This window comes from Phyllostomus discolor, chromosome 12 (assembly GCF_004126475.2).
Source record: "Phyllostomus discolor isolate MPI-MPIP mPhyDis1 chromosome 12, mPhyDis1.pri.v3, whole genome shotgun sequence".
In the NCBI taxonomy this organism is placed as follows: Eukaryota; Metazoa; Chordata; class Mammalia; order Chiroptera; family Phyllostomidae; genus Phyllostomus; species Phyllostomus discolor.
Genome location: NC_040914.2, coordinates 3043556 through 3166655, shown reverse-complemented (window position 1 = coordinate 3166655; position 123100 = coordinate 3043556). Strand labels below are relative to the sequence as shown.

At 42.2% G+C, this 123100-nt stretch overlaps 3 protein-coding genes and 1 non-coding gene across 6 annotated transcripts; all 4 read left to right on the top strand.

Annotated features, from left to right (window-relative positions):
• Positions 1-4803: 4803 nt before the first annotated feature.
• GPI (glucose-6-phosphate isomerase) lies at positions 4804-29040 on the top strand. Its single transcript, XM_028529347.2, has 18 exons — positions 4804-5045; positions 6062-6152; positions 6493-6561; positions 7949-8068; positions 12874-12957; positions 13089-13235; positions 13995-14066; positions 14550-14594; positions 15902-15955; positions 24789-24849; positions 25279-25322; positions 25471-25623; positions 26592-26721; positions 26853-26929; positions 27946-28074; positions 28279-28354; positions 28443-28509; positions 28607-29040. The coding sequence occupies exons 1-18, from the start codon at positions 4924-4926 to the stop codon at positions 28743-28745; spliced, it is 1680 nt and encodes a 559-aa protein (XP_028385148.1). The 5' UTR covers positions 4804-4923; the 3' UTR covers positions 28746-29040.
• A 4916-nt stretch (positions 29041-33956) lies between these two features.
• PDCD2L (programmed cell death 2 like) lies at positions 33957-66909 on the top strand. Of its 3 annotated transcripts, none has more exons than XM_028529351.2 (7): positions 33970-34129; positions 34240-34406; positions 34524-34584; positions 35748-36103; positions 37709-37819; positions 52126-52274; positions 66736-66909. In XM_028529351.2, exons 1-7 carry the CDS (start codon positions 34022-34024, stop codon positions 66864-66866), a joined length of 1083 nt encoding a protein of 360 aa, XP_028385152.1. In that variant the 5' UTR covers positions 33970-34021; the 3' UTR covers positions 66867-66909. The 3 variants fall into 3 exon arrangements, with proteins under 3 accessions (XP_035868297.1, XP_028385152.1, XP_028385151.1); XM_028529350.2 differs by having other exon boundaries at positions 33975-34129; positions 35742-36103; XM_036012404.1 differs by lacking the exon at positions 37709-37819 and having other exon boundaries at positions 33957-34129; positions 35742-36103.
• Positions 66910-70648: 3739 nt separating this feature from the next.
• Positions 70649-70754, top strand: LOC114511764. The gene has a single exon (XR_003685733.1). It is a non-coding gene; the product is annotated as a U6 spliceosomal RNA (small nuclear RNA).
• Positions 70755-73499: 2745 nt separating this feature from the next.
• Positions 73500-117664, top strand: UBA2 (ubiquitin like modifier activating enzyme 2). The gene is made up of 17 exons (XM_028529411.2): positions 73500-73698; positions 76686-76769; positions 78280-78350; positions 79550-79614; positions 80822-80922; positions 85239-85360; positions 94693-94760; positions 95221-95342; positions 98987-99086; positions 100013-100179; positions 102096-102189; positions 102300-102412; positions 107078-107233; positions 108668-108764; positions 113118-113223; positions 114961-115097; positions 116630-117664. The coding sequence occupies exons 1-17, from the start codon at positions 73561-73563 to the stop codon at positions 116809-116811; spliced, it is 1923 nt and encodes a 640-aa protein (XP_028385212.1). The 5' UTR covers positions 73500-73560; the 3' UTR covers positions 116812-117664.
• The last annotated feature ends 5436 nt before the right edge of the window (positions 117665-123100 follow it).

The window sequence follows — 123100 nt, the reverse complement described above, 5'->3', positions numbered from 1 at the left end:
TGACTCTGTCCAGGTAACCCCAAAAAGGGCTGACTTACCTAAGTGCCGATGCCTCAGTTTCCTCATCTGTATAACGGGGCTCTTGTTTAGAACATTGCCCACCACAGGCTTAGCAAGCTCTAATTTCGCAAATATTCGGTGGAAGCCAATTGGTTTTCCAAGACTGTGCTAGGCCCTGAAATTAATCCTTATCGAGAGTTAAGACTGTCCCCGGATTTCCTAATTTGCCCCTGCTTTCAGGTCCGCCCTCCCATCCACTCCTCTCTCCAGGGCCAGATCTGCTGAAGACACATCAAGGCATCCGGCGCTGAAGCAGGGTCTCTTGAACTTTGTGAGCCAGGTTTTTTGTTTTGTTTTGTTTTGTTTTTTCCCAGATGTGATTAGTCAGCCCCTCGTCGTGGCACATAAGACCCCTCAGAGCTTCACTGCCCTCAGGATTCCTGGGATTCTACACCCCAAACTCTGAGGTTTGCAGACTTGGTTTGCACAACATATGATGTTGATTGTGGTGATGGTGGTAGAAAACAGTAGGTTTCACTTTTGTCAGAATATGATTACCTCACACTCCAGTCAATGACTGATCACTCTCCCACATACTGCACCTTCCTTGGTGGGTTTCTCCTTACTTCCTCGCACAGATGCTGACACCTGTGCCAAGGGGATCAATGTTGATGCAGAGGTGGGATTCTGCTACCTCTCTGCCTTTGCCATGCTGCTGTCCTTTTTGTTTGAGATGCCATTCTTGTCCATTTCCACTTATAAAATTCTACCCTGTCAGTCAGAGTTCAAATTGATGTTAAAACAAAACTGGGATGATGGGGAATGGCACACAGGATGGGGTTTTGCTTTGCTTTCTAAGATTTTTTAAATTTGTTTTTAGAGAGAGGGGAAGGGAGAGAGAAAGAGAGGGAGAGAAACAATGTGCGGTTGTCTCTTGTGCTCCCCCTATCGAGGACCTGGCCTACAACCCAAGCATGTGCCCTGACTGGGGATTGAACCTGTGACCCTTTACTTCATAGTCCGGTATTCAGTCCACTGAGCCACACCAGCTAGGGCAGACAAGACAGGGTTGGATTAAGAACAGAGCTCAGCCCTAGCTGACGTAGCTCAGTGGATTGAGCGCAGGATGCGAACCAAAGTGTCTCAGTTTGATTCCCAGTCAGTGTACATGCCTGGGTTGCAGGCCATGACCCCCAGCAACGGCACATTGATGTCTCTCTCTCTCTTTCTCCCTCCCTTCCCTCTCTAAAAAAAAAAAAAAAAAAAAAAAAAGAACAGAGCTCAGTAATCAGGCAATTGTGGTTTGACTCTCTACTTAGTTGCAGAGTGGCTGTTTTCAGATTTTTTAATGTGTCTGTTAAATGGGGAGGACAACATAGGGCTGCTTTGAAGGTTGCATAGGAGAAAATTTAGCACAGAGCTCTTGCACAGAGTAAACTGGAGGGAATAGTAACCATGTCAGTTGAACGACTAATAGCTTTCAATTAATAACTATCTTCCTTTGTCTGCTCCTTTTTGTGTTTTCTCTAACTACTATGATTTAAGACCCTCCAGGTAGGAACCTAGTGTTTTGCTAATGTAGAAAATCTATGTAGCTTTAGAATGTCAAAATACAATATAAGACCTAAATATTATGGGGAAAATCCAGGATAATTGAAGCTGCTGGGAACCACAGAGACCAAACTTCTGAAGATATATGTAAAGGAATGTCTAAAGATGTAACCTTCAAAAAGGCAATAATCAGAGGCCTCATCTCCTGCTTCTTCTTCAGTACCCAAAGCTGCTTCTATGGGTTTTGGTGGGTGAGAGAGGATATTGGAGAAAATAATGTGGCAGTGGCCAGGTGAACACCCATAAAACCTTTGGAAAGACTTGGAGTTGTAAATGACAGCTCAGCTCAAAACACGGCACCACTGAGAGAAATCACTAGTTCATATACCAGCTGCAGACAGAGGTGGCCCAGCCCAGAAACTATGGCCCTATGAGGTTCACTCTGGCATCTCTTAGGGGGGTCATTCTCTCCATTGTTCTCCTTGACACCAGAGATTGAACCTCAGTTTGTCCTTTCAAAGAGGCAACTTAAACTACACAAATCTGGGAATTATGCCCTGGCTGGGTTGCTCAGTTGGTTGGAGCATCATCTTGCACACCCACAGGTCACAAGTTTGATTCCCAGTCAGAACACATGCCTGAGTGGTGTGTTTGATCCCTGGTCGGATCCCCAATCAGAGCACATACAAAAGGCAACCAACCAATCAATGTTTCTGTCTCAAATCAATGTTTCTCTGTCTCTTTTCATTTCTCTCTAAAGTCAATAAACAGCTTAACTAGTGTGGCTCAGTGGGTTGGGCATTATCCCACAAACCTAAATGTCACTGGTTCAATTCCCAATCAGGGCACATGCCTGGATTTCAAGACAGGTCCTGGCTGGGGGCGTGCAAGAGGGAACCAACCGATTGATGATTCTCTCACACATTGATGTTTCTCTCCTTCTCTTTCTCCCTCACTTCTCTTTCTCTAAAAATAAATAAAATCTTAAAAAATAAAATCAATAAACATGTCCTTGAGTGAGAATTAAAACAAAAGAAAACAAAACAGAGTTTTGCACTGGCCGGTGTGGCTCAGTGGATTGAGCCTAGGGGTTGCCAGTTGGATTCCCAGTCAGAGCACATGCCTGGGTCATGGGCCAGATCCTCAGTAGGGGGCACACAGGAGGCAAGCAATTGATGTATCTCTTGTACATTGCTATTTCCCTCCCTCCCCCTCTCTAAAAAAAAATAAGTCATTAAAAAATAAAAATAAATAAATAAAATATTTTAAAAATACAAGTTAAAAGAAGCTGGGATTTTGTGGGGCTGCCACCAGGGTCTCAGAAAAAGACCCTGTTTGGCTGACTTAGGTCATGTGTTCATCTCTGATGCAATCAAGGAGTCAGAGGAAGAAACACAAGGGTGGAGGTAGTGATTTTGGACAAAGACAAGAGATGTGCATCATAGTCACCAAAAATAGCCTACTAGAAAAAGGAGTCAGTGTGTTGGTCTAGAAGTCATTCAGGGAATCAGAAAGCAAGTGGATGATATGCAGTGGTTGAGACTGGCTGTCTATTAGATGAGGTTCTGTTCTGAAACACAGGGTTTAGGGGTGGGAGTGCTGTTCTGTGCAGACAAGTAAAACTGGCTTGGGTGGGAAACTCTGGGTGGAGTGTTTCTCGTGCACTCTAGCAGAACAGATGCTACTGAGCGCTGTCACAGTTGTGCTGGACATGGGAAGCTCAGTTACATGTGAGTTGATAGTTGATCCGAAACTCCTTTGAGTAAATAAGGGTCATGTGGACAGGGTTGTTCCCTGCAAAGTCCTGTGACCACTCATTTCTTCAGTTTTTAAGCCCTCTCTATTTTTCTTCTTCATCTTTAGGACCCCAGATCATTCTGGGCAAGGTGAGAAAAGCCACTTGCAGAGGCCAGAGGTGGCATCAACTGTAGGGAGCTGGGAGGTGGGTGGGAAGAAGAACTACACTCGGGACTGCAGCAGGACAGGGCACATGCCTGGACCGCGAGCTTCTCCGAGGGAACCAGCACTGAAGAAGCTCCACTTGAGTGCCCAGTTTTGGTGCCCCTTCTCCTCTCTGATTATATTCACTCCCTCTCATTCAAACTCTCACCTAGAGTGTGTAATTCAAATGTTCTCTATTCAGTGATGACTCCCAAGTTCTTCCTCCAACTGGAACTTTTCTCCCCTGCACCCCAGGCATAAATACTCAACTCAACATCTCCACTTAGATGTCAGATAGGTTTTGAAAATTCAACATGTCTGAAACTAAGATTATGATCTTTCCCCCAAAACCTGCATCTCTGCAAGATGTAATGACAATTCCATTTTTCCAGGAATTCAGTTAGAAAACTGGATGTTACTCTTGATCAATCGCTTTCTCTCACCAGGAAATGGTTAGTTCTTCACTCACAATACATCCAGATCACCATGCCCACTCCTACTGCCTTGCCCCAAGCCACCTTTGTTCCTGGCCAGCATTATTGCAGTGGCCTTCTATCTGTTGTCCTTATTTCCTTTCCTGCTGAGTTGTGGGTCTGATCCTTTGTAAAACGTGTGGGATGATGTCCCTTCTCTACTGTGAACCCTTCAGTGCCTTCCCATCTCTCTCAGAATAAAAACTCAAGTTCTCACAATGACTTGCAAGGTGAGTGCAATCATGTTGCCTGCCTTCCCTCTCTGACTCATCTTCTATCACCCTCCCCTTCTTCTCTCCACTCTAGCCAACTTGCCTCCTTCTGCTTCTGAAACATCTAAGCATGCTGCTCGTAGGAATTCTGCGGTTGTTCTTCTCTTTGCCTGAACACTTTCCCCCAGATATCCCATTGGTTCACTTTCTCACCCTCTTCAGGCTTTTGCTTAAACATCATCTCATTAATGATTTTCCCTTGACCATTCCATTAAAACTTTCAACCCCCGATCCCAGCACCCTTTCAAGCTTTCCGTTTCTCCATAACACTTACCAGCATCTGACGTACCACATATTTTACTTATTTAAATGTCACTATGTATCCACAGCACCTGGAGCACCATCTGTAACACGGAAAGTGTTCAGAGTTGTGTTAAATGAATGAACGAATGAAGCAGCCTGGGCACGGAGAGCTCGGCTTCTGTCCCTCAGTCACATCCAGGCAAGGATCACTGGAGGGTACAATAAGTGGCCACCCTGTTGCAGGGAGAGACTAGCGGGAGGCCCCAGAGTCAGGCTGCTGCCAAGGTCGTCCGGAGGGCGCTGAGGGCGTGGCCTGGTGGGCGGGGCGGGCCCGGGCGCCTGCGCCATAAAGACCGCTGCTCCCAAACCCCGCTAGCTGCGCGTCGCCCGCCCTACTTGCGCCTCCGCCCACGTCCCAACCCGTGCTCCCAGTTCCTCTCGCCATGGCCGCGCTCACCAAGGATCCGCAGTTCCAGAAGCTGCAGGACTGGTACCGTGAGCACGGCTCTGACCTGAACTTGCGCCACCTTTTCGAAGGGGACAAGGAACGCTTCAATCGCTTCAGGTGCGCGCGGGCCACAGGCCGGCGGGGCATGCAGGCCGAGATCCGGGCGCGCGGAGCCACAGCACACCCGCTCAAAGTGTGCAGGGTGAGGGCCCGGGGCCGAGGGCCGGGCCGGCGGTCCTTGGGGGCCCCAGGCCACGGATCAGGGCTCAGGCCACACTTCGTCCTTGACGCCTCCTTGAAGCAGGTTCCGGAGACTCGCAGGTGGTCCCGGGGCTGTTTGGTCCTGAGAAGTAGGCCCCTTAGCGCCTTCCCCTCTACGGGAACATCCCCCTCACCCTCCTTCTGTCGCCACCCTGCAGCCCCCTCGAGAAGGGACTCCTTTGGCTGTTGTGCGGAGGGGGCCCTCGCTGACGCGGCTGGCGGTGAAGGGCTGTCCCTCACCGTCGCTCCTGGCTGAGAGCTAGGGACCGTCTGCCGGGTGCAGTCAGGGTGGGGCAGACCCGGGGGATTGCAGGGAGCTTGGTGGAATGGTGGAGGTGTGAGGACGTGATTCTGGCAGAAGAGGCTAGGTCCAGAGACTTGTGAAGGACCAGGAAATGAAAACGAGCCTATTAGAGGACATCTTGGGGGGTGGCGGGAATGGGGCCCAGCGTGCTGTTGTGTAGGGCAGAGGTGGTCTGGGGCTCCAGGTCGGAAGTCCCTGATGGCTAGCCCTGCCATCTGGGCCCTTCTGTAAGCTGAGCCGCACAGTGGAAGCTGCACTGGGGAGGGGGAGTGCACCTAGCTCTCTATCTTCCCATCCCCCAGCTCAGTTTCAGGAGAGGAATGGCTCCTCACCCAGAGAGACAGCATCTTCATTCAAGGGGTGGCCCTTTTCAGTCTGCTGCTGCTGCCGTTCATCCTGGTGGGCAGGAGGGTGACAGACACCACCTCTGTGCTGGGCAGCTGAGGCCTGTTTGGGGTATGGCACAAGAAGGATTTTTTTTTTTCTTGGAAGCAGTTCAGGTCTGAGAGCAAGCTGGGGTGGGGGAAACCTGGGGTGGTGATGAATGGCTTATGCCATCTTTCTGCAGCTTGACACTCAATACCAACCGTGGACGTATTCTGGTGGATTACTCCAAGAACCTTGTGACAGAAGGTGTGATGAAGATGCTGGTGGACCTGGTAATGTTCTGCTGTGGGAGGCTTGGCCTGTGTCCCATGGAGGGGTGGGCAAGCTGGGTTCCTAGGAACCCCACATCCTTGAGCATCTTTACTTCCTTCTGGGTGGACCTCAGAGGCTGCCTGTGTGCCAGTGCAGGGCTCCGAGCTCCTGGTCTGGGCTCAGGTTCTGAACAGACCCTTCCTAGGCAGTGTGGTGGTCAGGGGTGGGGGGGTGGCGGTGGCACCAGGCTGCGACCGTCTGCCAGCCCCACCTGGGGCTGTACCAGGCCTTATGCTTGGGAGCTTGGACTCTTGTTGGCGAACATGGGTAGAACTAGGCCTTAGTGTCTTCTTTTTGCAGGCCAAGTCCAGGGGTGTAGAGGCTGCCCGGGACCACATGTTCTCTGGTGAGAAGATCAACTTCACTGAGGTGAGCAGGCCTGGGTGGCACCAGACTCCTCAGGTCCTCCAGGGCCTCTTCCTTCCCTTTAGAGTTCACTCGACCGTTAGCCTTGCTGACCGTTAGCCTCACTGTGTCTTCACCCCTCCTCTTAGGCAACACTTTTGCTTAACAAGGGGCCTGAAGGCCTGTTTTCTCCAGCAAGTTGGGGTGTGTCTTCCCCAAGACTGATAGTCTGGATCTGGAGAGATGGAATGGGTCCTGGTGTCTGCCTAGGGAGAGCACATCTTAAGCCTGTAGGGAGAGGGCTTTTCAAGGTATACTTGGAGAACTTAGCTTTGAGGCAGCTTTGCCACAAGTTTTATTAGTAAAAAGAAAAATCTTATGGCAAAAGGTCAACCTCCTCAGTGGTAGGAATAATAAGCAGCGGTGAGGCCGGGCTTTGGGGGCCCTGTGCCTGAATGGCTGTGGAAGCCTGGGGGCCTGATAATCACTGAGCACTCAAAGGCTAGACCTCAGAATAGTATCCTCCTTTTACACAGGAGGAACCTGAGGTTCAGAGGTCAAGTTGCTTATCCAAGATGTCATATCTTTAAAGAGGCAGGGCCAGGATTCAAACACAACCTGTCTTGCATTACTGGGCTAGGCTGAGAGAGACTGAAATCCAGGAGGGCTTCCTGGAGGGGTGCATTTGCCTTTTGAATGTGAGACAGGGGTGGGGCTGAGCAGGGTAGTGAGCTTCTCCCTGGGTTGGAGTCCCCAGATCATCTCTTTCCTACCTACCTGGTGTTTTCAGATATGTTTCCCTCAAGGACTCCTCTGTTGGCTTCAGCTTAGTGAGACTGTTGCTCTCACATGAGAAGTCCAGCTGCCTGGTGCCTATCACAGACTAGGGTCCAGTTCATTTCTGGCATTTGGGGAGATGGGGCTGCTTGGTAAGGGAAGCTTAAGTTTCGTGCTTTGCCTTATATTCAGGGGCCTGGGGCCACTTTTTAAAAGACGCCAGCAAATACTGTGTACTCTCATCAGGAAGATGAGCCAGCATTAGGCTTCGTGAGCCCACGTCCTCTGAAGCCATTGCTTATCTCTGCCCTGTGTTGTCACCTCAGTGTTCCTCTTTCCTTGGCTTTTCACGCACTGAATAACTATGGGCCCCAGGGCCTATGGGAGGCGGGTTCCAGTCTCCATTCCCTTGTGATGTCTGCAGCACGTAAGACAGTGGCACACGCCTTCCTTCCCTGGGGCCTAGGGTAACCTCTACTTCCAGAACCACATAGTGGGTTCTCAGTATGAGACCGTGGTACTGACAGAGACCTCGAGGGATCGAGCTGACTCTCGGGGCCACAATGCTCCATGCCCAGCTGGGAGTGTGGCTGCCTTGGGCTGGGGATCTTCTCACTCTGACTCTTGTCCCCAGAATCGGGCAGTGCTGCATGTGGCATTGCGGAACCGGTCAAATACACCCACTCTGGTGGATGGCAAGGATGTGATGCCAGAGGTCAACAGGGTCCTTGAGAAGATGAAGTCTTTCTGTCAGGTAAGCAGCTTTGGGCTGGGCTTGCCCTTAGCTGGATGTATCCATATATTGGGAATTTGGGGGTCCTGGTGGACCACCCCTCCTCCACTCTCCTTATAGAGCACTCCAACCCTCACTGCAGCCTGAGGTGGGAGCAATCTGTGTGATCGCTGGCCCCTGGGGCCTCTGCTAGAGCACGGATTTCCCTGACCCTGTTCTGAGGAAACCCACCACTGGCAGCAGTAGAGCAGCTTCCCTCCTGAGCCATAGACGCCCGTGGGCGCATGGTCAAACTGGCCAGTGGCTAAGATCTGAAAGGAAAAGTGAGGCTCCTGATGGATGGGAGAGTGGGGAACAGACTTGCTGTTTGTAATCTCTGTAGTCATGTGCCTTTATTGCTACTCTAGAACTAGATAAAAATGAATGTTTTAAAATTTCCTTGCCCACACCCCTAGACAACTCTCCAAAGGCTTCCTCTGCACATATGCGTGTATCCGTCGTCTCCTTTTGGAAATATGCACATACCCATGCGGACACACAGTTACAGGTTCATTTTCACCTGCTGTCCTGCAGCTTACTTGTACTTTTAAATATGTAACAGATGTCCCTATGGCAGTGCTAACGCGCATAATGTTTCCTAAGTGGGGGTGCAGAGGTGCAGCCTCAGACCAGCAAGAGGTTTCGCCACACCAACCCTTGCCTCGGTGCCTTTCCCAGGAGTGATTCTGCAGTGGGTGGCAGGTGTCCTCGAGCCTGGAGTACAAGGGTGATGTGTGTGGGCTTGTCGGTCTGTGTGGGCGTATACACCTTCGTTATGTGTGCTCTGGGAGTGATCATCTGGGCTCCAGTCAGCTTGTACCTGAAAGCAGTGACCCCCTGTGGCTGGTCAAAGTCTGGTTGCTTTGGCTAAGCTCCATTTTCAGACCTGAAATGACAGGAGGTCATCTGGGCATGAATCCTAGAGGCCTGGCAGCCGAATAAGCAGTACTTCCCCGGGGTGAAAAAGGCTTGGGATCCTGATGGGAATCTGGTTTCCAGAATGTTCCTTAATAGTGGTTGATATGTGTGATGGCCCTTGAGTGTGAGGAAGGACTGTTCCAGCTATCTGCTTGAGTGGCGGAGCTGATATGCCTGGGAAGCCTGCTGCTCTAGAAGTTCGATCAGTCATTGTATGCTCAGGTCCTGGAGGTGTGGCTCAATTGGTTGGGCACGTGGCCTGAAAAGTGAAAGGTCTCTGGTTCAATTCCCGGTCAGGGCACATGCCTGGGTTGCAGACCCAGTCCCAGGTTGGGGGCGTGCAAGAGGCAACTGATCAGTGTTTCTCTCTCTCTCTTTCTCCTGCCCTTGCCCTCTCTCTAAAAATAAAGAAATAAAGCTCAGGAATGTCCTGTGGAGAGTGTGCCACTGGCTGTCTGGGGAGCTGTTTCCAGGAAAGCCCTTCCTTACAGCTGGCTGCTGGAGTACCTGACTCAGACTAATGGGGTATTTATAGTATAAAAAAGCTGCTGAATGGCAGCGATTCCATGGTGAGAAACACTCCCCATGGCTGTGCTCTTAAAGGTTTGCTGAGATTGGGTGGGGGTGTTTGCCATGACCTTGATTGTAATGGCAAAAACTGGAAACAACCTGAGCTCATTTATCAGAGGGGACTGATCAGTAAAATAGTGTATGTTCGTATACTATAGGACTTAGGAAGCACCATGAGGAATTAGGGAGCTACAGTTGCATTGACCTGCTGTGCTGTTCTGGATATACCCTGAAGCTTAAAAAGGAAGCTACAGAATTGGCACATGTTGTAAAATACCATCGGATCAAATAAAGTGTACATGTGGTTTTATTAAAGATAGACACATTTCCCCCTCTGAGACACTTAAATATAAGAAAACTGTAACAGTGAGATTGAAAGTTGAGAAAATGTGCAACTTACTTCCTTTCTGTATGGATGGAAATTTTTTCATAGGTGGATTACTTTATTATTTAAAGCAAAAATAAAAGTTGCTGGGTCTTCAAATTACTCCAGAATTTAGAAGCTAAAAACAACAATCAATATCTGTGTGAAGCAGGAATTTGCAGTGTCTCTGCTGGCTGGTTCTGCCTCAGGCCTCATAAGGTTGTAGTTGAGATGTTGGCCCAAGGTTACACTGATTGATTGACTGTATTGATTTGAGAGAGAGAGACAGAGAAACCTCATTTTTTTTGTTCTACTTATTTATGCATTCATTGGTTGAATTCTCATATGTGCCCTGACCAGGGATCAAACGCATAACCTTAGCACATCGGGACAATGCTCCAGCCAACTGAGCTATGTTGCCAGGGCAAGGTCACACTCATTTAGAGGCTGGGCCTGCAGAATCGGCTTCCAGGTGGCTCACTAGCACTTAGTGCTGGGTTCTGAGAGCCTTCAGTTCCTTAGCTGGTATACCTCTCCACAGGCCATTTGAGGGTTCTCAGGACAAGGCAGCTGATTTTCCCCAGAGCGAATGTTCTAGAGTGCCTCAAGGTCTTTTATGAGCTGGCATATAAAACTACACTCTTCGATTTCTGTTATGCCCTATTGGTTTTACCGGTCAGCTGCGATCAGAGTGGGCAGGGACCACACAAGGACATGAATGCAGTGCCAGGAGGTGGAGATCGTGGGGAACCATCTTGGAAGCTGGCTACTGTACTCTGCCCTCGGCTCCCAGTGATTCATCATGTTCCTTCCACATGCAGAACATCCCTTCTCACCTTCCGAGGTGATAGTACATTAGAGTTTCAGCTAGAAGTCAAGGCCTCACCCTCTGAATTAGGTACAGGCATCCAATACCCGAATTTCTTTCAATACAGCATAAATACAGTTCCTTTTGATTTGAAGACATGTGATTAAAGAGACAAGTTATTTACCCCCTCACATATCCAAAATACAATGATGAGATAAGCATATGATAACTGTTAGGATAATTCCTTCTCAAAAAGAGGGGGGAATGGGGGGCATATAGGACCCATTGGTCCAAAGCAACTTTGCTTGGTTAGCACTCAAGGCTTGGGAATCATTCCTTAGGGATTTTGGCTTTGCCTTCATTGATCCCTTTTACATGAAAGGTGCTTTCTTTGCAACTGCACAGTTCTCTCAGCCTGCTTATTGCCTGTAGAAATGTGGGTATCCAAAGGCTTCTTTTCCCTTTGTACCATCTCTGTCCCTTGTAGTCCAAGTTGGTGGTGTTTCTGACAATTCAGTTATCTTAAAAACTCTGGGTCTCTTATGAAAACTCCTATGAAACTTATGGGGTGAATTCACTCCACTAGACAAAAGCAATACCCACAAATTTCTTCAAGATAAGTCCTTCTCTTGAGACCACAGTGACAGTATTCTTGAGCTTCTTAGAAGCCTTATCTTTGACCAAAGGGTTCTCCATGTTATAGCCTTAGCTTTTTCTGAGGCCTTAACAAAGGGTTTTACAGCTCCACTCTCAGCTTTGCCTTTACAATGTGCTTTTGTGACAGTGCCCCTCATTTGGTCTTTGCCAAGAAGCTTGCTCTTAACTTTAGTATCACTTGCTTGCTGGAGAGGCTGGGAATTTTCAACCCAGCAATCCCTGGCTCCTTTTTGTTTAAAAGTTTTTCCTTTGGCTTATTTCTCTCCTCTTGTATTTTTACTCTAAGCACCAAAAATCCAGGCAGTTCCTTTAATACAGCGAAAATCTTGGTAGCTAGAGCACCCAGATCATACACAGGTGTGTCTTTTACTTTCCCTGCCTATGCAGGCGGCTCTGCCAGTGTGTAACAAGGATTCTTTTTCCTCTGATTTCCAATGATGTTTTCCTCCCTTTTCTTGAAATCCACGTAAGCAACCTGTTTGAGGACTATCGAACTTCTGCTCACAGTCTCTCCCAGTGATTTTTTTAGGCTTTCTCCAACTCTATCCTCAAGGTTCTTTTAGCTTTTGCCCACAAACTTTTGGTTTTTGTTATGGCAGTATTCTACTTTGGTAGAGATTTTTGGTATCAAAGTCTGCATTGGTTATTTATCATTATATAACAAATTATACCCAGACTTGGTTTAAGATAACATTTATTTCACATAGTTTCTATGGGTCAGCAATTATAAAGTGGCTTAACTGGTTGGTCTTGGTTTGGGGGTCTCTCTTGAGAGTGTGGTCAGGATGTTTGCCAAGGCTGCACTTATCTGAGTGCTTGGTGGGTTCTGGAGGATCTTCTCCCAAGGTGGCTCTCACTCATGGTTGGTGAATTGGCCCCGGCTGTTGGAAGACCACCTCAGTTCCTTGCCACTCGGGCTTCTTCCCGTGATGGCCTGTGTGTCCTTACAACAGAGTAGATGGCTTCACCAAAAGTGAGTGATAGAGAGAGAAAGGCTGAACCTGCAAGGCCTTTTATGCCCCAGCTTCTGAAGTCACGCTCTGTCATGTCTGTGGCACCCTAAGGGGTGCACAGGTCAGCCCTGTTGAGCATTGGGTCTCTGCTGGGGTGTGAATACCAGGAGGCAAGAATCATGGAGGTTGGCTGCCGGTCTGATATTCCTTTTTCCGGTACAGACCAGTCACAGTAGTTGGTGTTTCATGTCTCTTGGCCTCTGATGTATTGGGTTCTGCTGAGAGTTTGTCCTTGTTTTATAAATCCCGACTATGTTTCTGTGAGGTGGGGATGTCATCCCACTTTGCTGCTGATGAAATAGCTGGGGTTGAGTGTGGCAGAGATCTGCCACTCAACAGGCCCCCACAAGGGCCCGGAAGTTAGGACTGAGGTGTACGGGTGCAGAAGTAATGATGTTTCTGAGCAGCAGCTTATCCTCACGGGTGTGGGCTGATCACATCTCTTGTTCTGTACCAGCGCGTCCGCAGCGGTGACTGGAAGGGTTACTCGGGCAAGTCCATCACAGACGTCATCAACATTGGCATTGGTGGCTCTGACCTGGTAAGGAGAGGATGGTCCTGGGATGGGGTGAGGGGTCCCATCTAGAGCCTTGGTTTTTCCAATGAGGGGACCTGGCTGTCCTTACCTCTTGGCCCTGGAATCTTGTTTTCTGATGCTGCATCTCCCCACAGGGACCCCTCATGGTGACTGAAGCTCTTAAGCCGTACTCTTCAGGAGGCCCCCGGGTCTGGTTTGTCTCCAACATTGATGGGACCCACATAGCCAAAACCCTGGCCAACCTGAACCCTGGGTCCTCCCTGTTCATCATTGCTTCCAAGGTACGGGCCTCAAACCCAGCCTGGCTTGCCTGTGTGTATTGGGGTGAGGGCAGGGCATGGGACCCTCCCCAAGACTTCTGAGTGAACTATGCTTTGTGAATTGGGTTGGCACAGCTGCCCTCAGACGGCTCCTTGTCTAGGAGCAAGCACTGTTTACCTCATGGAAGCCTGGACTGATCAGTTTGAATCCGGGTCTTCAGGCCACACTTACTTGCTTTGTGGGATCTTTGCTCAGTCTGGGACTGTTCTCATCCTTAGAGATCTGTCCCCAGTGTCTGCTCCTTTCTGATCCCAGAGCCGTGCTCAGATAATGTGAACGTTTTGTTGTTGTCATTTATGCTGTTCAGTCTTGTTAATGCACACAATATATTAAGGATTCTATCTGGGTTCTGAGATACAGCCTAGCCTGGGCTGAAGGGAGGTCCAGGCGTGGCTGCAGCCCCTCTCCCTGAAGATGCTCCGGCCTTGGAGCTGTGGTGGGGATCGGGGGAAGGAGGGTGGGTTGTGGCTCTTACTAGGGTTGCCCTCCTTCTGGTTGTGGAGTCCTGGAATCACAGGGTGATGCTGCTACTTCCAGGCCCCTTTTAGCCTGACACAGCCAGTCATCATGGCTTTGTGGACATGTGGATAGGTGTTATATGATGTCATGTACTGCTCCTTGTGACAACTGGGCACCCACATAGCCTCTGCTGCTGAGCCCTGGTTCAAGACTGCATAGGCCCTGAGCTTGAGACCAACTGTCGTACTCTCTGGCTGCAGACTTTTACCACCCAGGAGACCATCACGAATGCAGAGACAGCGAAGGATTGGCTTCTCCAGTCGGCCAAGGATGTGAGTGGTGGGTGGGCAGTGGGCAGCGTGTAGGCCAGGAAGGATGGGTGGGAGGGATTGCCCATCCACCTAAGTGGCTGAGCCAAGTCCTATAGCCCCTTTTGTATAACAGGAGGCAGCCTCTCTGGTGCCTGACTTTTCCGGTTAAGATATTTGGCTTTGCCAGCCACAGATAACACCAGACGTGGCAGAACCTGATCTAATTGGCTAGGGGCCCTTCTTTTAAGGCCCCTTGGTCCTGTGGGATCCTCTCTATCCCCAGCCACACCCACTTTGTGGGGAGGGCCATTCCTGGGCCTTGTATGCTAGTGAGGTAAGATGGGCCAGCTGGCCTCCGGCCCCTCTGTCCTCTTGACCTTGAGGTGGGGCTCCTCCAATAGCCTCAGAAATAAGAAGCTTGTTTTTTTTCTGGAGATGGGTGTATTCTGTCCCTTGGGAGGATCCCTGGGATGGGTTCAGTGAACTTGGCTCTGTTTCTTGTAGCCGTCAGCTGTTGCGAAGCACTTTGTTGCCCTGTCTACGAACACGGTAAGTACCCATGTGGGCCCCCAGACTGCCTCTGAGCAAGGGCCCAGCCTGGGCAAGGGCGAGGCCTTTCAGAATACGCATGCCAAGATGTGGCTCACGGGTTCGGGGATCTTGGCTCGGCTAATGGGGTATGAGGGTTAGTCGCCTATGAGGGATGAAAGCTACAGACTCTTTGTCTTTTCTGCATTCTCCCATCCAGTCTCTGCAGCTCCAGTGAGGGTTCTGTAGCCAATGAGATTGTGTCAACCCCATCCATCCCCCAGGCCTAACACTCCAGACACGTGACCTCCCCAGGCCTCTGCTACCCTGCCACCAGCCTCTCCCCAAATGGGAATGCTGGCCAGGGGTGGAGGTTGCATCTCATTTCTCACATAAGGGTGTTGGCCCCAGTGAAGGGATGTAACTTTTTGCCCAGTGATTTCCAGGATTAGAATGTGGGTCACCTGCCCACCAGCTCTCACAGACTGGTTGGCCAAAGGTTATGCAAAGTAGAGTGGGCCAGCTAGGGCCGGTGGGGGGTGGGGGAGCTCCAGGAGTAACAACTATAGCAAGCCTTGTGAGCACTGGCTGTGTGGTGGGCTTGGTAATAGGCTGTGTCCGAGTTGGAACCAAACCCAGGTCTTCCTGACTGCTCCCTCCTACTCCTTCCACCCTTCCTGCCTCCATGGCGGACCTGCCTGTTGTGGGAGAAAGGAAGCCATCTTTATGCTGGCTAACCACAGTATGACTGTCTGGCTCCTGCAGGCAGAGCTCAGAGTGCTTACTAGGGCATTTCTGCCTGGGGGACTGGGGCACCTGAGGAATAGGATTGATTGTCCCCTGGAAGCTTCGTTGGTAGAGTCACCACCCAGATTTTGGAAGGGCTGGGTAAATGTCCTGGCTGTGTGGCCCTGGCCTGGGAGGTAGCCCCTGGCAGGGCTTGGGTTCCAGTCTTAGGCTTTGTTTCCCAGATGTCCTGCGGGGTCAGTCTCTGGTACCCTGACAGGCATGTAGGTAGGTCTTGCCAGAGCAGCGTGTAGGTCCAGTCCTCATACTGGGTGTGCAGCCTCCTCAGCAGGAAGGCCTCCCAGGTGCTGAGCCACTGGTGTGCTGGATTTGAGCTGGCTTCGTGTCCAGCTTTGCAGGATGGCAGCTCTTAGTCCCTGTCCTGGACTCTTGGGCTATTGCAGCCCTGCCCCATCTGGGGTTCTTTGGAAGGTGGGGGTACTCCCGTGTCTTGGAATGCACAACCCCTTTTACCCTGGAGCTCCTGTTCTTGCCCAGCTAATACATGCTTCCTTCTTTCCCTTTCCCTTTGTCCCTTTTAGCCCAAAGTGAAGGAGTTTGGAATTGATCCTCAAAACATGTTCGAGTTCTGGGATGTAAGTAAAGGCACTTATTGCTGGGTTAATTATGTGTCCTTTGCTAAGTCATGACCGGTGAGCACAGATAAGGGGCCCATGGGGTCAGGGCAACGTTTATTGAGCACCTGCTGCATGCTTGGCTTTGAGAAAAGCCAAGAGGCCCTCAGAGAGGCTTGTGGGGCAGGAGCAGCCCAGTCAGGATGAGAGCTCCACTTCCACCAAGGGTGGGCCAAGCTTGTGAGGACATGGTGACAGTCCCCTGGGTGCCTGCCAGCAGCACCCACAGTGGGGTAACTGGAGCTGTCCTTACCCGCTTCAGGAAGCTCAGGTTGTGAGTTATTCTCAGTGATGACCTTTCTCAGGAACTACAGCCACAAGCTGAAAAGGCCAAGGGCCAGGGTAGAGGCAGGGGGCATGGCCAGGCAGACCTGGAAAGATGCTGCACAAACAGCTGGAGGGTGGCAAAGAGGGGAGGCACCAGGCTCTGGGCCTGGGTAGGGCCTGGCCATGCAGCTTGCAGAGCAAACCTAGGCTGAGTGGTAGAGCTGCAGGCCACTCAAGTAACAGGTGGTCCCATAGACTCATCTCTGCTAGAGCCATAGCTGGTGCCAAACAGCGGGCAAGAGCTGTCCTTGCAGTGTGGCTGAGAGCAGCAGGGGTGTGAGAAGGGCTCTGGCTGTGGAAAGCAGGGAAGGTTTGGGGTGCAGCGGTCCAGTGCAGGGTGTGCTGCTGTGATTGCAGTGGGCATGACCCTGGCAGACGTACCAAAGAGGGCTTGACCCACTGGGACTGTTTCCAGGCCTTTAGCCTGGAAGCTCTTTGCATGGTGGCATTATTCACAAATGTAACCTTTGAAAGCTCTAAAAGCTGAGGAGTCTGGGAGAGAATTAAGCCTAAGGCATCTGTTGTGTGTAATGAGTTAACTTCTTTCTATAATGGAACTAGTTATGGACCGTGCTTGGAGGAATTGAGAAGTCACTCAAATCATTTTCTACACCCAGTGGCTCAGATGAGGAAGCCCGGTGGAGAGAGACTGCAGCTTCTAACAAAGGCTGCATGCCTGACAAAGGAGGGGAGGTACCTTTCACCTCCTCCCCGGGACCTGGAGCCTGAGCGAATGGTGGTCAGGGACATGTGGATGCTCCTGCTAGCCAGGGAGCCTCGCAGAGCAGTGTTGTGTCCCAGTCTGGGTTTTCAGTGCCCGTAACTGCTCAGCGGGCAGAGATGAGTTGGGGTGTGGCTTAGGGAGAGGACTGTGTCTCTCAGGTAACGCCTAGGAATGACACTTGGGCATAGAAACATGGGGCTCCAGCTGGCTAGCGGGTAGCCAGGCACAGTGGAGGCCTCCAGGCCAGTCCAGACAGTAGCCTGGTTCACTGAAAGTGTACATTGTTGAATTGAGATGTTGACGCCTGAGGAGCCAAGAACAGGGACGGGTGAAGTTTCTGGAGTTAGAGTGTCTCAGGTGAGGCAGAGGAGTCAGGACAGACATAGGGATATTGCATTGGCTCTGAGGTAAGGTCTGGCAGAGGTATGGAAAGTGAGGCCCCATCTGTTGAGGTAGGTCATGGGGCAGTTTCCTGTGTTGGGATCAGGCAGGGGCATGGCAGTAAATTGTGTCAGGGCTCAGCCAGTCAGCATGCATTGAAGAGCTAATTTTGCCTGGTGAGGTCTGAAGAGGAACCAGTATAGGTACAGGTGAGTTCCAGGAGGTGCCAGGATAGGTAAAAGATACAGGTCTTTGAATTCTGGAGGAGACACAGGTAAGTAGGAATGGTTCTTTCAAGCGAGGTCTGAGCATCTCAAGCTGCATAGAGGTATTTAAATCTGGATCTGTGAGTTGAGGTTTAGATCTGTGGCTTGGTACAGGTACATACACTGTGGTCTCTCTAGTCAGTTCTGAGAAGTCTGCATCAATGATTAGAACTCCAGATAAGAAAAACATGGGGTAAGTACCCCGAGCCGGGTCAGCCAACTGGCTCTCTGACCAGGTGTATAGGGCAGAGCTCAAGGTTCCCTAACCAGGCCAAGGCATGGCCTGTGGCACAGAGTCTGGCTGGGGTGGGGTTTGAGGAGTGGGGTTTGAGGCACATGTGAGAGAGAGAGAGAGAGAGGTGGGAATGCACCTGGTGGTAAAAGGTGAGGAATGGAGAGTTAGGTCTGGGAAACAGGCAGGTGAACCAGCTGAGGAGCTACGCTGGTACCTCATGGTCTGAGAGGCTCATGGTAGATAAAAGTCTAGAGACCCTTGTCTGCAGGATATGTCTGAGGCATGAGTCACTCAGACACTCCGTGGCACAGTGGCTCTCACCAGGTTTCTCTGAGGCTGAGGTGAGCGGCCAGGAATCTGTCAGTTCTGAGGGAATTGTCTGGTCAGGTTAGATTTGCATGGCAATCCTCCCTTATCTAAAGGAATACGCTCCAAGACTCCAGTGGATGCCTGGAACTGAATAGTACTGACCCCTATATATACTGCTTTTTCATATATATATATATACACACCTATGGTACAGTTTAATTTATAAATTAGGGAGAGTAAGAGATTACTAATAACAGTAATTTAAGATTAATAACAATAATAAAATAGAACAGTTATAACAACATGCTATAAAAATGTTATGTAAATGTGGTCTCTCTCCCAAAATACCTTATTGTATGGCACTCACCCTTCACAATTGCTTTCTTCATCATAACTTCATGGATAGAAGATTTGTCTTTACCGTAGCACTTAGTAACTTCAGCATGCAATTTTTTTTCTTATTAAGTGAAGAACTTTCCCCATTTACTTACAAGAAGTACTTTATGGCTTCTTTGGTATACCTGAATTATAGGTAGCACTTGCTCGCTTTGGGGGCCATTGTTAAGTAAAATCAGGGTGACCGGAACATGAGAACCCTGGTGCTGTGACAGTTGATCTGGCAACCTAGTATGGCTACAAGTGCTGAATGGGCGGGGAGAGTCTGCAGTGTGGTCATGCTGGACAAAGGGATGCTTCGCATTCTGGGTAGGACAGAGCATGAGATCTGATCACCCTACTCAGAACAGTGTGCAGTTAAAAACTTGTAAATTGTTTCTTTCTGGAATTTTCTATTTAATATTTTTGCTGTATGGTTGACCGTGGGCAACTGAAATCGCAGGGAGCAAAACTGCGAATAAGGGGTGGCTGTGGAGTCTGCCAGGGGTGGTCTGTAAGAGCCACATCTGTCAGGTCTCAGCAACCGGACTCAGGCGAGGTGTGTGTAACTAGGTGTCTTAAGGAGGCCTGAGAAGCCAAGATTAGGCACATTTAGGTAGAACTGGATCGGTCAGGTAAGGACACTGGAGCCAAAGAGAGGCAGAGGCAGAGGTTAGTCTGACAGGTGGAGACCACGGTGAGGACAGGGGAGGGCTGAGCAGTGCTGGTGTTGCACACCGGAGAGGCCGGCAGTCCCGGGTCCCTTGGGAAAAGGTTGAAAGCTGGAGTCGGGCAAAGGGATGGAGAACTACATCCATGTGGAAGGTTTGTGAATTTTGGGTCTCACTCAGGTATGTGGAGTGGTCTGTCAGGTGAGGTTGGAGGAGTTGAGGTGAGATACATAGATTAGTATTTTTGGGTCTTGAACAGGTAAGGTCAAGACCTGGGTCAAGGCCCTGGTTTGTGTTCTACTTCTGAGTAGCTGGGAATAAGCATGGCTGGGTGGAGCTGAGTCTTTCGAGTAATGTCTGTGAGACCGAGGGTGAGCAGAGGTAGGGTGACCTGAAAAGCTATGGCTAGGTTCATTCAACTCTGTCTCACAAGTACAGAGTAGGTAGGTATAGGTAGGTAGAGTAGATTTGTAGGTAAGGCAGGGAGCCAAGGTTAGACTCATCTACAAAAAACTGCATCTGTTAGATGACCTCTGAGAGTATGAAGTGAAGACAGGTGGATAGAGTGAGGTCTGTTGGGGGAGGTCGCAGGAGCTGGGGTTGGGTACGAGTGAGGAGATCTGGATCTTTCAGGTAAGGTCCAGGTTGGCAGGTAGAACTGCATCTCTGCCTGTCCTGTGAGATTGAGGAGTTGTGGCCAGGTTCAGGTATATAGAATTGAGTTTCTTGGGTGAGATTCTGCATCTGGCACAGGTTTGTATCCTTGGGTGGGTCAGTGTAAGTTAGGCACAGGTGGGTAGACCAGGGTTTTCCAGGTGAGGTCTAGGGAGCCAGGATCAGGGCAAGTTACACTGGGTCCGATGAGTGAAATCCAAAAAGTCAGTCAAACTCAGGTAAGAACTGAATGCCTTTGACGAACTGGAAGCCGATGAGGCACAACTAGGCAAAGCTTGCCCACCTGGTGCAGTCTTTGCAACTAGTAGCAAGCACAAATAGATAGAAGTGGCCCACCGGGTATGTTCTGAGAAGCCAGTATCAAACACAGGTAAGCAGCACTGTCCCACCAGGTGAGGTCTGAGGGATGAGTGTCAAACACAGGTAGGCAGAGCTGGCCAGTCAAGTGAGGGCTAAAGACGCAGGGTCAAGCACAGGTAAGCAAAGCTAGCCTGCCAAGTGTGTTCTGGAACCCAGGGTCAAGCACAGGTAGTTAGAGCTGACCCACAAGCTACAATGTAAGTAGCCATGGTCATCTATAAGTAGAGCTGGCCTGCCAGGTTCAGTCTGAGGACGCAGAGTCAAGCACAGGTAGGTAAAACTGGCTGCCATGTTGTCTGAGGACCTAGGGTCCAGCATGGGTAGGTAGAACTGTCCTACCCAATGTGGCTTGAGGAGCCAAAGTCAAGAAAAGGTAGGCAGAGATGGCCCACTAGGTACAATATGAGGAGCCAGGGTCATTTCCAGGTAGGTAGAGCTGGCTCACAGGTATGGTCTGAGGAGCCAAGGTCAAGTACAGGTAGTAGGTAGAGCTGGCCCACCAGGTGAGGTCTGAGGAGCCGGGGTTAATCATAGGTAGGCAGAAATGACCACCAGGTACAGTATAAGGAGCCAGGGTCACATATAGATAGGTAGAGCTGGACCATCAGTTGTGATTGGAGAAGCCTAGGTCAAGCACAGGTAGGCAGAGTTGGCCTGACAGCTGCTATCTGAAGACCTAGGATCAAGCACAGGTAGGTAGAACTGTCCCGCCAGGTATGGTCTGAGGAGCCAAGCTCAAACACAGGTAGGCAGAGTTTGCGCACTAGGTACAGTATAAGGAGCCAGTGTCATGTACAGGTAGGTAAAACTGGCCCACCAGTTGTGGTTGGAGGAGCCTAAGTCAAACACAGGTAGGCAGAGCTGGCATGCCAGGTGTGATCTGAGGAGCCAAGCTCAAGCACAAGTAGGTAGAACTGGCCCACTAGGTACAATGTAGGGAGCCAGGGTCATATACAGCAAGGTAGAGCTGGGTTATCAGGTGTAGTCTGAGGCCCCAGGATCAATCCATAGGTAGGTGGAGCTGGCCGACCAAGTGCGGTTTGAGGAACCAGAGTCAAAGGTAGGTAGGCAAAGCCCGCCTGCCAAGTGTAATGTCTTAAGAGGCTTATGGAGTTAGGGTTGAATATAGGTAGGTAGAGTTGACTCTTTCAGGTGTTGGATTCAGACGAAGATAGGTACGCCTGGTTCTTAGTGGTGAGGCCTGAAGCATCAGGGTACAGCAGCCTTCTAGATCAGGCAGAGCATTGTGGGGCTTATAAGAGCCTCAGAGGCCAAAGTTAGACACAGGTAGGTAGATATGGTTCTCAAGCAAGAACTTGGGAGCTAGAGGTATGTATACTTGCATCCTGCAGGTGAAGTCCTTGGAGCATGGTTCTGGCTCAGATGTGTTGGCCCAGGTCTGACAGGTTGGGCTTGGGGAGCATGGGTTAGTCACAGCAAGTAAAACTACATCACTTGGGTGGGGTCTCTGGAGCCCAGGTATGCAGAGATGTTCATATCTGATGAGGTCTGTGACGTCTCATTGAGGTATTGGTGCACAAGTTAAGCAAGGGTTGTTAGTGTTGGTAGTATAGGATCTGTCTGGAAGATCATAGTCAAGTATAGGATGCAGACCTGGGTCTCTCAAGATAGTCCTAGGAGCCCATGTGGATAAAGCTAGATCTCTCTGGAAGATGTGAGTTGTCCCAGTTGGGGTCAGAGAAGGTGGACCTGGGTCTATAGGTTGAGATGCAAGGGTCAGGCTCAAACAGCTACGTGACACTTGGTCCATCAGCCGAGCTGTCTAGCTCCTGACTCTGACAGGTGTAGAACCCTGCAGTGTGAGGACTGGAGTAGGACAGACAGAGCTAACCCCCCAGGGGAAGCCATTGCAGCCATGCCCAGTCCTGGCTTTGTCAGTGAGTCCATGGATCCAGGGTCACGTGGGCAGAGGTGGAGAAACGTGATCTTTAGGTGGGTTCTTGCCACCTGGATTCAGGTACAAATTGGCATCCTTGGGCTTGTTAGGTGAAATGAGTGGGCCGGAACCGGCCCAGGAATGCATGATTGGTGTGGCTGATGAGGCCTGAGAAGGTGGGTCAGACACAGGTGGGACCTTCAGTGGTAGGGTTGCACATGGGTAGGTGGGTAGTGTGGGGCTCCCATCAAGGAAAAGACTCTAGGTGTGTGTACCTGGGCCTGCCTGGCAAGATCTTGAGAGCCCTTAGGTAAGAGATAGATCACCCTGAGCCCGGTCAGCATCCTGGTTGGGCAGAGCTCAGGGTGCAGCAGAGGCGTGAGGATCTGTAACAAGTCCAAGGTGTGGTCTGTAGTGTTGGAGGCAAGGGTCTGACTTCCCAGGTGAGGAAAAGACAAGATTATACCTTGTTAGGTAAAGCAAGGTCTGGGGCACAGATGAGGCACAGAATGTTGAACAGACTGAGGAGCTACATCTGTAAGGTGTGGTCTAAGAGGCCCACTGTACAGATAGGTGAGCTCCAGAGACCTGAGTCTGCAGGTTGAGGTTTCAGAGGCTTAAATCAGGCACTGGCATTGCTGGGCTTTCCAAAAAAGTGAGGTCTGATGACCTAGCCTCAGCCAAGGTCAGCAGCCTGGAATCTGAGTGCTGGCTATTTGCTCAGTCTGGTTTCTGGAATGGAGTCTGTTTGGTGATATCTGAGAGCCTGTGTCAGGCATGGCGAGGCCGGTGGAACTGGGACTGTGAGGTAAGGTTCCCCCATACCTGGACCCATTCCCAGTGAAAGCCCTACCATTTACCTTGATTACCTGAGGCAGAGACCTCTGGGCCACGCTTGTTCTCCCATCCTCCAGATTCCTCCTGTTGGGTTGAACCCCCTGAATCTGTACTGCCCAGGGCAGCATCATTCTCTGGGTGACCACTGCGGGTCCTGGGTGGTTTTCTGCTTCCATTCTCACCCCATCGTGACTTCTTTCTTCTCCAGCCTTGCCTTCCAGCTTTTCCCCTCCAGTCCCCATTCCTTCCTTCATCTTCTAGATTGTTCTGTGCTTCCTTCTGGCCAGCCTATCTCAGTGGGCTTCCAGTGGAGAATTAAGCCCTAGTGCTTTAAGGCATCCATCGACTGGAATCAAATTAGCATATGTCCTTTGCATCTAGAAGGGTACTAGCCTTGGGCTGTCCTTGGAAGAGTGAGAAGTTACTCAAAGCATTTTCTGTGGAGATTAATTCTCTCACTATTGAGAAAAGACTGCTCTTGCCACAGGACCTTTGCATCTGCTGTTTTGGCTGCTTGAATGCTTTTCCTCAGTGCTTTCCTGTGTACTGCCTGCTCTTCAAATCTATGCTCAGGCACCCCTCAGATTCCTTTTATAACTGGTATCTGTACTGTATTTCCTTTCTCCCACACACTTGAATCTCTTTATCACATTTATTGGCATGATGGTTTCATTTACCTCTTTCCCGTGAACTGTTTCCATTTCCTGTGCCAGGAATGTGCTGGGGGCTCCATAAATAGTTGTTAGGAAGATGGGAACGGAGTTCTGAGGATTCTGGTGATAGAAAGTGGAGTCCGCAGTGGTACATGAAAAGGTACTCTGTGCATCTTGGGGCTGAGGCTCAGGTGATCAGGGGAGTCCAGGGGCCTGTGAGTGTCTCAAGAGGCAGGTGAGGCACAGGTATGAAGTGCTGGGTCTGTCAGTTGTCAGAAGGGGCGAGGCCGGGCTCAGGTCTAAGGCATCGAGTCTCTCAGTATCTGAGAGGTGGTGCCAAGGCCAGGTAGGTGGTGTGGGCCTGCCATTGTTCAAGGAAGCGTGCTTGGGCCCAGGTGTGAGGAGTTGAACCCGTTGGTGTGAGGATGCAGAGCGTGGCACCGGTATGGGGTTGGGATCTGTCAGTGTCCAAGCAGGTGAGCTAAGTGCAGGGATGAGGTGCTGGCTCTGTCTGTGTGCACAGAGGCTAGACACAGGTGAGAGGGCCCGGGCCTGCCGGTGTCTGAGGAAGTGGGACCTGGCACAGGTATGAGATACGGCCTATCAGTATTTGAAGATGCCTTGCTCAGGTATGCAGCATTGGGTCTGTTGGTGTCTCTGGAGGCACGACCAGGCACAGGGATGAGATTCTGATCTCTCAGTGTCCAAGGCACAGGTACGAGGCGTGGGGTCTGTCTACATCTGAGGAGGTCGGGCCTGGCACAGGTATGAGGTACTAGGTCTGTCGGGGTCTGAGGAAACCAAATGGGGCACAGGTATGAGATTCTGGGTCTGTCAGTGTTTGAAGAGGCTGGACCTGGCACAGGTAAAAGGCACTGACTGGGTCTTTCGGTGTCTGAGAAGACAGTGCCAGTCATGGTAAGGTCTTGTGATTAGTCCCAGCACCTGGCCAGAGGTGGGTTGGGCCCAGGCCCTCTGAGCTGCACCTGAAGAAGAGCATTGCTCTAAGGGGGCATGTTTTGTGGCAGGAAGGAGGGGGTGGGTGTGCCAACCCTTCCTCAGCACCTTTTCCTGTCTTTCTTAGTGGGTAGGAGGACGTTACTCGCTGTGGTCAGCCATTGGACTCTCAATAGCTCTGCACGTGGGTGAGTGTGTTTACAGCTTGGGAGATGATGTTGAAAATCTCAGGTTGGGTGGTCTCATATCCCTGAGCATCTTCCTGCCCCCACAGGCTGCTGGCCTTGCCTCCCTTGGCTGGTACATTTCTTTCAGGTCGAGAGGGATGGACTGAGGTTTCTCTGGGGTTTGTAGGTTGGCCATTCTCTGGGCCCCTCACGACTGCAATCCTGTTTGTTTCCCAGGGGAGGGTTTGGAAGGCCTCGTTCCCACGTGAGGCAGAGTTAGATCCACCTTTGCTCTCAGAGCCGGCTCTGGTTAGAGAGGCCCAGTTCCTTCCAGGTCCTTTTCCTTCTGGCTCCACATCCCGTCTTTCCCTGGTTCCAGGAGAAGCTGTGCCCACTGCCAGGAGGGCTTAGGGCACGGCCATTTCTGTTGACGCTGCTTTTGTGTCACAGGATTTGACAACTTCCAGCAGCTGCTCTCCGGGGCTCACTGGATGGTAAGTGCAGAGGCTTGTGTTCTTTGCCAAGGCTGGCCAGAGACGTACAGTGGGTCTGGCTCCCCCCCGCCCCCCCCCCCCCCGCTCCTTCCTCTCCCTCTCCCTCCCTGGCAGCTGCTCAGCACCCACCCACCTGCTCTTGTTTCAGGACCAGCACTTCCGCACAACACCCCTGGAGAAGAACGCCCCCGTCCTGCTGGCTTTGCTGGGTATCTGGTACATCAACTTCTTTGGGTGTGAGACGCATGCCATGCTGCCCTATGACCAATACCTGCACCGCTTTGCTGCCTACTTCCAGCAGGTACCAGCTGCCAGGCAGGCCTTGGGGTCAGCACAGCCTGCGGGGGGGCCTAAGACGCCCGTGAGCCCAGTCACCCACTTCCTGCACCTCCAGGGGCCTTTTCCCCATTACCCTTGGGCATGACCAAGGCCTGCCTCTGCTCCTCATCTCATAGTGAATATTTGTGTCCAGGATCTGTTTGATCTGAGGGTCAACTGAGTTTGACTTTCATGGAAGGGGCGTGACTGGTTATCACGGTGCTCTGGCTGGTCAGGCTCTGGCTTGGCTCCGGGCATGTTTCTCAGCCAGGTCATTTCTTCCTTGGACATCACTCTGTGTGCCTGTGTCAGGGCGGGGCCACATGTCAGGACACCGATGGCTCGTACTGCCTTTGTCCATCCAGAAAAGCAAGTTCACCCCCAGTTTGTGGTGCCTCTTGCCCCCCTGGAGTCTCCAGAGCCCCCAGAGCCCCTCTCCTAGTTCAGCCTCTGCTCTGGGCAGCAACCCTTCCACATCTGCCCCTGCTTTCATTTAGCACAGTCTTGGCCCCTGCCCCGAAGCCCTTGGGCAGGCACAGCAGACTTGCACCAACACCTGGAGGAGAGTCCTCTGCTTGAGGGCAGGGCAAAGACACTCTGAGGCCCAGACCTTGTTGAGGTGACAGCCCTCAAAGGCTTCATACTCTGAACGCTGGCCTGCTTCTCCCTCAAGAAACCAGTTGAAGATTTTGTGAATAATTTCTGCTCTTAGGGAGGTCTTCTAGAACCTTCATGTCCACCTTGCTCTGGTCGTGGTTCCTCCCTGCAGAGTAATCTAGAAGCTAGAAAGTTTGTGGGCTTGTGTCTTCACGGGTGAGGGAAGATGAAAAGATAATCTCACAGGGCCAGGGCAGGGCAGGTGTGCCTGGTGCGTCCCAGGCAGGAGCTGGGCACAGCACACAAAGAAGTAACACGTGCAGATGGAGGTCTGGGTTTCTCTCCACATTCCAGGGTGACATGGAGTCCAATGGGAAGTACATCACCAAGTCCGGCGCCCGTGTGGACCATCAGACGGGCCCCATTGTGTGGGGGGAGCCAGGGACCAATGGCCAGCATGCCTTCTATCAGCTCATCCACCAAGGTAGGGCCCTCCTGGCCTGGGCGCGGGTGCTCCTGGGAGGGAGAGGGTCTACCACCGCAGACTGCCCATTAGGTCAGTGCTCTCCCCAGTGGGCTGGGTAGACGCCTGGGTGACCACAGTGCCCTTCACAGGCACCAAGATGATACCCTGTGACTTCCTCATCCCGGTCCAAACTCAGCACCCAATAAGGAAGGGTCTGCATCACAAGGTAAGACCCCTCATGCCCCCATCCAGACCTCCCTCACACTGTCCTAGGCTCACATTACACCCAGAGCTCTCAAGACCTGGTGCACTCGTCCTCAGTGAGACTCATTTTCTATTCCTGTCATAACAAGTGACACAAACTTAGTGGTTTAAAACCACACCCGTTTGTTGTCTTGGTTTCTGTGGGTCCAAGTCCACCAGGCTCTTCTGAGTCTCTGCTCAGCTTAGGACCGAGGTCCAGTTTCCTTGCCAGCTGGCGGCTGGGGGTCACTCTCAGCTTCTGGAAGCCACCTTGGCTCGTGGTCCCCTCCGTCTCAGAATCAGTAGTGGTGGGTTGAGTCCCACTCAAGTTTCAATCCTGTCGCCTCTGCTGTAGCACCTCTGTGACTGATTCATTTGCTTTCCTCTTCTGCTTTTAAGAGCCGATGTAATTACATTGGTCCCACCTGCATAATCTCTAGATCTTAAGTTCTGTAATGTTAATTCCATGTGTAAAATCCCTTTGCTGTGTAATGTAACACACCCAGATGTAATAGCAAGGGGCACAAATCACGGAGCCAGGGCCTTCCCTACCACAGCAGCAAATGGGAAAATCATCCAGCTCTTCACCTGCCAAAGTCCTTGGGGAGGACTGGTCACATGTTGCCTCGGGTGTGCAGAGTAGCACAGGTCACTGCTGGTACCAACTTTGGACTCAGGGACCTGGGTTTGAAGTCAGGCTCTTCTGCTCTATACTTCTGCAAGGCAGTGCTGTTTACTTGAGGAAACTGAGGCTCAACTACGTGAGATGATGCCTTTCCTCCTCAAGATCTGAACAGATGTCATTGAAGCTCTTAGCAGGGCCCTTGGCAAGTCGTACACCTTCCTTAAGGGGTAGTTAGCTACTTTCCAGTGTCATCAGATGTGCCTTGCTGCCCCCGCCCTTGATCCAGCAAGCTCCAGAGTGGGGGCCGGCAGTCTGTCCCTCTGCCTAAAGCTCAGGCAGCACTTTTAAACATAACTGGATATCTCTCTCATCAGATCCTCCTGGCCAACTTCTTGGCCCAGACTGAGGCCCTGATGAAGGGGAAGTCTACAGAGGAGGCTCGGAAGGAGCTCCAGGCTGCAGGAAAGAGTCCGGAGGACTTGGAGAAGCTGTTGCCACACAAGGTCAGCACTTTTGAAGTGGGCGTCTGGTGGCATACTGGAGTTGGGCCGAGGCAGGGGCTCATGGCTTGCCTAGATTGTCCTACACAGAAGGAGGGGCTGTCCTCAAAGACCTATGTATCCTAGCTTCTGGGGCAGGATGGGCTTCCCTTCTGAGGATTTAGGGATCACAACTAACCAGGGGACATCCCTGGGTGTTTTCTGAAGGTCTTTCAAGGAAATCGTCCAACCAACTCTATTGTGTTCACCAAGCTCACACCATTCATTCTTGGAGCCTTGATTGGTGAGTGAGTGGGGAAGGTCCTGCCGCCTTGGGGAGAGTTGTGCTGGGCTGGTAGAGCCCTAATGTGCACTGTCTGCCCCCTCTGCAGCCATGTATGAGCACAAGATCTTCGTTCAGGGCATCATCTGGGACATCAACAGCTTCGACCAATGGGGGTGAGTTGTTGACTTAAGGAGAGGGTGGGGAATGCTTGTGGATTTTACTACCAATATTGAACCTTCCTCACACCATTCTTTCTCCTCTTTCTGACAGAGTGGAGCTGGGAAAGCAGCTGGCTAAGAAAATTGAGCCTGAGCTTGATGGCAGCAGCACAGTGACGTCTCATGATTCTTCCACCAATGGGTTGATCAACTTCATCAAGCATGAGCGTGAAGCCATCATAAGCCAATAAACCCATGCTGGGCTGCAGTCCCCATGTGACTGTCCTTCTTGTCCCTCCTCACCAGAGTCTGCACTGCATGGTCCTGCCCAGGGCACCCTCTGGTCACAGGCTTAGACCACAAGCCCTTGGAGGAAGCTGGTCTGGAATTGCCACCCCACCCTCCATGTCCTCGCCCCTCTGTTTTACAATTAGCTGGAGTATTTCAGTGTAGCTGATTTTTCTGACCCACGTTCACATTGTTCATGTGCCAGGTGGAAAAATAAAGATGCCACAAAGGAGGTTATAAGCTCAGCCTCTTGCTTCCTGAGATGGTGCTTTATGCAGGAGTTAGCAGAAGGAGTGATGTGCCTTGACGGAGGCCTGGCTGTAAGTGGTGAGCAGGTCCAGAGTGGAGGGTGGTCCCTTGCTTGAGAAGAGACTGGGGGGGGGGGGGGGGGGCACTGTTAGAGTCACAGGGGCAACCTGGCCTCTGTAATCAAACCTCTTCTCCATCTTCCACTCCTCACCTCTGTGACTTTGGAGGAATTGTATACTTCTGTTCACTGGATGGTTTCAAAAACTGACCTGAGATCCCATCTGTTTGTGGTGAATCCCTGGATCAAGGGTGACTGCCATCACCTGGCCAAAGGCCCAGGTAATTCTTTCCTTTTATAAGGTAGGGGAAAAAAGGATTTTTGAATGAACTACTCTTTTTTTATCTTTTATTCAAGTTATTAAATAATATATCTGGCTAATTAAGGAGAAAAGGGGTTTTAAAGAGCGATGGGTAGAATCGATGAGAAGGCCAGAGGCTGAGCTGTCAGGACTTATCCTTCAGCCCAGGAGACAAAATCCAGACGGGGAACTCGCTGCCCTAGGCCCTGCCAGCAAGGCTGCGTTTAGCCCATTCTCTGCTGGGTTGCCCACTGCTGAGCTGTGCTCTGGTTTGGCCACAGACTTTCCGTAAGACAGAAACCCAGGATTCATGTTTTTTTGCTCCTGTAAGAGGGCAAACTGCACCCCCATAGTCTTGGTGAATATCGTGATTCTCAAAAGTGACCACACCGGTGCGAATGTCCACTTGAAATGATACTTGGAAATGGTCAGCACTCCTCATCTTTCTATTGGTGAAGTAGGTTTTATTAATTGCAGAAATGAAAATGTCCCCTTCTCACCCCACCTTTGCAGCTGCGGTAGATGTTCTTTGACAGGTGAGCTCTGTTTATGCTCCTGCTGACCCACCTTCTTTCTTAATATAACTGATGTAAAGTGAAGGCCTTTCCCATCAGAGCCACTTCCTCCGTTACAAAATAAACACCAAAAAATTCTGCAGACCCTCGGGCTAACTTGGCTTCCCATGAAAGCTCTGTTAGCAATGGGCCTCTGCGCTGGACCAGCTGCCAGTTCTCTCGTCTTATGCAGGAGGAACTGGCACATGACCACTGGCCATGTGTCACTTTGCCCTTTCTTATTCTCCTACCCCTCATCAGTCCCACTGTCATCACTTGTGGCTGCCGCTTTAGTGTCCCAAGGCTGCCTGTTGTTTCAAGTATTGGGTGGGTATGAATTTAAGGTCTTCAGAGAAACAGAACCAACACGATACACATGGTTATCTGAGATATACTGTGGGAATCAGCTCATCTGATTATAGAGGCTGAAAAGTCCCACGATACCCCGTCTGCAAGCAGAAGGACCAGGGAAGCCAGGGTGCACCGCAGTCTGAGTGAAAGCTTAAGAATTCGGGGGAGCCGCTGGTGTAAATCCCAGAGTGAAGGTCTGAGAACCAAGGGCTCAGAGGTCCAAGGGCAACAGAAGATGGATGTCCCAGCTCAAGAAGAGAGAATTCGTCCTTCGTCCTTTTTGTTCTATTCCAGCTGTCTCGATGCCCAGCCATACCAGGGAGGGTGCTCCTCTTTCCTCAGCTTGCTGATTCAAATGCTCTTCTGGAAACACTGCAGACAATCCCAGAAATATTTCACCAGCTACCTGGGAATCCCTTAGTCCAGCTGACACACACGAAAAGTTAACCATCACAAACAGGTAGCTCCTCAGTGTAAGATTAAAGCAGCTTTCGGCATCTTTATTCTGTATTTCCTCAAATAAACTGTATTGTAACTTGTCTATTTGTGTGAGTTTGTCGGGTAATCCAAACCCTAGAAAAATCACAAGTTAAGTTGGATCCCTCAAATCACACGTGTAAGCACTTTTTGTTACATTGTTCCAAGGACTCTGCAATGATGTAATTGTCAACTTTGATGTTAAATTGCCTCTGGGGTTCCAGAATGTGGCAGCAATGAACACCCTGAAAATTCATCTCACGTGGCAGGCCTTCATGTTGCCCTCACACTTCACTGTAACAGGTGATGTTATGATGTAGACACGTGACCGGTGTTGGAGAGTGATCGGTAACGGTTAGAGGCTGTATTACTGTGGTAGCAAGAATAATAAGAATTTTGAAGTTTGATTCTTTTTGCTGTAATTTATGAATATGTTATGGGAGCCCCGGCTGGTGTGGCGCAGTAGACTGAGGGCTGGCCTGCAAGCTGGGGGCTGGCCGGCTTGATTCCATGTTGGGGCATGTGCCTGGGTTGCTGGCCAGTTGATGTTTCTGTCTCTGTCACACATCTCCCTCTTCCCCTCACTGAAATTGAATAAATAATATCTTTAAAATAAAATAAAAATAAACGTATGTCATGGGAAACATGTCAAATCATCCAGCTCTTTGGATAGACCTGAAGTGAACACCAAAGTCAGACTTCACAGCCCTTTAAAATAATTTTTTTTTTGTATCTTCACCTGAGGACATTTTTTCATTGCTTTTGAAGTGACAGGAAGGGAAACAGAGAGAGAGAAACATCAACTGGTCACTTCCTGCACACGCCTACGCCTACACCTGTGAGCAATCCCGCAATCCAGGCATGTACCCTGACCAGAAACAACCTGAACCCTCCAGTTGCAGGACAAAACTCCAAATGAGCCACACCAACAAGGGCTCACAGCCCTTTTTTAAGCTATCAGATTGGCATTAATAAACCAGGATTAAACTGGTTTTGAGGCAGGAGACAGCATAGGAAGAACTCTGAGATTACACTGCTGTTGCTGGCCAGTGTCTAGCATCCTGGTTGCCAGGAAATGCATTTATCGCTTAGGTAGAATGAACAGTAAATGGAGGCAGGGAGGAGGAAGGAGATATTCTCATACACTAACTCAGTAGTCCTGAGCCTGGTCCAATAATATTGCCAGGTGTTCCAACATCACTAGGAACACTATAGTAGCAAGAAAGGTGGGAAGTCCTTGAAATTCTATGTAGCATTCCCACTATCTGGGAAAGAAAGCCTTGAAACTGTACTTTCATCCCAGGGCCTGGAATGTAGGAGAGGGTCCACGGTGCCTAAAGAAGGAGCCCATAAGAAAACTTTGGTTAATTGTCTACCTCTGGTCACTATCTGTTTTACAAGGGAGTCCCTAATGCTTATAGAAAAAGCCCATAAATAACTTGAGGAAAGTGCCCCAATTTTAATTAACTGCCTCCTGTCATGTATATGTTTTATAACAAAATGAACAAATGGAGTCTGGAGCAAGATAAGGATTTGGGTTAAGATATCCCCATACATACCTGTTTAAGTAGTCACCTCCCCCCCTCAAAGCTAGCACCACATTTACCCCTTAATGTAACTTTTACTCAATATGTAACTATTTTCTTCCATCCACCAACTATGTAAGTCCTCAGAACAAAAGACTCGCTCTCTCTAGGGACCTTGGGGCGCTCTTTGGGCTCCTGGCTCTTGGGCCACCCGGGGGCTTGCTACCCTGGTCTTCAGCCACTCTTACTTTTGCTGCCCTTCTTTGCCCTGGAAACTATGCCTTTCATCCTCCACTCTAGCTAAGTCCCATTTTCTTCCATGGAAAAGAATCACTAATAGACTCATTACACGCTAATAGATGTGCTGGTCTATAATTCTTTACATATGCCAGCAAGAAAAACCAGGTCTCTCCCGTCAACAGTTTCATCTCCAAGTCCTTTCTGGGGCTGGAGCCAAACTTTGAGTCACCTGTATTTTTTGAGGTATTAGAATGGACAAGTGTCTCAGTCTTTGCAGTTCTAAATGGTATTCTTGCTAAATGTTAACATGTAGCACAGTATTTTGCAGATTCAGCTGTACACAGGATAAGCTGATGGGAACTCAACCTGATGAAAGTAGCCAGCTGCAAAGAGGATATCAACATGTAATTGACCAAATAGTGTACATTAGTAATGGCTAAGCCTCCCTTCCAGGAGGCAGAGCTTTGGCTCTAAATCTTGTCTCTTTTACTTGCTACAAGTAAACAAGACTGTCTTGTGACAACCATGTCTCATTTTTAAATAGAGCCCTCCAAGTGGTGAACCCCTTGAGTTTGGTAGCAGTGTGAGTCCTCAAAAACACTCTTCTTTTGCTCACTAGGTATGAAGCCTGAAATAATGCTTTTGCAACATGCCTTTTTTAAAAGTCAGGTTTACTGAGACATAATTTACATTCTTTTGGTGTACAGTTCTGAATTTTTGACAAATGTATGCAGTCATGTAACCACAACTGAGATATTCAGCATTTTTATCACCCCAAAAAGTTCCTGGCACCCTTTTGTGGTCAATCCCTACCTCTGAAACCCACTGATCTGATTTCTTCATCTTTTAAAATTCACCGTGTTTCCAGAATGTGGCCTTTTGTGTCTGGCTTCTTGCACTTAGCATGTTTTTTGAAGTTCAGCTATGTTGTGACACAGGCATATGAAAAACTTTATCACGGAAAATTTCAAACATACAACAAACTATAAAAAGCCTCCATGTGTCTGACACCAAATTTCAATAATTATCAACTTGGCCTTATTTTATCTACTCCTCCAACATGTTTTGGCAAGTTCTAGATATTTCACCTATAAGCATTTTGATGTGTAATCTTTTAAAAAATTAAAGACTTCTTTTTTCCTTGTTAACGATAATGCTCTTTTCCCGCTTATTTCAGGTAAAACTGTGGCAATAGCACTTTACAGTAGACTGTGCCACCCTACTGCGGTGCATTACGAGTCACATGAAAGCCTGGGATCCCGGATTTTGAGGCCAGAACAGCGAAAGTCGCCCAGGTGACTTCAGCACGCCACCCTAGGAAAGGTTATTCCCCGCTCCCCGCCCCAGCTTTTCTGAGGTTAGAACCTTTATTTTAATTTTAGGAGTGGTGGGCCCGGCGGGCGGGAGCAGGAGGTGCGCCTGCGCAGAGGGCGTACCAACTCGGCTCCCGTAGTTGTCTTTCCACGCGGGGCTCCCCGTTGTCATGGCGGCCCTGCAGAAACCCGTGCTGCTCGGCCTTCGAGACTTGCCGGTGCACGGCTGCCCTGCGGGGCCGGGCGCCTGGACTGCTAGCAAGCTTGGCGGCCTTCCGGTGAGGTGGGGCCTCGGACTGGGGTCGGCGGGTGCTGGTGAGGCTACGAGGTGAAGGAGTGGGCTCCGTTCCGCGGCACAGTAGGGTCTGAGCGCCGCCTCTGCCCTTAGGACGCCCTGCCCGCGGTAGCAGCGCCGAGGCCAGTGTGTGAACGTTGCAGGCAGCCCCTCGCCTTGGTCGTGCAGGTGTACTGCCCGCTGGAAAGCTCCCCGTTTCATCGGCTCCTGCACGTGTTCGCTTGCCCCAGTCCTCGCTGTGCCAGCGGCGGGGAGCGCAGGTAGGTGGGCGGGCTCCAGAGCTCCCTTCGGCCATTTCTGCTGTGCGGGCGGAAGTTAGGGGCGGTGCCGGTCGCCCCGGGATTGGAGCGCTCACAGCAGTTATCTTTACCCTTCAGCTGGAAGGTGTTCCGTTCCCAGTTCCTGCAGATGCGAAAGAAAGAGGCGCCGGACACTCAGGTAAAGCGGTTGTGTATGTTAGCATTTGCTGTGATTTGAGGGTATTTGCTAGAATATTGTTTAAGACGTAGTTTAAGCTGTGTTCTTTGAAATACTTTGGAGTGATTTTTGCTCTTTTCTGAACCATAAAATGCTGTTTGTTTAAGGTTTTATTAGTTGTTTCTTTTAATATGCACCGACGGTCTTGAGACACATAGCTGATTGATTTTTCTATTTGGGGAAAAGTATGAGTGTATGTACATATACGGTTGTGTGTAATACATACATGTGTTTATAATATTCTTATTGTGGTATGTGTTTATGTATAGTACACATTTAGTAAGATGAAATCTGAATTCAGTAATCCAAAAGTCAGGCAAACTGGTAGCTGCAGAACAAAATTCAGCCTCCTTTTGCCTGTAAATGACGCTTTATGCATGTGCTGAGCTCTTACATGTGCCAGGCATAGTACTAGCAGTACTGTGAATAAAAAGATGAGTGTGGTGTCTGCCTATATTTGTCAGGGTGCAGTTGAAGGTAATAGAAAAACACTTTGACTTATTAAAAGTGAGATAGACTTAAAAGTAGGTTTTTGCTAACTTATTTGGACAGCCTGGAGAAGGCAACTCCAGGAATGACCTCCAGAACCACACCTCAGAACTGGCCTGCCAGGGAGCTGCTGTTCTGCCTCTGCTGCAGTCAGGAAGCAGAGGTGAACTGAAAGCTGCCCTTGTCAGAACTGTTGACCCCAGAGCCTTGCTTTGTCTCTCCATCTACAAACTTTTGCTTCATGGCCTCACAAGTTGGTCTCTCCGGCTAGTGGACCTGATTAGCAGAACCCTCATCATATCTGGACCACTTGCTGCTAAGGAGTCTAGAAAATGTAGCTCTTTCCTGCCAGATTCCGCATTACATGAAGCACAACACAGTTTGGAATGGGTGGGTGAAGACAGTGTCCCACGTCTGCTGTAATGCCCCTAAAAAGGAAAGACACTGTTTGACACCTCCGACATGCTTTTGAGTAAATGGGGCCCAGGAAGTGAATCAGAGTGTGCCAGAGGGGAAATGGCTGGTGTGAAGTCTCCCTCAGGGGGGTGTAGGGACTACCGGATGAAGCCAAAGGAGTAGGTGAGATTACCTAGGTGTGCCTGGACCTCATTCACTGGATATTTTTCCAGAAACAGGAAAATGGCCTTGCAGCTGAGTATTGGTGTGAAGGTGCAGATGACTGGGGAAGTGATAATGAGGAGAGGCCTTCACCACAGCTTACCTTGGATTTTGGAAATGATTCTAACAGTGCCAAAGACATAGACTGGACTTCCCAGCTCCAAGACCTCCGCCTTCAGGATACTGTACCAGGTGCTGCTGTTCCTGTGCTTCCTGGGGTACCTTCTATGGTGCCACAGTTCCTGTCCTACTACATCTGTGTCGTAGATGAGGATGATTACAGCGGTGTTGTCAGTCTAGATCATGCTCATAGTCTTCTCAGGGAGTATCAACAGCGAGAAGGAATTGATATGGAACAGTTGCTTTCCCAAAGGTGAGAATGTGTGCAGCTGAGGTTAAGAAGTGACTTGATCAGAAAGCTGCCACACTAGATAGATACCCTTTGGTTTTACCCTAGAACCTGGGAAAACTTTTTCAGGCAGAACTGTGTGTGTAGGACTTTTGTGTTTTAGTCCTCTTGGGCAAGAAAGGGAGTCAGAGACCGGTGGATCTTAGGCACCTTTGAGTTAGCTTGAAAACACTTTGTTCTATTTATAAGCACCCTCAAGAAAATGAACAAACAAGGTAGGGATGCCAACTACTTACAGAAGAAGATGTGTTCACTCTCTCTCCTAACTTTGTTTTCTGTTTCTAAGTATATAACTGAAGCAGGTAAGTTAGAAAAGTGCCATTTGTTCATTGACTGTTGGCCATGATTCCAAAACTGGCCTAGGACCTGAGAGACCCTTCCAGAGCCTCAGTTTTGACCTGTAAAGTGGGAGTGATATTGATATTTATTGTCTGTCTCATCAGATGGTTTTGGGAATCAAATGAGAGAGTAGGTCCTGAAAGACTATATAAACCAAAGCCCTCTAAGCATAAAAATGATTATTATCATTATTTTTTAAAAGATTTTATTTATTTATTTTTAGAGAGGGAAGGGAGGGAGAAAGAGAGAGAGAGAGAAACATCAATGTGTGGTTGCTGGGGGTCATGGCCTGCAACCCAGGCATGTACCCTGACTGGGAATCAAACCTGCGACACTTTGGTTCGCAGCCCACGCTCAATCCACTGAGCTACGCCAGCCAGGGCAAGAATGATTATTTTTGCTATTATAATAAAATTACAACAGGATGTTTGGAGAGACGACCAGATTCTCTGTCAGAGCTCTTTCATTCACAAGCTTTTTCAGAATAATGTTGGGTTGCATCAAGACATATTGGTGTTTGAAAATAATGCATAAATGGAGAAAGAAATGGAGAATCAATGGATATAATGACTTTTTATTTCTTTTATTTTATTTTGATTTTTAGAGAGAAAGAGGAAGAGAGAAACATTGATTTGTTATTCTATTTACTCCTGAATTGGTTGATTCTGTTTTTTAAATATTTATTTACTTATTTGTTTATTTTTTAGAGAGAGGGAAAGGGAGGCAGAAAGAGAGGGAGAGGGACATCGATGTGAGAGAGAGATATCGGTCAGTTGCCTCTCGTATGCACCCTGACCAGGGATGGAATCCACCACCCAGGCATGCGCCCTGACCAGGAATTGAACCAGCCACCTTTGTGTGATGACCCCCAACGAACTGAGCTACACTGGTCAGGGCCATTGGTTAATTTTTGTGTATGCCCTGACTGGGCATCAAACCCGCAACCTTGGCATGTTGGGACAGTGCTCTAACCAACTGAACTACCTGGCCAGGTCCTATAACAACTTTTTAAATAGTAAATAATTATCCCAGAGTTGAAAATGGCTAGGGAGCAGGACTTGGGAAAGGCTGTGTAGGGGATCACTGTTATACATTAAATTTGTGATATTTTAATTGTGTGCATATGCTAACTTTGGTTTAAAAATTTTTTTAATTATCTTGTCTTTTTTTCTAAGTATTGTAATTCTTTGGATATAGACACTCAAAAGTATTTTCCGCCTCTCTTTTTAGTCTTCCTAGTGATGGTAATGAAAAATATGAGAAGACCACAATTAGAAGTGGAGATAAGATATTTTACAAATTCATGAAGAGAATTGCGGCTTGTCAGGAGCAGATTTTGAGGTAAAGGTGCATTTTCTCCCATTGTTTCTCTTACTTATAAAAGTAATATATGTTAGTTTGGAAAACATAGGAAAGTAAAACAAGAAAACCGAAATCCACCGTTTTCCTCAAACTGAGAGGCTAAGATTTAGTGTATTACGTTCACTTATTTTTTTATGCATTTGGATGCATGCATGTAGGTAGGTATTGTGTATTTTTAAAAAATATAATTGAGACCATAGAATATTTATAATTTTTCCTTTTCAGTAGACACTCATTGATATTGAGGGTTTAGTTATGTATTAACAACTTTTCAAAATGTTTCTTCTTTTTTTTAATCCTCATTTGAAGACATGCTTACTGCTTTTAGAGAGAAGGGGAGGGAGAAGAAAAGGGAGAGAGAAAAACATTGATGTAAGAGAGAAACATCTCTTACGGTTGCCTTTTGTATGTGCCCTGACTGGGGACTGAACTGACCAGGGACAGAACCCACAGCCCAGGCACTGAATCTGCGACCTTTCTGCGTGCAGGACAACACCCAGCCCACTGGACCACATTGGCTAGGGTTCATCTTCTTTCCTTTTTTTTTTTTTAATTTTTTAACTTAAAATTTCTTTTTAATATATTTTATTGATTATGCTATTACAGTAGTCCCATTTCCCCCTTCACTCCCCTCCACCCTGTACCCCTCTCCCACCCACGTTCCCGCCCTTTAGTTCATGTCCATGTGTCATACTTGTGAGTTCTTTAGCTTCTACATTTCTCATACTATTCTTGCCCTCCCCTTATCTATTTTCAACCTACATTCTATGCTATTTATTCTCTATACCTTTTCCCCCTCTCTCCTCCTCCCACTCACCTGCTGCTAGCCTTCCATGTGCCCTCCATTTCTGTGGTTCTGTTCCTGTTCTAGTTGTTTACTTAGTTTCTTTTGGTTTTGCTTTAGGTGTGGTTGTTAATAATTGTGAGTTTGCTGTCCTTTTACTATACATGTCTTTTCTTTATCTTCTTTTCTTAGATAAGTCCCTTTAGCATTTCATAAAATAAGGGCTTGGTGATGATGAACTCCTTTAATTTGACCTTATCTGAAAGCACTTTATCTTCCCTTCCATTCTACATGAGAGCTTTGCTGGATAGAGCAATCTGGGATGTAGGTCCTTGCCTTTCATGACTTGGAATATTTCTTTCCAGCCCCTTCTTGCCTGTAAGGTCTCTTTGGAGAAATCAGCTGACAGTCTGATGGGAACTCCTTTGTAGGTTACTGTCCCCTTATCTCTTGCTGCTTCTAGGGTTCTCTCCTTCGTTTTTACCTTGGGTAATGTAATTATGATATGCCTTGGTGTGTTTCTTCTTGGGTCCAACTTCTTTGGGGCTCTCTGAGCTTCCTGGATTTCTTGGAAGACTGTTCCCTTTGCCAGATTGGGGAAGTTCTCCTTTATTATTTGTTCAAATAACTTCTCCACTTGTTGCTCCTCCCCTTCTGGTACCCCTATAATTTGGATGTTGGAACATTTAAAGGTGTCCTGGATGCTCTTAAGGTTTTCCTCGATTTTTTGAATTCTTATTTCATCATGCTTTCCTGCTTGGTTGATTCTATCTTCCTTCTGGTCCACTGTATTGTTTTGAGACCCAGATTCCTTCCTTTCACTATTGGCTCTCCTCCGTGTATCTTCCTGCATCTCTTTTATGGTAACCTGCTTCCTTTCATCTAAATTGCGCCCAAAGTCAACCAATTCCATGAGCTTTCTGATCACCAGTGCTTTGAACTGTGCATCTGATAGATTGGCTAATTCTTGGTCGCTCAAAAGGATGAGTCCTGGGGGACTGATCTGTTCTGCTGGAAACATGTCATGTCTTTCCCTGTCTCTCCTATTTTTTTTTTTCCTGGTCTGGTCGCTCTTGTTACGGTGCGGGGCGGAGCCTTAGGTGTTCACCGGGGCTGGGCACCCCAGTCGCTAGATTGTGACGTTATATGTGTGGGCGGGGGCTAGAGCGGGGATGGGAGGGAACAATGGCAGCAGTTCCGTTCTCCTGGGCTCAGACACTTCCCTGGGATCCTGGGCTGCAAGCTCTGCCCTGGTCCACAATCGCTGCCCCACTGGTTCCCCCAGCCGCTGCTTGCATACTCAGGGATTACCGCTGCGTTCTTGTGCCCCAGATGGCTGTCGTGCCAATTTTGCGCCAGATTTCCCCCGACCTCTGCACGCTGCCAACCTGCGCCAGCCCCGCGCCCGCCCGGCTCATCATCCCCTACCAGTCTGGATGAACGGGTCTACTTCAACTCCTTGGCTGTCTGTCTTCCATTCAGATAAATCCTCTGACAGCTCTTAGTGATATTATGTCTGTAAATTATTGTTGTTCTATTCTTGGTTGTGCGAGGAGGTACGGTGCGTCCGCCTATTCCTCCATCTTGCCGAAGTTAACTTAAAATTTCAATAGGTGATATATTACTAAATCTCAATATAAAAATGCATACATATTGTATGTGCCCTGGCTGGCGGGTCAGTTGGTTGGAATGTTGTTCCGTACACCAGTAGATTTGATTCCTTCTTTCCACGTCAGGACACAATACCTAGGTTGAAGGTTCGGTCCCTAGTAAGGGCATGTATTGATCATTTCTCTCTCACATTGACGTTTCTCTCTCTCAAAATCAATGAATATATCCTCAGATAAGGATTTTTTAAAAAATATTTTATTTATTTTTTAGAGGGGGGAAGGTAGGGAGAAAGAGAGGGAGAGAAGCATCAATGCGTGGTTGCCACCCTTATGCCCCCCACTGGGGGACCTGGCCTGCAATCTAGGCATGTGCCCTGACTGGGAATCGAACTGGCTATCCTTTGGTTCAGAGGCCCATGCTCAATACACTGAACTACATTAGCCAGGGCTGGATGAGGATTTTTTTTTTTAAGTTTTTATTTATTTATTTTTAGAGAGGGAAGGGAGGGAGAGAGAGAGAGAGAGAGAAACATCAATGTGTGGTTGCTGGGGGTCATTGCCTGCAACCCAGGCATGTACCCTGACTGGGAATTGAACCCGCGACACTTTGATTCATAACCCGAGCTCAATCCACTGAGCTATGCCAGCCAGGGCTTGGATGAGGATTTTTTAAAAAAAAATGTATACGCGCGCGCGTATGTATGTATGTGTGTGTAAATACAATGATTTTGTTCTTACCATCCCTAATCTACTGAGATAACCACTCTTGTTAGTTCCCTGCATGTGCTCATAGTTTTTTTATGCATGTATAAGCGTTTACAATGATTACATTTTACTTTCCTTCTTTTTACACAAAAGGATGCATTCTAGGCACGTTCTTGGTTTTTTAGCTGCACTATATCTAGGAGTACTGTATTTTTTTTTACATTGAGAATTTTATTTAAAAATAATCTTTATAATACTGTAGCCCCTTGTCAATATTTCTGTTTTTTTATTTTATTGTTGTTCAATTACAGTTGTCTGCATTTTCCCCCCACCATTCCCCCCTTCAATACTTCTTTTTGATGAGCATTTAATGTAGTTTCCAAATTTTTGCTATTACAAATTATGTTAACTGACAGTACTGCACCTATGATATCCTGTGTGTGTACAAGTATATTTGTAGGATATGTTCCCTGAAGTGGGATAGTTAAGCAAAAGCCATATGCAGTTGTAATTTTGATTGATACCACCAAAGTGACTCCCATAGGACTTCAATTCCTCCTGGCGATCTATCACACTTTTAATTCCTACTGGCAGTCTAAGTGTCTGCTTTCTCATAACCTTACCCATAGTATGGCTTCATGCCGTCCATTCAGGGGGGGAGAACGTCTTGGTATAATATTACTTTGCTTTTTATCTTCTTATTGTTATCTTTCCCTATGTCTTGAATCATTTCTATTGATAGCCTTTATGCATTTTTCCATAAGTTCTTGGTTCTTTTGATTTTTAGGAATTCATATATTAGGGAGATTAGCCCTTTATTATGATTGATTTTCTTGATTTGTTTGTTTTTTTACTTTGCTTGCATATATATTTATATATATCACTGGGTCTTTAAATGCTCCCATCCAGTTTGTTTCAGTTTCTTGCTATATATTGTTTGGCTGTAGTTTTTACTGCTTAGTACAAAGTCACACTTTTGATTCCTGCATCCTAATTTTATTGATGAAAATAAGTTTATTTTGTTTCTCTTTATTTTAATTAGGTGTGGCAACTAGAGATCTCATAACACATACAACCTCATGGAAACATGCCCAGGTTATGATACCTTCAACAGAGTGTTCATTTTAAACAGTTTTTTAAGCATGTGGTACCTCAGTAGCAGCCATGATTCTCAGCTGGAGATCATCCCGGAGGAGGGGCTACTTCACTCACTGCCCACAGTGAGCCCCTGTTACTAAAGGGATGAGCTACTGTGTGCTGGGGTGGGAGGAGGACCAATAACTACTGTCCTTGGTGTTGATCGCCAAACTACCCAGTCTGGTCAGGGAGGCGGACAACATTGTACACTATGACAAGTGACAGTGGAGCTGTGAACAAGTATGCAGGAAATACAGAGGAGGGCTGAGAGAGGCCTGTGCCATGGTGTCTCAGGGGAGGCATCGTGCAGGAGAGACAGGCTTTGGCCTTCAGCCCTGCTGGATGGACTAAAAGGCAAGAATGCTCCAAGTCAGGGAGGTCACTGACTAGGGAAAAAAGTACCCAAATGCGTGGTGGTGGGGATGGGCCAGTTCAGTGAGCTAGACGTCATGGTGTTTGAAGTGAGAGCAGCTTCATACCTTGACTTCCTTTAGGACACATACCCTAGTTGTCTTTCTTGTCAAACTGGGTGCCCCCTGTACTTGGTACCTAGTACTGACATGGATTGGGTGCTCATCTGGTATGTTTTCAGTCCATTTCTTCCTAAAAAATTTGTTTATTCCATGGCTAGGGGATGCCAGGAAAGTGGTACAATCACTCAGAGAGAAAGGAATCCAGGTGAGAGATGGTAAGAGGGTCTGGAGCACGGCAGAGGTTATGGGAAGGAGGAGATAAATTCAGACATGTGGATAACAGCAGGTCTGGTGACCATTGAATGTGAGAAGAAAAGATGGGAAGACAACAGAAGGGGTTTCGAGGTGCCGGCTTGTGAGGCTGGATGAGTGCTGAGGCTGTCATCTGGAGCACAGGGGTCTTGATTTTTCTTGGACTACAGAGTGTGTTCTTGTCAGTTTGATTTAAATTTTTTTTTTTAGTTGAGAAAGTACCTGCCTTTTTTAAAAAAAAGATTTTATTTATTTTTAGGGAGGGAGAAAGAGAGAGAGAAACATCAATGTGTGGTTGCCTATCATGTGGCCCCCACTGGGGATGTGGCCTGCAACGCAGGCATGTGCCCTGACTGGGAATCGAACCTGCGATGCTTTGGTTCGCAGCCCACACTCAGTCCACTGAGCTATGCCAGCCAGGGCTGATTTAAATCTTTATTAATTAAATCTTTGTTACTACTCTGTATTTTATTTTTCTTACGCATTCTACTATACAAGTTCTGTATATTGAAGACATTACTTTTGTAGTAAGTAACAAGTGCTGTATAGGATCTTGAATCCAAGTCCTTCTTAACCTTATTATCCTCAGTGCCTTATCCCTAAAGTAAGGGTGATGATACAGCTACCTATTTCATAGGATTCCCATGAGAATTAAATGAGGTGATAACCAGAAATACTCTGTAAAATGCATATAAATCCTAACTTCTGTTTGAAATCTATTCTACATTTTGGGGAAACAGATCTATTAGGATCTCTTAGTAGTATTGGCATGTTTATGAATTCTTCATGCTTTTAGGACAAGAGTCTACTGAATTACCTGATATCTATAAATTCTTTGTCGGTGAGAACAGTATATAACTCTTGTGCAAAGTGCAGTGCCCACATATAGTTGATACTTCACTGAGTCTTTGTTGGAACTACACCTTTTCAAACAAGGTGGGGGTGAAAAGAGCCTTGGTTTTGACAGTAGAAGATTTTGCCTTGGGCAGATGACTTGACTTTTATTTTCTGTTCTGTAAAGTAGGTTTAATCCCTAATTTATAAGGAAGATTCCGTGAGGTGTAAACATGTTCATTCATGTAACAAATATTTATTGAGTCTGTTGTTCTAGATGCAAGACACTGTTACACGCCCTGGCTTGTGTAGCTCAGCGGATTGAGCATGGGCCTGTGAACCAAAGCTTTGGTGGTTCAATTCCCAGTCAGGGCACATGCCTGGGTTGCAGGCTGGGTCCCCAGTAAGTGGGCCGTGAGAGGCAACCACCCATTGATGTTTCATTCCCTCCCTTTCTCCCTCCCTTCCCCTCTCTCTAAAAATAAGTAAAATCTTTAAAAAAAAAAAAGACATTGTTACAGGTACTTCAGATACAGCAGGAAATGACACAAAGCTGTTTTTATAGATTTTTTTTTAAAGATTTTGTTTATTTGTGTTTAGACAGAGGGGAAGGGAGAGAGAAAGAGGAGAGAAACATCAGTGTGTGGTTGCCTCTCACGCACCCCCTACTGGGGACCTGGCCAGCAACCTGGACATGTACCCTGACGGGGAATTGAACCGGTGACCCTTTGGTTCATAGGCTGGAGCTCAGTCCGCTGAGCCACACCAGCCAGGACTAAGATTTTTATATTCTAGTATTAAAAACACATGTCTTATGATTTCCAGAAGTGATAAGTGAGGAAAATAAAAGCCTTTTTAAGTAGCATGCCAATGAGGCCTCAGAGGAAATGATGTACTCAGCAGGTGTATATAAAAATAATGACAGTGAAAACTTGTGAAAATGGATCTTGAGAGAGTGGGCATAGTGAAGTCAAATGATCTTTTCCCCCTAATACCTGACACAATAAATATGAAAGGTAAAAGTCAGCCAAAGATAAAATAGAAAAAAAAACAAATGCCATTAACTAGTTGACGCTTGAGCAACATGGATTTGATCTGCAGGGGTTTACTTACATGTTGTTGTTTTTTTAATAAATATATAGCCAGCCCTTAGTATTTGCAATTTCACACCCTCAAATTCAGGCAACCACAGATTGCAGGATAGTATTTATCCAAGGTTGGGAAATTGCAGGTGCAGAGGCCAGTTGTATGCATTATTCTACACCATTTTATATACGGTACTTAAGCATCCCTGGATTTTGGTAACTGGGAGTCCTGGAACCAGTCTGCCATGTATACCAAGGGATGACTGAGTTTTGGGGGGTCAAAAATTATCCTTGGATTTTGGACCAAATGGGTGCCTCTGACCTCTCGGCTCCCTGCCTTATTGTTCAAGGGCCAGCTGTAAATATTAAAAAGAAAATCCCTTCCATCAAAGTTGAAATAAAAAGAGAATACCACAAAACTCAAAGTGGCAGCTCAGGATATAGTATCAAAATGTGTAATGTTATTCTGTGCCTCACATGTATTCGTACAAGTACTTGATTTACTTTTATAGAGAAAGGCATAGACATTTCTGGTACAGTTTAGTGTAGGTTCTAACCATGCAGCCCTCTTTTATCACAAAATTCTGAAAACTAATAATTTCGAATCTGGAAAGAAGGAAGCAGGAAAATCTGTATTTTCTGATGTAGGGGATAGTGGAACTGTCTCTTGGACAAAGAATTGGGTATGATGGGGTGATGGTGTGTGGAATTAGGGATTACCTCTCAGAAATAAAAGTTACTGGGTCCCGTGAGGTGGAGCAATGATAGGGAAGTCAAGGCCAACTTCTCCCCTGTGTAAGTGGGCTCTCTCCCAACATGGGACTTTGCCCTTTCTAAGAAGTAAAAACAAAGCCTAGGTGTAACTAGCAAAGACTGCATCCAGTCTTAGCAGAACTACGTCTTACCCCAATTCCTTGTCTTTTACCACCTACATAAAAGTAGAGGAAATGAAAACTGCACTTGAAGAAGAGAGAAAAAACAGACCGTAGATAGAAGGTTGACAGGAAACCAGTAACAAACCCCACATACCATTTTGGAGCAAGTAGGTGATCTAAACAGAGTTGCCCCCGTGAAGGTATGAGCTTGATGAAAAGTGGCATACCACTCACGTAATTATACTGTGGGCAGTAAAATTAAATGAATGGTACATACAAAAATGAGTCAAGAACCATATCTGGAAGAAAATGATCTAAGGAACACCTAATTCCCAGCAGATTTTTTAAGATACAGAAGAATGAATTCAGTGAAACCAAGAGATCAAAGGTGAGAAAAGAAAGAAACCATGAGATGCCAAGGGAAATTGAATTGTTAAGGAAACCAAGCCACACAATATGATACATTTAATGAATTTAGAATATAACAAAAGACTTGACTAAAAATCAAAGTACGAATGTAGAGAAAGACTTAAGATAATTGAGCGAATGCAGGTGAAAAAGGCAAAGCATTCACAGAGAAGGTATCTATGGAAGACCTGGGTTGTGGGCCAGGTCCCTGGCTGGTGGAATGTGAGAGGCAACCAGTATCTCATACAACCATGTTTCCTGTTCTGTCTCCCTCCCCCCTTCCTCTCTAACTAAAATACGATCTTTAAAGGAAAAAACAATTTAAAAAATAATCATTAAATAAAGCACATTGAGTACAAGACTAGTTGACAGAGACTTAGCCTGGTGGTGGTTTTGAAAATATTGTCAGTCTTTAATTTTAACCATTCTAGTAGGTAGTAGTGGTATTCCATTGTGGTTTTAAATTTCATTTTCCTAGTAACTAATGATACTGAGCATCTTTTCACATGCTTATTTGGCATCTGTATATCTTCTGTAGTGGAATGTGTGTTTATATCCATTTTTAAACACCTTTATTGAGATACTGTTGACAGAACAAATGCCCATATTTAAAATGTATACTTTGCTAAGTTTTTTTTTTTTAAGATTTTATGTATATATTTTTAGACAGGGGAAAGAAGGGAGAAGGATAGGGAGAGAAGCATCAACGCATGGTTGCTTTTCATGTGTCCCCACTGGGGACCTGGCCCGCAAACCAGGCATGCGCCCTGACTGGAAATCAAACCAGCGACCCTTTGGTTCACAGGCCTGTGCTCAATCCACTGAGCCACACAAGCCAGGGCTACTTTGCTAAGTTTCGACGTATGTTCACATTCATGAAACCATTGCCACAATCAAGGTAAGAAAAAAAAATGTCACCCCACACACACACACACCGAAGTTTCTTCATATTCCTTTGTAAATTTTTTCTCTTGTCTGTCCTGTGTCTCTTTTCCCATCCCTAGGTCACCACTGATCTTTTGTTTCTATCCTTAGTACATTTTTTATGAATGAGGTCATACAGGATGTACTTTTTTGGTGGGCTCTGAGTTTTTCAGCATCATTATTTCCCCATCCTTGTTGCACATATCAATAGTTCATTTGTTTTCACTTCTGTGTAATCTGTTGTATGAATATACCATAATTTGTTTATCCAGTCACCTGTTGATGAATTATATCTGGGGTTTTTTGGCTATAATAAATAAAGCTTTTATAAAAATTAGTGTATAAGTCTTTGTATGGGCATTTACGATGTGTATATGTTTAACTTTTTAAGAAGCAACCAGACTGTTTTCCAAAGTGATTATAACCATTTAACATATCTTTCAGTAGTGTTTGAAGAATTCTAGTTCCTCCACATCTTTGCCAGTAGTTCATATGATCAGTGTTTAATATTAGCCACACAAGACGTGTAGTAGTAGTATATCCTTGTGGTTTTAATTTCCCTAACGACTAGGGATCTTGAACATGTTTTCAAGTGCTTGTTTTCCATCTCTCTCTGTCATCATTGGGAAAGTATCAGTTCAGATCTTTTGCCCGTATTTTTATTGGGTCATTTATCTTTTTGTTACTAAACTGTAGGAATTCTTCATATTTTCAAGATATGAGTTCTTTTTGAGATTATATACATTTCTGATGTGTTCACCCTGTCTGTGGCTTGCCTTTCGTTTTATTAATAGGGCCTATTGAGCCCTGGCTGGCATAGCTCAGTGGATTGAGCGTGGGCTGCGAACCAAAGTATCACAGGTTCGATTCCCAGTCAGGGCGCATGCCTGGGTTGCAGGCCATGGCCACAGCAACTGCACATTGATGTCTCTCTCTCTCTCTCTCTCTCTCTCCCCCTTCCCTCTCTAAAAATAAATAAATAAAATCTTAAAAAAAAAAAAAAATAGGGCCTATTGAGAAGTTTTAAATTTTGATCAAGTCCAATGTAAGAGTTTATTTTTTAATCCACTTTTATTTTTTTACTTTTTAATAATTTTACATCCTTGAGGGTTACAGCATTGTACAGATTCTATGTCCAGTGGCCTTAGCAGGAAGGCTGCTTTGGGACTCGGCTGTAGCCATGCCACTGTTTCCATGAGGACGTTATCTTTCCCCAGATGACTCTGGTTTCGTTTGGTTTGCTACCAGGTGCCGCTGTGTTCTTTGCCTTGTACACATAAACACATCTCTTGCCTAGGTAGAATTCAGTTTCACCTCAAGCATAAATACCTTCCATTTAAGAAAAGTTGTGCACTCCCTCTGATTCTGGAGACCCTGTTTATAGGCAGCAGAAATGGCCTTGGACCACAGCCTTATAGACATATTTGTTTTACTGTAAGATTTTTATTTATTTTTAGAGAGAGGGGAAGGGGCAGGGGAAGATAAACACTGATGTGAGGGAGAAACATTGACTGGTTGCCTCTTGCTTGTGTCCCTACTGGAGACTGAACCTGCAGCCCAGGCATGGGCCACTGGGAATTGAACCCGCATCCCCGAGCCTTTCAGGACAACACCCAAGCAACTGAGCCTCACTGGCTGGTCAGGGCTGTGTTTGTGATTTTAGAAGTCCTGTTCTCACAGGCTCCACGATGGCAGAAAGAGAGGCTGGTGGTTGGCTTTGGTTTTGCTCCTAAGATAGCAAAGGACTTTTCTTCTGCTTTCTTGTAGAGTTTCTAGTTTCAGTTCTTACATTTAGGTCTGTGATCTCTTTTCAGTTAATTTTTATATGTGAGGATCAAGGTTCATTTTTTTCCCATATGAATATCCAATTGTAGCACCAGTTTTTATTTTATTACTTTGGTCTTCTTGCTTTATCAATTATGGATAGCTTTTTCCCTATCAGGTTTTTTCTCATGCATTTTGGTGCTGTTTAAAGATGTGTTGCTTGTAACATTATATTTATCTGATGAATTGATGCTGTTATAATTATTTCTGCTCATACTCCTTCATTGGAATGTGTTTTGACTGATATTAATTCATATAGCCAGCCACACCAGCCTTCTTTCGTTGTGTCGTTGTGTGGTTGATCTTTTTTCACCCTTTTACTTTTGACCTCTTTCTTACTTTAAATATAAAGTGTATTTTTTACATAAATTATTCAATTTATTTACACTTAGAAAAAACCAGTTCACCCATTTCACCTACCTCCCAACCCTCACCTCTGGCAACGACCAGTCTGTTCTTTTTATCAATGAGCTTGAATTTGGTTTTCCTTTTTTTTTTTTTTTTTTTTAGATTCCAACAAAGGGGGATCATAGGGTATTTGTCTTTCTCTACCTTATTTCACTTAATGTAGTGCCCTTAAGGTCAGTCCATGTTTACACAAATGGGAAGATTTCGTTCTTTTTTTAATATATATACTCCATTGTATATATACACCACAATTTCTTTATCCATTGATGGATACTTACATTGCTTCCTTATCTTGGCTAGTATAAACAGTGCTGAAATGAGCCCTGGCTGGTGTGGCTCTGTGGATTGAGCACCGACCTGCAAACCAAAGCATCACCGGTTTGGGTTGGGGGCCAGGTCCCTGGTTGGGGGCATGTGAGAGGCAACCAATTTACCTATCTCTCATACGTCAATGTTTTTCTCCCTCTCTTTCTCTGTCCCTTCCCATCTCTCTAAAATAAATAAAATCTTAAAAAACTAATGCTGCAATAAACATGAGATGCATATATCTTTTCAAGGTAGTGTTTTCATTTTCTGTGGATAAATACCCAGAAGTGGAATTGCTGGATCATATGGTAGTTCTGTTTTCAATTTTCAATGAACCGCCAAACTGTTTTGCACTGACTGCACCAATTTACAGTCCCACCAGCAGTGCACAGGGGGTCCCTTTTCTCCACACCCTCACCAATACTTGTTATTTCTGTTATGTCTTTTTGGTAATAGCCATTCTCACAGGAATGAAGAAATACCTAAAATGTTTTTCTTATACAGCTAAACATACAGGTTTTTTAATCTAGGCTGTTTGCCTTTTACATGTTTTTTAGTCTTTTAATGTAATTACTGGTGGTGGCAGGTTAATTTTAATCATTTTGGTATTGAGTTTTCCCTTCTGTTTTTGTACTTTGCCCCTCTTTTCCATTTTGTTTGACCTTCTTTTAAGTGACTTGAGTGTTTTTAGTTTATGATTTTATCTCCTTTTGTGACTTTCTGTAATAGCTTTGTTGCCTTTGTATCATTTACTTTAGTGATTGTAATGTCTGTCTGACTTGTTATAGTCTCTCTTCATGTGGTAGTTTACTACTTTGTGAACTCAGAAACTTCACGGATTCCCATTTTACCTTCCCCCTGCCCTTTGTGATCTTGTTTTCATATATCCGCTTCCATACCTGCTGTATACCCCATAATACATTATTGTTTTTGCTTGAAATAATCTATAGTTTTTAAGGAAAAGAAGTGTGTGTGTGTGTGTGTGTGTGTGTGTCTTGTCGAAAGGTCTTTTATATTTATTCACCTATTGACATTGACCCTTTTGGTGCTCCACATTCCTTCATGCAGATGGACTCTTCCATCTGGTATTTGTTTCCCTGCAGTCTGAAGAACTTATTTTAATTATTTTTTTGAAGTGCGGATGTGTTGGAGACAGTCTCTGTTTATGTCTGTCTAAAAATGTATTTAATTTGAGCATGGGCCTGCAAACCAAAGGGTTGCTGGTTCAATTCCCAGTCAGGGCACGTGCCTGGGTTGCATGCCAGATCCACAGCAGGGGGCGTGCAAGAAGCAACCACATATTGATGTTTCTCTTCCTCTCTTTCTCCCTCCCTTCCCCTTCTCTAAAAATAAGTAAATAAAATCTTTAAAAATGTATTTATTAATATTTCTTTTAATGGACATTTTATTGGATGTTAATTTTTTTCCTTTCAGCACTGTTAAAAGTTCCATTGTCTTACTGTTTTATTGTTCCCATTAGAAATGAGCTATAATTCTTATTATTCTGTTTGAATATATGTGTATTATTTATGTACTTCAGAGTGTATCTGCGTGTTTTAATTTATCTTGCCTGGGATTTGCTCAGCTTTTTGGATTTGTGGGTTGATGTCTTTTCATTAATTTTGGAAAAATTTTGGCCATTATATTCCAATATTTTTCTGTCTTTTAGGACTCCAGTTAATTGTATGCTAGATTATTTGAAATTGTCTCCTGGTTTTTCATGCTTTTTTTTCTTTTGTTTTAAATTTTCACTTTTTGTTTCACTTGGATATTTCTATTTTCCTCAAATACATAGGTTTTTTGTTGTCATTGTTTCCAGTCTATGGTTATCTTTTACAGAATCTCTTGTAGGTTCCATTTCTGTGCTGAATTCCTCATCTGTTTATGCATGTTCACCTTTTCTACTGGATTCTTTTATATGTGTATTATTTGTATTTTAAAGTCTTTGATAATTATATCATCTTGTCTATGGATATCCTTGTACTGACTTACTTTATGAGTTAAGAATTTTCTGCTTTTTTGCATATCTAACAACTTTTTTTAAAAAATTGTTTACCAGAAAATTCTATTTTAAAGAAGGGTAGACAGTGAAGTAAATATTTACTCTTTAGAAGGGTATGCCAATACTAAGGAGGCCTGAGTCCATTTAATTTGCAGTTGAACTGAATCTGGGCTTTGTGACCTTTTTAGTTAGATTCAGTCTCACATTGGCTTTAGTGCCTTCATCCAAGCTTTGAATCAAGCATTGATAAGACTTCAGGTGTCTTACCATGCTTTACAGCAGGGGTGTCAAATTCATTTCCACTGGGGGCCATGTCAGCCTCGAGGTTGCCTTCAAAGGGCCAAATGTAATTTTAGGACTGTATAAATGTAACTGCTCCTTAACAGTTAAGCGAGAGCTCGACACTGCTGCCAAGTAAAAACAAAGTGCAGGGCAGGATCAAACAAGGTAGAGGGCGGATTCGGCCTGCTGGCCTTGTGTTTGCCGCCTGTACTTGACAAGCTTGCTACTAGTGTTGTGGACCTTTGGATTTTCTTTCTCTCTGATTTACTCCTGGTACTCGGCAAGAAGGAAACAAAGTTTACAAAGTGAGCTCTTAGATTTTGGAATATGACTTGTATGTGGTCCTGACTCATTGTTTTTTGTTTTCTTGCCCTAGGTATTCCTGGAGTGGAGAACCACTTTTTTTGACCTGTCCTACATCAGAAGTCACTGAGCTCCCAGCCTGCAGCCACTGTGGAGCCCAGAGGATATTTGAGTTTCAGCTCATGCCAGCGCTGGTCAGCATGCTGAGAAGTGCTGATTCAGGTAATAAGCCCTTCATTAGTTTGGGTTTGTGAGTTTACAGCAGTTATTTGGAATTATTTTAAAGTGAAAGACTATTTCATTTTGTTTACTTATAAAATATAAGCATATTACAGAAAATTTGGGAAATCAAAATTATTTTAAGAAAATTTATAACCCACCAATCTAATGAATGCATTGATAACATTTTTGTTGATTGAAGGCATGCCATTTTCTGTCATTAAAATTATTTTCATCATATTACTACATAATAAATATTACTCTTCTAAAAATAGCTTTTATGTAATTGTAATTATCATTTATAGCCTTTATTTCTAGAAATTAAAAAAATGGAAAGTTTTTATAATAAAAGTAATATATTTTGTGGAGCAAGATTCAGGCAGTGGAGAAGTATAAGCAGTAAGAAGTAGAGCCCTTCCTAATGTCAGTTACTAGAGGGAAACTGTTTTTAATGGTGAGTGTGTTTTCTTCTAGCCACATATGTACACACACAAATAAATATCCATATGAAGCAGATTTTTTGACAAAAATTGGCGTACTATTTTTTAGCCTCTTTTGGTTTCTCATATAATTGTGGAGTTTTTCCCATATTAATTCGAGTTTTTGCAAATACCTTTATTGAAATGTAATTGTCATGTAACAAAACTATATATTGTAAGGGTACAGTCTGCTAAGTATTGGCAAACATGCACATGAGGTCATCACTAGCACAAGCAAAGTAATGAATGTGTTCATCACTCTCAGAAGTTTTCTCAAGCACCTTTGTGTCCTCTTTTACCCCTTCTGCTAAGCCCTGGTCTGCTTTTTTATTACAGATTAGTTTGCATTTTCTAGAAATTTTATACAATCATGTACTTTTTGTCCATTAATTACTTTGAGATATATCTGTGTTTTTGTGTATCAATAAATCACATCTTATTATTGCTGATTACTATTCTGTTTTGTGGGTACGTCACAGTTTTGTTTTGTTTTGTTTTGTTTTCAGTTTGTTTATTGAAGGATTTTTTGTTAGGTGTTACATGTTGTTTCCTTTTGGGGCTGTTACAAATAAAGCTGCTATCAGCATTAGTGTACATGTCTTTATATGGACACAGCTTTTATTAATTGGGTAAATACCTAGGAGTAAAATGGTTGGTTCATATATTAGGTGTGTTTTTGATTTTTTCTTTAATTGGTTTGTTTGTTTGTTTGTTTGTTTGTTTGTTTTTAGAGAGAGGGAAAAGAAGGGAGAAAGAGGAGAGAAACATGTTGCGTGCCCCTTACTGGGGATCTGGCCTGCAACCCAGGCAGGTTCCCTGAGTGGGAATCGAATCAGCACCCTTTGGTTTGCAGGCTGGCACTCAATCCACTGAGCCACACCAGCCACGGCTGTTTGACTTTTTTTAATACACTGCCAAACTGTTCTCCAAAATGATTGTGCCCCTTACGTACCAACCATACATGAGAGTTGCACATTCTTGATACCACTTTATATGGTCTTTTTAATTTTAGCCAGTTTCATAGTTGTGTTGTGATGTTTCATGGTTTTATCTTGTATTTCTCTAACTGCTGATGATTTTGGGCATATTTCTCTAATGGCTGATAATTTTGAGCATCTTTTCATACCATGGTATGTTTTCTTTGATCAAGTGCCTGTTCTAATCATGTGTTTCTTTAAAAATTGGGTTGTTTCTTACTTACTGAATTCTTGAAAGTTTTATATATATTCTGGATACAGGTCCTTTATCTGATTTCTGTCCTCTTTACATAATGAACAAATATTTTTTCTAAGACTGTGGCTTGTCTTTTTTAATTTTTTTATTTTTGGAATAGACTGTATTTTTTTAGAAGCTTTACATTAATATAGTACTTTTGTTTGTATTAGTGAACCAATGTTAATGCATCATTATTAACTAAAGATCATAAATGTTAATGCATCATTATTAACTAAAGATCATTATTTATATTTCCTTAGTTTTTACCTAATATCCAAGGTTCCATCCAGGATGCCATGTTGCATTTAGTTGTTATGTCTCTTGCCTGTCATGGATTTCAGACTTTCCTGCATTTTGGGTGACTTTAAAAAAAAAGAATTAATTAATTAATTAATTTTTAAATTTTATTTTAATTGTTGTTGAAGAACAATTTTTTATCTTTTACTCCCATCTCAACCCACCCACCCAGCCTTCCCCTCCTCCCTCCCATTTCCACCCATCCCTAGTTTTTTATCCATGTGTCCTTTATACTTGTTCCTGTTTGGGTGACTTGAACAGGTTTGGGGTACTGGTCACTTACTTTGTAGGATGCCCCTCTATTGGAATTTGTCTGATGTTTTCACTTGTGATTAGAATGGGGCTATGTGTTGCTGAGAGGAATATCACAGAAGTAAAGTGCCATTTTCCTCCTGTCACGTATGTCAAGGGTACATGCTGTAAGCATGACTTATGACTAGTGGTATTGGCCTTGGTCACCTGGCTGAGGCAGTGTTTATCAGGTTTCTCCACTGGAAAGCCCCTCCTTTTTCTCCCCTTTCGTAATATACTAGCTCGTCTTTTCATTTTCTAATCTGTGTTCTCTCAAAAAGTAGAAGTTTTTTGTTAATTAAAAAAGGTTTTTTATTGCCCTGGCTGGTGTGGCTCATTGGGCTGAGTTCCAGCCTGCAAATCAAAGGGTCTCCAGTTCAATTCCCAGCCAGGGCACATGCCTGGGTTGCAGGCCAGGTCCCCAGTCCCTAGGAGGGCACATGAGAGGCAACCACAACATTGATGTTTCTCTCTCTCTCTTTTTCCCTCCCTTTCCTTCTCTCTAAAAATAAATAAATAAATAATCTTTAAGATTTTTTTTTAAGGGAGGGTGAGAAACATCAATGTGAGAGAGAAATACTGATCAGTTGGTTGCATGTTGTACAGGCCCCAACTGGGAGGCCAAACCCACGACCCAGGCACATGCCCTCACCGGAAATCAAACCTGTGACCTTTCAATTTGTGGACCACATGCCCAAGCAGCTGAGCCATACCAGTCAGGGCTGAAAAAGTAGACGTTTTTAATTTTAAAGGACAATTATTTTTTCCTAATGTGGATCATGCTCTTGATGTTTGATCCAAGAAATATTTGTCTAACCCAAGGATGCAAAGACTGTCTGCCAGGTTTTCTTCTAGTTTTAAATTTTACATTTAGATTTATACCCATTTTGAATTAATTTTGGGGGTGTGAAGTATGAATCAGTTTATTCTCTTTGTGTGAATAACCAGTTGTTTTCAGTACCATTTATTGATAAGGCTGTCCTTTGTCTGCTGAGTCTTTTCACCTTTGTTGAAAACTGGTTGTCCATATACATGTGAATGTACTTCTGCACTCTCCAGTCTGCATTCTGCTTCATTAATCTGTTTTCTGTCACATCTCCACCGCCACAACTGTCTTGATTACAGCAGCTTTATAATAAAACTTATAATCTGGTAGTGTTAGTGTTTCAGCTTTATTTTTCCTTTTTCAAAGACATTTTGGCTCTTATGCGTCCTTTGCATTTCTATGTATATGTATTTTAGAATGTGATAGTCAATTTCCTTAAAATAAAAGACTTCCTGGGATTTCTATTGGGATTGCAGTTTGGAGAGAATTGGTATCTTAACAATATTGAGTCTTGCAACCCATGTGCATAGACTCCCTCTCCATTTATTTAGTTTGTCTTTGATTTCTTGTAGTAGTATCCTGTAGTTTTCATTTTATAGTCTTGTACGTCACTTTTCTGTTTCCCCCCTAATATTTAATACTTGTCTATGCTGTTGGAAATGGCATCTTAAAAGTTTCAATTTCTGCCTTGGCTGGTGTGACTCAGTTGGTTGGAGCATTGTCCTGTAAATTGAAAGTTTGCAGGTTCGATTGCCAGTCAGGGCACATGCCAGGATAGTGGTTTTGGTCCCCAGTCAGGGCATGTGCGAGAGGCAACTGATCAATATTTCTCACATTGATGTTTCTCTCTCTCCCCTCCTTTTCCTCTCTCTGAAATCAATAAACATGTCCTCAGGTAAGGATTTAAAAGTTTTTAGGTTTCTAACGTTTGCTGCTAGTATATCAGAATACAATTGATTTTTTAAAAATTTTTGTGATAAAAGGTACATAATATAAATCTTACAATTTCAGCCATTTTTAAGTGTACAATTAAGTGATATTAAGTATATTTACAATGTTGCACAACCACTAACCCTGTTTATTTCCAGAACTTTTAAATCACTGCAGATCAAAAATCTGTACCCATTAAAAATTAACTACCCCTACCTACCAAAAAGAGTTTGCTCACCATTCCTTCTTCCTCCAGTCATTGGTAACCTCTATTCTGCTTTCCATCCATGAATTTGCGTATCTTAGATATCTCATATTCATATAGGGAGAATCATATAAAATGTGTCTTTTTATGTCTGGCTTATTTCACTCTGAATAATATTTCAGGATTCATTCATGTTGTAGCATGTATCAGAATTTGCCTTTTTTTAAAGCTGAATAATATTCCATTGTGTGTATGCACAGATTGTGTTTATTCATTCGTTAATGAGGGCTTCCATCTTTTGGCTGTTATGAGTAATGCTTCTGTAAACAGTGGTATACAAGTAACCGTTTGAGTGCCAGTTTTCAATTCTTTGGGGTATGTATTAGAAATTACATTGTTGGGTCATGGTAAATCTGTGGTCACCTTTACCGGGCAGCCTCCAAACTGTTTACCAAGTGGCTGCACCATTTTACATCCACACCACATCGTTGCCAACACTTGTTATTTTCTGTTCCTTTCATAATAGCCATCCTGCTGGGTGTGAGATGGTATCTCATTACAGTTTTTATTTGCATTTCTCTAATAACTAATTGTTAATTTAAGCATCTTTTTCTATGTTTATTGGCTATTTAAACATCTTTATTTGGATAAGTGTTTATACAAGTTCTCTTCTTGGGTTATCTTTCTGTTGTTGAAGTATATGAGTTCTTCATATATTTTGCATATTAATCTCTTAACCAAATTATCATATATATGATTTGCAAACGATTCTCCTCATTCTGTGGGTTGTGACTTAACAAATAGCTAAAACCAAAAAAACATAAAATGTTTCCATAATACCACAGATTTTTATTAATAAAGCTATATAGTATCAAATTGGAGGCTGGGAATGGGAATCCGACATAAAAGTTTTTAATTTTGAAGAAGGTCATTTATCTATTTTTTTCTTTTATTACTTGTACTTTTGGTGTCACACTTAAGAAACCACTGCCTAATCCAAGGTTGTGAATATTTTCACCTGTTTTTTCTTCTAAGAGTTTTATATCTTTAGCTCATAAATTTAGGTTTTTAATCCATTTCCAATTAATTTTTGTAGATGATATAAAGTAAGGGTCCAACATCATGGTTTTGCATGTGGATATCCAGTTTTCCCTGCATCATTTGTTGAAAGATTTTTCTTTCCCCTTTGAATGGACATGGCACTTGTGTGAAAAATGATTGGACCATATGAGGGATCACTATTGCATTGGTTTATCTATCTTTATGTCAGTACCATGCTATTTTGAATACTATAGCTTTATAGTAAGTTTTAAAATCAAGAAATGTGACTCCTTCAACTTTGTTCTTTTTTAAAAAAAGATTTTATAAATTTATTTTTAGAGAGGGGGGAAGGGAGGGAGAAAGAGGAGGAGAGAAATATCAATGTGTGGTTGCCTCTCACGCGGCCCCCACTGGGGACCTGGCCTGCAACCCATGCATATGTCCTGACTGGGAATCAAACTGGCAGCCCTTTGGTTTGCAGCCCGAGCTCAATCCACTGAGCAACACCAGCCAGGTCTCAACTTTGTTCTTATATTTCAACATTATTTTGGTTATTTGTGGTACCCTGAGATTTCTTAAGAATTTTAGAATGTTTTTCATTTTCTTAAAAAACACTGCTGGGTTTTGATAGGGGTAGCATTGAATCTGTAGATCACTGTGAGTTGTACTGTTATATTAACAATATTATTTCTTCTAATTTATGAACACAGTATGTCTTTCCATTTATTTGTGTTGTCTTTAATTTCCTTTAGAAGTGTTTTGTAGTTTTTAGTGTATAAGACTTTTGCCTCCTTTGTTAAGTTTATTACTGAGTATTTTATTCTTTTTCATGCTATTATAAAATGTTCGCTGATTTTTAAAGTTTTCTTTCAGGATTGTTCATTGCAAGTATGTGGAAATACAACTAATATGGGTGTGTTGATTATGTTCTCTAACATTGTTGAATATATGTATATTTTTATTTTTCAATTACAGCTGTCCCAGTTTTTCCCCTGTTGCTCTCCCCTGCCCGTCTTATCCCCCCACACACGCACACAGTCAGTCCGTACACTGTTGTCCATGTCCATGGGTCCTTTATACATGTTCTTCGATTAGACCCTTTCCATTCTCTCCTGTTACTCACACTCCCCTTCTTGAATATATTTATGAGAGGAAGTGAAAGCAGTGCTAAGAGGGAAAAGTTAGATCTGTAAGCACATAAATTAAAAAAAAAGAAGCCCTGGCTGGAGTGGCTCAGTGGATCGAGTGTGAGCCTGTGAAACAAAGGGTCACTGGTTTGATTTCCCACTCAGGGCACATACCTTGGTTGTGGGCCAGGTCCCCAGTAGAGGGCGCTCAAGAGGCAACCACACATTGATGTTTCTCTTCCTCTTTCTCCCTCCTTTCCCCTTTCTCTGAAAATAAATAAATAAAATCTTAAATAAAAAAAAACAAAGATCTCAAATTATTGACCTAACTGTATACCTTAAAGGGTTAGCAGATGAAGACCAACCAATGAAAGTTGGCAGAAGAAAGGGGAAAATAAAGGCCATAGAGAGATTTAATTTTTTAAAAAGGTTTTGTGTATTTATTTTAATTTTAATCTTTTTAAGATTTATTTATTTATTTTTAGAGAACAGGGAAGGGAGGGAGAAAGACAGGGAGAGAAACATCGATCTGTGAGAGATACATCACTTGGTTGCTTCTCACATGCCACCAGCTGGGGACCTGGCCTGCAACCCAGGCATGTGCCCCAGCCAGGAAACAAACCTGTGACCTTTCCATTTGTGGGCTAGCACTCAGTCCACTAGCCACACTAGCCAGGGCTTCTTGTAGTATCCTTAGTCTGGGGTTGGTTTTAGGGTAATGCTACCTCATATGATGATTTAGTATTTTCTTGTCTTCAGTTTTTTGGGGTAGTTTAAGAAGGGTTGATAGGACTTCTGGCCAAGATGGAGGTGTAGGTAGACACACTGTGCCAAAAGAAGGACAGCAACAATTTAAAAACAAAAAAACAACCAGAACTGACAGAAAATTGAACTGTATGTAAGTCTGACAACCAAGGAGTTAAAGAAGAAACATCCATCCAGACCGGAAGGAGGGGTGGAATCGGGCAGCCAGTTGAGGACTCTCGGCAAGGCAGCTGCTACAGGACCAGGGCGGGCAAAGCAGTGGCTGGCAGACCCGGTGAGGCGGTGACTGGTGGAGTGGGCAGATAAACTGGGAGGGACAACCGGGGAGCGAGACAGATGGCGCAGTCCAGGGCCCCGGCTCCGGTAAATAAAGCCTCAAACCTCTGATTGTAAACACTGGTGGGGGGTTGAGGTAGCAGCAGGAGAAACTCCAAGCCTCACAGGAGAGTTCATTGGAGAGACCCACAGGGTCCTAGAAGGCACACAAACCTACCCATACAGGAATCAGCACCAGAGGGCCCAGTTTGCTTGTAGGAAGTGGGGGAAGTGACTGAAATGCCACAGAGAGCAGAGCAAGCGCCATTGTTCCCTCTTGGACCCCTCCCCCACAAGAGCTTCTCAGATAAGGTGAAGTTCAAGGAGTTCATCATCACCAAGCCCTTATTATATGAAATGTTAAAGGGACTTATCTAAGAAAAAGAAGATAAAAAACATGTACAGTAAAATAACAGCTAACTCACAATTATGAACAGCCACACCTAAAACAAAAACAAAAGCAAACTAAGCAAACAACTAGAACAGGAACAGAACCACAGAAATGAAGATCACATGGAGGGTTATCAACAGGGGAGTGGGATGGGGATAGAGGGGGAAAAGGTACAGAGAATAAGTAGCATAGATGGTAGGTAGAAAATAGGGGGAGGTTAAGAATGGTACGGAAAATGCAGAAGCTAAAAAACTTATAAGTATGACACATGAACATGAACTGAAGGGGGGAATGTGGGTGGGGGGGGTGTACTGGGTGGAGGGGAGTGAAGGGGGGAAAATGGGACAACTGTAATAGTAAAATCAATCAAATATATATTAAAAAAAGTAAAAAAAAGACACAGAGAAAGAGGCACAATGCAGGTAAGAAGTGAAAACAAAAAAAATAACTTTTGTAGGCTTTTATTTCCTTACACTGGAACCCTGGGTTTTGCTGTCTGTCTCGTTCCCTAGTTGTTCCTCCTGGTTTATCTGCACACAAATGTGGGACTGCCCTGTCTGCTAGCCACCACCTTGCCCATCCCAGTCCTCCAGCAGCTGCCTTGCTGTGAGTCCTGTCCACCTGGCTGCCTGTCTCCACTCCTCCTAGCAGTCTAGATGAATGTGTCTACTTTAACTTCTTGGTCGTCGAACTTCCATACAGTTTGATATTCTGTCAGTCCTGGTTGTTTTTTGTTTTTAAATTTGTTGTCCTTTTGGTTGTGCGAGGAGGCACAGTATGTCTACATACGCCTCCATCTTGGCCGGAAGTCCCTCCATGTTTCATTTTGTGATAGTATGCATTTGTCTCCTTACTATAATAGACAAGAAAATGTAAACCCTTCTTTTTCCAGAGGGGTCTGTTTCTGCAAGTTAGCTGTAACTTACATATCCATTTTAACAAAAGCTTAAGTCATTATGAAACTATTTGATCATTTTATTTTCTGTATTGCATGCTAATTTTTCTTCAATTTATGGGCATGTCTGCTGAAAATATATTCTAGGGAACATTTTAGTAATCCATAATTCTTCAGTAAAATCTCAATTCAATTATGTTATTTTAGAGAATTGCCCAGGAGTAATTACATTGCATTTAAAGAATTCAAACCAGAGGCCCTGGCGGGCGTAGCTCAGTGGATTGAGCATGGGCTGCGAACCAGTGTCGCAGGTTCGATTCCCAGTCAGAGCACATGCCTGGGTTGCAGGCCACAGCCCCCAGCAACCGCACATTGATGTTTCTCTCTTTCTTTCTGCCTCCCTTCCCTCTCTAAAAAAAAATTAAAAATTAAAAAAAAAAAGAATTCAAACCAGTAATATAACCTTAAGACATTTTTTAAAGAATTTATTTATTTATTTTTAGAGAGGGAAGGCAGAGAGATAGAGAAACATCAATGTGCGGTTGCTGGGGGTCATGGCCTGCAACCCAGGCACGTACCCTGACTGGGAATCGAACCTGCGACACTTTGGTTCGCAGCCCGCTCTCAATCCACTGAGCTACGCCAGCCAGGGTTATAACCTTAAGACATTTTTACCAAAGAATAAATTTTTTCAAAGATTGTATTTCTTTATTTTTAGAAAGTGGGAAGGGGTGGGAGAGAAACATCAGTGTGAAAGAGAAATATTGATGGGTTGCCTCTCTTATGCATCCTGACCAGGAACAAACCTATACTACTCAGGAATGTGCCCTGAGAACAAACCAAAATAGCAACCTTTCAATTTGTGGGCTGCATGCCCAACCCACTGGGTCACACTGATAGGGCAAGAATAAGTTTTTAAAAGCTATTTTTCTGGAGGACCCAGTGCCTGATTGTGGAGTGGGGTGTACAAGGCTGCAGCTGGCCAGCAAGGCTACAGTGGCGGCTGGTGGAGCAGGCATTCCCACATTCACACGTAGTTAAACCAGGAGGAACAATCGGGAAGCAAGAAAGACCACACAACAGCTCCAGTGAGGGGAAATAAAGCCTCAAACCACTGATTGAAAACACCTGTGGGGGTTGAGGCAGCAGCAGGAGAAACTCCCAGCCTCACAGGAGAGTTCGTTGGAGAGACCCACCCACCCAGGAATCAACACCAGAAGGGCCCAATTTGCTTGTGGGTAGAAGGGGGAGTGACTGAAAACTGGCAGAGAGTGCAGCAAGTGGCACTGTTCCCTCTCAGAACCCTCCCCCAGATACAGCATCACAACCCAGCCACGTGGGTTGCCCCGCCCTGATGAATACCTAAGGCTCCGCCCCTCACTATGAACAGGTGCGTCAAGACAAAAAAAATGGCCCAATTGAAAGAACAGATCAAAGTTCCAGAAAAAATACAACTAAGCGACGAAGAGGTAGCCAGCCTATCATGCGCAGTTCAAAACACTGGTAATCAGGATGCTCACAGAATTGGTTGAATTTGGTCGCAAATTAGATGAAAAAAATGAAGGCTACGCTAAGTGAAATAAAGGAAAATGTACAGGGAACTAATAGTGAAGGGAAGGAAACTGGGACTGAAATCAACGATGTGGACCAGAAGGAAGAAAAAAACATACCATCAGAAAAGAAGGAAGAAATAGAATTCAAAAAAAGGAGAGGCTTAGGGAACCTCCAGGACATCTTTAAACATTCCAACATCTGAATTATAGGGGTACCAGAAGGGAAAGAGGAAGAGCAACAAGTGGAAAACTTATTTGCACAAATAATAAAGGAGAACTTCCCCAATCTGGCCAAGGAAATAGACTTCCAGGAAGTCCAAGAAGCCCAGAGAGTCCCAAAGAAGTTGGACCCAAGGAGGAACACACCAAGGCACATCATAATTACATTAGCCAAGATTAAAGATAAGGAGAGAATACTAGAAGCAGCAAGAGAACAGGAGACAGTTACTTACAAAGGACTTCCTATAAGACTGTCAGCTGATTTCTCAAAAGAGACTTTGCAGGCAAGAAGGAGCTAGGAAGAGGTATTCCAAGTCATGAAAGGCAAGGACCTACATCCCAGATTGCTCTATCCAGCAAAGCTTTCATTTAGAGTGGAAGGGCAGATAAAGTGCTTTTCAGATAAGGTCAAGTTCAAGGAGTTCACCATGCCCAGGGATTTCATCAAGCCCTTATATGAAATGTTAAAGGGATTTATCTAAGAAAAAAGATAAAAAATAGGAACAGCAGAATGACAGCAAACTCAGAGTTATTAACAACCACACCTAAAACAAAAACAAAAGCAAACTAAGCAAAGAACTAGAACAAGAACAGAACCACAGAAATGGAGATCACATGGAGGGTTATCAACAGGGTAGTGGGAGAGGGAGAGGGGGAAAAGGTACAGAGAATAAGCAGCACAGATGGTAGGTAGAAAACAGGGGGAGGGTAAGAATAGTATGGGAAAGGTAGAAGCCAAAGAACTTATATGTATGACCCATGGACATGAACTAAAGGAGGGAAATGTGGGTCGGAGGGGGTGTACTGGGTGGAGGGGAGTGAAGTGGGGGAAATGGAACAACTGTAATAGCATAATGAGTAAAATACATTTAAAAAGCTACTGTTCACTTACTAAATCTTCACAGAATCAATAAATACTGTGTTCTAAAAATTTCTTAGGTTGTAAAGATGCTTAAAATTCAGGAATTTTAAATGCTGTTTCAAGTAAATGAGAAAAATTAGTCAAAGAAAGTAAGAGTAGAAGAAATCAGAAGTAAGAGAAGCATATAAAATAATGTCAGGAAGTCATAAATACATGGAATATTTTTTGAAAATGGGTCATAAAAGCTGGTTGTAAACTTTTGTTTTAAAGCTTTATTTTTAAGGGAGGGAGGAAAGGAGGGAAGGGAATAATAGAAGAACAGGAGCATTGATTGATTCTCACAGGCCCCCAACCTGGGACCTGGCCTGCAACCCATGCATGTGCCCTGACTGGGAATCGAACTAGTGACCTTTGGGTTCTTAGGCTGGCACTCAACCCTCTGAGCCAGATCAGACAGTGCTTGTTGTAAACCTCTTGTCATGGTGTCTACAAGGGAAAAGTAATCAGTTTCAGGAGTCTGAGAGTCCATGAGGATAAAATAAAAATTTATACCCTAGTCCATCTCCAAATATTTTAGTATCATTTTTTTATTTTATCAAGTAAAAAATAAATCTCCAGCTACTTAGCCTTAGTTTTATGTTTAAGTGATTTTCATGTTTACACCAGTCTACGCTTTAGCTTTACTATACTTAAATCCTTTACTTTGATTCTTCTCTGGAAGCTAGATTCTATCAAGTAATAGCCTTTAGGAGGGCTCATAGATGTCATTCTTCAGAATGTGTGTGTTTGGCCCTGGCCCAGTAAGTAGTTCAGTTGGTTAGAGTATCCTCCTGATATACAGAAGTTGAGGATTCAATCCCCGGTCAGGGCACATGTGGAAAGCACCTAGTGAATGCATGGATAAGTGGAACAACAAATCAATGTTTCTCTCTCTCTCTCTCTCTCTCTCTCTCTCTCTCTCTCTTTCCCTTTTCCCTCTCTTTCTCTCTCTCTCTCTCTTTCAAAACCATAATTAAAAAAAAAAAGAATGTGTGTGCTAGTCTGTCTTTGTATTTGAAGGACAACACATGTAAAAAATACTTAAGCCCCAGTTTCTGTAGAGCATTGTAGGCCGGTGCTGTCACTGTATAGTGAGCCAAGGGCCCACCTGCCCTTTTACCTCTTACCTTTTGTCAGCTCCCATGGCTGGGTCTCACTGAGAAATGCATTTTTCTGAAAATCCCTGAGATCTTTCACTTTTACATAGATATCTTTTGGCATTGAGTGTTGCCCTGTAGAAGTCTGAGGGAAGCCTGTGTTCCCCCCCTTGTAACTAACACTCATGATGGGTTACTTGTAGAATTTTCATTATTCACGAAGTTCAGTCACTAAACCAGTTACTCCTTGCTGTCCCATTTTTTTATAAACCTTTTACCATGGGACAAGATTGGTTTTTGAACCAATATATTTAGTTTTTCTTCCTTTTCATTTCTGAAATTATTTTTGTTGTGTCTGTAGCTTTTCCACGGAAACAACACAAGTTGCTTCAGTCACCTTTCTCCTCTCAGATCCATGTCAACATCTGTTTCCTTTACCTCTGCATTCATTGAGGTTCTCTCAGTCTTTCCTTTCTGCCTGTAATTAGGTTTCACCTGTCTTTTTCTGTTTTTTTGTGTGTGGTTTCTGATATTTTTTATTAGGTGTGTAATGGGCCTGTCTTTACCTGTATACATTTCCTTGTCTCCGAGCCCTCCTTCACCCCCAGTGTGACAGGTCTCTGAGCTCAGGCTTCATGTGCACTACTCAGATACTTGGTATTTTATTTCTTGCACTGCCTTTTCCTGTATCTTGGCGGTTACTAGTTCCGAGTCTCCAGCCCTTTCCTACCCTTTGCTTGTTGCATATTCTTGTTAGAAATTATGTCAAAGACACCAGGTTATTTCTCTCTAGTCAGCTCTGTTTTGGCCTTCTTTCTTCTGTTGTTGATCATTTTCTTTCCATTATCCCTGCTTACATTTTTTTAAACATTTTTCCTCGACTGCTTCAAACCACTTATGCATCTCATCTTGTTGTTCCGTCTTCCTGTTCTGATATTAGCAGGAGTTGTTGCTCATGTTTCCTTGGTACCATTCTTCATGGCTCCATTCATTGATACATTTCTATAAACTCTTAGGATTTATTTTCTATATTTTGCCTGAACCCTTTCTTGGAGGTAGTATGTTCTGTTGGAATGATATATTTTTAAATGATTTTTCACTGTCAGATTGTTTAGACAGCTGTAATGAAGACTTGATTAGATTTGTTTTTATTTTTAAAGTATATTTTCCTGGTTTGGCTGGCATAGCTCAGTGGATTGAGCGCAGGCCTACGAACCAAAGGGTTCGATTCCTAGTCTATGGCATGTGCCTGGGTTGCAGGCCAGGTCCCCAGTGTGGCGGGGTGGCACGTGAGAGGCAACTACACATTGATGTTTCTCTCCCTCTCTCCTTCCCTTCCTTCTCTCTAAAAATAAGTAAATAAAATCTTTTTTAAAAGTATGAGGATATAGTAAAGATATTAAAAAATAACTTTTCTAAGTATATTTTCCTGTTAAATCTGCTTTTCATCATCAGTGGTCATTTACTATAGGAAAGAATAACTATATTGTGACTGAAAGTTAGTAAACACTAATTTTGCTTTACACAATGATTTTTTCAGCTTGTAAGGTAAAATGACTCCTTGTATCAACACTGGTTATCCTGATATTGAGCCATTTTTCTCCTTTCCTTCTATTATCATCTAATTGCTTAACCTCTTCGTTGGACGGTGAACACATAAGATGTGCCAGGCTCTGTAATAAGTATCTTACATGAATTAGTTTGTGTAATCCCCCTCACAACATTCTTGCCATCGTGATGCATAGAATCATCATTACAGGGAGGTGAAGTCTCTTGCTCCAGGTAGTACAGCTGGAGTACCAACCTAAGTAGGTTTGCTCCAGTGTCTGGCCTCTGTCCACTCAGCAAACTCAGATATTGAATGTTTCTCATAACACTTTCTCTTTGCTGGAATCCTGAATGTGTTATATTTTTCAGGTCTTTCTGTGGAATTTGGAACAGTTCTAATTTACACATGTGAGAAGAGTTGCTGGCCTCGAAATCAGCAGACTCCTATGGAAGAATTTTGTGTTGTACAAGAAGACCCAGATGAATTATTATTGAAGTAGAATATTCCCCTTTATTTATATAAATGAAAACAAATTTTAATGTTCAAATTTGTGTTTTTACTTCATTTTGACTGCAAGTTATTCATTCTTGTTTTTTGTTTGTTTTTTTAAGATTTTATTTATTCATTTTCAGAACGAGGGGAAGAGAAGGAGAAAAAGAGGGGGAGAAACATCAGTGTGTGGTTGCCTCTTGCACACCCTGTACTGGGGACCTGCCCCACAAACCAGGCATGCACCCTGACTGGGAATCAAACCAGCGACCCTTTGGTTCGCAGCCCACGCTCAATCCACTGAGCTACACCAGCTGCACTCTTGTTTTTAAGTGTCTCACTTTTTGGCACCATGCTGGGACTGAAGCAAGATTTAAAATGTCCTGGCTATGGGCTCATCTATCCTTCCAGGGTCAGTGGCCTTTCTCCACAGTAGTAACTTGGAATGAGGTTCCTCTTTAGCCCAGAGGGCAGGCATTCCCTGCACATGCAGTCTGGTGGGCATCTAGGAGGGAGAGCAGCTGAAGAGCCATGAGCAGTGGTCAGCATCTAATTACACCTGCTGCTCCTGCACCTCCATGAACTCAGTTGCAGTCCCTGGATGCTGATAGGTCAAGCCACTCCACCTGCTCCAGCTGCTCCAGGCGCTCATCCTGTGACACTAGCTGTTTATATCTATTCCATGTTCTCCCACCCCACACTCCCTGCCCTCACTTATTTCTACTGTGGACTAAAAAGGGCCACACACTATACCTGACAAGCTCAGGGGAGTCCTACATGGAAGCCTTACAAACTCACGGACTAAAAGTAATCCCACAGGATGATCTGAACATAAAACTTCCTAACTAAATGTGAGTCATGGTGGGTAGTCATGTCCTAGACCTTTAGCTTCTTTAACAAAGGTCACCCTCTACGTTAAGTGAACCTATTGTCTTTTTGCATCTAACATAATCTACCTTTGAAATCTGAGAGTGATCTTTTCCAGACCCCTCAAGGCACAATCTTGGCACCAGAACTCCAGACTACGGAACCCTGTACCATCTCTGTGTGCTGTAAATGTTAATGATTAAGTATCCTGTACCACCAGTGTAAAAGAAGTACGTTTTTCTCTTTTTCCTCACTTTGCTTTCTCTCGACTCTTAATCTACCACCAATGGATTTCATATAACCCTCTTTATGTCTCCTCATTTTAGTCTGTGTATAAAATAAGCTGCAAAACTGCCATTCTCTGGAGAATTTTTTCAGTCTCTTGAGATTTTACTTCTTGTTATCAATTTAAACTCATAAAAATTCTGCCCTGGCTAATGTGGTTCAGTGGGTTGAGGACCAGACTGTGAATCAAAACGTTGCCAGTGCTGTTCCCGGTCAGGGCCCATGCCTGAGTTGGGGCCCAGGTGCCCACTTGGGGGTGTATGAGAGGTTGCCCATCATTTTCCTCTCACACATTGATGGATGTTTCCTTCCCCCTTTCTTTCTCCCTTCTCCTCTCTCTAAGAAATAAATCTTAAAATTTCTCTGCAGGTTTGAACATCTCTTAAACTGATAATATCTTCTGCCCTTGCATTATCACTGGAAGGGAGCTCGTGCTGAATTCTGAACACTGTCCTTTCATCTATCCATCTACTTTGCCAGTTTCTCTGCCATGGGGGAACTCAAGAGCTGCCAGTTTTTTAGCTTTAGTTATATAGTTAATAGGCTTGGCAATTAATGCATGTAGGAAGCTATTATTCCAGAAACTGGAATGTATGACTGGCCCTATCCTGACTCCAGGAGACCCACAAGCAATTCTACCTTCCTGCCCCAGGAGGACTGCAAGCAATGAGGATGGAATCTGAGCCTTTGTGCTCCAGGGAGGGAACATCATGGAGGAGGGACACAGATAATCACCAGTCGGCAGAGGAAAGAATGCAAGGGAAATGAAAGGGCTGCAGCTTTTAATCTGATTAACCTTTTCCCCTGAATTCCAAACCCCTTACCTACCCTCTTATAAAAAAAGGTCGGCTTGAGATGAGATGTAAGATGGCCTTTCAGGATACATAACCCACTGTCTTCTCATATCCCTGGCCATCTGAATAAAGTGCCTATAAGATCCAATCCTTGTTTCTACTTACTGGCTCTGGTAGTGACAGGCAGCATTAAGTTGACTTCCTGGTTTCATCCTCTTTCCATTTGGTTTTTGTTATTAACCCTTTCCATTCTGCTACCCCTTGACAGCAATATAAAAACATTCACACCAGTTGTGTACAGACTTGCTCTCTGCCTGTAGAGATGAGGAAACTGGATGTATATAATTTGGTTTGCTGCTCTGGTAAATAACACATTAGGCCCAGATTATCATGAGGTGGTGTTTTCCTGGTCAGTGTGTGTCTGGTTAGAATCCTACCTGATCCTGCCCCCTCATGCACTTGAAGGAAAGTGGCTGGCTGTGTACACACTGAAGGGGCTGGTCGGTGAGCTTCAGGCATGTTGGGTTTTGTGGGGGTCCCAAAGTAATTTTCCCTTTTACCCTTCTAGATTCTTGGCTGAGACTCCCCCAATGTAATAAAAGATTAACAGAAAAAAAACAGAAGTTTAATAACATGTATGCCTCCTGGATATATGGGAGAGACCTAGGAACACTGAGTAACTCCCAGAAATGGTCCAAGCCATCACCTTAAATCCGTTCTTCAGCTAAATAAAAAAGATATTGGGAGACTGGGGGGAGCCAGTTATGAGAGGTTATCAGGCACAGTAAATAAGGGTAGGGTTGTTATACATTGTTGAGGCAGAAAGGTAGTGCAAATAAGTTCAATGCAAACCCATTTAAATGTAAAATTGCATATTGCTATTTAAAAACCTAGATCTAGAAAGACAAAGGCCAGCACAGGAGTAGGATTAGGGTATGGGGTGAGACTTTCAGCTTTTACTTCCTCTATTTATAACCTGTTTGAACTTGTTGGGCAAGTATTTTACACTTTACACATATACACATAGGCATATCCACAAAAAAAAAGCGAAGGCCTTCAGAGTTAGGCGCCCAGCCCAGCCTAAGCCCAGGGGAAGAAGTTGGAGGCAGGAGGAAAGCCGGGGAAGGTGGCTCCCATTCACTGGGTGACTAAAGAGAGAAATTCAGCAACCTGTGGAGGGCCTGTGTTAGGTTTAGCTGCCAGGGTGGGGCCTTTGTGAGAGCCAGACCAATAGCAGGAAAGGAACATCAGTAACCCAGTATGCAGGGGTGCCCCCTACCCTGGTTGGGCACTCTGATGCTTCCTGTACCTTATGCGTCAGAGCAGCAGCCTAAGTATTCCTCACAAATCAGCTTGGTGTTTAGTAGGAGAGTCAAGCAGTTGATGAGAAAGACCACAGAAGTCAAAAGCGTTTCTCTGTTTTCCATCTTTATGTTTATCCTAATAATTTTTTATTCATTTTAGAGAGAGAGAGAAGCATTGATTTGTTCTACTTATTTATGCATTCATTGGTTGATTCTTGTTATGTGCCCTGACTGGGCAGGGATTGAACCCACAAACTTGGCATATTAGGACAATAATCTAACCAACTGTTATTCGGCCAGAGCTAATAATTTTTTAATTAAATATACTTGTCATATAGTATTGTGTAAATTTAAGGTGTACAATATGTTGATTTGATACACATACTGTTGACATGTATATGATTGCCATTATAGCAATATTTAACACCATTACATAATCATCCTTTCTTGTCAGTGGTTGGGTAATAATTTTTTTCTGATTTTAAAACATTTTCTTTAAGGAACATGAGCATCTGAGAAATAACACAAAATTTTAAAGAAGAGTGCTCGCTTCAGGAGCACATATACTAAACTGGAACAATACAGAAAAGATTAGCATGGTCCCTGCGCAAGGGTGACATGCACATTCATGAAGCGTTCCAATAAGTGTTGGAAACAGCCCATGTGCCCATCAGTAGATGAGTGGGTTAAAAAACTGGTACATTTACACAATGGAATACTATGCAGCAGAAAGAAAGAAGAAAGTCCTACCTTTTATGACAGCATGGATGGAGCTGGAGACTACTATGCTAAGTGAAATAAGCCAGTTGGCAAAAGACAAATGCCATATGATCTCATCTATAACTAGAATCTAATGAATAAAATAAACTAACAAGAAAAACAGAACCAGAGACGTGGAAACATGGAACAGACTGATAGCTGTAGGAGGGGAGGAGAATGGGGGGGAAATGATGGGAAGAAGGGGAAGGGACTAGTCAAGGAACATGTATGAATAGCCCATGGACATGTACAGACTGTGGGCTACAGGGGTGGGCTAGGTGGAGGAGGGCAAAAGGGAAAAAAATTAGGATAACCATAATAAATAGTAAAAGAAAAAAACTTTAAAGAAGAAGTAAGATTATATGTATAATTCTACCACACACAGATACATAAAAATATTAACTATGGTTTTCTTGTTTTTTAATTGCCAAAGGTTCAGCCAATGTGAAACCAATGAGTCACAGAAGTAGTAATTAGTAAAAGTTTATTGTGCACACACTGAAAAGACAGTTTGCAAACTGGGAGCACTCACACTAAAACATGAGTGAGACTCAGGGATATATTTTATTTTATTATTATTTTTTAAGATTTTATTTATTTTTAGAGAGGGAAGGGAGGGAGAAAGAGAGAGAGAGAAACATCAATGTGTGGTTGCTGGGGGCCATGGCCTGCAACCCAGGCATGTGCCCTGACTGGGAATTGAACCTGCGATGCTTTGGTTCGTAGCCCGCGCTCAATCCACTGAGCTACGTCAGCCAGGTCAGGGATATATTTTACATAGCAACTTACACAGTGATAAAGGAGTGTCTTCATAGTGATTGGTAATTAAACTAAATTATTGACTAAACTTGTTTTGTTTGTTTAGGGAAACTCCAAGACTTATCTCCATTTGCTTTTGATTTTAACAAACATTTTTTGTTTTCCCATGATTTCATCATACAAATAGTTTTGTGTCTGTTTCATTTGAAACAGATACATTTCCCTCAACATTATTTGCCCAGGAAATAGTTTGTATTGCTGCAAGGTATTTTTTAAAAATATGCATCAAAAATATGATTTTTTATTGTTTTTTTTCCAATTTTTGTTCTTGCGATGAACATCCATTTCTGTGGCTTTTTTTAAATTAGTGGTAATTGTCATAGGACAAATTCTTTGAATTGGAATGAATGAGTCAAAAGCTATGCATAATTTTAGTGTTTTTGAATCATATTTCCAAATTATCCTTGTTAAATAAAAAAGACCATAGGCCCAAATGGAATTACTTATGCTAAGCTGCATATCACCAAACTAGGTTATCTGCCTGAGAAATCCATCATCCTCTAAAGGAAAGTGACTTTGCACCAACCTACCCATTTTTTTGCCTAGTAATAACTTTCTCGTTCTTGCTCTCTTCAGTTTATAAAAGGATTCTAACAGCTCCTCAAAGCGCCTACCAGCTAGATTGAGTGCTGCCTGATTTGAATTGATTTTTGCTCAAATAAACTCAAAAGTTTTTAATATGCCTAAAAGCTCTGCTTTATTCATGCTTGTTTTCCTATCCTTTGACAAGTGTTATACTTTTTTCTGCCGTTTTTAAAAAATATTTTTTCAGTTACAGTTGACATGCAATATTATATTAGTTTCATGTATACAACATAGTAATTAGACACATACACCTTACGAAGTGGTCTCCAATAAAAGTCTAAGTAGCCATCTGGCACCATACATAGTTATATTATTGGCTATAATCCCTATGCTGTACTTTATAACCTCATGACACTTTGGTAACTACCAATTTGTACTTGTTTTTTTAAGATTTTATTTTTGGAGAGAGGGAAGGAAGGGAGAAAGAGAGAAACATCAATGTGCAGTTGCTGGGGGGCGTGGCCCGCAACCCAGGCATGTGCCCTGACTAAGAATCCAGCCGTCACAGCCCACGCCCAATCCACTGAGCTACACTCACTAGCCAGGGCTCCAATTTGTACTTCTTAATCCCTTCACCTTTTTCACCCAGACTTCCAACCCACCTCTCAACTTTTTGCTGGTTTAACAGGTAAAAATAATTTACATACAACTTTGCATTTCTTTGATTAAATTTCAATATGCTTATTGATCGTATTGCCCATTTTCTGTTGATTGCCTGTTCACATGTTTTGCCTATATTTGGGGGGAGGGGAGTGACATTCATTTTCTTAATTTATAAGAGTTCTTTACATGTAAGGGTGTCTGTTTTCTAACCCGTAAAGAAACCTTGGCTGGCAGTTCAAACCACAGGGTTCTTAAACCGGACAGAGGGTCTGCGGATGTCTGTAAAGAACCCGACCTGTCCTGACCAGTGTGGGTCAGTGCATTGGGCATCCTCAGACGAAGTGGGTTGCGGGTCCAGGTCCCCGGTCCAGGGCGTGCGAGAGGCAACCAATTGATGTTTCTCTACCTCTTTCGCCCTCCCTTTCCCTGTGTCTAAAAAATAAATTAAAAAAAAATAAGAAGAGCACGAACAGGCAGTAGCATAGCCTCAAGTGTGAGACTCCCGGTGCTCGCAATCTAGCCTGGGAAGGGGCAGCCCTCTCCCCCGGTCCTAGGACGCCTGCACCTGGAGCCGACTCTCAGCCGCAGTGCGCAGAAACGGAAGCCGGGTCGCCCTTCCCCCACCCACTTCCGGTCGCGGCTCAATTCTCCCGCCTCCGCCTGAGTCGCCGCTCGTGGTTGTCCCGCCATGGCTCTGTCGCGGGGGCTTCCCCGCGAGCTGGCCGAGGCCGTGGCCTGTGGCCGGGTGCTGGTTGTGGGCGCGGGCGGCATCGGCTGTGAGCTTCTCAAGAACCTCGTGCTCACCGGGTTCACCCACATCGACCTGGTGAGGGCCAGGCGTGCGCGCGGGCTGAATGGTGGGCCGTGGTGCCCGGGCCCCGGGGTCGGGAACGGAGTTAGGGTACGACCGCAGGCCTAGAGGCCGCGGGGTCCAGGCCCAACTGAGGAAGCTTTTCCGCGGGGACGGAGCGGGCCTTGCTGCTCCCTGGGCCTGCTCGGGATACCGAGGAGGCCGCGGGCCCGGGTCTTCCGGGCGTCCCTCGGCGGGACGGCCTCCGCCTCCAGTGCAGCACCAATTTGTGGCGTCTCTAGGATGTACAAGCGGCCTCTCACTGTAGAGCAGTTCTTAGCTTTAATGCGAGGCAGGAGGTGATTGGATTTCTAATGCATATTGTGACTGTTGAAATCAGAGGGCCCCCTGAACTCGGAAATGATCCAGAGCAGAGGGTGGCGGTATTACTACCCAAATTAGCGCTTGTCCCGAGCCTTGGTGAAGTCCTGAGGGGTTTACTCGGAGTAACGCAAGTAATCTTCACTACTTATGTATGGTTGCAAATGCTACTTTCATCACTTTTTAAAAAAATATTTTATTTATTTTTAGAGAGGGAGTGGGGGAGAGAGAGAGAGAGAAACATCAATGTGCGGTTGCTGCGGGTTATGGCCTGCAACCCAGGAATGTACCCTGGCTGGGAATCGAACCTGGGACATTTTGGTTCCCAGCCCGCGCTCAATCCACTGAGCTATGCCAGCCAGGGCCTCATCACTTTTTTAAAAACAGATGTGGAGAAAAGTGAGATGCAGTGGGGTTTAGTAATTTTACCTTGGGTCTCGAAGCAGGTGGCAGAACTCCTTTGGGGCTCGTGCTTTTCTGATCTTGGCACAATAAGTGTGACTCATTGCTATTACCATAGATAATACACTTATTTCATTAAAGATGTTGGTTAGGGTCTTAACTTTTGCATTAGTTTATAGTGACTAATTTTAAATCAAGTTGTTCCTATTAAAGTAAACTCTTTAGAGATGTTTCCTGGAATTGGATGTGAGTTTCAAGTGTCTAAAGATGTAGTGGAAACATGAATTGGGAAAAAAAAAGAGACGTCTGATTGAGCTGATAAATGAGTGATTGGGGGAACAACGTACACATTTTTCCTTTGCTTTTTTATAGGGTCTGTCATCCCATTCCCTTCTGTGCCACAAATTCAAAATGGTTGTGCTTCACCTGATAACTACCAATACTTATTTAAAAGAACCATTTTGTAATAGACAAGACAGTGAATTTGGGCACTTGAAAATAAATGCTGATCCTATTTTATTTGGTTTAGTTTTTGTAGTAAAATTTTTAATTCAAATTTTTGTAGTAAAGTTTGAAAGTACAAAGAAAAAATGTTTAGATGGTTGGTTATATGCTATGATGATTTTCCCAAATTATAAGCAAAATTGTTAAGATGTTTCATAATTAGAAGATTTAATGACTCTGCACATAAATTTATTGAAATGGAATGAAAATGACTTTAGTCATTATTTTCTTCCCTTATGTTTGCTTTTGAGCAACAATAGATAAGACTTAAAATATGATACTTTTAAAATCTTGTGTAGAAATTTTTCTTTACAGCCCTCAAGAAACTATTGTAAATGAAATTGTGTTTGTGTTGAAGATTTTTGAATTAAAGAAATTGGCAAAATTCAATAAATTTGTTTGCCAAGTATTATTTAAGGAAGAAAAACAGGGCACAGTTAAATCTTAATATGTAAATTAAAAGATTGGATTGGTACAGTTGGCTTATATAATGCATTTTCTTTTTCTAAGATTTTATTTATTTTTAGAGAGAGGGGAAGGGAGAGAGAAAGAGAGGGAGAGAAACATCATTGTGTGGTTGCCTTTTGAGCGGCCCCCACCTGGAGGGCAACCCAGACATGTGCCCTGACTCGGAATCAAGCCGGCGACCCTTTTATTTGCAGCCTGTGCTCAATCCACTGAGCTGCACCAGTCAGTGCTGCATTTTCAATATGGAATTTATTTATTGATTTTATTGAGAGAGAAAAACTTTGATTTGTTCCACTTATTTATGCATTCACTGGTTGATTTTCTGTTTAAGATTTTTTTTTTTTAAGAGAGGGGAAGGGAGGGAGAAAGAAAGGGAAAGAAATGACAGTAGATACATCAATAGGTCTGTTGCCTCTCCCATGCCCCCACTAGGGACCTGGCCCGCAACCCAGGCATGGGCCTTGACTGGGAATGGAACCACTGACCTTTGGATTTGCAGACTGGTGCTCCCACTGAGCACACTGGCCAGGGCGACTGGTTGATTTCTTATATGTGCCCTGATGGTGGCTCCACCCTAAAACTAAGTGAGCTACCTGTCTAGGGCCAATATGGAATTTACTAACATATTTGCATCTTTTCTAAAATAATATTTTTAAAGATTTTATTTATTTATTTTTAGAGAGAGCAAGGGGAGGGAGAAATAAGAGAGGGAGAAAAACATTGATGTGTGAGAGAACTTGCTCACAAGCCTCCCAACTGGGGACCTGGCCCACAGCCCACGCCTGTGCCCTGAACGGTAATTGAACCAGCAACCTTTCCAGTTGCAGGGTGATGTTCAACCCACTGAGCCACACCAGTCAGGGCAAAAACATTTTTTTCTTTTTTCTCCAAAAATTTTTTTTGGCAGGTAGTTATCTCTGGAGTTAAATCTTGTTGTTTGTTTTTGTTTAAGATTTTTGTCTCGTTTTATTTTTTGTAATATTTTATGACTCTGTTTTGGGTCTTGGTCTTTTATTTGTTACTCTGTTTTCTTTTCTGTTCATATTGTATATTTTTCCCCCAACCCTGATCATAGTAATTTTGAGAAATCAGTATGGGTCCTGTATTTTTTTTATATGCATTATCTATTTAAGAATCTTGGCATTGGTCAAAAAGCATTTTCTCCACTAATGTGGCAAGTATCCAAGTTCTTGGTTATGCCGAAAATAGTGATGTTGCTCAAACATACCAGAAATTCTGTGATTTATCTGGGTTTTATGTATTTGTAGATTGATCTGGATACTATTGATGTCAGCAACCTCAACAGGCAGTTTTTATTCCAGAAGAAACATGTTGGAAGATCAAAGGCACAGGTAACTTTGTTTCTCATACCATTTCTATTTATTCATTTATTTTTCTATTCTTTGATGGATCCTCTATGGTATTGGTTAATTAGATATCTACTAGGAAGGAGAATATGGAGAAAGCTATCTCTTCAGCTGAGGTATTGTGAAAAATAAAAAGGACACGTGAGTAAAGGACTAAAGATACCTTTCTTTTTTGGTCTACTGAGGAAATGGAAGTGCTCTACCAAATCCTGTAAATGGTTTCCCTTTCTTACTTAAATTTCTGATTGTTTGCTTATGATGAACCTTGTGTTCCTACCTTCTCTAGAGGTTGGCTGCTCCCATATTGGGAGGCAAGAGAAGCTACAGTTTATGCAGTCCCGTTTTATTTTATTTTTTTAAACTTCATTTATTTTAGAGAGAGGGTAGGAAGGGAGAAAAAGAGGGAGAGGAACATTGATGTGAGAGAGAAACATAAACTGGTTTGCCTGTCATAAGCAGATCAGGGATCTAACCTGCAGTCCAGACATGCACCCTGACTGGAAATCCAGCCTGGGACCTTCTGCTTTGCAGGGCTACGCCCAGCTGAGCCACACCTGCCAGTGCTGTTGTGCCTTTTTAAAGAAGACAGCTTCCCCTGAGGTTCTAGCCACCCTGACCTTTCTTTAGTTCCTTTTTTTTTTTCTTTTCTTTTTTATTTATTGATTTTTTTTTTTTAAAGAGAGAATGAGAAACATCGATTTGTTATTCTATATATCCATGCATTCATTGGTTGATTCTTTTATGTTTCCTGACCGAGGATTGAACCTCCAGCCTTAGGGTAAACAGTGTTGTAACCAACACCTACCTGGCCAGGGCTTTTAGTTCCTTGAATGTTCCATTTTGATTGGGGTGTTAGGAAATCTTTTCCCTTTGATTTTTTTGCCAGTCCCTGTGGCATACTCCCATGCTTTTTTCCATTAGGCTCCCTTCTCTGGGGGTACTGTCCCAAATCTCTTAGAATAAACCAGATCTTCTCATAATAACCTCTGCTTTTCTGGGTATGATTTCTCATAGTTTGTAGTTACATTTATCTAGATGGTTATTAGATTAATGTCACTTTTGCTCACCAAGTGCCTTCCTTACACAGATCTTGATACATAGAAGATGCTTAGTAAATATTTGTTGAATGAATGAATGACACTTCTGTGTTATATTTTATATTTTTGATAAAGCTTGTTTTTTTCTTCTTTTAGTTGTAATTTTTTAATTTTTAATTGTTGTTCAAGTACAGTTTTGTGTCTCTTACTGCCATCCCAGCCCACCTGAAGCTTTTCTTGTAGAATTCTATATGGGAGTGGGGTGGCCCTCTTATTATTTTATCAATATGTGTATATAGCTTAATTAAAATTTTGACATTTTAATACTTAGTTTTTAATAAGAACAAGATTATGTAAGTAGATGAAACAATAGTATTGTTTGCAGTAATGTATTTCAAATACAGATAGAAATGTATTAATTTAGTAAATTAGTAATTTAGTGTTGCTTGTTTTTCCAGGTTGCCAAAGAAAGTGTACTGCAGTTTTACCCGAAAGCTAATATCATAGCCTACCATGACAGCATCATGAAGTATGCTCTTATTATTATGTTGCAAAGTTTTTGTTGTAAATTTTTAATTAAAGTTTTAAAGTATAAGGTATTTTGTTATAAAGTATAAGCCAAGTATATGAGCTTGAAGTCATTTTGCTTTGTAAAAATGACTTTTCTAGTATAATGTGGTAGTTTGTGCCCACAAGTCAAGTTGCATTCTTGTAATAGTTTATATGTATGATTTGAGTGATTTAGATAAGAGATGAGATATTTTAATACTTTGAATAAATAAGTTACTTGAAAACTTAATAAAGGATCTTTTATTCTTATTTTAAATAAAAAGGTACTCTAAACTATGAAAAATCTTTTAATGATTCAGATTTTTCTAAATTATTTGCTCTCATTCTGATTGATTTCAGCTGTGGTCTTTTTCAGTTTTAAAGGTTCCTTTCCAAAATAATTCATGTTTAGGACTGTGACTTCTATAGTGTAATGCTAGGAATTTTGATGGGTCAATAGTTTTGACAGTATATGAGTATGCTCTGGTTTCAGTAAAGCTAGATAGAGTAAGTATGTCATTTTGGAGGTGTTAGCACGAGGCTTCAATCACCCTAGAGTTGTTATGTGGCTCATAAGTAAATGGTATTAAAAATAATGAGTTCTTATTTGAGGTCTGGAATTAGAGGAAGTCTTATACTTTCTCAGGGAATTTGTATCTCCAGCTTCTCTTTTATACTCTGGATGTTTGTTCTACAAGCTTGCCTACAGCCCTGTAACCCCCTTACCCTGTGTTGCTTTCCCAGTGCTGCTAAAAGCAGGGACTCTTGGGGCCTGAACCCTGCCTGATCCTAACCATGTGAGGTGAAGCCAGAGACCAGGCAGACCCTGGGAATGTGCTCTTTGTGTGTTCCCAGGCACTTGCTGCCCGGAGAAGGCCTGATGGGACCAGTGAAGTCATGCCATCTTTGTGCTAGTTGGAGATCTTGCTCTTAGCCCTAGGTAGCTGGCCACAAAGGATATATAGCCACTCATAGGGATTGGGGGGAAGTAATTTCTTTAAAATCTGCTTATGGTGTTTAGAAAAAGTCAAATCTATGTCAGTGTAGAGACCCCTAATTATTTCAGTTATTTTTGCATCATTATTACTGTAATACACTTTTCAGGACCCTGTATTTTACTGTGAAAATCATGTGTAAGGCTGGTTGTTTTATTGATCTTTTTTTTGTTTTGTGTTGTAGCCCTGACTATAATGTGGAATTTTTCCGACAATTTATTTTGGTTATGAATGCTTTAGACAACAGAGGTGAGATTATTATAATACTTAAAATTTCTAAGTATTTTTCTTTCCCCATAACAAGGCTGTTTGTGTATTTAGAATTAATCAAAATATTTCCTTATGAGTTAGAGCTTAAACAGATGTGTGATCAGGTTTAAATCTTGGCAGCTGATTGTAATTTTAAATAAAATTGGTTCCAGGCAGGAATTTAGTTATCAAAGGTGTGAATATAAGGAAAAATACTAAAGAGGGTGATCACATAGGGTGTATACATGGATGTTTGATTCTGCTTATCCCAGCACTTAAATACTGTCACTCCCTTCATTTATGTGGAAATCCAAGAAATATCAGTGTTCAGATCTTACCAAGACTAGTTCAGCCAGACTTACGGGGTCACTTTTTCAAAGTTCCCCAGATGATTTGAAAGTGCAATCAGGGCTAAAAACCACTGTTTTGAGAATGAGGCAACAGGATGCCAAAGTTGATACAGAACCTATGGCTCTTGAATTATATCTGGTGCTGTAAGATATTGAATTGGATTCTATTAGTGCACACATTATAGATGAACTAAAACTTTTCACAATATATGATGATGTTTCATATAATCCAGTGTTATGTAGCCAGTCATTGTTATCAAATCTGTATTTCTGGAATGTGGGGTTAAAATACCCAATATTCCTCACCTCTAATTACTTCCACATGTAAATACACCTGTCAAATGAGTGTAACAGTTTTGGGACAGAAGTAGCAAACAAAAAATCATACAAAGTCTCATATAAAGGGTCAGAAAGAATCTAACTGAACTCATCTTCTTTCACCTAGCCTTAAACTGCCTTAATAGTTCCAAATTGATAGTCCACATTCTCCTAAACTTTCATGTATTACCTGAAATTGTATTAGAATAATAGCAAGTTAAGAACTCAGAGCACATTGAAACAATGTTTTAGTCAAGGTTTATGGAGTAGGCACAGCAACAGAAGAAGGTGACACTTTGGAATTTAATAATTACATATAGAGGTGCTTTTCCTGGGGTAAACAAATTCCTTATGTTGGAAATTCTGCTAGTGAATGTTTCTTAAATGTCTATAACAGTTGTATTGTGGTCACAGATGTAAGTAAATTGCATGTAAAATAAAAAATATTTTGTGTAAATGTCATCCTAATTAAAAGTTAACTAATCCCACCCCCCCGCCCCTGCAAATAAAGTCCTGCTAACTAGTATTTTTTTTCCCAGCTGCCCGAAACCATGTTAATAGGATGTGTTTGGCCGCTGATGTCCCTCTTATTGAGAGTGGAACTGCTGGTTATCTTGGACAAGTAACTACTATAAAAAAGGTAAAGAACTTTTTCAGATATATACTTTCCAAGTACTTACTTGAGACCCCGAGGAGGAGGACAGATATAAACTTTGGATTTATATGATATGGGTGATTCAACATCCAGGACATAAGGAATTTTGTGTCCCTATAGGGTACCTTAGGATACCCTATAAACTTAGGATACCGTAAAGGTACCCCAAAATAGGACAGGCAGAGATCCTTTATCTCTGTGCTACTTTGAGTCATTTAACTTGAACCTTAAAATCTGTAGACTGGTAAACATAATAAACTTGAGTTTTAAAATTCCTTGTAGACATGAGACACGTCATGGTATAGTTGATATGACATTTTGGGTAAAGAAGTCTGGAGAAAGCTAAGATGGCCTAGGTAAACACAGCTTGCACCCTCATAAAACCACATCAGAATTACAACTAAACTAGAACAACCATTGTTCAGAACTGCCAGAAATTAAGCTCAATGAAAGTCCTACAACTGTGGAATTAAAGAAGAAACCACTTCAAGACTGGTAGGGACAGAGATACGGAATGTCCTGGTCTAACACCCATGTGTGGCAGATAAAAATCAGGAGGGATATCTCCAGAGTGAGGGATCCCACCCCCATACCAGACTCCCCAGCCCATGGTTTCATTGCCAGGAAAATAAGTGCATTTATCTTCTGGCAGTAAAAACCAGTGGGAATTGAGGCTGTGGAAGACAAAACGTACTAAATTCCCTGGTAGTTCTCTTAAAGGGCCTATGTACAGACTTACTCAGACTCGCTCCCGCATGAGAGCCTCAAATTGAAAGGCACCAGAGACATACAGGGAGAAACTGAATTGTCTGGCATCAGGGTGAGAGCCTGGGGGCAGTTTTCTCCCTGAGAGAAGTGGTGGCAGAAGCCGGTGTTCCTTTTCTGAGCTTCCTCCCCCAAACCACAGAGCCACAGAACTGGTAGGTGAGCAATATATCTTGAGACTCCATCCACCTGGCTCACACTGTTTGACCCACCCCTGCTGATTGCCTGAGGCTCTGTCCCACTGAATATTAGGGCCCACTCAAGCTGTTCCTAAAGGATTTTCTGTATAAATGGTTTGTTTTGGCTCATGCTTCAGATATTTCTAAATCCTCTCAAACAAGCAGCATCTGGCCTCAATGAGCCCCATAGTTCTTGCTGACTGACTGGAGCCTGGCACTAGCAGCAGCTGGCTTCACTTTGGGCTCCTCTAAGCCCAGCACAATAGCAGCCATCTACAGATTGCTTTGTAGCTTATGCTCTTGGCCCCAGACAGAACACAGGCAGTGGTTAACCTTGGCCTGCCTGCTTCTGTGAGACCCCAGAGCCAGTCCACCTGGTGGACAGCTACAGACCATGTTGGAGTACTACCACCCTACCATCTCCACAAGCAACACATTCAAGGGGCAGACTCAAAAGACAACAGAACCTTGCTGAAATAAGTCCTGCTCTATGGAATGGGTCCCTCCACAGCTGATGTTGTACAGTGGTCCGTGGTAACAACCAGTCCTTGTGACTGACTGGCCTGGATAAATCCCTTCCATTGACCTGTCAGCAGCAATCAATATTCAACTACAAGAGGAGGGTGTACACAGCCCACATGGTGGGCACACCTCAAGTACCTAGCTTGGGTGATAGAGAAGGCTGTTCTTCTGGACACGTACTATATTAGGCCCCTCTTTTAAGCAAGGGAGTAGTAGCAGCTCTACTACAATAATACATAGAAAAAAACAGGGAGGCTGCCAAATTGAGAAGACAAACATGGCCCAAATGAAAGAAAGAACAAAACTCCTGAAATAGAGTTAAATGAAATGGAGACAAGCAATCTACTAGATAAAGAGTTCAAAACACTATAAGTTTGCTGAATGAACTTGGAAGAGCAGGTGATTCAGAATTTCAACAACATAAAAATTGACATGGAAATCATAAAGAACCATTCAGAAATGAAACCATACTCTAAAATGAAGATTACAGGGAATCAGCTGTAGAGTGGGTGAAGCTGAGAATCAGTAATTTGGAATATAAGGAAGCAAAACAAAACCCAATACACCCAATCAGAACAGCAAGAAGGAAAAAGAATCCAAAAAATGATAGTTTAAGTATGAGGATAGATAAAAATGAGGATAAGTAGTTTAAGGAGATTTTGGGACAACTTCAAGTATACCAACATTTGCATCACGGTTGTGTCGGAGGGAGGACAGAGCAAGGAATTGGAAGCCTATTTGAGAAAATAATGAAAAAAAAAACTTGGCCTAACTTGGCGAAGGAAATAGACATACGAGTCCAGGAAGCGCACAGAGTCCCAAACAAGATGAACCAAGGGAGGCTCACACCAAGACACATCATAATTAAAATGCCAAAGGTTAAAGGCAGAGAGAATCTTAAAAACAGCAAGAGAAAAGCACTTAGTTACCTACAAGGGAGTTTCCATAAGACTGTCAACTGATTTCTCTAAAGAAATTGCAGGTTAGAAGGGAAAAGCAAGAAATATTCCAAGTGATGAAAAATGAGGACCTATAGCCAAGATTACTCTATCCAGCAAAGCTATCATGTAGAATCAAAGGATAGCTAGAGCTTCTTAGACAAGAAAAACATAAAGGAATTCACCACCACAAAACCAGTATTATATGGAATATTAAAGGGTCATCTTCAAGAAGTAAATCAAAAATTGGAACAATAAAATATGAATAAATACACATCTATCAACAATTATATCTGAAAAAGCAAGTGAACAAGCAGAACAGGAACAGTTATAGATACAGAGACCATGTTAATGGTTGCCAGATGGGAATGGGGTCGGGGGAATGGGTGGGAAAAGGTGAAGGAATTAAGAAGCAAAAATTTGTTACAGAATAGTTACGGAGATGTAAATGACAGCATAGGAAATGTAGTAGCCAAAGCATATATATGCATGGCTCATGGACATGGACAGCAGTGTGGGGATTGCCTGAGTGAGTGGGCAATGTGTAGAGGGGGTAAAAGGGTAAAAATTCGGACAACTGTAAAAGCATAAACAATAACATTTTAAAAACTTTGGATGGATAAATCTGAAAAATATGTTGGAAAATATTTTTGGTGTATTTATGAAGTTTCCCAAAAGTTTGGATAGAGAATAATAGAGCAAATATCTGTGTACTCATAACCCAATTATAAAATCTTAGCATTGTGATTCATTTGCTGTTCACATCTTTTTTTTCTAATTCTTTCAAGAAACTAAATATAAGTACAGTTGAAGAATGATTTTATAGATTTTGAAACTAAAAGGAATTATATTGTACTTGAAATTTGCCCTTTTTATTTGTTGGTAGTTTGCCCATCTTGAAAATTTTGGTTCTACATTAACTGTCAAAACTGCCTTGGGAAGCTTATGTAGGATCTATAAAGACATGTGAATATCAAAGTGTGGTCAATTTAATTAAATCAGTGGAAGCCTTCAGTATCTATCGATAGGTTAAGGCAGCCGTTTTTTTTTTCTCCACTGTGATATGAGGAATAACTTCTTGCCATATGATTACCTCCAAGAAAACATTGGAAGGACCCCAGAAATGATATTATGGGGGGAACCCTCGATCTGCTACAATTTGCATTGAAACAAGATCTACAGGTTTTGGTTCTTTAACCATTATTAGAAAGATAATTCTCATCGTGATCCTGAGGTACTAGTGTATATTAAGACTGAGGTTGAGAATGGTTAAGAGGAAAGAAAAATTGATAGTTTTGAAAAATTGTCTCAAGTGCTATAGACTTTGGGACTTTTTACAGTGTAACTTGAAGGGTAACACTTGGCAAAATGAAGAATATTTGGTTTGATACTACCTAGTATTTTTCCAAGGTATCTAGATTGCTGTTGAAATCAGTAATTACTTTTAGTTCACTTAGTTTTTAGGAGAATAAGGTAAGGCTATGAATAATACTTAAATAACTTGAGTTTCACAACTTTGAGATAGATATAGATGGAAAGCTATTTCTCTTTCTAGTAGTTTTTCTTTGGTGTGATCATGGTAAACTTCTCATGTTTGATATTAAGGTGCTGTAATTTTTATTTGGCTGGTATAAGCAGTGTTCCTTGGGCCAGGGGTCAGAGGAGTCCTGGGTTAGTCTTAGCTGAGCTGTGACTAAGATTGATTCAGTTAGCTTTTATATTATAGTTCCTTCTCTGTCAAGTGTAAGAGTTGGAGTCATTAATATTTTAAAATTTTGTTGACAGTATATACTACCCAGTCAGAATGGAGAGGAATGAAGGAAGTGTTTATGATGATATCTCATTAAGAAACTGTCCTCATGGGGTAAATGTTTTTTCTCACATTTTGACTTTGCAGGGTGTGACTGAGTGTTATGAATGTCATCCCAAACCAACTCAGAGAACTTTTCCTGGCTGTACAATTCGTAACACACCTTCAGAACCTATTCATTGCATCGTTTGGGCAAAGTATTTGTTCAAGTAAGAAGAGTATATATCTATTTCTGGGCATATTTTTAGTGCTGGTGATAGAAAATGAGGTCGTTTTTATTTAAAGTCTTGGAGAGATTGTAGTTAATGATGTATGTTATTTTAAATACAATGAAGGGTCACTTTAGTAGCTTTCTTGTGATGGTGGTTGGATTAAATTAAAATCAGCCAACGTTTATTTGCATGCCTATTGTATGTAGTGAACTCTTTAGGAAGCGAAGTGTGATATTGGAGACAGGCATATAACTAAAGGAGTACAACTCTATGTATTTTGGGGATATAAAACATACTTAAAATAACTCATTGATTAAAAAATAAATGGAAGGTTAAAATACTTTGTAGTGATAATGAAAATACTACGTGTGAAACTTGTAGGTTGCTTTGAATGTGGCAGTTGAAAGAAAAGTTACAGGCTCACATACATGGAGAAGGGTGAATATTAATGCGCTAACTTGCATTAGAAAAGAACCATGGAATAAACTCAATAAAATTAGAAGGACGGATATAATTTAGATAAGAGCAAAAAAATTGTTAAGTTTGATTGTGAGAGATAAATAACTAAATGGGGAATGTAATCTCAGCCTAGAAAAAAAACCATAAAGAATGTCATGTCCAGTACACTTAAAATTGTAATGATACGGATAAGTTTTTTTTTTTTTTTAATTACAAAACCAACTCAAATAGGAAGTCCAAATAACATTAAGTACTATGCCTTAGAGAAATGTAACCATTCGTTTCAGTTTTTCTGAAAATGCACCAAATATCTCTAGATTTACAGGTGATTTCCATTAAATTTACAAGGAATATATCATCCTAACCTTATATAAACTCTTCCAGAGAAATTTTTAAAAATTGAATACTTAGCCCATATTATGGGGCTGTCATGTCTTTAATAGCAAAACTAGTTAAGGCCAATATAGGATAAAAGAAACATTACAAGGCATTCTCAATTCATAAACGCAGATGCAAAAATCCTGCACAGAATATTAGCATACAAATTAGGCTTGCAAGTTGTATTTATTGCAGTAATGCAAGCATACTTTAACATTAGAAAAAATCTGTGTCATTTACTTCATTTAAAATTTAAAGAGAAACTATATAATCCTCATAGATGTAGGAAAAGCATGTGGTAAAATTTAGCATACATCTTTTTATGACAAAAGTTCTCAGTAAAAGAAGAGACTTGATCAAAAGATACCATCTAGAAACCTACAGCAGACACTGTTTCATCTTGTTTTGATGAAAGTATAAGTACACTCAGAAAAGTAACTGAAGTTTTACAAAAAATGCACTTGCAAACTTTATTTGGCAAACTTTTCATTTTAGTAGACTATACTTTTAGAATAGTTGTAGAGTTACTGAAAAATTGAGAAAATAGTGCAGGTTCCCACACCCAGTTCCCTCTGGTATTAATATATTAGTATGATACATGGATAACAAACCAGTATGGTACACTATTTATTAACTAAAGTCATGGTTTATTTAAACTTCCTTAGTTTTTACCTGATGTCCTTTTTCTTTTCTGGGACCACAGAAACCACATTACATTGAGTTGCCATGTCTCTTTAGAACCCCTTGATTAAGAAAGTTTCTTTTTTTTTTTTTTTTTTTTTAATATTTTATTTATTTATTTTTAGGGAGGGAAGGAAGGGAATGGGGGAGGGAGAGAGAGAGAGAGAGGAGAGAGAGAGAGGAGAGAGAGATATCAATGTGCGGTTGCTGGGGGTTATGGCCTGCAACCCAGGAATGTACCCTGGCTGGGAATTGAACCTGGGACACTTTGGTTCCCAGCCCGCGCTCAATCCACTGAGCTACGCCAGCCAGGAGAAAGTTTCTCACTTTCTTGTTTCCGATGATGTTGATGGGTTAAGGGGTACTGGTCAGATACTTTGTAGAATGCACACTGTTGGAATTTTTCTGATTTTTTCCCTCATTATAATAATACTGTGGTTATAGGTTATTGGGTGAAGACCACAGAGTTAGAGTTGCCATTTTTATCACATATGCAGCGTACGTATTCTTGACATAATTAATTAGTGTTTAATGTTGGCCTCGATCACTCAGTGTTTGTCAGGTTTCTCCCCTATAAAATTATTCCCCACCCACATCCCCTGCTTACTATATAGTGTACTGATTACTTTGAAAGGATGTCCCTGTGTATAGCCCAAACCTAAGGAATGGGGAGTTGTGTTCCACCTCCTTGAGGGCAAGTATTCACATAAATTATTTGGAGTTCTACATGGAAAATTTATCTCTTCTCACCATTAACCTTTTTTTTTTAATTTATTGATTTTTATCCATTTATTTTTAAAAAGATCTTTCGGGGAGAAGGGAGGGAGAAAGAGGGAGAGAAACATCAATATGTGGTTACCTCTCACATGGACCCCAGTGGGAACCTGATTCGCATCCTGTGCTCAATCCATAGACCTACACCAGCCAGGGTTTTAAATTTATTGATTTTAGAGAGAGAGAGGAAGGGAAAGAGAAAAACATCAATTTGTTGTTCCACTTATTTATACCTTCTGTGGTTGTTTTCTTGTATGTGCCCTGACAAGGGATCAGACATGCAACCTTGGTGTATCTGCACTTGGCCAGGGCCTTCTCACCATTTATTAATTTACTCAATCATTTATCTCAGTATAGACTCATTGATACTGAATATATTTTATTTTTTTTTAATATTTTATTTATTTATTTTTAGAGAGGGAAGGGAGGGAGAAAGAGACAGAGAGAGAAACATCAATGTGTGGTTGCTGGGGGCCATGGCCTGCAACCCAGCCATGTGCCCTGACTGGGAATCGAACCTGCGATGCTTTGGTTCTCAGCCCACGCTCAATCCACCGAGCTACACCAGCCAGGGCAGATACTGAATATATTTTATTTAAAAAAAATTTTTAATATATTTTATTGATTATGCTATTACAGTTGTCCCATTTCCCCCCTTCATTCCCCTCCACCCTGTACACCCTCTCCCACCCACATCCCCCCCCTTTAGTTCATGTCCATGTGTCATACTTATAAGTTCTTTAGCTTCTACATTTCCCATACTATTCTTACCCTCCCCTATTTTCAACCTACATTCTATGCTACTTACTCTCTGTATGTTTTCCCCCTCTCTCCTCCTCCCACCCCCCTGTTGCTAACCCACCATGTGATCTCCATTTCTGTGGTTCTGTTCCTGTTCTAGTTGTTTACTTAGTTTCTTTTGGTTTTGCTTTAGGTGTGGTTGTTAATAATTGTGAGTTTGCTGTCTTTTTACTATACATGTCTTTTCTTTATCTTCTTTTCTTAGATAAGTCCCTTTAGCATTTCATAAAATAAGGGCTTGGTGATGATGAACTCCTTTAATTTGACCTTATCTGAAAAGCACTTTATCTTCCCTTCCATTCTAAATGAGAGCTTTGCTGGATAGAGCAATCTGGGATGTAGGTCCTTGCCTTTCATGACTTGGAGTACTTCTTTCCAGCCCCTTTCCTGCAAGGCCTCTTTTGAGAAATCAGCTGACAGTCATAGGGGAACTCCTTTGTAGGTTACTGTCCCCTTATCTCTTGCTGCTTCTAGGATTCTCTCCTTCATTTTTACCTTGGCTAATGTAATTATGATGTGCCTTGGTGTATTCCTCCTTGGATCCAACTTCTTTGAGACTCTCTGAGCTTCCTGGACTTCCTGGAAGTCTATTTCCTTGGCCAGAATGGGGAAGTTCTCCTTTATTATTTGTTCAAATACGTTTTCAATCTGTTGCTCTTCCTCTTCCCCTTCTGGTACCCCTATAATTTGGATGTCGAAATGTTTAAAGATGTCCTGGAGGTTCCTAAGCTTCTCCTCTTTTTTTTTTTTTTTTTTTTAATTCTTATTTCTCCATTCTTTCCTGTTTGGTTGTTTCTTTCTTCCTTCTGGTCCACTCTGTTGGTTTGAGTCCCAGTTTCCTTCCCTTCACTATTGGCTCTCCGTGCATCTTCCTTCATCTCTTTTATGGTAACCTGCATTTTTTTCATGTAATTTGTGCCCAAAATCAACCAATTCCGTGAGCTTTCTGATCACCAGAGCTTTGAACTGTGCATCTGATAGATTGGCTATTTCTTAGTCGCTCAAAAGGATGAGACCTGGGGGACTGATCTGTTCTTCTGTTGGACACATGACTCTCTCCCTGTCTCTCCTTTTTTTTTTTTTTTTTTTTTTTTTTTTTTTCCGATCTGGTCACTCTTGTTACGGTGAGGGGCAGAGCCTTAGGTGTTCACTGAGGCTGGGCACCCCAGTCACTAGATTGTGACATTATATGTGGGGGCGGGGGCAGGGACGGGAGGGAACAATGGCGGTATTTCCGTTCTCCTGGGATCTCAGTCCCTTCTCTGGTATCCTGGGTTGCAAGCTCTGCCCTGGTCCACAAGCGCCGCCTCACTGGGTCCACCAGCCGCTGCTTGTGTACTCAGGGTCCACCGCTTCGATCTTGCGCACCCCGGATGGCTTACACGCCGAGTTCGCACCAAGTTCTCCCCGACCTCCACGCGCTGCCAACCCGTGCCCACCCAGCTCCTCCTCTCCGCTCCTCCTACCAGTCTGGATGAACGGGTCTACTTCAACTTATTGGCTGTCTGACTTCCATTCAGATAAATTCTCTGTCAGTTCTGGGTGTTATTCTGGCTCTAAATTGTTGTTGTTCTAATCTTGGTTGTGCGTGGAGGTACAGTGTGTCCACCTATTCCTCCATCTTGCCGGAAGTCCAAAATATATCTTCTCTCCCCTTTTGACTTGGTTGCTAGCAAGCTCAGAGCTAAGACTTCACTTATTTCATAATAATGAATCTGGTTCTGTGTCAGGCACTGTCTTGCCAGGTGAGAGCCTCCCAATACTGAATATATTTTATACTTTAGATTTTAATCCAATACTACTTTATGTTTTGCTCACATTGTTCCAGTTTTGGCCATTAGGAGCATCAGGTGGCTCTGTGTTTTTTAATATACCACCTTTAATGTCTTGGGTTTGTTTGTTTGTTTGTTTGTTAAAGATTTTATTTATTTATTTTTAGACAGAGGAGAAGGGAGGGAGGGAGGGAGGAAGAGGAGAGAAACATCGCTGTGTGATTGCCTCTCATACACACACCCACCTGGGGACCTGCCCTGCAACTTGGGCATGTGCTCTGTCTGGAAATCAAACCAACAACTCTTTGGTTTGCATGCTGGTGCTCACTCCACTGAGCCACACCAGCCAGGGCATGTTTTTATTTTTGTTTTGTTTTAGCAATTCCTTACTTTCTGGTGCTAAAAGGTGCTCTAGACTCATTTTATATATATAGTATTTCCTGCCCCATCCTAGAACACATTTCTCTAAGGAGACCTGGTTCCTTTTATTGAAGAATGGTATTAGACTCCCAGATCTGAGTGCTTAGGTATTCTACTGAAGTGCTGATTCTTTTAGCTGACAGATCAAAAAAAAACTATATTTACTGACTTGTATTTTTTCTGTATACAAATTTATAAATTTTCTGTATCTAACCCTCTGTATCTATATTAAGTTAAATACGAATTGATAACTGTCTCCAACTCTAATCCCTTACTACTTGCATCATTCTAGCTTGCTGCCTACCCTTGCTTATCTGTAAACTCCCACTCCAAAAGTCAGAAACCTGGCTCCCATTATTTGCTTAATACAATATACTTAATATACGTAATACAATTACTTAATACAGTAATTATACTTATACTTAATACAATAATTACTTTTATTGATACAAATTTTAAATCATTCATTTTGAAATCATGGACAACATAAGGATACTCAGTGCCACTTTAAAAAAAATGTGTATTTATTTTTAGAGATGGGTGAAGGGAGGGAGAAAAAAAGGGAGAGAAACATTGATTGGTTGCATCTCGTGTGCTCCCATCCAAATCCAACCTCCAGCCCAGTCCAGTGCCCTGCCTGGGAATTCAGCTGGTGACCTTTGGGTCTACTGGACAATACCCAACTCACTGAGCCACCCCAGTCAAGGCAGTGCTGCTTCTCTGTGGTGTTCTGAAGTTCCTAGCCAGCATAATAAACAGGAAGAAGAAAATATAGGCTTAAGAATTGGGAAATGAAGAAATAAAACTGTTGTAGTTTATATACAATATAGGTAACCTACATAAAAAACCCCAAAGAATTACAGACAAATTATAGAAATAGTGACAGTTCAGCAACATGGTTAACTAAAAGATTGTTAAAAATCAATTGCATTTTTAATCACATCAGGCAGGTAGAAAGTATAATATAAAAATAGATAACTGTGGGGGAGCTTTGTCCGCAGATCCCCCTGTCCACCACGGATGAGAATAAGTCTACCAAGGCATGATCTGCTTGGGGAGGAAAGGTGGCCAATCTCTCACAAAGGGCCAAGAGCCTTTTCCTCAATGGCTTTTATTGGGTTCTTTTTCATGGGAATTCAGGTAAAGCTCATTACTTATTGCCAGGAAGTAAGGATCAAATAACAAGGAACTCTGAGGGCCTATTTTGAGTCAGGGTCAGATAGCTAAAGAGCTGTAAAACTTTGAGGAACAAACTTACTTCTTCCTTGGACCCTTGTCATTTAATTGAGAGCATTCTAAACAAAGCAGGTTTCACAGGATTTTACATACTCTTTCTTAGGCCTGATCACCTGGGAAACCTGCCCTTTCCAGCACAGGGCTGCACCACCCTCTCTCATTGTTTCAGGTTTAGGTGGAGCAAGGGAAGTAAGGCAGCCAAGAGATTGGGAGATTTTCTCACAGACAATGAGGACTCAGGTTTTGTCAAAGCCGAGGGGTGAGAGTCCGTCACCCCCTTTTGCTGTAGCCCACAAAGTCATTCCTTGAGGGCTTCCCATGTGATCGTGCCTGTCTTAAGTCATTCCCCCCTTGGGGAATCTTACCCATCATTGGCTAACTGACCAAGCACTGGGGGCCAGCTATGGATGAAGTAAAAGGAGCAGAAGCTGCACTCCTGCCAGGGAGATAAGCTTTTGTCTCCTTGCTGGCTTAAGGCCCAAGGTTGTTTTCTCAGTCTTGGCCTTGGCAGGGGTTACAGCTTCTGATACCAGGCAGGGCGGTTCCCAACAGATAACTCACTAGAAAAGCATATAGCTAATTATAAAAGATAACTAAATGTGAAGTGTTGAAAAGTATGAAGTACCTGAGAATAAATCTTAAGATACATAAGCCTCAATATAGAAAGTTAGTGACTGTTAGAACATAAGAAGCACCAACTAAAAGGAGAGAGTGTATTTGTGGATTGTAAATTCCAATATTGTCAGTATGTCTTCATAGTGATCTGTAGATTCAGTACAGTTATAATTAAAATCTCATCAGGGATTTTTTTTTCTTAAAGATTTTATTTCTTATTTTTAGACATAGGAGAAAGAAGAAGGAGAGAAACATCAATGTGTGATTGCCTTTTGTGCGCCCCCAACTGGGGACATGGCCCGCAACTTAGGCCTGTGTCCTGGCTGGGAGTTGAATTGGCGACCCTTTGGTTCCAGGCTGCCACTCAACCCACTGAGCCACACCAGCCAGGGCTCATCAGGGATTTTATTGGAACTTGTCACTCAAATTCTAACATTTATATAAAAATTATATGGAAGAATAAAGCCTAAGAAGAACCAAAATGTTCCTGGAGGAGAATAACTTAAGATTACCTGCTCTGACAGCTGTCATGATTTAATATAAGCTAAAAATAATTTAGGGTGTTGCTGGGGCAGGGGTACAGAAACAGCTTTGGGACAATGCAGAGCTCATAGCTGAGGTTGCATAATGGGTTCCCGGTGAAAAAATGGATTAAATAAAAGGTAGATTAGTTCATTATCAATGTGGGAAGTTTTATATTTTCTACTTCAAACAAAATGTAGAAATTAAGTACAGATTAAATATTTAGTTGTGAAAGACACTTAAATTTTTTCTAATATTGGAGGAAGTCTTTATCCTCAGGGTTAGGGAACAATTTCTCAAGACACAAAAAGTGCCAACCTAAAGGACTGATACATTCAAATCCATCAGAAACCTCATCATCAAAAAAAACATTAAATGATGTATAAATGTTAAGCCATTATATGTGAGAAAATATTTGCAACATGTAAGCAACTAAAAGTTGATTTGGTATATACTCCTATAATCAGTAAGAAAAAGATAACCTAAATAAAAAGATAGTCTGAAAAAATAATATGAACAGGCATTTTTTTTTTCACTTAAAGGGAAACCCAAATAGGCAGTAAACAAATGATAGGTTTAGCTTTATGACTAATTTGCAAAAACAATAAAGTCACAGCAAGATACTGGATTACACCAGTAGTTTGGCAGGCATTAAGTCTGGAGAGGAAGAGAATCAGTAGGAATTCTTACATGCCATTGTGGGGGGTATAAATTGGTACAACTTTAAGAAACAAATGGGCATTTTCTTGTGAAATATATGAGGAGCTTTGAGATAATAGCTTTTGAGTTTGTTTTGTCTTTAACTACAAAGGACTCCTTTAAGATAACTTTCTCCATGTCCTGTGCTTGAGGAAAGGTTGGAAAACTATATTTCCATAAGTGTTGTTAATTAAACAGCTTTTAGTGTAGCCTGATTAACAAAAGAGATTTTCAGCTTACTACTTTTTATATTGCTTCTTAAGACTCTTCAGTAGTTCCTGGTGGGTGTGGCTCAGTAGATTGAGTGCCAGCATGTGAATCTGCGAACCAAACAGTTGCTGGCTTCATTACCAGTCAGGACACATGCCTAGGTTGCAGGCCTGGTACCCAGTTGTGGGCGTGTGAGAGGTAACCCTTCAAGGTACAACATTGATGTTTCTCTCCACTCTCCCTTCCCCCTCTCTGAAAACACCTAAAATCTTTTCTTTTTTTCTTTTTCTTAAGATTCTTTAGTGATACATATTACCATGAAAAAAATGTCTTACTCACTGCCGTGTATCCCTGCACCTAAATCAGTGCCTGGTACATAGCAGATGTGTGATTACGTTTGTTGAGTGCTGGCTGCAGGTGTACTTCACCAACATTTTTCTGACGTTAGAATGCTAAACAGGTTAGGGTATAAAGGCTGCTCACCTGTCCTTGATCAAGGACTTAACATACAGAAATGCATCGCCTAGAAGATAGGAATGAATATAGGTCTACTAAAATTTAGCTTTCCTTGCCTCGTAATTGAGATTAGGATGCAAGCTGTCAACAGCTTATTTTAAGTTTATGGAGTATTATTTATCAGTTTGTTCTCATCATCACTAAAGATTAGGGTTATTCTAAATTAGCTGTGAGGAAAGTTGGAAAAGTAAACATTTGTTCAGAATATTTTTTTGTACATAAATATTTGCTATTTTTAAATTATAGCCAGTTGTTTGGGGAAGAAGATGCTGATCAAGAAGTATCTCCTGACAGAGCTGACCCTGAAGCTTCCTGTGAGTTAAACTACTTAGGATGTGTTTTCGTACTAGTGAGCACTACCTTTATTTAATCGACTTAATTTTGATAGCTCAAGGGGGGAAATGCTATTATGTGCTAGATACTATATTATATGCTTAAGACCTATTATTTGATCTTTAAAACAATGTTTTTAAAAATGAATAGCTTCCTTTTACTGGTGAGAAATTTAAGGTGCAGAGAAATTTCACAAATCTAGTAAATAGGGCTGGGAGTTACCAGATGTGATTACAGGTTTATACTTTGAATTACTCTACATGTGACCTTCAGAAACTGAGGTGCGGTGAAGATGCTGATGAGCATGTTATTTTTCTTTATCCTTGAACTCAGAATGTGTTGTGTGCAGGTGACTTGCGTGAGTAACCTTTTTCCTCCTAAAGGTGGAAGAGACCTTAGTTCTATATTTATTATAGTTGAAAATACGTGTTTGTTTTGTAGGGGAACCAATGGAAGCTGAAGCCAGAGCCAGAGCATCAAATGAAGATGGTGACATTAAACGTATTTCCACAAAGGAATGGGCAAAATCAACTGGATATGATCCTGTTAAACTTTTTACCAAGGTTAGGTTTACTTTATAATTGTGGATTCAGCTTGGTTTAAAGTAGTACATGAAATTGATGTAGTCAAGATAAGTAGGTTTCAAAACGGGCATCTAAATCAATATAGCATCTTGATAGGTAAAATATAGAAGCTGATACACTCTTGGTTTTCTTCCTTTCTCTCACTTTTAATGAAAGTTAGTTTTCCTTGTAACTGGCCTTTGGTTCTTGCTGTTTCCCATTTTATATCCCTTTCTTGCTTAAATATTCTATTGGCAATTGGAACTGTCCTGAAATGCTTTTGAATTATGAAGCCTCTTGTTCTTGGTTGAATCCATTTTCATTAGTACATATTATTTGCCACTGAATAATTCTAGAGAATCACTCAAGATTGTTTTAATTGTGTATACCTAATTATAGATCAGTCCCTCAGATCTGTGTTTTAGTCTTTTAATTTCTCCTACCTTTGCTTGTTAGCAAGTTTATCATAACAGATACTTGAAACTTTCTCAGCTCTTCTTAAATTGCCTAATTATTCTTGCCACCCTCACTAACCAGATGATCTAAAGACATTTAACAGGTTTGAAGACATTGGATGTAATTTACCTGCTAAAAGAATGCCCCACTTCACTGCAAAATCTTTTTTCTGTTCCCTTTTGTTTGAGAGAAATCCCTGAGGAAGGGCTAACTCTTCTGTCTGCTGTTTTCCTTTCTCCTTGTACTTTATTCTTCCAACAGTGTTTTCTCTGCCCTGTATCTTTCTTGACCCTCTGTCTGCTTTCTAATGTACCAGGTCCTGCTCTCCTGAGTAAATGATCTACTGCTTTGTGCTGTTTATTGTTCCACTTTTTCCTCACTGTCAATATACGTCACAGGTTGACTTTATTAAACCTATGCATTTATTTTCTCTCCATTGCCTTTTCCTTTAAAAAAAAAAGGCTTTTGATTATGCTTAAAATATGAATAGTGACAATATTGTCCATACTGATGTCCATATACCTATTTCCATTCCAATCCGAGCAACAGTTGAATGCCAGGATAATCTGAAGTACATCTCCAATCTTTTGTTCAGTAGGTAACGTTAAGCATCTACTGTGTGTCAAGCACCATTTTAAGTACAGGAGATTTAGCAGGAGAACAAGACAGAAAATAGGGTCCCTGCTATTTGAAGGTAACTCAAGGATTAGAGGGGAAGTCAAACATTGAACAAGTAATTTCAGATTCAGTGTTAAGACTTTAAGTTCAGTTCCATTGGAATCCTTTAGTAGTAAGTAGACTTAATGTACTTGTTATACTTATACTTATTATACTTTGAACCCTTAGTAAGGGTTCAAAGAGGCTTTCTAGAGGAAGTAACATTTCACCCCAAGATTTTAAAGAATAAGGGTGGGGACCAGAATGGACCATATACAAATGAAATCTCAGGTGGCGGTATTGAAATCATTCCCATTAAAGGGGAGAGTGGAAAGGGAAGTCAAGGCTGGATCAGGAAATGCTTTCTAGGTTATAAGGATGTTATATGAACATAGTGGGAATCCATTAAAAGATAGTAGTGTCATAATAAGGATATAGAGGGGGTGCAGTGCACCATTCTAGCACTTGATACTCCTGTGAGCAATATGGGACAGTGCCTTCTGGGTTTGTGCAGTGCCACAGTAGTCTGAAGGACAACCTCTCTGTTCCCTATATTCCCAGTGGAGCATGAAGTAGACTAACAGGACTTAGGATGTGTGAGGTGAGGAGTCAATTCCTGATTTCCTGTTGGGCAGCAGGATGAACCTAGGAACCATTCTCTGAAGTAGGTAAGGTGGGAAGCAGATGTGTAGGGGTTGGAACATAGAGGAAGGAGGTAGGATTCCTATGGAATATTACATGACAAGTGATTTTATAGGTGAGTAGAGGGGTCTCCCTAGACGTGTATTTGGGGTTTATAGAAAAAGAAGAGTGTGGAGATACTTCAATACAGAACTCTGCGAGACTCCTGGCATTTAATAATGGCATAAAGAAGGATATGGAGCTTGTGCTTGGGAAACCATCCTAATTGCTCATTGCCTGCTTGGAAGCTGCCTCAGCCAAGTGCTGAAGGTCCACTACAAAATGTCTCCAGGCACATTTGTGACTCATACCAGAATTCTCATTCCTTGTCTGGGTACCCATTTCGGATGTTACCTTCTCCTTGAATTCTCCTCATTTCTCAGATAGATACAACAAAATTCCTGATAGTATTCTAAGCTATGCGATTTTCACACTAAATTGTATTCTAATTATTTGTATATTTGGCTGTTTTCCAAAGATTAAGGATGCTTAATAAATACTGAATTGAATAGATTTTTATAAAAATATCTCTTTTTTGCCCTAGCTGTTATGGCTTAGTGGATTGAGTTCTGGCCTGTGAACCAAAGGGTCACAGATTCGATCCCCAGTCAGGGCACATGCGTGGGTTATGGGCCAGGTCCCCAGTTGGGGGCACATGAAAGACAACCACACATTGATGCTTCTCTCCCTCTCTTTCTTCCTCCCTTCCCCTCTGTCTAAAAACTAAATCATTTTTTAAAGAATACTTTTTTAATTTAAGCCAAATCTATGGAATGTATAAATTTATAGCGCATTAACATAATAAATATATTGGATAATTCAATTAGCAATAGAAAATGCAAATAAAGATATTACAATCATTAGAAATTCTACCACTTAGGAGATAGTGTGATTCATGTGATAGTATTTCAGTCTATATGAGGTAATGTTTTCGTTTTTGAAATAGTAATTGTTTTTTGTGTGTGTTTATTTTAGGGGGTATAATATATTTCAAAGATATTGCTAATTGGTATCTCTAGGCTTAATGATTGTGTCCAATTCTTGTGGAGTTGGTATATGTTTACTTAGCCTCTTCATTGGTATGATAGTGCTTCAGATGATCTTTGGGGCCTTTGGAGAGCTGTTACGGAGGTAGGTGAGTTGGGAGGGCAGGGTCAGTCAGCACAGTCTGAGTTTTCCTTACTCTGCTTTCCTCAGAGCACCTCCGCTTATAAGTGTCTCAAATGTAGGGGTTCTGTGTCAAATTTCCTTTTACAAAATGCTTGAGCTTCTTTTAAAAATTGTTCATCTAGGTCTTGGCTGGGTAGCGCAGTTGTTTAGGGTGTTGCCCAATTAACCAAAGTGGGTTTTGATATCCGGTCAGGGAACATACAAGAGCCAACCAGAGATAGGCATAAAATAGATGGGGTGGGGTGGGGTGGCAGTTAAGAATAGTATAGGAAACAGAGAAGCCAAAGAACTTCTATGTACTACACATGGACATGAACTAGGGGTGGGGGGTACAGGGTGGAGGGGGGGTAGAGGGGAGAAAAAGTTGGGACAACTGTAATAGCATACTCAGTAAAATATACTTTAAAAAAAGTCAGCCAATGAATACATTAAGTGAAATGACAAATCAATGTTTCTCTCTCTGTTAAATCGATAAAACAATTTTTTTCATTGTTAGTCTACTATATGGCTTGTCTTTAAACCAGATATATACTATATATAGATATCTACTATATATATAAGTATATATAAGATATATAGTATTTATAATAAATCGGCAGTAAAATTTTGTTGTATTTTATCAGCATAAGGACTGTAGGGTTCATGGGATTTCTTTCTTTCTTTCTTTCTTTTTTTTTAAGCTTTTTAAAGATGATATCCGGTATTTGTTGACAATGGACAAATTATGGCGAAAAAGGAAACCTCCAGTTCCATTGGACTGGGCTGAAGTACAGAGTCAAGGTAAAGGGTACATTTTAGTCTTTGGGAATTCTCTCAGTCTTTAAATAGTTTTGTTGTTTCTTGACAATGGTATATAAATTCATGGTAAGAAGTTTGAACAATTCAGAAAAATATGAAGAAGGGAAAATCACTAGAAATCTTACCACCTAGAGAAACAGTAACTATTAATGTTTTAGGAAATGTCTGGTTATAAATCTATGCATGTAGACACAGCAGTTGTATATGCACATTAGATTATAGAATCATGTAAATTTATATGCTCTGACTTGTTCATAATATTTAGTCCCTTACAGTTAACATTTCATTGTTTCATATTTTCCCTAAAACAGTATAGTGATGAGGACGTATATACACAGATCTCTGTACTTTTGTGTGATTATCTCTTTAAGATTTAAATTAGGAACATATTTATAATTTTAAATGCGAGTAAAACTATTGCAGTAGTGACAACTTCCTTATTCCACTCCACCTCAACACATTATCTCTGCTGTATCTGAATTGTATTGTGATTAGTGTATGCACAGCAGTGGTCAGCACATTGGAATTTAAAGGGTCCCAGGAGATTAGGGGTGTCAATCTAGAGCAGTTTTCTATAGTTGTGGATACTTGAATTTACAGACCAATTTAAGTATGACTCTAATAGTGTCCACTTACTGAGTGTTTACTATATTCTGGGCATAATGCTTACCATCTTATCTATATTAATTATATCCTTGAATCTTCCAATAACATTGTGAGGTTCTGAAACAGTCTTGCACCTTTCCCATCTCAGTATTAGCGATTTTCTTGTACAAATATATGTATCATAGTGATAATTACAAAATAGGATTTCTCCTATATTATTTTCTTACTGGTTAGGCATCGTATTGTTAAAATAGTAGAGGAATGATGTTTAATGTTGGAATTTCTAATTTTTTTCCTCTTAGGAGAAGAACTCAATGCAGCAGATCAACAAAATGAACCCCAGTTAGGTCTGAAAGACCAGCAGGTTCTGGATGTAAAGAGTTACGCCCATCTTTTTTCAAAGAGCATTGAGACTTTGAGAGTTCATTTAGCAGAAAAAGGGGATGGAGCTGAGCTCATATGGGACAAGGTTCGTTTTGAAGTAGTGTGGCAATTACTCATATGTCAAATGTGTATTTTAGTTCAGCTGTAATCAGAAGCTAGTAAATTTTTTAATATTGTTTATTCTGCCAGATTTTGAGGATACAGTATTGCTTTTGTTTGGATGTATTTATCTTGAATTACTACATTGTATGAGTTTTCTATATATTAATTCAGGTAATATCATAAAACTTTGTGGCTTATAATGTCGGCTAGAGAAATATGAATGTATTGGACTAAAATATTTTACAGACTTAAAGCTTCCTGTGTAGTATAGATTTGTGACTAGAAGTCAAACTCCTTTTGGAGACAAGAGCATTATAAATATTTTGAAGTTGTGGCACCTCTCAATACAAAAATGAGACATAATTATCCTTATGAGTTAATATATAATAGTATTTTGCAATTAGATGTGATTATTTTGAGGTTTGATGAGTTTTACTTATTTTTAATTGTAGGCAATATTTTCTATGGCTACAAGTGATAATCTCTACAAAGTTTATGTGTTCCTATAATGGTAAAGATTTGCTATGAGTTTTAAAGTGAGAGAAAAAGTTTAGTCAGTTTTAGCAAACCAAGATAACTTTATGTGGGCAGATTTTGGAATTACGGTTGAATCAGACATCTAAAAATGAAGCTAGTAAATTTAGGTTTTCGGAATTCTTACAAACATTAGTCTCTTGGGTATATGTATTATAAGGAGGAACTATTTTTAAAAAATATTTCCATTGTTATTTTAATCGGGATTTGGGAGGTTTTCGTTGGTACACAGGGATTCGATAACAAAATCTTGGAAGTAGGAATTGTTACCCTCTGAATAAAATCTATAGCTAATGAACATGATTAGCCAATTGCCTAGGGAAGTAATTTGTGGACACTGCAATGGGTACTGTTAAATATTTCAGTTTAATTAACTACAACTTTATGAGATGTTTATATTATTTTTCTATTTAATATATTAAGGAATTTTGTATCAGGGAGGTTGATTTGCCTGAAGTTACACAGTGAACCAATAAATATATAGAGAATCCACGTCCTGTCAATACTTTTTCTTCTTACTTGGGTGCTTCTGAATTGTAGGGTAGGATAGTATCTTCTCCGGAAAGCAGGAAACCTTGCTGAAATCTAATTAAAGAGGCTAGGATATGGTTTCAGAAAGAATGTAAATTGTGAGGGAGAAACTTTGCCATAATAGTTCAGGTATTGCCATACCTGAAAAGAAATAGCAAATGTAGGAGAGTGGTGTGTATATGAAGGGAATATGGAGAAGGAAAGCCAAAAGGAGTTGTCCAGGTATTTCTGAGGCTTCAATGAAACAGTTTTCTCAAAAAAGCCTCTTTTTCTTTGCCTGAAATCTGCGCTTGTCAAACAACCTTATCATTACAGGCATACCTCATTTTATTGTACTTTGTTGTATTTCATGGATGTTGTGTTTTTTAACAAACTGAAGGCAGGACACTCAACCAGCAAAAGGATTATGACTTGCTTTATTATGATAACTCGCTCTATTGTGGTGGTCTGGAACTGAACTGGCAATATCTCTGAGGTATGCCTGTACTGACTGATGGGCCCAGGAAAGGATTGCCATTGTCAATGAATGGAATTGGTGTTTGGATCTATACACTTAGTTTACAGTGCCTTTGTTTAAGCAGGATGAGTTCCTAGAAACCCGGTGGCTCGTGGCATTCTTGTCATATTACTTCCCAGGTCAGCTGATGATGAGACCCTGCCTCTACTTACCCAGTCTCCCTGCTACTGTAAGGTTTTACCTCTCCCTAAAGGCCATCTCTTGTTCTGGTTCACTGACCGCAATGTTATAAACATGTAAAAGTATTGTTCTGAAAATAATACTAGGCAAAGTAGTAAGTTTGTGGGGAGACTTTAAGTTATTTAACTTATTGGCAGGATGACCCATCTGCAATGGATTTTGTCACCTCTGCTGCAAACCTCAGGATGCATATTTTCAGTATGAATATGAAGAGCAGATTTGATATAAAATGTAAGTTGCTTTGTGCTTCACTTGTATCTTCTAAAATGCTAAATTATTCTTTTCCTTTTTAGCAGTTAAAACATATTTATCTCTTTTTTTTTAATTTTTAATTTTTTTAGCAATGGCAGGGAACATTATTCCTGCTATCGCTACTACTAATGCAGTGATTGCTGGGTTAATAGTATTGGAAGGATTGAAGATTTTATCAGGAAAAATAGACCAGTGTAGAACAGTGAGTATTTCTATTTGTTGTTTTTTTTTTTTAATTCAACCTCTTTGTAAAATAATATTTGCAGAGGAAAAAAATAATTTATAAAAAAACACATTAAACTAACAATTAAATTAAATTAATAAAACTGGCTTAAAGCAGTGGAAAAATAATTGTTCCAATTACCTTGTCTTTATGGATTTTAAATTTTATTTGGTTTGTAGTGTCCCTCCTTTTTTTTTCAATTACAGTTTACATTTAGTGCTATTTTTTCTTAGTTTCAGGTGTACAGCATAGTGATAAGATAGTCATAATCTTTACTTAGTGTTCTCTCCAGTATTTCCAGTACCTACCTGACACCATAAATAGTTATTACACTATTATTGACTATATTCCCTATGCTGTACTTCACATCCCTGTGTATAGTCCTGTTTTTAAGTCATTTTACTTTAAATTTGTTTTATATTCTTTGATAATGTTAATGTAGGCAGTCTTATGAATGAGTCTATGGTTATGCCTGCCACATCTCTCACAGTATATTGTTTGCTTGTATGGTGTATGATTTGTTTTTTTAACTGACTTGGTATTTGTTAAAACTCTTATCTTTGATAATTCTTTAAGGACCCATTGAAGGTGTATTTCTTCAAAGAGGATTTGTGTTTACTTATATCTGAGTGCCTGGGGTCCTGCCAATCCCGGACCATTTTAGAATTCTTTAGTTTTTCAATCCACATACATATTCAGACAGCAAATCTGCATGAGCCCTGTATTATTGTAATTAATTATAAGGAAGTCCCCTCACTCTTTGAAACACCAAGGTCAAGGTAATTTTTCTTGTTACTTCTGTGGGGAAGATACTTTTCTGGTATTTTCTCTCCTCCCCTTGCAGGTTCTTGTTTTATTTGTCTACTTAGGTGTACCTCAAGATTAAAGCCACTCGGATATTCTTTTTGAATTCCTGCTTTCATTCTGTATTAAGTTTGCGTGACTGAAGGTGCTTTTGCTCCCTTACCAGTTTAGCAATTTAAGAAATTCCTTAAAAATGTTGTAGGTGCCCTGGCCAGGTGGCCCAGTTGGTTGGACCATTGTCCCCTGCACCAAAAGGTCACCAGTTTGATTTTCAATCAGGGCACATACCTGGGTTGCAGGTTTGATCCTTGGTTGCAGGGGTGGCAACCAATTGGTGTTTCTCACACCTGTCTCTCTTTCCCTCTCCCTCCCCCGACCCCTGTCTCTCCCTTCCTCTCTCCCTCTAAAATCAATAATAAACATATCCTCGGGCAAGGATTTAAAAATGTATGTATGTTGTAGCCAGTATTTTTGCTATTTAGGTTCCCCTTTTTACTGTAATGTTCAAATAAAAGGACCAATTTACTTTCAGGAATTTCTTTTTTTAAAAAAAGAAAGTTAGTCTGCAATGGTACTCTTGTTTTTTGGTGCCATTATTGATGCAGTCTAAAAATATTTTATTGTTTTCATGAAATTTCAGGGTAAAGGAGTGCAGAATCATTGCCAGTCTGCCATCTTTTATTTAAAAATTTTTGCTAACATATTTTTAATTTCTAAGAACATTTTTTGATTTCTACCTTTTTGTAGCAGCCTTAATTTATCCTGTGCCTATAGTATTCCTTTGAGCTCACAAATATTACTAACTGTTTAATTTATTAAAATGTCTACTATTTCCTGTAACATCCTTCTTGGTTCTTTGCTGTCTCAGTTCTATTCCTCTCAGGTTAATGATACTTATCTGTAGCTTTTATTTGTTCATAATGAATTTCAGGAAAAGTTAATAGTGTTAGACTGGGTATTAGTAGTGTTAGTGATTGTTTTCATTACTTTTAGTTTGCTAAGGCACAGTTACCTTTCCAGTGAAGCCCAATATCAAACAAATCTATTTCCCCGTTATACCCTGCTGCCAGACCTGCTTGTACAATGGCTAGTACTACTGGTAATACTGTTAATACAGAAGGTTTCTTCCTATCACTTAACTGCCTCCTGAGGAATTTACTTCTTTAAGCTTGGGAGAAGCCATGGAGTATTTATCTTTAGAATTAAATAATCTTAGCAAATGCCGTAGTACATGTTAGTCACAGATGAGAATTTATATCAGCTTTTAGTGTTGTCTTGACATTTGTTTGTATTAATCTGGCTAGTGTTTCAAAACTTTGTAGCAGTGTGAGGTTGTGGCTTTTATGTATTTATTTATTTATTTATTTTAATATATTTTATTGATTATGCTATTACAGTTGTCCCATTTTTCCCCCTTCACACCCTTCTGCCCTGCACACCCCCTACCACCCACGTTCCTCCCCTTTTAGTTCATATCCATGGGTTGTACATATAAGTTCTTTGGCTTCTACATTTCCTCATACCATTCTTAACCTCCCCCTGTCTATTTTCTACTTACCATCTATGCTACTTACTCTCTGTACCTTTTCTCCCTCTCTCCTCCTTCCACTCCCCCGCTGATAACCCTCCTTGTGATCTCCATTTCTGTGGTTTCTGTTCCTGTTCTAGTTGTTTGCTTAGTTTGCTTTTGTTTTAGGTGTGGTTGTTAATAATTGTGAGTTTGCTGTCCTTTTACTATCCATGTTTTTTATCTTTTTCTTAGATAAGTCCCTTTAACATTTCATATAATAAGAGCTTGGTGATGATGAACTCCTTGAACTTGACCTTATCTGAGAAGCACTTTATCTGCCCTTCCATGCTAAATGAGAGCTTTGCTGGATAGAGCAATCTTGGATGCAGGTCCTTGCCTTTCAGGACTTGGAATACTTCTTTTCAGCCCTTCTTGCCTGCAAGGTCTCTTTTGAGAAATCAGCTGATAGTCTTATGGGAACTCCTTTGTAGGTTACTATTGCCTTTTCTCTTGCTGCTTCTAGGATTCTCTCCTTCATTTTTACCTTGGCTAATGTAATTATGATGTGCCTTGGTGTGTTCCTCCTTGGGTCCAACTTCTCTGGGACTCTCTGAGCTTCCTGGAAGTCTATTTCCTTTGTCAGATAGGGGAAGTTCTCCTTTACTGTTTGTTCAAATAACTTTTCCACTTGTTGTTCTTCCTGTTCCCCTTCTGGTACCCCTATAATTTGGATGTCGGAACGTTTAAAGATGTCCTGGAGGTTCCTAAGCCTCTCCTTCTTTTTTTGAATTCTTGTTTCTTCATTCTTTTCTGGTTGGATGTTTCTTCCTTCTGGTCCACACCATTGGTTTGAGTCCCAGTTTCCTTCCCATCACTATTGGTTCTCTGTATATTTTCCTTTATTTCACTTAGGGTAGCCTTCATTTTCCATCTAATTTGCGACCAAATTCAACCAATTCTGTGAGCATCTTGATTACCAGTGTTTTGAACTGTGCATCTGATAAGCTGGCTACCTCTTCGTCACTTAGTTGTATTTTTTCTGGAGCTTTGATCTGTTCTTTCGTTTAGGTCGCTGCTGCCCTTTTTTTTTTTTTTTTTTTTTTTTTGGTCTTGGTTCACCTGTTACATGGTGAGGGGCGGAGCCTTAGGTGTTCACCAGGGCACGGCAACCCACCTTGCTGGGCTGTGATGCTATATGTGGGGAAGGAGTCCAAGAGCAAACAATGGCGCTTGTTCTGCTCTGCCGGATTTCGGTCATTTTCCCCACTTCCCACCAGCAAATTGGGCCCTTCTGGTGCTGATTCCCTTGTGGGTGGGCTTGTGTAGGTTCCTAGGACTCTGTGGGTCTCTCCAACAAGCTCTCCTGTGAAGCTGGGAATTTCTCCTGCTGCCTCCTCAACCCCCACAGGTGTTTCAATCAGTGGTTTGAGGCTTTACTTCTCAGCACTGGGGCCCTGAGTTGCACAGGCTGTCCAGCCCCCCAGTTGTTTCTCCTGGTTATCTGCGCACGAATGTGGGATCACCCACTCTACCAGCCACCACCTTGCCCACCCTGGTCCTCCAGCCTCTGCCTTGCTGAGTCTTCTCTGCCAGGCTGCCCGTTTCTGCCCCTCCTACGGGTCTGGATGAGTGTGTCTTCAGCTCTTCGTTTGTTGGACTTGTTTACAGTTCAGTTTTCTGTTGGTTCTGGTGGTTTTTGGTTTTTAAATTGTTGTCCTTCTTTTGGTTGTGTGAGGATGCACAGTGTGTCTACCTATGCCTTCATCTTGGCTGGAGGTCTGGGCCTTTTAAAATTAAAGTGTAGTTTTTAAAATTTTCCTTGGTTCATACTATTTTTTGTTTGGGTATTAGGGAAATGGTAAATAGGTGTCTACATACAGTGCCAGAAGTACATTATTTTTCTCTTAATCATGTAAATACTAATGTAGTTACAGAAAATTTGAAAAGAAAGGCAAGCACATTGGTTCCATACATTTATGAAAACATCATTAGTTGGAGGTATTAATGTATTGGTCTTGTTGAGAAGCTGGTTTTAAATTGATATGAAGAACCAACTACCAGGAAGGCACCCAAAAGCTGATTTAATGACACCAGAGATGAGTATGGCTAAGTCCTTAGTGTTGCTAAATTACTTTGCAGGATAGTCTAGTGTCTTCAGTACAAGGAGATTTCTTTTCAGTAAGCTCAGCCATTCATGTAGCAGCTAATTTGAAAAGAAGTTTGGAAAATCAGGCTCTTATGGTCATAATTTTCCTTATCCAACTTCAAATTATATGATGTATAAAATTGACTTGAATTTCTGATTTCTGCTTACGTTTTTCCCTCCAAAGATTTTTTTGAATAAACAACCAAACCCAAGAAAGAAGCTCCTCGTGCCTTGTGCACTGGATCCTCCCAACCCTAATTGTTATGTATGCGCCAGCAAGCCAGAGGTGACTGTACGACTGAATGTCCATAAAGTAACCGTTCTCACATTACAAGATAAGGTGAGTGCAGAGGCTAGTTCTCTCACCCAAGTTTCTTTTTCCTTTTTCTTAAAAAACACAAAATAAAACAAAACAAAACCCCTCGTTTCCTCTTGCCTTTTACTGTGTTACTGCAATAACAAACTAAAAGCCACGTAATTACTCTGAAAGACTCTGGCTACTGAAGTGTGATGCTCTGATAGCCTTGGTCACTTGATCATATAGGATCCTGCTGGCGTTTTTCTCTGTGGTTCCAGAATATGTGTTTCACATCTCAGAAAGGAAGAGGAATTAGCTGTATTTGTAGAAAATGCACCACAAGTATTACAGAAGTGGTACAGCATCTTGGCAGGCAAGAGACTCTTTGTACACCCTGTTTCCCAGTTGGTGTATAAATTCTGTATTTTTGGCAGACAGGAGGTATCCTTAAACAGTTTGGTGATAGTCCTGATTCTGGTGTGTTAAGTTAGTCCCTACGAAGATCAGCATTTATATACCTGCATTCACCTATATCGCTCTGCAGTGCTACTGGGGGTTAGGATGTGGTCCTATTCTGTGGCCTGGTTTTTAGGTTCCTCCTAAACTGGCTAGTTTAGTTCCTTTATTAGGGAAAATATCAAAAATGTCCCAGTGGGTATCACGTCCCACTTTTGGGATCACTTCCGATTGTTCTCTGATTATGTTCTCTGATGGATGTTATCCATCATCATGTTACATATTTTCATACCTCTTAGACCTTGATGGTCCTAAAGGTTTCCTAAGAGGGAATGGCCTTTCTCCCAGGAATGGACAAAAAACAGGTTAATTAGCTCTTGTGTTTTGGGTAACGAAATAGCAGTATTTGGAATACTGGCCAGTGGAGGGTCATTTGCCCTACCTTCTTCCTTAGGAAATAATTATAGTTGGCATCTATTCATTCTTGAGCTTAAAGGCAATTCCATTATTTGTAGAATAAAGGGAACTTTAGAGAGTGCCCCCATTTTCTTTTATTTAGGAGCAGGTAGATTTGACAGAATATTACCATTTTTGATTCATCTTGAAATTTAAAGTGAAGTGGAAGAGCAAGACCATCTGAGAATCAGGTTAATGAGAACATTTGTGTCTGTAAAACATCTGCCAATACAGGATTGTCATAGAGTGAGGCATTATGTAATACGTCCAGCTCTGTACCTGATCTGCAGCAAAAAACAAGTACCAAGAGCCAATCAAGGAATTCTCAGTCCCCCTTATGGAGGAAGTTGTTTCTGATCTTATTGGTGGTCAAATATGAGGGTGGAGCACAGGCAAGAGATAATTGTGTGCATTCCCACTGCTTTCCTACTTGTTGTCAGGTATCTTATGAGCAACTTTGCCCTTCTCCAGTGGAAGGGGAAAGTAAGACCTTTTAAGGAAACAGTGTCTATTTTTATTGTCTTTAATTATGTTTATTAATATTTTTAATCTTTTTTCCTGTAGATTGTGAAAGAAAAATTTGCTATGGTTGCACCAGATGTCCAAATTGAAGATGGGAAAGGAACAATCCTGATATCTTCAGAAGAGGGAGAGACAGAAGGTGTGATGCATTGCATTTATTCACTTCCTTTATTTGGGTGGAGATGCCTAAAGGAAGAGGTTCACATTAGTATGTCCGTTTGCTATTTATGTTACTCAGTATCACAGCTGAAAGGCACAACATGTGATCAAGAAGGTGCCCCTTCCAGGACAGCATTGCCTTCGCCTTGGTGGGATTGTAGCAGTTCTGGTTTGGGGAACTTGGTGTTGTCAGTGTGTCTCAGTAACTATTTTTCAATAACCCAGCACACAGCCACCATTTTTAGTGACCTTAGTGTTCTTGTCCACTTCAAAGGAACTGCCTTGCCTGTATCATGGATCCTGTGAGCTAAATTGGTAGTGAGCAGATTGTTCTGGCTATTAGATCAAAGTAGGTAATCTAAGGCTATTAGGTGTTTGGTCCAGGAGTGGGGAAGCCTTGATAGCCCGTCTTACTATAGAGCAGAAAGTAGTACTGAAAAATCAGTGCCTAGTTTTGGCATTTTAGACTTTTTTTTTTGAAGTTCTCAAGAAAGCCATCTCTTCCCTGGCTGGCGTAGCTCAGTGGATTGAGCGCGGGCTGGGAACCAAAGTGTCCCAGGTTCGATTCCCAGCCAGGGTACATTCCTGGGTTGCAGGCCAGAACCTCCAGCAACCGCACATTGATGTTTCTCTCTCTGCCTCTCTCCCTCTCTCCCTCTCTCCCTCTCTCTCTCTCTCTCTCTCTCTCTCTCTCTCTCTCTCTTTTCCTTCCCTCTCTAAAAATAATAAATAAATAAAATCTTTAAAAAAAAAAAAAAGAAAGCCATCTCTTTTGTCATTGCATTTGTTATACAAGGTTCGATGCATTTGGTTGTGTTTAAGCTTTCTTAGTTGAGGATTGGTTTTGGTTGTGCCTCCTTCATCCTGCACGAGTCAGTCTGATTGGACTCAGAAGTTCTCACAGCTCTTCTGTCACTTTGGCATCTTAGAATCTCTTGGGTTACCATTTTTGTTAATTTCTTCATATGACAAATCTTGCCAGTGTAAAATCTGGGGGCTCCCCCCCCCCATATTGACTTACTTATTTACCTATTTCTTTACTGGTTAAGTGTCTTCTTGGCTGTAGCTCCTTGTCAAACTATTTGGTCTATTAGGTCATGAGTAATTGGAGGCCTTGTTTTGGCTGGGTAGTAGTCTATTTTAAGAGTCTAGTTGAATATTTGGGCCCTATTCTAGCCAGCTGTCTTTACAAAAAACAGAAACTTTGTTCATGACTGTCCTCTTAGTTCTAGTCAGCTCTTTTAATGCTAGGACCTTAAAAATAGAAACTGACCAGGAATCTGAGTAGCTGAAATGTGGCTGTTCTCCACCAAATACAGTTGCTGAGGGTGAGATGGCACTTATTCAAATCACGCACAGAGTCCTGTGCTATAGGCAGAGTCATACCTATTCATAATTCAAGGATGAATACAGCAGTAGTCTCTGGTGGTTTGAATTAATGTATAGCCTGGAAGGAGAGGAGAGATTATCAGCTAGTAGATTTAGTGCAGTTTAAGAAATGAGTAGCTTCTATAAAGGCATGCCTTAAAAACAACATAAAAGGCTTTGGGAATGGCCAGTTCTTTTGTATCGCTGCAAAGTGGTGTGCTCTGGGGTGGCAGTGCTGGCTCACTGGAGGTGCACTGGAGACTTACTGTAGCTGCATGTAATGTGTGTTTATCTTCTGCCCTCAGTATCTTTCTTCCACCAGGTTTAAGTTGTGCAATAAATGTGGTCACCTTCTAGTAAATCTGCGGAAGGTGAGTTAAGGGTGTGAGAGTGGAGGCAGGAGCCAGTTAGGGAGGAAAAGAAATGAGGGGAGTGGGGGATTTTAAATTAAGGTAGAAGCAGATGATAAACCTTGACATTTGCAAGGTCAGAATTAAGGGCAATTCTGGTGAATTCAAGTGAAGAAGAGTAGCATTGTTGGGCCTATACACAGGATTGTTGCCAGGACTCTGGCCTTATAGATGATGTTCATTAAACAGGATGGTATGCACAGTAACTGTTTTGAATATGTTGGGTCTGAGGAATTTGTAGTGAGTGGAGAATGTGTGAATGGTCTTGGGATTGGAAGTATGGGTAAGAATTACTATTTTCTAAAGATACTCCAGATAGAATAAAGAGTTAAAATAAGAATAGATTTGTAAAAGAACTAGAAACTGTCAGTAGTTTCTGGATTTCAAAGTTAGATAGAGAGATACTTTCTAAGCATTTTCCTTTCAAGCAATGAAAGAAAAAGAAATAATAAAAACTGAAAAAAGAAAAGACATAAATTTAAACACGATAACTAGGATTAAGATATAGTTTACTTAGTATGTGTCAGGAATTGTAGATACAGGTCAACAGGTTCTGTGCAGTCTGTGCCTCTACAGAACAAATACGCAATAAAGTGGATTGAGTGTTGCAAAGAGAGTGTATATAGGGAGCAAGATGGAGACACAAGGTTTTATTTCCCTTTTTTGAAGACTTTATTTTTTTATTATTAAAATTTGTTTTGCTCTGGCTAGTGTGGCTTGGTTGGTTGAAGCATCGGGAATTTCACAGGTTGAATTCTGGGTGAGGGCACATACCTAGGTTGCTGGTTCGATCCTTCTTTCGGGAGCATACAGGAGACAACCAATTGATGTTTTTCTCTTCCTTCTCTAAAAGCAATGAAAAAGCATCCTTAAGTGAGGGTTTAAAAAAAATTTTTAACCTATATATATTTTTTTTAAGATTTCATTTATTTTTATAGAGGGGAAAGGAGGGAGGGAGGGGGGAGAGAGACAGACAGACAGACACATCAGTGATCAATGTGTGGTTGCCTCTCATGTGGCACCCACTGGGGACCTGGCCTAGCAACCCAGGCATGTGCCCTAACTGGGAATCCAACCTGCAATGCTTTGGTTTACAACCTGCGCTCAATCTACTGAGCTACGCCAGCCAGGTCTTTAAAAAAATTTTTTTTCATTACAGCTTTACATTCAATGTCATTAGTTTTAGGTATACAGCATAGTGGTTAGAGAATTATACAATTTATAGAGAGATCACCCTGTAAGTCTAGTACTCACCCAACACTACATGTAGTTATTACAGTATTATTCACTAATTCCCTCTAGCAGGGATATCTAGACCACAGGCCACATGCAGCCCATAATGGGTGTGAATGCGGCCCAACACAAAATCATAAATTTACTTAAAACGTGAGATTTTTTTAATGATTATATGTTGTAATGTATTTAATGTGTGGCCCAAAACAGCTTTTCTTCTTCCAGTGTGGCCCAGATATGCCAAAAGATTGGACACCTCTACTAGAGGAAGCAGTTTTGTAGATGAGATTTGAGTGCATTTACAGGTCAGGAAAGTGAAGCATTTGAACTTGGAGGTGAGGAAGCATAATTAAGGCAGAAAGGCTCTAAATAGGTGACACTAAGCGTTCTGTTGGAGGTATCATTCTTCATTGGAGTATTTAACAATTTATGCAGAAAAATCTTATTGATTGCTAACTGGGTGCTAAGCACATTCTGCATACTGGGGGTATTCAGATGAAGTAGAAATGACATGTGGAAGATAGAACTAGGTTGGAATACTTATGTTGGGGTGGCCACCACTAGCTCTTCATTGAGAGATGTTGAAAATTATGTTGAAAATGAAAATTTTATTTAAAAGTTTCTCATAGTTCTGAATTGTAAAGTTTGCTAAAAAGTTCTGTCATGGAAAACCTGTTTGCAACATAGAATATCTTTTGGGCCCTGGGCTGGGTAGCTCAGTTGGTTTAGAGCATCTTCCCAATAATGACCAGATTCGGTTCAGTCTCTGGTCAGGGCAAATACAAAAAGCAACCAATGAATGCATAAATAAGATGAAGAACAAACTGATGTTTCTTTCTCTTGCTCTTTCAAAAGTGTGGGGGGGGGGTTGTCTTTGGTGCCTTTGAAGTAGTTTTAGCAGTTGCTTGTTCAAGGATGAATTCCTAAGTGTCTGTTATTTTAATGGGTTACTTGCTGGGGCTGCCATACCAAAATATGCAGATAGGGTGAATAAAATAACAGAAATTGATTTTCTCATAGTTCTGGGGCTAGAGGTCTTAATGGTTTGTCTACAGGTTTGTTTTCTCCCGAGGTTTCTCTCCTTGGCTTCTCAAGAGGATACTACTTAGACTGGATCAGGGCCGAACCTAACAGCCTCCTTTTAATCACTTTAAAAAGTGCTAACCAAATACAGTCACATTCTGAGGTTGAGGTTAGGGCTTCAGCATATAAATTGGAGGGACACGATTCAGCTTAGAGTAGGGGGTTCAGCTTTTTAAAACTGACATGACTGCTCCATAGAGATATAACTAAAGTATCTAAATTTCTTTAACATTTTGTAGCTAATAACCATAAGAAGTTGTCAGAATTTGGAATTAGAAATGGGAGCCGGCTTCAAGCAGATGACTTCCTTCAGGACTACACTTTATTGATCAACATCCTTCATAGGTAGGAATTATTAACATTTTTAACTATAAGAAATTGTTTGCATATATACACTTAAGATAAAGTAGATGGATAAAAAATACCTTTAAACCCTACTGTTCATTTGAAACTGCACAGTGTATTTGCTCAAGTTGGCCACAAAATTCCTTGAGGTTTGACTTACAGAAAAAAACTTGGGTATTCAGAAATAAAAGGGATAGACAAAAAATGTTTAAAGATAACTTGTCAAAGGCGACTGATCAGAAAGAGGGTAGAAGTTGAGGCATTCAAATAGTTGTAATCAGAGGTGAGTATTTTAATAATTGAAATAGAATAAAATTTTCTATTTCTAAAGATTTTTTAGAAGAAAGGAAGACACACTTCATTTGTGAACTGTAAGAAGAACAAGAGAATATTAGAAATTATTCTCTATAGATTCCTGGGTCATAGATTTTTTTCTTTTTATTTGATTTTACATATTTAAAAAAGCCATTCAAAATAATTGTATTATAGAGTATTTGCATATTATGACACAGTTAAAATATAGATGGTCCTCTACTTTGGTTATTTTATCTGTTGGACAAGGTGCAATTTTGTACACGCTCATCAATATTCCTAAACTGCATCCTTACTTAGTACTTTTGGGTACCATCTAACCAACAGCTGTGTCCAGTTTTGCTGGTGCCTCCATCTCTATACAAACATAGTTTGTATGGTTTGGAGAACATTGTATTTTCTATATTTGGTTTATAAAAAGCATAAAATAACAGGAAAAACTGAATGTGAGTTTTGGAAATAAGTTTCACAAAGTCAGACGTTTGAGTCCAAGACAATGCTAGGAATGATCTCTGGCCTTGGTTAGACACCAGTTGGATGTCAGTGGTGTGCTTGAGTTCAATTGTGGGGGGCGGGGGGGGGGGAGACCATGAAAGGACATTTACAATAAAATAGAAATACATCACATGATGTCTAAAAGAGGAGGCAGGCACAATTAGGGTTTTTTTAATCATATATTTTAGCTTTCTGGAACACAACCCGCTTTATAACATTAAAGTCTTTTGTTTGACTTTCATGCATTAAGCTTTCATACATGTTTTTGGAAACACATTACAAAAGCAGGGTACTGCCTGTAAAAATGGGCGGAAACGCAGAATCCATATATCCTAACCCTAAAATACCAATTGTTTTTGTCAAGATCAGAGTAGAGTGTCTAGAATCTTTCACAAAGTAGCTACAGAAATAATGCCCGAGTTACATTGGGCCATAGAGTTTTAGACTCATTGTTCTGTTTTAGCAGGAAAAAAAGCATTTACCTTTTTTTCTTAACCCTTTTCCTGGACCCTAGCCAAGTAGCTCCATTGGTTAGAGTGCCATCCCAATATACTAAGGTTGTAGGTTTGATCTCTGGTCTGGGCACATAAAGAAGCAACCAATGAATGCACAAATATATGGAACAACAAATCGATGTTTCTCTCTCTGTGTCTCTTCCTCTCTAATACCAATTTTTTGTAAGTTAAAAAAAATCTTTCCCTGATATGTAGGTGCAATGGTATTATCATTGGAGTTAGACTTTGAATTATCACAAAAATCTGTTATGTATAGTCTTGTTTTTATTTGAGCTCTTTGAAAAATCAGAATCCAAATATTGGGTTTGTACATATCATACACTTGAAGTTGAGGGAACAGTATCTCTCTGGTGTGTCTTTGTTTTGTAAATATTCATAGCACTGGTCCAGTTTTATCATGTGTGTTCTCTTACAGTGAAGACCTAGGGAAGGATGTTGAATTTGAAGTTGTTGGTGATTCCCCAGAAAAAGTGGGGCCCAAACAAGCTGAAGGTGCTGCCAAAAGCATAACCAATGGCAGTGACGATGGAGCTCAGCCTTCCACGTCCACAGGTGAGTCATGGCCTCAGCCAGCAGGTTGTTAGTTACCCAACAAGCAAGACTAACCTAACAACAAACTGTGATTATTATATGAACGTTGATTGTAAAATAGAAATCCATAGGACCACTAGAGGTATGTATTTGTTTGGCATTGATTGTTTTAATGGAGTTTTAAATGTATGACCCATGACGGCACTTAAGGCTGGAAGAAGTTCTTACTGAAAATACAAACACTTTTTTTTTTTGTTAGTGGATTTTTACAACTGGAAATATCAGTGAGTTTACTAGGGAATAGAGACTGTTCATTCTTAGTACTAGTAGTGGTTTTGGATTTTGTATCCCTGTATTATTTAGGGGTGACAAATCAGTACATCTGTTTTGACTGCAGATGTTTGGTCAGTATAGAATTAATAGCATTTCACAGTTTTCTCAGAACCAGTATGACTTTGAGGAAATGTATCAGAGGCTCTTTTTCCTTGGATTTTCAGTGCTGGTGCTTGGTGCCTTATTTTGCTGGATTTGGGTATTTACTAACACCCCTCCCCTCCCCCCCAAACACACACACACCCCTCTTCTTTCTTTAAGTTGGGAAACAAAAAGTTACCAATTTTTTACTTATTTCCATTTCTTTGACCCTGGGTCTTTGGTGTTCTTTGGAATGTGTTTCTCGGTTCTGATGTTCTCTAAAGTTTTAAAGATGGATTTGGAGAATATCTAGAGAGGTTGCTCCACTTGTGGACCATGGGTTTATGACCTTTTTCCCTTCTGAAAATCCATCACCCATTGAGGAAGGGACTATGGTAGTTTTTTAAAAATCATAACTTGAAATATGCATTTATTGATTCTCTGTGGGTAGGTTTTGGAGGCTGTAGCACTAAGATCAGTCCTCTGCTTTTGATTGTTTTTTGGGGGGGTGGGGGCACAAAACCAACTGTGGTGTAAGGTTAAAAGCATGTGCTGTAGAGTCCCCACTCTGGGTTTGTATCCTGACCTCATCCTCAACTGTTGTGTGACCTTGGGCAAGTCAACCTCTTTGTACCTCAGTTTCCTTTTCTGGAAAACGGATAATAATGTTATCTTCTTTATAGGGTTGTTGTGATGATTAAATGAGTTGTTATATGCAAAGTGCTCAGAACAGTTCCTGGCACATTGTAAGTGCTATATATATATACATATATATATATTTATATTTATTTGTTTTGTTGTTGTTTATAATTATACTGCCACTACCAGTATTAAGAATTATACCCTCCCATTTTCTGTTGGAGAAATAGAAACAAGGAACTGGAATATTTCTCTGAGTTACAATAATGTTTGTTACAAGTTTTTGTTTTGATTGGAAAGGGAATAGGTGCTTGTTACAGAAAACATTAAAACAGTACAGGAATATGTAAATTATTAAGTGAAGGTCCCCTAAGGGTAGTCGTTCTTAAGTCTGGTGTATATCAGAAGAATTAGCTGTTCATTTATATGAAACAGTGATGAGCCACTAGTAACTCCCACACTTTTAACCATGTTTTCATTTTTTCTTTTTCTGAAATAAGCACAAGAGCAAGATGATGTGCTCATAGTTGATTCAGACGAAGAAGGTCCTTCAAATAATGCTGATGACATAAGTGAAGAGAGAAGTCGAAAGAGGAAATTGGATGAGAAAGAGAATATCAGTACAAAGAGGTCACGCACAGAACAGACAAAAGAGCTTGATGATGTTATAGCATTAGATTGAACAGCAATGCCTCTAACAGAACCCTCTTACTGCATTAGGTCACCTGGGCAGATCCAGGTTATTATGTCCTTTGTTCCAAAGGTAAAAAGTTGACACCAGTGACTTGAAGATGATTCTGCTGCATTTGAAAGCATTCATTTTGCTAGAACTGTTAGACACGTTGTGGTATGCTGTTTGGAAAGTAGGAATATAGTTCTAAAACCCTTTGAACAAAGCATTTATGTAACCAGTCATGAGATGAAACAACAGAATGCATGTTGCCTTTTCAATGTAAATACCCTTAGGTATCATTTAATAGCTTAAAATATTGTGGTTTAGTAAAGTTGATACCTGGTTATAAATATTATGCCTTTATTTTTGGTTAGAAAAAGAATTATTTTTAGCCTAGATCTAACCATTTTCATACTCTTAAACAGATTCAAAAAGTATCAAGTGCTATGCATTGAAACTTGTTTTTAAATATTAACTGGCACTATGTATATTGATGTAAAACAATGTTACTTTACTCAAGTTTTCAGCTTGTACTGCCTGGTATGTCTGTGTAAGAAGCCAATTTTTGTGTATTGTTACAGTTTCAGGTTATTTATATTTGATGTTTTGTAAAACTCAAATACGACTATGCTGTACTATGGACCAAATAAATGGCCTCTGCATACTTGTTATACATGCCTGCACAGTTCACGTGTCTGCTGCCTTGTTGGGTTTTATCCATCGTGTTTACTGCAGGCATGCAAATTTTTTTCCTTTTAAAGAGTTAACTTGTAATGGATGTGATGGTTAAAAGATCTTCACTGTTTGCCACAGATTCATACTTTCTAAAATAAAGCTTTTAATGGCGATGTTGCTTTCTAAATTTGAATTGTAAACAGTTGGCCTTTTGTTGAGAGTATTTAACATGTTTGTCCAGCCCCAGTAACTTGGAGCCTTGGATTTGAGGTTGCAGAGGGTGAGAGTCTTACCTTGATTCTGCATTCTTCTTTGAGTTTTTCCGCCACTTCATCAGAGTTCTTCTTGAGGGTACCAGTCTTGGTACCAGAGGGTACCAGAATTGGGCATCAGATTTTGGGCCCAATTCCAGCCTGCAGATGTGGCCAGACCAGCTCTGGATAGATCAGCACTCACATTTCTGCCTGGACCCCAGAGGGCCATTAGAATATCTCCTCACACAGATGTGCCTTGAGTTTTCAGATAACAGATTCATGAAGCTGTTTCCCCATTCTCTATCTTTGCCTTTGGATTTTTGGCCAGTCAACTAAATTTCAAATTGATAACTTACTGTCTCACTTTGTGTAATTCATAATTGCTACCCAGTTTACTAACTCTTACTCCTCGTTTTGTATCATCTTAAATTCAGCATGTAATGAAAGCCTTCAGGAGAATATATTGCAACACAGCCCTCAGGAGCATGCTGCTTACAGCCTCCAGGATGGACTGACTTCAGCCTTCCGATAGCAACTGCAAGCAGTCTGGATCCCTGCCCACAATTCTGAGCCTCTGAGGTTCACTTTGCTTTTTCAGAATTTTAGGAGCTTCATTTTCCTCCAGAAAAAACTTCAAAGTCACAGAACCAAGTAACAGATAAATATCCTGAAATACCACCTCAGAATAATTTTTGGCTAACTGGTTGGTTACTGAGAATCATTTTCTATTTTGAAATTTGAATTCTGAAAAACTCAGAAATTTGCTTTTTGAAATCCTCTTAATTAGTTAAAACCTTGACCTGCCTTTTTAGATATAGTTGCAATGTTTCTGGCATTTCTGTATATGTTCTTTTTATTCCCCCAATTTGAAAGTACATGGAAGTAAGTGCCAGTTTGATCTGTGGAGGAATGTTTCTGTTTTGGCAGAGGAGTGATTTTCATTTTTTTAACAACTCTATTACTATATATTTTTTTCCAGTGGTCTCTGTTCATTTTGTACCTATTTTTACATAAACTTTATCAGCAAGGCAGGTCTGACTCCAGGGATCTTACTCAACTAGACTTACAAAATCCAAGCTGCATTCACTCCTCTGGAGCATGGAGACACTTTAAATCTGGTTTTGTATTTCTGGTTTTCCCATGTGAGTTGTCTCCTCAGTGGGAGAGCCTAGAGCAGGGCTTCTGAGCAGTGTTTCCCAGCAGCTTCAGCTTCAAATACAGCCTGGCAAACCATCTTTCAGCCTACTGGGAAACACTGAGGACTGAAGTTGACCAAGACAGTCAGTCCATGGTCCCAGAGATTAATCTGCATTACTGAAGGCTCAAATGAAAGAATTATTCGTAGTACCATGAGGATAGAGCCTGAATCCTTAATAACTAATCAGGCAAAGATCATCAATGGATGCCAAAATCTTTAGTAAAAGAATCTTCGCGCAGTGCCCAAATGCTGTCTTGAACTTGTGAAAATGCAATATTGAACTTATGAAAGGAAGCAGTCTTAACAATGGACTGACGTCTGGCACTAGTAGTCAAGTGATCAAACCCAGCATCACTAATGGGACAACCTGTAACATGCTTCTTGATGAAATAACTAAAACGGCACCTAGGCGAAAAAAAAAAATTAACCTGAATCTAATCCAGTATCTAGACTTAAGTTACAGCTGACAGAAAATAAAGGGGTAAGAAGAACAGATGAAAATTAAGAGCAAATAATGGGACAAGTACAGGATGTCGGTCATTCTAGAACACAAGTGCAAAATAAATGACTAACAATTCTTGTGACAATTGGAAATTTGGAAATGGGATAAATTAGGTGATAATGGAATTATTTTCTTTAGGTATGATAATATTCTTGTAGTTATGTAGGACAGTGTCCTGAATTTTGAAATATTAGGGATGAAACTTTGTAATACAACTTAAATGGCTTGGCAAAATATATGATACAGGAAGATAAAAGCAAATTAATATTGACTATAGGTGGAGCCTATATACATTGTTCATGTACTATCCAACTTTTATCTGAAAACTCAGCAAAGTGGGGATTATATATATGGTTTGTACTTTCCTTTTGTGCCTATGTGTGACTTTAAAGTTTTGTATTGAGTATATTCTATGACTGAAATCAGGAGGCAATAAAGATTATTAAAAGAAAAAGTTGGCATGAGAGCGTTACAGTGATTCCTGGGTCCAGCATTGATCAAATCAGTTTTACTCATCCTTGTTGCTAGGCTGTGACTTAGGAAGAATTCTTTCATTTGAGCCTTCAGAGACCTAGGAAAAGTTAACTTGTTGCTAGTAGATTAATTAGAAGCCGCCAGAGAGCATTTGGTTCATAATAAATGTTCCTGTTACTGAAAATAGCCCATTGGTGGCACACGTCTTAAGTGTACTTTCCCTATCAAACATGAGCAAATTTAAGCCTTTACTAATAGCCTTCTTATACAGAAAAAGAAAACAATTAAAAATAAGTGAAAAACGATCAGGAGAAACAGGTTGTAGTTATTGTGACATGTAGAGGTGGCGAAGTTCTCCCATTTCCTTGCATCTTACAGTAGTGTTCCTGAGGTCCAGAATTTCCATTTGAGCATTTTACAGGAGGATATATTTAGAGGAGAATTTTTATAGACACTTTCATACTGGGAATACATTTATTAGCATTTTGCACACAGAAGGAACTCCCTCCTCCCCTGCCCCCAATATCTCATTTTAAAATCCAGCCAAAACCTAAGATTTTTGAACTGCTCACTGAATCAGCTGAGTTGAATTACAGGGCTATGGTGCTGCTCTGAAGTTTAGTTGTATTTTGAAGACCGTTATCGGCTATTTTTTGGAAATTTTGCTGTCTAACTCAACGATCTTGCAACAATTAATGATTTTACTACATAGGGAAAGGCTCCGAGCAAAAATTGTACTAGAATGTACAATGCACCAAGAAGACCCTCAGGCATTAAGAAACCTTCAATTTGTTTTTCAGGAGATCTGTCGATCTTAGAAAAGTACGGACGCTGTGCATACACTGTGCTGTTCACTCATTCTATAAACATGTTTGCATCCCTGCTCTGCACCGTGCTGCACTTGGAAAATCTCGCCAACTTTGCCAGCCTAAGTGGAAACCTTTGAAAGCTGTAAGACACTAAGAGCTGGTGTGCAAAAGAAACCCAACTTCTTGCAGCAATAATTGGTGGGAAGGGGATCTGGGACCCACATCCTCTATGCCAAGCTTCCCAGTTAGACCTAGCAACAGCTTCCAGCATCACTGGAGCTCATGAACACCAACCCCAAGTTCAAAAATGTGCCTAAACTAGCAATCTGGGCTCCCCAAATAGCTCCTCTCCATGAGACTGTAGACTGGGCTCTTTGCTTTATACAAAGTTTGGGTATAAATTCCCATTCCCAAGTGCAGAGTAAGCTCTCAGGACGAGAAAGTGAGGGTCCTTCCGAGATGGCCACTTGCAGGCCCTGGCCAGGTAGGTCAGTTGGTTAGAGCATCATCCTAATACACCAAGGTGGTACGTTTGATCCCCTATTGGGGCACATAGAAGAAGCAACCAATGAAGCATGGATGAGTGGAACAACGGGGTTGATGTCTCTCATTTTAAATAATTAAAGATGGTCACTTTCTTCCTGTAATTGTTGGACCCTAATTCTTAGTTTGGGGAACCAACCTGTCAACAGGTTCAGCTATCAATGCTTTGAAACTGCCCTGTGAGAGTCCTAAGGGGGATATCATGGCCAGGGAAGTTGGGCTCAATCTGGTTGAAAGAGCTGGGCCTCAGAAGAGGGACGAGCAAATTTCAATGGACCACCTCCTAGTGGCAGAAGGTGCACCCTGGGCCTGGGGCTGTGTGTATATGGGATGATCAGTCCCTAGGAGCTGAGGTGGAAGAGATCAAGTGTGCTTCAGGTGAAAGATTCCTGCTACTCTCCCAGGAAAACTTTCAACAGTAGATTGCTGCTGGCTTCAGGAACAGAGAGTATGGATACCAGCAATTCCTCCCTGTGGAGTTCAAAGGCCATGCCCCTTCTGTAGTTAACAAAAGTTATCCAGTCACATTTGATTGACATCTGATTGTATCCCAAGGCTGTAGGAAAACCCTGGAACTGTGTCCATAATTGGGGTCCAGACAATACAGACACTACAGACAGATAAGGGGGCTGATGGAAGCCACATTACAAGGGGAGATTAAGCAACTCTTTAGAAAAAAGCTCACCATTAGTGCCCTGACTGGTGTGGCTCAGTTGGGCATCATCCTGCAAAGTGAAGGGTCGCTGGCTCAATTTCTGGTCAGGGCACATGTCCGGGTTGTGGGTTTGTTTCCCAGTTGGGTGTGTATATAAGAGGCAACCAGTTGATGTTTCTCAGTATTACTCTCCCTCCCTTCCTCTCTCTCTAAAAATAAATAAATAAAATCCTTTAAAAAATCACCATTAGTGTGGACAGAGTCTGGGTAGGACAAGTCTCTGCAGCCTTAAAAGGAAAAAGATGGTGGGTTCAGGACTTGATGTGAGACTATGTAGAACATGTTCTGTTCCAGCTTCTGAATGTATCCATTTGCCTAGACAAAGAAGATTCTGGTTAACTTGAGGGGATGATAGATCTAAAGGTCCAGCAATTTTGTTGTGAAAACATTTTTTTTCTCCAATGGTAGGATCCAGGCAGTGGTAGCTGGAGCCAGCTCCTACTAGCTTTTCCAAGCTAATTATACTCATTTCTTCCCAATTCTATTCAGTGATAACATATTGGTAGTTTAAATTGACTGTGGTGGTATTGGCAAATGCTACAAATAGGGCCCCTGATTTGTACAAATCTCCCCCAGAGCACTAATTGTTTTTTTTTTTAGATTTTATTTATTTATTTATTTATTTATTTATTTATTTATTTATTTTTAGACAGAGAGGAAGGGAGGGAGAAACAGGAAGAGAAACATCAATGCATGGTTGCCTCCCTCACACCCCTTACTGAGGACCTGGTCCACAACCCAGGCAGGTGCCCTAACTGGGAATCCAACTAGTGACAAGGGTGCGAGCACTGGTTGTTAAACATTTACCAGTATACCACTGGACCCAGGAAGAAAAAGGCCTGAGAGAGAGGTGAGCACAGAGAACACCTCTGTATCAGTGGAGGACAGGGAAGGCATCAGTGAAGGCTGAGCAGTGAGTCCATGGGCAGTGCTTCAAATCCCACAAGTTGGCTCATGCTCTTTTCTTTCCCCGCTATTGTGCTTCTCAGACAGAAAAAGCCAGCAAGCTGTGATCAAACACTGAACATGCTCTCAGTGAGGCTACAAAAGAAGGTGAGGTCTGGGACACATTTAGGTAACGTATAGATGGGACACATTTAGGTAATGTATAGATAGCATTCACAATTT

Bases quoted from the DNA above. Each gene is read 5' to 3' on its own strand.
- UBA2 (XM_028529411.2), top strand. From the start codon at position 73,561: ATGGCTCTGTCGCGGGGGCTTCCCCGCGAGCTGGCCGAGGCCGTGGCC. The intron at 73,699-76,685 runs GTGAGGGCCAGG...ATGTATTTGTAG, and splicing joins GGTTCACCCACATCGACCTG to ATTGATCTGGATACTATTGA. The intron at 100,180-102,095 runs GTTCGTTTTGAA...ACTTATTGGCAG, and splicing joins CTGAGCTCATATGGGACAAG to GATGACCCATCTGCAATGGA.
- GPI (XM_028529347.2), top strand. From the start codon at position 4,924: ATGGCCGCGCTCACCAAGGATCCGCAGTTCCAGAAGCTGCAGGACTGG. The intron at 12,958-13,088 runs GTAAGGAGAGGA...ATCTCCCCACAG, and splicing joins GCATTGGTGGCTCTGACCTG to GGACCCCTCATGGTGACTGA. The intron at 28,355-28,442 runs GTGAGTGAGTGG...CCCCCTCTGCAG, and splicing joins CATTCTTGGAGCCTTGATTG to CCATGTATGAGCACAAGATC.
- PDCD2L (XM_028529350.2), top strand. From the start codon at position 34,022: ATGGCGGCCCTGCAGAAACCCGTGCTGCTCGGCCTTCGAGACTTGCCG. The intron at 37,820-52,125 runs GTAAAGGTGCAT...TTCTTGCCCTAG, and splicing joins TGTCAGGAGCAGATTTTGAG to GTATTCCTGGAGTGGAGAAC. The intron at 52,275-66,735 runs GTAATAAGCCCT...TATATTTTTCAG, and splicing joins GCTGAGAAGTGCTGATTCAG to GTCTTTCTGTGGAATTTGGA.